We start from the raw sequence: 121,896 nt of genomic DNA on the forward strand, positions 1-121,896 counted from the left end.
CGATATAAAAGTCCACAACACCATTCAACTTCCTCTTTTCTTCCCTTTTTGCCTGGGTTCATCAACCAGGCAAGTTCGGCGTCCATAGCTCTTGGCTTGAAGACTTTTCCACATGGACAACTGCTATCATGAACGCACGGTTTTGCTGAGGCAAACACTCCCTTTCTATTTCCTTTTCTACGTGCGGGATGGCTATTTCTCGTCCTCGACTTCATTCCTTTCTTTTCCACGCATATAGTCGTCAACGGCTGAATGAACACATGTTTCACCTAAACCATTTTATTTTCGACAGAAAATAAATGACATGTTTATTTTATCCAGCAATTGAGTTTTTGTTTCCTTCATTCCATTCGTTTCATTATTTTCTTTTCTAGCGAGTTAGGATATTTATATCCTGGTCTGCAACAAGCTGTTCTCTCCTCAACAAGCCGTCAATATATTAATTCCATCTCTACACAAGAACGCTTCAGCCTACTAACCTGTTTCTCTCTTTTACTAAACGCCACTAACGAAAATGGCGAATGAAGTAAATTATTAAATGTTAAAATGAGACGTCCTTCCTTGTCTTCATTATTAACTAAAAGTTCATAAATTATAAATGTCACTTCAACGAATATTGATATGAAAATTAAGAACAAGTACTTCCAAAATAATGCACACAATAAATCCAATGGAGTGTACTCACAAGTGCGTAGACTGCACAGTCAATTGCTTTTTTTTAACTATCAGTTTAAAGGCTTTTAAATTACTCCATATTTCTTTCCCTCAAAAATGCATGTACCGTAGTTATATAAAGTTGAAAGGAAGACTTTGCCTCGTCGCAACCCATGTTTTGTATTTTTCCAGAAGAAAAGGCTCAGGAATCCTTGTTTACGGCAGGCAATGAAGCACACTTCCACTCTGCTGGTCAGCGGGATTCAAAAAAAGATTTTCACACTGGATGCCATAATGTCAGTCCAAAGGACGTAGCATTGCTTTTTATTCAAAATTAATGGTAGTTTCGCACGAATATCAAAAGGTGCGAAATCAAATTCCATAAAGTACAAAATGCAGCAGATATAATGTATGAACCAGAATAAAAATAGAATACAAAAATGTACATGAGGTTACACAATTGTTGGTACAAGAAAAAATCCTACAGAGGTATGGTCCTGTGCAATACTAGGAGGTCCACCCTCCCTGGTTTTACTTTCTCACCTTTTATTTCTAATCGCCTAAGACGCCGCTACCGGGGAATGCCGATGGAGGGGGGTGACCAGGCATTTTTGTAGGCTAGAGTGCTCTTTCTTTGAGGTGTTGGTTTTTCAATTCCCATTTTCCCGACCTTGTGTCGCATCTTCCTGCTACTTGTGGGAACATGATGAGAATTAGCAGCGAACCGGATGTTAACGCATCCACCATGAGAGACAAAATGAAAAATCGTCTTTTGCACATGGCTCCACACATCGCTTCCACTTGGGAAGAAAAAAATAAGATAACCACAAAATAATTGACCAATGGCAGAGCTCCATGCCTAAAATAAACACCTCAAATATCACAATCACTGGAACCCAGTTTGCCACTATAAAACGAGGGTTTTTAGGGAACCAGGAGAGAGGAGGAGAAAGAAGACGAAGACGCCGGGCTGCTAGCGCTGATGGAAGAAGAGACTCGGTTTCCAGTTACAAGCCAGGACACGCATCACCGACAGCAGGATGACCGGCCTACCCTAACCCTCTCCATCGTCGAAAAGATCAGTAACATTTTATGAACATTCATTCCTTGTCAATTCATACATACCTACAAACAGTTTACGAACATTCATTCCTTGTCAATTCATACATACCTACAAACATTTTATGAACATTCATTCCTTGTCAATTCATACATACCTACAAACATTTTATGAACATTCATTCCTTGTCAATTCATACATACCTACAAACATTTTATGAACATTCATTCCTTGTCAATTCATACATACCTACAAACATTTTATGAACATTCATTCCTTGTCAATTCATACATACCTACAAACATTTTATGAACATTCATTCCTTGTCAATTCATATATACCTACAAACATTTTATGAACATTCATTCCTTGTCAATTCATACATACCTACAAACATTTTATGAACATTCATTCCTTGTCAATTCATACATACCTACAAACATTTTATGAACATTCATTCCTTGTCAATTCATACATACCTCCTACAAACATTTTATGAACATTCATCTCCTTTGTTAAATCACATTCCATCTTAGAACACTTTGCCTCTCCTAATACAAATTGTTGGTCAGAAATAAAATCGGTTCTCAACCTTCAATATCGTCTGTCTTTATATAACAACCTCGAGGCCATAAATGGTGACACCCGAACGCGAGAGGAACATGCATTTCCTTCTATACCCTAGGCCGCCAATAAATGGTGAACCTGCCAACCACGATGAAATCACACATTCCAAAAATAAATAAACAATAATAATAAAAAGACAGACGTATTATTGCTGAAGTTAAGAGAACCCATTTTTTTTTTTTTTTAGCTCAAATAATTTACGTGACTAAAATAAGAATTGGCGAACAATTATACAAACACCAACCTTTAAAAAAATAAAGAAAAAAAGGTGTTTAATTACATTAACAGGACGAACGGCAATCTGCTAAGATATTAAACATTTCTGTCAACCACTGAACACGTAACCCACAAATTTCGCAATGGAGGATACTGTGTCAGCAGTCTCTGTAAAGATACCGGGATTTATGCATGCTGCTGTGGACGGATTGTTCGCCATATGCGAGGCTCAATTCGAACTGAGGAACATATCCAACGAGACCACAAGATTCTATCATGTCAAATCTTCCCCCGACTTGATTTCAAACCTACCCACCACCATCATTGTTTCTAAAAGTTATACGCAACTGAGAGAGGCCATGATAAATATACACAAACAATCAAAGCCTGAGTTGTTCAAAAGACTTATTGGTACTACAGCTATGACAGGAAAACCGTCCACATATTTACAGGAACTGATGGCGACAGCTAGTAAAGTAGGTGTGGGAGAGGAACTCGTGTGCCATAAATTCATTCAGGCACTGCCCACCGAAATAACCCCGGTTATAGCAGCGGTAAAAAACGCCTCAGCATATGAATTGGGTACATTGGCAGATGAAATAGTTCCTTTTCTGAGACCAAAGTATGTGCACAATGTTACCGCACCACCACCCAGAGCCAACGGAAATTTAGCTTCCACCAGCATTGCTACAAGAACACACAATAATGTAAGGCCCTTTTATGAGGACCAGAAACCCCAAGTCTGTCGTGGACACTTGTACTTTGCGGAAAAATCGAGAACCTGCAAACCATGGTGCAGATGGCCACAAAAATCCAACTGCAAAATAATACCTACATCAAGACCATCATCACCCGTCAGGCAACCTAACCAAACTTCGGGAAACTTATAATGCGAGTTGGAACAGCAACCGACAATTCGCAACTATTTGAGGTTGCCACCAAAATTGGACAAAAGATAGTAAACTTCATTATAGATACAGGTGCCTCTGTAACAATACTACCACACAGTCTGGCACCTGATATAACCATCAATTCCACACCTGTACGTTTGTCATCGGCCAATGGAGATGCCATAAAATGCTTTGGGGAAATACAAGTGGACATTATTATTCCAGGTTTATGCCGTTCATACCCTTGGACAGTTGTGATCGCGGACACTGTCAACCCCCTTTTAGGTGCAGACTTTCTTCATCACTACAGTCTCATCTTGAATTGTAGCGATGATAAATTGGTGAATGAGACAACACGCCGCTATGTACAAGGGGGACGGGTCACAGCCCAGATACAAAATATAACAGTAAACAACCATGACAGTCTAACAGGAACGATGCAGTCTCTTCTCCAAAAATTCCCCAAGCTTACCACACCATGCACAGAGCAACCTCCAGCATCTAACACAAGAGTAACCCATGTCATAGACACTGGAGATAGTGCTCCAACTTACGCCAAGGTCCGACAGCTGTCTGAAGAGAAATATGAGGCGACAAAACAAGAATTCACAGAGCTTTTAAAAGTTGGAATAATAAGACCATCGAAATCCCCATGGTCCTCACCAATACACCTAGTTCCGAAATCAACCCCCGGAAAATGGAGAGTGTCTGGTGACTTCAGATACCTGAACCACCTGACAAGACCATACAGATACCCAATCCCGAACATTAACAGCCTCGGAGCCAAGCTCTTTAAAAAGAGAGTATTCTCAAAGATTGATTTGTTACAGGCATATCATCAAATTCCCATTCAGAAGGCTGATATTGAAAAATCTGCTGTGATAACACCATTTGGCCTTTTTGAATATTTATTTATGCCTTTCGGTTTGCGAAATAGTAGTTCAACCTTCCAAAGATTTATGGACAGCATACTCAGGGAGGTGGACTGCATTTTCGTATACATCGATGGCATCCTGGTGTTTTCAGAGTCTGAGGAACAACACCACAATGACCTTGGAAAGGTTCTCTCACTTCTTGAAGAGAATAACCTTAAAATCTCTGTCGACAAGTGCCAATTTTTCAGAGATAACATTGAATTTTTGGGCTACAATGTAAGTGCTGAAGGACTTACACCAACGGCACGGAAAGTGGAAGATATAAAAAATTTTCCAGAACCAACAGACTCTAAATCGCTCTGGCGATTCCTGGGAATGGTCAATTTCTACAGAAGATTAATCCCACAGACTGCAAATGTGCTACTGCCTTTGACGGAAGCCATTAAACACAATCCCGCAGTTAAAACTCTGGAATTAGGCCCACCCGAAAAAGAAGCATTTGTAAAAATAAAAACCCTCCTAGCAGAAATATCTGCATTGACACATCCTGATCCGAAGGCCACACAATATCACTTGGTCACAGATAGCTCCAACTATGCGGTAGGAGCAGCACTGACTCAGATAGTAAATGGTGAATCGATACCTATTGGATTCTACTCATGAAAGCAATCGGAGAGCCAAAAGAAATACTCCACCTTTAACAGAGAACTGTTAGCAGCATACCAAGCTGTGTTGCATTTAAAACCTCAAATAGAAGGTAGGAATGTGACCCTCTTCTCCGATCACTAACCACTGTCCCTATCATTAAAAAAAAAGACACCAATGAAATCTGATATACAACAACGTTATCTGTCAATTACCACAGAATATGTTGTAGATGTGTTGTATATCAGAGGAGGAGACAACATTGTTGCTGACTGCCTATCTCGACCAACGTGCACAGTGACCATTGATCCTTGTGATTTACCAGCCATCTGCGAAGCACAGAAAACTGATGATGAACTCCGTAAATATGAAAGTCAGTTAAAGCCATACGAACTACAAGGGTCATCCATCTGGTATGACTTATCAACACTCACTCCCAGATCATACATACCCGAATCGTTATGCAAAAACATTTTTGACACGTTTCATAACATCTCACATCCAGGACCTACACCAACAACCAAGTTAATAAAGTCCAGATACTTTTGGCCAGACATGGACAGAAATATACGAAATTGGGCTAAAGGCTGTCTTCAATGCCAGCAACATAAAATCTCCAAGCACACCAAAACAGAAACCACACCATTCTCCCTACCATCTGGGAGATTCGAAACAGTACATATCGACATCATTGGACCATTACCACCCGCCACCACATATGATGGTGTATACACATCTCCAGCCAGATATGTATTGACATGTATTGATAGGGCAACAAGATGGATGGAGGCCACACCTCTGCAGAACACATCTGCCTCTACCATCGCAATAGCATTCTTAACCATATGGATCTCCCATTTTGGAATTCAATTACATGTGGTTACAGACCGAGGAAACCAGTTTGAGAGTGAGCTGTTCAGAGATTTATCCACAATAATTGAATTCCACAGACTCCGCATGACAGCGTATCACCCTAAAACCAACCGGAATAATCGAAAGTCTACACCGGACCCTAAAGACTGCAATCATGACACGACAGCAGAGCTGGCTAGATGCACTACCCATCGTACTGCTTGGCATTAGAAACATGCCTAACGACCAAGGATTTTCCCCAGCTGCCGCAGTTACAGGGACCCAACTACTACTGCCAAAATCAATAATGTACCTAGAAAATCCAGATCTACATGGAGAAGACATAAGAAAAATGGCCAAAGAGATGCAAAAGTTGGATATGGCTCTCCTCTCAGAAGGACAGCTACATACAACGCAAAAAGCATTCATACCGGAAGAGCTAAAATCAGCGACCCATGTGTGGCTTTGAAGGGATAGGATTCGAAAACCACTGGAAGCTCCATACTCTGGACCACATAGGGTCATCCAAAGGCAAAACAAGCACTTTCAAATCGAACTTCCATCAGGAGATATACAAACAGTCTCAGTAGAAAGACTAAAACCAGTCAAGTTCAGTAATGCCACGGACACTCTCGGAATAGCTACGCTATTTCTGGTGGCGATGTGTGTGGGAACATGATGAGAATTAGCAGCGAACCGGATGTTAACGCATCCACCATGAGAGACAAAATGAAAAATCGTCTTTTGCACATGGCTCCCCGCATCGCTTCCACTTGGGAAGAAAAAATAAGATAACAACAAAATAATTATCGACCAATGGCAGAGCCCCACGCCTAAAATAAACACCTCAAATATCACAGTCACTGGGAGCCAGTTTGCCACTATAAAACGAGGGTTTTTAGGGAACCAGGAGAGAGGAGGAGAAAGAAGATGGAGACGCCGGGCTGCTAGCGCTGATGGAAGAAGAGACTTGCTTTCCAGTTACAAGCCAGGACACGCATCACCGACAGCAGGATGACCGGCCTACCCTAACCCTCTCCATCGTCGAAAAGATAAGTTACATTTTATGAACATTCATTCCTTGTCAATTCATACATACCTACAAACAGTTTACGAACATTCATTCCTTGTCAATTCATACATACCTACAAACATTTTACGAACATTCATCTCATTTGTTAAATCACATTCCATCCTACGAACACTTTGCCTCTCCAAATACAAATTTTTGGTCATAAATAAAATCGGTTCTCAACCTTCAATATCATCTGTCTTTATATAAAAACTCTGAGGCCATATATCTGAGGGAGATAAACATTGGGTGACAAACGAAATCTCCAGATTTTGTTGAAATAAACCGCTAGTCACTCGATCCACTAACTAAGTAGATTCCAAGGAAAATCTCCAGATTTAGCAAGAAAACCGCTAAATTGGCGACACTGTACAATAGTTAAGCAGCCCCACCATCAGCCCAACAAAAAAAAAAGAAAGAAAGAAAAAAGAATTATGTTCCTTGATTGTTACGTTGCCTTCAGAGGTTTGCCTTTTTTCTGTTGTTCTTGGCCTTCAGGCCAGGATCAAAGTGTATTATCTGTTCCGGCAGATACTGCAAGCAAAGACCATATGTGGGAGGAACCCAACATATAAGACTTTGGTCAATGTAGGGGAAACCTTTCATACCAATTGTCACTATCCAGCTCCAGTACTCCCCGGGGAGTTGGTCCCCATTTCCCCTTCACTTCTCACATTAAAAATCGGCCTTATGCCTAATTTGCTCGTTGGGGAGCAAATAAATACCCTTTTTTCTGTTGTTCTTGGCCTTCGGGCCGGGATTAAAGTGTAGTATCTATTCTGCAGATGCTGCACTTAAGATAATTTGTACCAGTCAATGGAGGGGAAACCCTCTATACTGGGACAATTATTATTTTTGGTAGCCAGAGTGCCCCCTTTTTGCCTACTTTTAGGGGTGCTGGTTTTACCCCACATTAAAAACGGCCTTGTGCCTAATTTGCTTTGGTGGGGAAGCAAATAAATACATTAAAACAAGTTTGCCTTAATGCAAATCTTTTCACCCCCTCCACCACCACCCCCACCCCCACTTTATTCGCAAACAACAAAAAAGAAGAGTTATGTCCCTTGATTGTTACGTTGAAAAAAAAAAAAAAAAAAAAAAAAAAAAAAAAAAAAAAACAGACTTCTCTCAAAGGCGTTTCTTCATCAGTAGAGAAAGCGATTCCGTGCCGGTAAGTAGCCCAGCGACAGCAAACGCTTTTGCAACTAACCAACTCTTTATTTGTATGTAGTTTGTAACTAGAGAAACTTTACAAGATTTTTAAAAAATAATTTCTTACTAACAAGTAAACATTTACGTATTTTTTTGTTTCGTTTTATTCGCATTTTTAATAGTATATTATATAAAAATAAAAAATATATTAATTAATACTTACTTACTTATTTCATTTTATTTTAATATGAAATTAAGTCATTTTTAATTATATCTAATTCATCTAATTGTATATCCACTTCTGGGTTTCTTTTATTGTGTATTTGTTTTTGTTTTGTACACGTTGTTGTTGTTGTCCCTAAAACTGATTCCCACGCCTTTGTGTCAATTTGGTCTAACGTTTACTATTTTTGTTTGTTTTAACCTGGCCTGATATTTATTTTCTGCTTAAAAATGAATTTTTTCTGAATTGATATTCCTTTTTTCCAAGTATCGATTTACTTGCCTCCCCACGAGGACAAACTTAGATACAAGATCGATTTTTTTTTAATGTGCGTGGTATTCAGCTTCCTAAAATGGGGCACTCTAAATTGGGACAAAAATAAAATAAAAATTGTCCCAGTTAAAAAGGATTTCTCCTTTAATTGAGAACACATAATACACTCTGAATTATTTATTTGCGATTAAAAGATCAATTTCGCTTATAAATTAGGCACAACCACAAGGACATCAAAAGTAGAGTGATGAAGTAATTGGTTATCGGTCATCCTCTGTCTGATCCTACTTTTAATTAGACGCATTTTGACTGTCGTCCAATCGTCCATCACGTTCACTTCCGCAGTCATCACAATACACTGTACACTGATACAGATACTACACTTTGATCCAAGCCCGAACATCCGAAAGAGCTTATATTTATTTGAACTTTTGAAGTATCATTATTTAAAGAAAAATACTACCTGGTAAAAATAAGAAAAGAATAGCTACTTTTAGCTTAAGTTGAATTCATTACAATTTTGTTTACAAACTTGGTTTTACTATGTGCCGTCATTGATCGACGTGGCGCTGACGATTGCTTGCTGTGGGTCCAAATTTCCCCTCCTCCACACACACACTCTCCCCCTCTTTATCACTCTTATTTGGTGTTACGATTAACCCTCCCCCTCTCTCTCTCTCTCTCTCTCTCTCTCTCCACGTTTTTACGCGAGATGTTTACTCGCCCCTCTCACAACGGCAAAGTAAGACACAAGGTCGGTTTATAGTGAGAGAATCGAACAATCTCAAAATGGGGAGAAAGCTTTTAACGGGTGTAAACTTAATCATGTCTACCCCCCACCCCTGCCCAGTGTGAACGCTTTAGGCAAGATAATTGGCCATAAATGAAACCTCTCTTCATGTAATGGCCGGGATGATTTCAGAAGAACAGTTAATATCGGAATTATAGAAATTGTATAAAATTGGCAATTTTACAAATTATTAGTTATTTATTTTATTTATTTAAGAAAATTACGGTGAATATAGATTAATAGGTTATGTTGAACTTTTCAGCCTTTATATGACTAATATTGAAACAATATTGTCTTAAACAAGTTATCTAACTTTAATTTTATAACAATTTGTGATACTTTGTGCAGTTAACGGACATCGTGTTATTTTTTGTTTTATTATTTTTTTTAAATAGAATTTCAAAGTTAAATTCTTTTATTACGTTATTGTCTAGTCATTAAATTATTAATTCAATCAAATTGTTATAAAACTGGAACTAATTTAGTTAATTTGTACTTTTGATACACATCAATCCGGCTGTGGCTTTGTTGCTGTAGGACTGAGGTAAATTCTGACGCTCTCAGGACTTTGCCTTCTCTGTGCGAAGTTTATTGCACATCATCGCCTGAGGCGCCCCTGTCGATGGGGCTGCTCATGTACTTTTGCAGGTCAGAGTGCGCTTATCATAGTGCGCAGATTTCTCAAAACCCCCACCCAACCTTGTGTCTAACTAATCGGTGCTTATGCATCTATGTTACCGCGCTATTTTTTAAATGGTATTTTCAAGTTAAATCCACTTTTTACGATCTGCTAGTTTATTAAATTGTTAGATGAAAGTACAGAATAGTTACAAAACACGTTCCTCTCCCCATGGTTAGGATGGGTTTCTAAATAGTGACGTTATTATTTCAGTGCGGTAACATAGATGCACAACTATCAGCTAATCTCCTTGCAAGGAGGTGAATGTGCTGTTTCAATGGCAGCCATCTTAAAGCGGAAAAGTTCAAGATAACCCACTAATACATTTTCTTAGCTTACTTTGTCTAACATAAGAACGCGTTTTTATCAATTGATTGCCAGAAATTCCTCTGATGTACTGTAAACATAGACAGGGAAAAAAAAAATAAAGGAGGGGTGGGGGCGAAAGAATTTTCTCTCTGCTGATAATTTCCCACGCGGATCGATGTGTCAATTGTTCAATGAAGCGAGCGCGTGTTGTTTAAGTTTAATGTCTAGATTCGGAAATCTGATTTTCTTGGCTCTGACTATACCCACCCAGTCATCCACCCACCCCAACCTTGCGCTCCTATATTGATGTGAATAATCTCACCCACGTCAGCGTTCGCGACTTTATCCATAAATTGATTGTGATTTGACAATTGATGTTGACAAACGAATAAACAAACAAGAATAACAGCTCAGCGGTTTCTTGAGGAATGACGAGGGTGAGGAGAGGTATGCCATTGAAACGTAAACGTGTCTCTATTTAGTTGCTTCTCCACGAGAACAAAGTTTTTCTTTTTTTATATGAGTCAGGGAAGTCCAGTTTTGGGGTATCATGAACTGGGAACAAAATGTAGTAAATTTTAGATGACCACTTTACTTTGTGTGTGTGTGTGTGTGTGTGTGTGTGTGTAGTACACCCTAAAAACCTACTGGAAATAAGAATAAGCAATTATTTTAAAATTTGGAGTAGTAACAGTTTTGCATATACATGTAACGTAAAATGATCCGTCTCCTGGTCATTCTAGCTTTTTAGAGAATTTTTAGAGAATTTTTTCGATAAATTTGTAGATTTTCATTGAAAATGCTGATCGACTGATATCAATTAATCGTCTGCTATTTTAAAGCATTATGTTTTGTTATATTTCAAAGCCATTTATAAAAAAAACAAAAAACTTACTATTCTATATAAATAAAACAGATGTATGTGTCTGTCCGTGTGTAAATATTTAACTGATAAACTCTTAAACTATTGGTCACATAAAACTAAAATTAACAAGAAATAGTAATTATACACCAAGGGTGTTTTATAACAAGTAAAATCTTTGTTTGGATAAATCAATAATGCGTACAGACATATATAAGCAAGTTGAAATGCAAAATGTTCATTTTTTTTTTTTTTTTTTTACGTGGAGGTCACCACTTATAAAGGCCCGGAGGCCACTCAGGGATAAGGGTTATTGCGTGTACAGTAATCAATGAGATAGTATTGTAGTAATCATTAGTATTGGAGATTTGATAGTGTCTTACTTAAGGGGACGATTTGTCAGGAATTTGTTTATGTTGGACTTGAAGACATCCAAGTGGTAGTCAGGTGGGAAACAGGCAAACGGAAGAGAGTTCCACAGTCGTGCACTTCTGAGAAAGAAGCTTTGCTCATGGAATCTACGTTTGGATTTAGGCACAGATAAAGAGTGGGGAAAATTATTGACAGTAGTTTCAGCCAGATGGGTGTTTCTCATGAAAGATTGGCGAGGGGGGGGGCGAGAGATTAGAGCTCAGACGAGCACTTAATGATATTCCATGCTTATGGCGATCTTGGAGGTCAGATTTAGATGTTAAGTTAGAGTATCCTTTAATTATGAATTCGTCTAGGGAAGTGGTTGGCTGCCAACACATTTTTACTTTCTGTGCATGCCCAAATTCAATTTCTTCAAGTCATTTAATATTAAATTTTTCTTAGTTATCTCTGAATAGCTACATGGGTAGTGCTAAATGTTTTGATTTCCATGTCATTTTTTTTTTTTTTTTTTTTTTACTTTAGAAATCATTACTATATATTAGGTGCAATATAATATTCAATAGAGAATTGGCTCTGTAATAATAAATATGAAATCTGCATAAATTGAAATATACTGAAACATATTTTACAATCCAACAAGGTTGGCCACCTCTCGCTGGTCTAAGTATTTCTGTTTTCAATTATACAAGGTTGCCCATAAATCACTTTACAGTTTGAAAATGAAACATTTTCTTAAATGGCTGTATTTATTTCATTCTTTTTTTATTACACAGTTTAGAGTGTGGAGCGTATCCTCCATTTTCAGCTTTGCAAAGTCGAGCTCTTTCTAAGCTAGTCTCCATGACAGTTCTTAACATTGGAGGTTGTTGGGAAAGAATTTTCTGTCATATGTTTACCTTAAGTTCTTGGGTGGTTCAAGGCTTATTTGCATACACTTAATTAAGATATCCCCCAAATCAAAAGTCTGATGCTGTAAAATCAGGTGAACGTGGAGGCCATTCAAAATTTGAATTTCAAGAGAATTTTTGAAACATCAGTTAACAACTGCATTGTGACTCTAGCTGTATGTGCAGTTGCTCAATCTTGCTGCCACCAACACCCTGTTTGAACAAAATTCACAAGCATATCTCTATATCTTTCAGCAGTTAAAGTCACAGCATTTTCATTTACATCTTCAAAGAAGGGCTTAAATAACCCTTTCTGTGGTTACTCTACACCATACTGTGACTTTAGCTGGATGCATTGAACGCACACGAACTTGGCATGGATTTTAGGTGCCCCAGAATCTGGTATTCTGCTTATCGACAAACCCATTTAAATGGAGATGAGCCTCATCTCCCATGATCAACTTGTAAAATAAACTTATTGTCACATTTTGCAGTTTCCTGAAACCTGACAGCGTAATTCTGTCATTTCTGAAAGTCTGGTGGTTATAAAGGTTGCATTAATTGAAAAAAATGTAAGGTTGGTTGGTTGGTTAGTTGGTTGGTTGTTTTTGTTTTACGGCATATCAACCTTTTTCAGGTTATTTAATGCTGAATCCGGTGATTTTGAAGAAAATCTTTTTAATAGAATATATTTGTTTTTTGCAAGTCGGTTTCTATTTAACCCATAGTTGGGACCCTAACAGGTACTACCACTCCGGGTCAGAGTGGACCTGGGAGTAATGGCAATTAAAGGATGGCTCCACACTCCCCAGAGCCCGCAAGCTGGGGCCTCACCATCGGATATAGGTTAAGATCATATCCAGGGCCTGAACCTTGTAAGGATACATGTGCAAGTCTCTTTGTAGAGAACTTGTGAGATGACAAGTTCCTGAGAATGCCTTTGAATGGATGTGGTTGGGTTCTTTTCAGTGCTCCGCCTCACATCTTCAGTATTTTCAGGTGTATATACTGAGTGACCTTTTCCACATCTAGACCTATCATTTTCAGAGCTCTGCTCTTGAAAACGCGTCACTAAATTCATTATTGCAGGCCTACTTAGGAGGATATCAAACATTGAATGGCGCATATAAGATCTTTGCGTTGCAACAATTAACCGTCCATTTTTAAAGTAAAATCCAATTATCTTCATTTGTTTTTCTGTTGTAAACTTATCCATGCCAAAAACTTCCAAAGATTCTATTTTATAATTCTGAAAAGAGAAATTAAAATATATTAATACACAAAAAATTATTTAATTTTCTAAATGTAAAGTGGCTTATTGGCCACCCTGTATTATGAAAAAACAAATCACTAAACTAGAAATTTACCTTTTCTTTTTTCTACTAAGTCTTTCAGGGTCTTCAGATGTAATTGCCGAAATAAAAGTCAAATCTAATTGGTGGGGTGAGGGGGGATAGTCGAAAGTGCTTTTCTATAAAATAGTGCCAAACTACTTCTATATGCATTTTAGAAGCTCCGAACAAGTGAAAGCATCTCTGGCAAGACATATTAGACCAATATCTTCTCCAAAAGGTGGAGTTAATGCCTGGGTGGATAGTTACAAACAGTTGCTAAGTTTTGAGTTATATATTTTGTATTCTCTTGAAATGTTTAAAACAAAACAAAAAAAATTAGGCACAAGACCACTCAAAAATTGGGGAGAAGGCGTCTAGTGTTATCCTCATTACTGGAGCTTTACTTGTCTATGCTGATCCTAGCTAAAGTTCTCATTGTTGAAAGGCTGTGTTTGTTTACCTGTCTGCGACAGTGGCAAGTATAGACACATCAGTTTATAATATCAACCTAGCTCTTCAAAGGGGGGGAGCACTGATCCAACTGCAACATCCATCTCATTGACAAGTGATACATCCACCAATTCTCCGAAAGGAGGAGGTAATTTGTATACCAAACCTGCCTTTCACAAACACAGGGATAGACACCTGATGACTTACAGTGATTTTTTTTTCAAAACAGTAAATTAATCAACTTTATTTTTAAATTTATTTTGAAGAATTTGTTTTATTTATTTGAGGAATGGCGGGTAAAAATTATTTTTAAATTTAAACTAACTTGATTTTGCATTTGTATGCTTTAATATTGTCTGGTTTGTTAAACTTTTTTTTTCTGATTATAAACTGCTTCAGCCATTTTCGGTTTGTTCCATAAATCGCAATCAGAAATATTTGGGCCAATATTGGTCCATTCCTGTAAAAGCTAATGCAATTTTGATTTAATCAAGATCCGTCTTTAGGTAACATAAATGAAAAAAAAAAGGAAATGATAAATGAACAGAAAAAAAATGAACAAATCACAAACAAAACCCAGAAAGTAAAATCAATCCAATTGTTATTAAAAGGAGCAGCTGTATTTTATTTCTCAAAGCACGATTAACAAAATTAACTTAATGAACAATTTAAAACAAAAATCATATAACATACATAAAAGAGGGGTCTCTCCATAAGAGACAATTCTTTGAAAAGAATTATCCCCCTGTGTGACAAGATGATAACAAATTGAAGAAAAAATGGAAAACATTAAAAACGGAAAAAGTAATTTTTTATAGAATCAATCCTCTATTTATTATGAGGAATAATTTGTCCAGTGGACTAATTTGTAAAAAAAAAATTTTTAATAATGATAATTATTACACCGGTGTAACATAAAATATTCCCCTGTAAAAATTCTCCTTTTTTATCTATAAGACAAGAAAGAGTATTTTTAAGATCGGATTTTTTTATTTTCAATACTTATCAGATGAATTTCTGTACAAAACATATCTAAAAACACTGCCAGAAATATAAATTGCATTTGTGTGAAATTTGCAAAAAAATAGGCTCAGTTGTTTCAGAACCTATGAGGAACTCATTCACACTCACATACACACAGTAACTTTTATATAATAGAGATAAGTCTAACTTGAATATTAAGTTAGAAAGTAATCAACATGCAAAAATATAATAAAATTTGTCTTTTCTTAAGACTTTCTTCAAATGTCTCCTACTTTTTAGTTTTTTTTTCTCTTTTAAAATCTTAAAATAAATCTTTCAGAAAATACAAATTATACAAACGTATATTGGAGGGATTTCTAACAGTATTTTATATAATTTTTTAGCTTTAACTCACTTTCCGAACTTCAGATTTACCGGTCAGTTCACCACTATGTTTCTTGTTCGCACCTATCGATAAACACTGTATGATTTTCAAGCTGATTAAACGTTAAAGTGAGTAAAACCACTAAAAACCTTTCCAGATAGGTACAAGAGTAACTTATCTTGCCTTTGATAACATTTATTTGTTATATTTGTTAATTTTTTACCACTTCTTCATACCCGAGTTTTCCAATGTATCTCTTCCCATGCTAAGAATGGCTTTCTAAAATCTCGGTTTGGAGTTATCTCCCTTGTTCTTTCAGACTGTTTCAAGATTTTAATTAATTAATTAATTTGTTTTTTTTTCAGGAAGAGGAATTCTGGGCAAGCAGTAAGCATTTGTTAAAATAGTCAACCAATCAATTTTTTAAATATATGGTTTTAAGCAAAAACAACGCTAGTTGTCATGTTGAAAATAGTAATATATAAAAAAATTACAAAAGTTTATCAAGTCGAACAACTGCTATTGCGTTTTTAATAAAAAAATAAAAAGTCTATTGCTATGGCTGTAATGAGTATGTCAACCATTAAAGCGGCGAAAAGGGAGATAAGTATTCGCTTGTATTCGCAATCCCCAAGGTGTTCACATCTAGGGAAAATGCAATTTCCCCAATTTTATGTAAAATTACTTTTAACTGTAAATAATTTTGTACTTGATGAATTTTTGTAACTTTTTAATATATTACTATTTTTGACATGACTGTTTTTTTTAAAACAACATTTTTAAAAATTAAACGATCTGTCGACTCTATCTTAACAAACACCAAAAGCACCAATAAAAAAAGACCCGTTGCTTTTATTTTGTTTATTATTCGTTTTTTTTATTTATTTTATTTATTTTTATTTTTTTTTTCAAAAAGAAACAAAGAAACTCGATACTATATTAAAACTATGAGATTCCTTCGCGCATTAAATGCTGACAAAGCAATAAATTATTCATTCAATTGTAGGTCAAGTTGAGTCCTCTCCAGAAGTACCAAAATTATTCTATTAAATTGTACTTTTAGTGCTGGAAAGCGGTTGAGGTGGAGGCAGAATTATAAGGGAGGGGGAGAAGTCTCCCTTTCTGATAGTTTATCTTCTGAATCGTTGTGTTGATAAAGTGAGCACATGTTCAAGTTTAAAGTCTGGATTTTGAAATCTGATTTTCTTGGTACCCCCCCCACACACACACTCGGTGCTCTTATAATTGATGTCAATCTCAACCACGTCAGCATTCACAACTTTATCCATAAATTGATTGTACCTATCTACAATGCCTCCCCACGGGACAGAGTTAGACACCAGGGTCGTTTTTTAACGTGGAGAAAAGGTACAAAAATAAAAAAAAATTGTCTCAGTCGTGGAGGACTGCTCCTCCACCGAAAGAGAACAAGAAATGGAAGTGCAGCATCTGAAGAACAGATACTACACTTTGATGTATTTATTTGCTCCCCCACTGAGCAAATTAGGCACAAGGCCGATTTTTAAAGTGAGGAGTGAAGGGAAAATGGGGACCAACTCCCCAGGGAGTAGAGGAGCTGGATAGTGACAATTGGTATGAAGGGTTGCCCCTACATTGACCAAGGTCTTATATGTGGAGTTTCCCCCACATATGGTCTTTGCTTGCAGTATCTGCCGGAACAGATACTACACTTTGAGGTATTTATTTGCTCCCCCACTGAGCAAATTAGGCACAAGGCCGATTTTTAAAGTGAGGAGTGAAGGGGAAATGGGGACCAACTCCCCGGGGAGTAGGGGAGCTGGATAGTGACAATTGGTATGAAGGGTTGCCCCTACATTGACCAAGGTCTTATATGTGGGGTCGCCCCCACATATGGTCTTTGCTTGCAGTATCTGCCGGAACAGATGCTACACTTTGATTTTGGCCTGAAGGCCAATTGTAACTCAGTGGTTCATGACGTCTGTTGGGGAGGGGGTATGCTATTGAAACTTAAACACTTCGCTATTTACTTGTTTCCACTGAAGTAAGAAGATATATTTATATATCTATAAAAGTGAACGTGTCTGTGTGTCTGTCTGTGTACACATCCCTACGCAATAACTCTGTCAATTTTTAGTTTACAGACTCGAAATTTGATATACAGGGTACTGAGATTTGGGAAAATCTATGTGAGCGGTTTTTGGCCAGAAATGTGGCTGTTAAGGGGTCAAAGTTCAACGATTTGACCTTTGAGAACTCCTCCGACAATTTGGGGTCTAAACACTTGAAATTTTAGATATAGGTTCCTTGGACATGGATCTAACTTAATAACTTGATTTGAGCACAAAACAATAAATGTTAAGGGGTCATAATAGGGGTCAAATTTTAAAAAATTGTCCGTTTTTTTTTTTTTGCTCAGCATACACCTCCAAACACCCGGGCAACGCCGGGCAACCATGCTAGTATATATATATATATATATATATATATATATATATATATATATATATATATATATATATTTGTGAGTAGGGGTGAAATTTAGCTCCTCGAAAAGGCCACTCTGGATCGGAACAAAAAATGTTAAATTTTAGATCAGCATCCTTCTCTGATCAAAATCTTTGAATTAACGATTGCTCATACCTGTGTAATCCTGTCACTGTCAACTGCACCTGGGCAAGGGATACTAGACCAATCTCCCTTCAAATAAAGGTAAACAAAAATAGGGAAACTGTTTTTTTTTTTTTTTTTGCTTTTTGAATGTTTCTGCTCTGGCCATGCGTTTGCCCACACCCCACATGTGAGAACCCTTAGAAAGGATGCCTAAATGACTTTATGTATTGTATCAAAGATTTTAATAAATTCATTGAGATTTTCATTTATATTTTTCACTTGTGCCAGTTTTTTAAAAATCTAAATTCATTGATTTAAATCTATAAAATTATTGGATACAAATAGCTTTCAAAACTTAAAACATCTGAAAATTTGTTAAAAATGTTAGTCAGAAATAACTGCTTATTCCACAGTTTAAATGCTTCTAAAGTCCCTTTTGAATTTCAAAGGGTCACAAAGTAATTGCTTTCTTCTTTTTCAACTATTAATAAAATGTCAAAATGGTTGACTAGTTTACGAAGAAACAGAAATGCATTCTGGTGGATTTCAATTTTGTAATTATTTCTAAAATAGGAGTTTTAAAAATGTTTTATTTCATACTATTACATTTCAATTAATAGCAAATTTTTTAAAATGTAAGATACAGAGTGACAAGAAACAGACATAATTTTCTCATACTTTTATGATATACCGGTACGGGCAAAATGAATGCCGATGCTGAAAATGTATAAACATTTTTACCCCTCCCTTTACTTAAAAAAAATCACCAAAAATCAGAAAATTAACAATTTTAATGAAATTTTCAGTATTTCTCAAATAATGATCACGGAATATAATGAACTAATTATTTTTATTTAAATCTTAGTGGAAATGTATTATTTTGTTTAAACAAAAAAATACCTTTACTAAAGTTATGGTTTTCAGTAGTAAATAAAATACGCAATAATTTATTTTTGCTTTTTTTTTTTTTTTTTTTTTTTTTTTTTTCAGCTGGATGAAATTTTGTGCCTCCGTATATTCCGTGTTTAGAAAAACTTTAGTTTGTTGCATTTTGTGAACGGCAGAATCACTCGATTTTAGGCTAATTAATTTATGTTTTGTACAAACAAGTTTTGTTTTTTAAAATGTTTTTGGTTTTATTTTTATTTTTTATTTAATTCAATATCTTAGAACTTCAACAATTATCTTTGAAATAGACCCAGAAAACTAATATTTATGTTTTTATTTAACTTCAAAATTTAGCTGAATTGAGTAGCTCGTCGTGAAAACATTTTTCATAACTTTTTTTTTTTTTTTTCACGTATACAAATATTTATTTCCTTTTGGAAATTAAGTTTAGTCCTTATTCTTTCAAATACAATCAAAAAGTAGTCGGAAACCTACAAAAAAATTATGATAAATTGGCTTTCAAAACTAGGTCCCCCTATTGTTGCCCGCCCATTTTTGCTCATACCTATTAATATATATTTATTTGCTGACTGTTATCCACATCTTCATAGTTGTTGTTTCACCATATTTCGGCCAACTATTCCTCTGGCCTTCTTCAGGTAGTTGACTGCGACGTGATAGGAATGCCGAGTCTCTTAACTGTATCCTCAGTAATTACTGCCTTCCATAGTTGTTGTCTTACCATGTTTTGGCCAACTAATCCTCTGGCCTGCTTTGGGTAGGATTGAAACCGTAGTCTTCAGACAATGCTCACCTGGAACAATAGCAATTCAACGCCTCTATCCACTGTGCTACAGGCCTTGAAAGTGCAGTGGATAGAAGCATTGGCTGAAACGTAGTAAAACAACAACAACAACTATGAAGATGAGGAGAAGTCTGCAAATAAATAAATAAAATATACAAATTATTCATCCCAAAGGATTCCAATAAAAAATAATATATAATAATATACATTTGTCCTAAAGGTGAAAGTTTTAATAAATTTTGCATGCGCCCCTATTGTATTAAAGATTCTATTAAAATAATCTTTATCCAGATTAAAGAAAACGGGTTGCTTGATACATCTTGATCATTGGGGGGTAACCATTTTTTACATCATTGCAGTCAGACAAATTAAACTATCATGTTTAAGTGTATTTTATGACCGGGCAAAGCCAGACCCCCCCCCCTGCTAGTTTAATATATAAAAGGCTATATGTCTGTCCGTCTCCGTATTTTTAAACTCTATCTCCTCCGAAACTAAAAATTGCAGAGTGACACTAGAGGCCTCAAATGAGTGGATTTTTTACGAACCGTTCTTTTATGGGTCTTTAGCTGGTTTAAGTAGTTTTTAAGAGGTCACAAAAGGGTCAAAATTGAAAACATTGTTATACATTTTGTAAATTCATCTTAGTTTATTTTTAATTTTTAATTAGTTCTTATGAGTGTCACGTTGGTACAGTAGTAACGTCACCAGCTTTGAATGCTACAGTTTCGGTTTCAATTCTAGCTAATGGCACCCAAATACTTTTTTTTTTTTACTTTTGAAATCACGACTCTATAATGACATATACAAAATCTGAACAAATTAGAATATCATATTTAAGTATATTTTACGTCCGGAAAAAGCAGGGCGCTCCCCTCACTAGTTGTAAATATGCCAGCAACTGTTAGAAAATCTACTTCTATAATCCAAGTGGGGCGAAAATTGTGGGAATGCAGGCTTACGTCTTAAACGGCCTCGGTGTGCACTTTGCCGACGCAGCATCATGATGCTGAAAAGGGTCCAAGATGGCGCCTGCAGCGTTATATAACAATGCAGTCTCGCCGAATCTTGTGTGCTCTCGCGCACATATGCAAATTTAGAGGACTCTGTCTTTTATAAAAAATAGGCCACTGAAGCAGATGAGAGGAAGGTGAAAACGAGTCTATAGAAAGTACTGACGGACGACGCTGCTGCAGTGAGCTGAAGTTTTGTGTGGTCTTTTTTCTTTTTTTTTTTTTTTTTTTTTTTTTTTTTGCAACGTCACCAAGTAGCTTGAAAGGATATAATGCTTGATTCAATCAAATGTTACTTTTGTTTCAATGCATTGAAAAACACCTTTTGGTATTTTTTCTTAATCATTTTCTTTTAGCTTTCAAATTTTTTGAACTACTTCAGGCTCAATGTTATCCTTGGGTTCATCGTTAGCTGAACCTTCAAGCCACAGCGAGTAAAGTGTGTGGATGACTTCCTCATATCTTCATAATCGTTCTTCACATTCCATAACACTCTTATGAGTAGGAGAGAACTTGAATGACTACTAGACATTATCCTCGAGTGTCTAAGATCACTCTGTACAGGGGTTTGTCAGAACAACCTGGCACAAGGACAAGTTCCCTAGAAGTAAACCTTGATCAAATATTCAAAATCACAAAGTATTTATGGCCCAAATCAGATATTCTTGATATGATTAACTCACATTAGCTTTTACAAAGAATTGTACACCTTCAGTACCTGTTAACCAACGTTGTCCGGTAGAAGCCTATCCCCCCTCTTGCAAAAATGTAAACTATGGTTGTTGTTGGTGACCACTGCCATCCTCAAACAATTGCTGACACTTGTGCCCGAAATGAAATAATCTGGCTTTCACTGGCAATTAATGCTGGTTTGGGGCGATAACATGCAGGTACTGTTTAAATTAAAAAAAAAAAATAGTTACAGGAATGCATAAATCAGTCAGAATCAATAAAATTATGAAAAATGATCCATTAGAATAATAATGGAAAGTAAAAACAAAAATTTTAGAAGTTAAAGATTCTCACTGTATATGAACTGTTTGGAGTGATCGAAATCAGTTGTAGCTGTCGTAGCTGTTTCCGTTTGTTGTTCAAGTCTTCCTCCTCTTTTCAACTCTTCCATTAATAGTATTAAATTAAATTCCAGTTTCATGTTGTCTGTTTTAACGTGTAACACAAAACAATTATGACTTTTTTCACTTCTTTGAGTATTATCATGTTAAGAAGAACGGTGTTTAGAATACACATCCCAAACTCCCCATGTTAAGAATGGCATTCGGAATAGACACTCCCAACATCCCCATGTAAAGAATGGCTTTAGCAGTAGACAACCCACTTCTTTTTTGGAGGGAGGGGGGGGGGAATCCCCCAAAATTTAATCGTGATAATCATTGTCAGCGCACCCACCCACAAATGCTAGAAACAGTATTAAAAAAAAAATTAGGGGGTGGCAGTGTCGGTTGGAGAGAAGTAGATTTGTTTACAAATGCGTACAAACCTGGCAACTAGTGAAATACAAGTGTTTATATCTCTACAGGTACTTGCCTGGCAAAATTTGAAGGAGATTTTCTTAGTCAGCATAGTCGAAAACCTTTAAAAGTTGTCATTGGAAAGAAAATTGTGGAGGTGGACCTAATGTACAAATTTACCCACCTCCCACAAAAAAAAAATTAATGTGTGTGCAATTTTTGTGAAAGCACAAGGATATAAAAATAATTGTTTTTCTATGTAATGAAATTTACATTAAAACTGTAGCATAGGTAATCAGTGTAAAAAATCAGTAATTGTGCATAAAAGCAGACCCTAACTTTCAAACATGCCAGCAGGTCTGTCAATTGGGGTATGGAAGCACAAAATGGATACAATACTTTCACTATTCTTCAAAACTGCTTATTTATATATTTGTGTGTGTGTGTGTGCGCAGTGCAGTCAGCACCAACCCTATTCAGGGTTTAATCAGTTTCCTCCGAAGGAGGAAGTTTCATGGGAGTATGAAATTCACAAGCGGTCCCCAATCACATGTATATCCCCGTTAGGGGAGATGACAACGTTAGGTTTTTGCAACTTTTTGCAGGGAGGTGTCAACGTCCTCCTACATACAGCACCTGGACTTCCCAAATTGGTCACCCATTTTAGTAATGACCAGGCTCAACGTTGCTTAACTTCGGTGATCTGACGGGAACCGGTGTGTCAACGTGATTATGCCGTACTTTATTTATATATATACTAGCTGTATCCGGCCACGCGTTGCTGTGGCTCAGTTTGTTAAAATGGAACACATGTGAAAGTAGAGAAAAGTTTGATTCTTTTTTTCAAGAGAATGTACAAATTATTTTATTTTTTTTTAAAGATATTAAAAAAATACCAGAAAAATACTTCCATCATTAATTATGCAAAAAAAATAAAATAAAATGTGGATTTAGTGTTTCAATATTATGCTTATAAATTACGATAAAACTTGCTGAGTATGCGCTGTTTTACGGTTGTTGCAAAAATGGAACGGAAACTTAAATTTTGCTTCGTTTTAATCTTTCTTAATTTTTTAATTGTGCCCCCCCCCCAAACGAATATAATCAAAACTGTAACATTCAACAATTGTACTTTATGTATATAAAACACAAAATATTTATTAAAAAAAAAATTTAAAAAAAAAAAGTTAATAACGAAAGGGAAATAATTCCATTTTTAAACGAAAAAGTCAGTTTGGTATATCTTTTTGTTATTTTTTACATAAGTCCAGCTTACCATTCACATTGGAAATGTGGACATTTATAGGTTGTCGGGTACGTTTACAACGAATAAACACTCCAATCTAGTAGATGTATCAGAATTTTTGTAGGAATTTTTGATACCCCTATCATGAAACTGCGAATAAAATATAAAAATCTCGTAATTTCTCTTTTAAAAGTGGGTTGTTTATTTTCTTTATGGATTATACTTCCAAAATAAACTATTAAAGTTGTTTTAAAAGTAATAGAAATATTTTTTTTTATTTTTTAAAAAACAGTAATGAATTTTACGAACTCAATATTTTTCAATTTTTAAACTTTAAAAATCTATCAAAATTTTTCTATTGATTCTATTTTTAATATATTTTCAGGGTCAATGTGAAATTTTATGCTCTTTCCAATAAACCGAATATAATATTTTAGACAAACGTTTTTTTTTAATTCACGCCCCCCCCCCCATTTTCAAGTGTCTAGTAAAAAGTAAATAATTAATTTACTTACCAAAGTTTTATATATCACAAATTGAAGAGAAAAGGTCAATAAGTAATATATTCAAATTTAAAACAAAAAAAGTAATGTTTTTTAGAAATTTACCTGTAAAGTTCGAAGTTTAAAACCTTTTTTTTTTAAACCACGTTGTTTGTTTTTTCTTTTTTTTTATGAAACCTTGGTCCTTACTTCTTTAATTGAAAACAAAATTAGGGCTTCAATTACATTTTTCGAGTAGTTATAAGCTTGGAAAGACAGGGGGTTGAATAATTGACGCCTCCCATTTTGAAATGTCTATTAAGAAGTAAATAATTTATTCACCAAAGTGTTATATATCACAAATTGAAGAGAAAAGGTCAATAAATAATATATTCAAATTTAAAACAAAAAAAAGTAGTGTTTTTTAGAAATTTACCTGTAAAGTCCGAAGTTAAAACCTTTTTTTAAAAAAAAACATGTCGTTTGTTTTTGTTTTTTGTTTTAATGAAACCTTGGTCCTTGCTCCTTTAATTGGAAAAAAAAATTAGGGCTTGAGTTAGATTTTTTGAGGAGTTATAAGCTTGGAAAGACGGGGTGGAATTATTCACTATTTTTCACGAAATTTCTGACAAACCTACCAATCTACCCATGTTAAGAACGGCTTTTGGAATAGACACCCCTAACCTTGCCAGAATACCCGAAAAGCTATAAAAGTTGACGCGTCGAATGTGAACGATGAGTTGGACGTAATGTAAAAATGTACCGAATTCAAAAGGGAACGAAATTCAAATTTCCGTTCCATTTTTACAACCGTAAAGCAGAGCATTCTATGCAAATTTTACCTAACTTACTGTATTAATGCTATTTTTTTTAAGCAAAAAAAAAAAAAATATTTAGGTTTGGCTATAAATTCCTAAACTCATTTCACCCTAAATAATTTAGGTGACTGAAATAGGAATCTAATTGAATCTTTAATTTTCTGAATAGTATGCGAGAATTCATTTTTCTTTGAGTTATATCGAATTCATTAATATGGACTTTAGGGGCTTTTTTCGTAATGTTACTGTAAAAATTATTTTTTATTGTTACAAATTACGATGCTTTATTTATATAAAAAAAGCAAAAATAAATTCTTGTTTTTTATTTACTACTGAAAACTTTAGTAAAGGTATTTTTTGTTTAAACAAAATAAAACATTTTCACTAAGATTTAAATAAAAATAATTAGTTCATTATATTCTGCGATCATTATTTGAAAAATACTGCAATTTTCATTAGAATTCGTTAATTTCCTGATTTTTGGTGAATTTTTAAGTAAAGGGAGGAGTCAAAATGTGTATACACTTTGAGCGTCGGCATTCATTTTGTGTGTACCTACCATTTTTCGATGAATATTTGATAGGAAAGCGACCACGTGTGGTTAATTTAAATTAAATTTCAATCACATGGTTACATTATCAATAATCATGTGATTAAACCCATTGAAAATTTACCGATATTGTAAACACATTCTGTTTACATTAAGCCTGTAGTGTTTTTTTTTAGTGATGCAATGTTGGCAGCTGAGATTAAAAAAAAACCGCGAGATCAGGAGAAAGAAATCTCCAGAAAATCGCTAGATTTTTAACTTTTATCGTCTGAAATTTTCAAAAATCGCTAATTCCCCCACCCCCAACTCCATATTTTAACTTCCTACCATAAAAAAATTATAAATATAGTATATTCAATATATAAAATGTTCCGTGTTTTCTCACTATATCTTTCTGGAATTATATTGAAGCGGTTAGCTCCCCAGAAAGCTTACATATTTTATCAGCTAGTTTTGCCTGTTTTTTTCAGAGAGGGTATTTTTTTTTTTTGTAGGAAACAAATCATAAACTCAAACTTTTTATAATAAAAGTTAAATTGAAATATACTGCAAATTAAACATCACAATAATGGTGCAACATTGAAATTAGAAAAATAAAAAACAAAAAAAACCTTGTTTTAGCATATTAAAAGTATTTAGGTTGGTAGATAATTAAATTCTACTGTATTGCTATAAGTTTGTTTTTTTTGTTTTTTTTGCTGTTGTTTCTTGCTTTTTACAATTTTCAACTAAATACTTCTAAATAAAGCAGGGTTGCTTAGATCATATTTTAAACTAAACTTCGGAGGTTGGAATGCCCCCCCCCACCTTAAATGTACTTGGAAAAATCGATTTTATAGCGAGATTTAAGAATGGTTAGCCGAAAAAAGGTGAAAAACAAAACAAATAATCAATAAATAATTGTTACAAAGGCAATAAATGCTACTTTTTTTTTACTTACTCGAATGAGTTTATTTTATGTTTTAAAGTATTTTCAAGCGCTTTTCTTTATTTTTTAATCTAAAATTGAGGATGTGTGGGTGCCAAATATCTCCAGATTTTCTAGAATTCCCCGCTAGATTGCAAACGAAATCTCCAGATCTAGCAGGAAAACCGCTAAATTGTAACACTGGTCACGTGACAGGAAGCAGTAATAAATAATTGTCCCTAAATAAAAAAATGGCGTATCGGTACAAAGAAAAACACCTATTTATCATAGAAAAATTAAGTATAATGTTATAATTAAAAAGAAATATATAAAAACACACATGGATATAGTAAACATATTATACCAAAACGTGGAAGCCATCCGTCCAGTGGTTTTTTAGACTTTTAATTGCGAATGAACCAAGAGTTACATTTTTATATATATAGATTTGGGCAAAATATTAAGATTTTTTTTGTTAATATATTTTTTTAAACATTTACATTTTGTTTTGATTTTTGTTTCTAAATATAGTTACATTTTTTTAAAATGTACTTTCTTTAAATATACTGTATTTAAATATACTTTGTTTAAACATGCACAATCTATTATGATCCTTGCCGATTTAAAAATAAATGTTTTAGCAATATCATCTACTGGATTCGCAAATAGTTTTAAAATATATAACATTAACTTAAATAAACATAGTTTTTGAAAAGATATACGATTAAAAAAAGAAAATCAATTGATAAAAAAAGTTTACATATTTTTATGTTTTTATTATAAGAGGGGGGGAGTAAAAAGTAAACATAAAATATAGTTAACTATAAAAATAGTTTGATAATTTTAAAATGTGAAAATTTTACATATGTTAAAAAAACATAAAATTCAAACAACATAAGTATGAATCCAGTAGATGATATTGCCGAAACATTTACGTTTAAAGCGGCGACGATCATAATAGATTGCGCAAGTTTAAATAAAGTATATTTAAATATAGTACATTTACAAAAGAAAATGTGACTATATTTGTAAAAAAAAAACAAGACGTAAATATGTTTGAAAAAATATATTTTAAAAATTATCTTAATATTTTGTCCCAATATATAAGTGGGCAGTTTTGTAGAATAGTGGAAGTATTGTATCCATTTTGTTCTTCCATACCTCAATTGACAGACCTGCCGGCGTGTTTGAAAGTTAGGGTTTAGGTTTATGGTCAATTACCTATTTTTTTACTTGTGCACATTTGTTCCAGTAATTAAGGGTACCAGTATTTAAGTGTCTGTGTATGAGCGGTTAATATGTATGTAATTGTTTTTTCTGTTAGCATTAATGTCTCCTATAGAGAGTGACGCCATTTTGGAGAATTTTTGAAATGTTTGTTTATGTAGGCTATATAATCATTCCAGAATATAAGAATGTCAGGTCTAAACTAATCAGATTGGGCGGAATTTGGCGTGGGAGATGTTATTATTTAAGAGTCGGAAAAGAGAGCTAATGGTATGTTTGTGTTTATGATCAAGTTACAAAGGGTGAAACTCTATATCTGTCGAAAGTGCAGAATTCCTCCTGGTGAAGACTGGGGTCAGTAGGAGAACTTGATATTTAGAGGGAAAATAGGAACAACTTTCTCTAAAGATGGTTGCGATTGTAATGGTGTTGTTCCTAGGATGAAATGTAGAATTTATTATGATAACTGTGTCTAAAATGGTGTTCTAAAGTTACATAAGATAGTGGCTAATAGTCTAGACATAATAAATTTGTATGTGGTATCTGTTGTTGCAAACCTACGATACTTTGGTCCAGAGGGGAATTTCTGTAATCAAAATATTATATATTGAGATGAAGATTAAAATGGTAAATTGGGGAGAGGAAAATTGTGTTCTTAGCTTCTTCGTGTTTGAGAGATAAAGAAGATTAATGGAACATTCAAATATCTGTGTATCTCATATATCAGGTAGGCTCTTAATTTTTGATAACATCAATGTAAAATGAAACAGAAAAAAGTAGGATTGATACTAATACAATTCTAAAACAGTGATAGAGCATGCTTGTCCAATTGTTTTCTACAGTATTTCAATTTGCTTATAAAACCTATAATCATTTGTGAACGACTAACAAAGTCAGATTTCCTTCCTTGGACTTGCAAATTTAATTCATTTATAAATTTTGAAATGCCATTAAGATGAAATATTTCTGATTTAATTTTGTTATCATTAAGTACATCCAACCGGGTTCTATGGACGAATTTATCTTTAGTTGACCTTTGACAACTAAATATTTTCGTTTACTAGCCAAATAGAAAAGTTACTAGCCGAACCTGTATGATTTTAAGAATGACATCTTTGTTCCGTGATGAGTACAGACATAAAGATTTTTTCTATATTTTTAAAATAAGTGTAATTCTAACTAAGCATTGAATTTAATGTTGAGACTTGAAAGTATAAACCTTCAAATTTCTTCAGATGTTTTTTTAACAGTCTTTGTTAAAAAAAAAACAAAAGAATTGAGTATATTGTTCTATTAAACTTTAATTGTTTTAATAATTTGACTTTTCTAAAGGATGAAAAGATATTTTTCACTCAGCAATGAGTTTTTGGAAGATTGTTGGTGCAAAAAACAGACGCCAAAAGATAGGGGTTTTATTATTTCTAATCATCTTTAATTTCATTTATGGGGTGGGGTATTAAAGTACATTACAAAATATATTAATAAAAAAAAGTTTTTTTTTATTAATAGTGATATTAACACCCCATTTTATTTTAATCTTTGTCAGTTTGTCAAATCTTTTAAAATTTCATGAATCTGTGTTTAATATTTGGGGTACCAGCTCGACACCCATGATTATAATTTTTGTAGCATTGCAAGCCAATAATAATCAAGACAAACATAGAATAATTAACAAGAAGTATATTAGAAAAAGAATGTTACGGAAGTATATGTCATGATTCTGGAGGACATAATTGCCATGAATAGCAGTATTTACTTCCTCCACATTGCAAGAAGATGTGATACAAGGTTGGAAGGTGGAGAGCGTCAAGGCAACGTTCATAAAGGAGGAACACTGACCTTTTAAAAATTGCCTGATCAGGGTGCTTCAGGCAGTAAAGCAATAAACTTACTCTACCCAAAAGATAGGAGGCAAAACCTGGGAGGGTTGACATCCTAGGACAACCCAGAACAAATATCTCAGCTTGCCAGATAAAAGGATACTAAAATGACTCAGTCTTTACTGAACTTTGACTGGCATGTGTCTTCGACCTCGACCTGTTACCAGATTCATGTTAAGATTTTTTGTTTCTTAGAAGCGCCGGTTGAGTTTGAATAAAATAAATATGTATTATATACGTTTGAAGCCAAAACAACGCATTATTATGAAATAAGCAGGCATTTATTTTGTTTGAAATTTATGTTGAAATTCATAAATATATTTCGAGGCAAAGCCTCATCTTCATTATGTCTTTCTTTTTTCTTTTTTTTTTTTGTCATGTTGTTGCTGGGGCAGAGAATCAGAAAAGAAAAAAAAAACAAAGAAGGACATACTGAAGATGAGACTTGCCTCGAAATATATTTATGAATTTTAACATAAATTTCAAACAAAATAAATGTCTGTTTATTTTATAATAATGTGTTGTTTTGGCTTCAAACGTATATAATGCGTATCTATTTTAGTCTGTTATCAAGATGTTTAGATGTAACTATATTTGTTTCTGGATAAGTCCATTTATTCTTGAAATGGGTAGATTAGCTTATCCCAGAACAGTAATACTGATAATGAAAGGAATTAAATTATTGTTTAAATTCAAAGATGCACAAATCCTATATTAATCCAAAATGCAATAACAATTCTTATTTTTTATAATATTAGCAGATCTTCCAGCATTGCCCGGTCATAAAATATGCTTAAATATGATATTTTAATTTATGCAGATTTTGTGTCTATTATTATAGAGCAAATTTCTATTGATTATTATATTGTAACGATTTTAAAAGTTAAAAAGAAAATGACTGTGGTGCCATCAACTGGAATCGAAACCAAAACATTCCGTGCTCTAGCCATATTCATTATTTAGCATTTCAGCCTTCATTGTTACCGTCTGAGTTATTGCCAGGTAGATATAAAGGGCTAAAAATTTAGCAACTTCAAACTAAAAATATATATGCTAAAAAGTTTGTTGATTTACTCCTGTCAAGGTCAACTGTTTTTTTTCTTTTTTTAATTTTGACTCTTTAGCAGCTATTTTTATGGTGTAAAAAAAAAAAAAAAAAAAAAAAATTAAGTTTTCGCGAGGTCTAAATATCCTATGCTTTTAAGTCTATAAACCAAATATTCAGAGAGGGTGGTAGCGATGTTTTACACACACCAACAAGGTCACTTTTACATATAAATACGTGGGTGTGCTAGACCGTTTTCATCTTAATTTCTCTCAAATCATGCACAATGTAGAGATTATGCATAAGTAGAAGCATAATAGTTAAATGAAACCAATCATCTAATAAAAAAACGTCAAAATGAATAATTAATTAATGAACACTCGTTTTTCAAAGGTATATGCAAATTAGTTAACCTTCATGTAGTCGTTTGCATATCCATTACTGAATATATTAAGAAGTTTGTTTTAATTTTTAAATAGGAAAAGTAGGGTTTTAATATCAATGTCAGAGCGGGAAAAAACTTAACTTTATAGATGTATAGAAGATAGATAGATAGATTAATCTACAAAAGAAAATATCCTTTAGATATCCTTCCAGATATTTAAAAAAAAAAAACCTAGTCATTAATGATATTAGAAGTCAAAATACATTTATAAATATTATCTTCTGTTGAGTTTTAACTCCCAGGTTGACAAACATATATAGTCTGTGAACCATAGTTTTGATATTCCATTGCTCTTGTTATAAAGTATTTAATCTACCCTAAGATTTCTTATCGACACCTATATACAGATTTACTAAAGTTAAATCTGGCATTGTTCTTGAAAATGTCAACATTTTAATTTATTGTTAACATTATTTAATGAGTTCTACTAGAAATTTGATAACGTTGCTTGGTATCTTATTGTTGTCATGCTTTAAAAAAAAGAAAAGAGTTATGTATTTGAAGATTAGATCTACCAGTTGTCAACTGTTTTTATTTTAAGTTCTTTTATTGAATATTGGCAGCTGTCAGCATTTCCTTTCCACTTTACACCGAATGTTTGTCTTACCCACCTCTTTCCTCATCAGAGTCATAGGAAGTGATGTTAAAGTTGGAAGAGCAATGACATCACTTTCGCATCGTGTCTTGCTTGATCTCTATTTCAGTAGATTTCAGTGAAGGCAGCTGCATTTCTGAGTCGGTGTCTCGGCTGTCAAGGGAATGCCCCCCTCCCCATTCTTAAGATATGTAAAACAACCATATTCATTTTGATTTTCTAGAAGAATAAATAAAAATATGAACCGTATAAAAGATTAGTGGGGGGGGGGCGTTGCCCAGTTGTAAAAAAAAAACAAAAAAAATGGGACTTGAAAAAAAAAAATTGACCCATGCTAGATGCGAACTCGCGTAACTCAAATTAGTAAGTGAATGCCTTATTGATGGGCTCGCGAGGACACAGATGTTATAATGTCGTAAATTTAGCTATTTAAATCTGAAGGACATAACAGAAGAACTTAACGACCATTAGCGCATGCGTGGTTTGCAAGACACGTTGAAAGCAAGGTTTTTATCTGCCTCTCCCCTTCAAGCAAAACAAAATTTTTACACAAAATAATCGAAAATTTTTTCCAAATTTTTCAATATTTTCTTTCCAAGAGATTGCTCTTTCTAACATTGCTGCATTTCTGCATATATGATGCGGATGATAAAAGTTTTTAGCAGACATACAAGCACACACACAAACACACAGACATTTGCCTTTTATATAATAAAAGATGTTTTTGAAAACTTGTTCTAGGTTGATATGTGCGTGAATATAATTCTAGACAGTTGTTTGAAAGAAAATAAAACCTGAGCAAGACCTGAATCGACATGTGTTGATTATGCAACACTTTCTTAAAAGGAAAAAACTTTCCTTTTTACTAAAACCTCAGAATCATAAATTGACTTTGAGAAAATGAACATTAAATGTACGAGGGGCGTGCAATAAGTAATGCCCCTGACCCACTTCCCCTAGTAGTAGAGCAACGAAACTTGGCACAGTTATTAGTCTTTCTTTACATAGGAACCACCCAGAGTTATGCATTTCTCCCATCGTTTGATGCAGCTCTGGAGACCATTTTTGTAGAAGACCCCACGTGACTTCAGAAATCAAGGCTGCATCATCTGGAAAATGCTTGCCTTTCAAAAACAACTTCATGGCTGGGAAGAGGTGAAAGTCAGAGGGTGCAAGGTTAGGAGAGTAGGGAGGGTGGGGGAGGATTTTATAACCACATGCCCATACTTCTGATCTGGTGACATGCAAGTTGTGGACCAGAGCGTTGTCCTGCAGGAGGAGGGTACCTTTGCTGATCTTGCCCCGCCTCTTGATTTTGATAGCTTCCCTTAATTTCCCCAAAAGTGAAGCATAATAGGCTCCTGTAATTGTGGTACCCTTTGCCAGGAAATCTGTTATCACTACTCCGTCCTGGTCCCAGAAGACTGAGCATGACCTTGCCCGCACCCTTGCCTTCTTTGGAGGTGGTGACTCCAAGTGCTTCCACTGCATTGACTGGGCTTTGGTCTCTGGATCATAGTGATGGACCCAGGTTTAATCCTGTGTAATCAGTCTTTTGAAAAACTTTGACTCATCTTCTTGGCACATCTCCAAATTCATCCTCGAGTACTCAACACGTTTTCTCTTCTGGAATGGTGTGAGCAACCTGGGAATCCATCTGGCAGACACCTTATGCATATGCAAATAGTCATGAGTGATAGCTTCCACAGACCCTGTACTAATCTTGACATCTTGGGCTATTTGGCGAATAGTAATGCGCCGATTTCCAAAATAGCAGCCTCAACTTGACAGAAAGATACCTCATCAATGGCAAAAGGGTGGCAATCAGGTCTGGGAGCTGTTTCCACAGACTTCCGGCCATGTTTGAATTCACGATGCCAGCGTGTTACAAGGTCATTTAACAATTTAAGATTTTATTTTAATATACTTTTTCTATAAAATTTGTCTTTGACGAGGAAACCTACACCTAATATGCAGTTACCACACTGCAAACTTTTGCAGCAATTTCTGGTGATTGGTCACTGTGCGCGTTTGATTCAATCGCAATGTCAAGAGTTTCAAACAATAGTGAATCTCTCAATTGATGCACAGACTTATGAGAATGACTTGTTGGATGGAGTTATTTTTGCAATGGAAACATACTGTGCTGCTGTTTGAGATGAAATGCTACTATTGTTATATTGTCAGGGTGTATATATAGAGGGGATTGTATATGTTATGTATATGTGTGTCTGTTATATACATATATATATATATATATGTGATGTTTGTTTAGACATTTGGCGAGATTATTTACAAGCGCTGCTCCCATGGGTCGATCGGTAGAACTACTGACTGTCAACGCGATAGTTCTAGGTTCAATCATCGGCTTGGGAGAAGTGCTCGTCTAGCAGCATTGATGAGTTGTGATATAGCGAAACAGGACTGTATGTTGATGACTACAAATATATATTATATATATATATATATATATATATATATACACACACACACACGTGTTGAAATTTGCATATCGTCTAGTGATATGAATTGTTCACTGAATTGATGTGTGGGTAAAACTTATGACAGTGTTGGTATATTAGCAGGTACAGTTTAACAAAGGACATTTACAACATTTTGAACTGAAAAAGAATAGATAACAGTTCTCTGGGGTTTTTACATTGGGCCAACCGGAGAAACATACCTGGTTCATCTTTAGTCTTGTTTGACAGAAAACTGGAAATGAAGATTTGTACAACTCAGTCTTAGTGGTGATTACAGCAGCTTTATTTACTGAGTGTTTCCTCCATTGGGAAGCTGCAATGCTGGTCCTAGATTATCGACATTTTTGATCCCCTGTACTTGGAGTCATGATGATCTAAGGATCGTCTCTATCCCTCTATTGACTCAAAAATGATACGTCTTTCAAGCTCTACCCTAAGCCCACATCTTAAGTGACCTCTACATAATGCTACATCAGACTCTAGAGGTCAACCTATTTTTTAACTTATTGTTTGTGTTGTAACATTCTTTTCTATTAAAACATTTTAACATGCATAATTTTATCTGTAAATATTTACTTCACTATGATAACATTCTATTTTTACAATTATTATAACAATCATAATAATCTTTGACTAGCACACCTTCGGTGTTGCCCTGCCGATATCTAACACCATCAGACACAGAGGATGCAGTGCAGATGGTGGTAATCAAAAGTTTTAAGTCACATAACGTCTTCGATTCTCACTGACTAGGAGTTATGATTGGCTCTGGCATCTTAGGCTTGGTCTCGTTAAACCTAATGCCTCCAACCCATTAGGCCTTTTGGTAGTATTTGCCGTCTGTTTCAAATAGAAACCTCCGGTAGTTTTCCAGGTCTTCCTCTGTAGGTGGACTATTTACAGTTATGGTGTCCCTTATAAGCTGCCTAGGATTTGTTGTCATAAACGATTACTTTGGTGCTGCATTTTATCAAATTTTACTTGAGAATTGAGAGATAAAAAGATAGTCGCACTATATCAATAATCTATTCATTTCATATGAATCTGATGATTCTATTGTTAGCATTGGATTCCCCGATATGTTTCTTGTTAGAATTCTTTTTAGAAAGACATGTGGTACATACAGTACAGACCATGTGAAGGTTGCCAACATCCTAAGTGAAAGTGTTTTTGCAGAATTAACTGGATTCGAACTTGGCACACTTAGGTTGTCAGTCCATATCGTTAACCACTGAACTACTGTCACTGCTCATAGCAATAATAAAATTAACAATTTGAACTTTTCAAAATTCCAACAATGATTTCTTTTATTTGATTTTTATAGTTTCAACTTATTGATTGCTTATTGATATCCAAAACTCCTGTCGTCCACCCAACCATTAATCATGGGAAAGAAAGATGCACAAGTCAGCCAAGGCACACCTGTTGAGAGCTACCGTAAAAATATTGGTAAGTAAATTAATATTAAGTTTTATGTTGAAGAAAAAAGAAATTGTATGCATTTATCATTTAATAGAATTTGTATTACTAGTTGTATGAATTTATTATTTTACTTTCATTTTTGTTTCGCTTATTTTTAATTTTTTTTGCATAAATATTTTCTTAATTGTTTTTAGTTTTTAAATTTATAAATACTAGTTTTAAATTTTAATGTATTTTTCTTATTAGGTATGGTACAGTTTTTATAGCAACCCCCTAAATGGTGAAGTTTGCACAAATAAAATAAATATGCCCATGTTACTCACCTGGTTGTCTAGAATACATATTCCGTAATAAGTTCAATAGTTTGGGATTTTGCCAAACACATGTATACCATTGATGCTACCACATGATGCATCGATCCTTTTAAAAGTGTATCATTTAATATAATTTCAAATTTGATATAGAGCAATTCTTTTGTTAATTAAATTTTCACATCTAACTTATTTTAAGTTTTGGGAGTAAATATGAGTTTGGTTGGTTGTTTTTGTTTTACGGCATATCAACCCTTTTCAGGTTATTTAATGCCGAATCCGGTGATTTTGAATAAAAATTTTTTAATAGAATATATTTGTTTTTTGCAAGTCAGTTTCTATTTAACTCATAGTTGGGACCCTAACAGATACTACCACTCCGAGTCAGAGTGGACCTGGGAGCAATGGCAATTAAAGGGTGGCTCCACACTCCCCAGAGCCCGCAAGCTGGGGCCTCACCATCGGATATAGTTTAAGGTCATATCCAGGACCATATGAGTTTGGTTTGACACACTTTGTAAACAATGTTTAAAAAAAATATGAGGGTTCCTATTTACTTGCCTCCCCACGAAAGCAGAGTTAGACACAATGTTGGTTTATAATGTGGGAAAAATCCAGTTCCCCAAAAGGGGGCACTCTATATAGGAACAAAAATAAAAATTGTCTCAATCATGAAGGATTTCTCTTCCACTGACCGGGGACAGAAAAGGTGAAATGCAGCATCAGAACAGATACTACACTGTGATCGTGGGCTGAAGGCCAACGGAAACCATATGAGGGTTATTCCAAAAGTAAAGTCATCTGTTTTTTTAACTCAAAAAGTTGCAGAGCTACAAAAACGGGATTTGTACCACTAAAACGAGCAACCTTTTGCGTTCTAGAATTTATTTTTCTATATAGCTATAGAGTGGTGACTATGCATGGGTGTCTGGCGTACACTTTGTCACTCACATCTCTGCTGCCACTCTGAAATTGACCAACTCATCTCCTATCTGTGCTGACATCAACTGCATTATCTTTGTAAACATTCAAATGTTGATCAGTTCAATTTTTTCTGCATGGAGGAATTCAATGATGCATGTCTTTTGATGGACATTTATGACACAGGTTGCTTTTTTTTTTAGGAGACATTACTTTTGGAATGCTCTCTCGTATAATGTACTCTTGCTACTCACCAGGTTGCCAAGAATGTATATTCCAAAATTCATAATCAATTCATAAAAAAATTTGGTGCTTCTACACTATCAGAATTAAATTTTGTAGTCGATAAATGGAGTTTTCAAATAATAAACAATGATTTCCACTGATTTTTTTTGTCAATTCTAATAAATTACAATTGTAGCTTCCAAATTATGCAGTCGAAATTACCTGAATATTATTGAATTATTTTTAAAAAAACTTTAATCGTTAATTTATTATTGCAATGAGTATTATTTATTAATAAATAATACTCATCTCAGTAATGAATTCCAATTCAATAATATATAAACTTTAATTGTGTTAGCAGGTGAAAAATTGCAGCCATCTTATTTTTATAAAATAAATCGAAACGGAAAATTACCTCCCTTTTGAACTCTTTTAAGCAAATACGATCGTTTTATTCAAATTCTATTTTCTTTAATAATTTTCTACCTTATCGATTTTCGTAATTTTTTTAATAAAAATACCAGAAATACATAGATACCATTGTTTTCGTGTGAAATTCAGTGTTACGATTTCCGAAATTTCGTTCTGATAGTGTAGAAGTGCCAAAAATTTTAAAGACTATAAAAAAACCCTTCATATATATGCATTATTATATACACATTATGTAAATGTTAACATTTACAGAAAATAATGTGCCAATGTTACTCACAATGTTGTCTAAAATATATTAAAAAATTCCTAATGATCAGTTCATTAGTTTAGGAGATTGTCCTGTGCATCTAAATGAATAAATGTGAAAGTTTTTCATCTATCCTAACTTCACATCAAAATGAGATAATTAAAACAACATAGTATTTTGAAATACTGTATATATAACTAAGAGGTGGAATTTATCTGAAGGGTTTGGGTCCTATAGGACTAGTAATCGCATGTGCCATGTTCAGGCAAGGAACATAATTTATTTCTTTGTATACACGCAGTTCACTACTTGCGTCCAGATTAAAAAAAAAAAAAAAAAAAAAAAGGAATGTAAATCAATTTCTATCACTTCTGATTTTGACCTTCAGCTGGTGCTTGTGTTATGATACATCCCAATTGAGAGATTCTACTTTGAACTTTATTCCTAAATATATATCATGTTAAGAAAAGAAAAAAATGTGAAATGCCAGTTGTGGAATTTACGACCCAAATGACAAGGTAATCCAAGGTTCTTTGATCAGTACCATCATGAAATAAACCGGAACATATTTCGACAAGACAAGAACAAATGACCAGACATAAAAACAAGATTATACATATGTATCTATAAATACATCAGCTATTTTATTATACAATAAAATTTAATAATCACAAAACAAAATATAGAATGCAATGTCGCAACGGGTCTGAACAAAACGGGGCAAATGAAGGAAGTCAGCAAGTTAATCGATCTCTTTCTTTTCTCTCTTTGTCTTTTCATTATATGATATAAAATAATATTTGGTCAACTGAAAACAAATGTCTGAAGACTTTTGTTTGGTTATTCATGGGAGTGGACAGGATCGGGATAAAAGGAGGGTATAATAATACTTATCTCTTAGAAAAGATATAATCTGAATAAAATGAAAGATCCAACAGAAATAAAATATTCAAGAGAAGTCATCATCTAATTCCAAGCTTTCCGGAATTTTAATAGTTCTTTGAGATTCGCAGTAACATGTGCATTCCTCAATTTGTGGTAAGCATGATTCTTTGTGGTGTCTGCCCTTTTTTCCGTACAGTTATCTCCACTCAGTGGCAAATTTGATCATTTCTCCGCCATAGATTCTGGCAACGTCTGCATCTAACGACATTTGAACTCAGAATCTTTTTTTAAATATTTTCTGCCCCCATGTGGTCTCATTTGTGTGTCGACTGTTTTTTTTTAAATTACTTGCCTTCTCTCTCTCTTTAGGTAAAGATATATGTGATGTGACAAGGAGATAGATTGAGCTGTTTGTCTGCATTGCTTTCGCTAATAACTTAACGCATCAGCGTTTGTAAATCATCATTGCTTTTCACTGATTGAATAAAAATCCAATCAAAGAAGGAGAGGAATCTTTGTCATCACGTATTTTAACTCTATTATTGGTATCAACACTTAATCGTGCTCCCACGTAACACTCAAAGAATGTGATCAAATCCAAATTAGCAAAAGATTCAACATTTTTGGTTTTCTCTCAGACATGATGTACATACCACCATTTGCACTACAATTGTCTCCCCATCTCATGCAGACATGATGTTGTCAATTATGTAGATTACGTTTAGTGGCAGAGGATGCTCGGAATTGATATGAGCTGTCACCTTGTTGAAATACTGCCAGAACAGTATTGGAAACGTTCGTGATTGAGCATTTCTTATTCAAGTATGTCACAGCAAGAACATTTAGGCGAGTCCTCAATTCCGGAACTTTGATTTTAGTCAAAAAGCCAAGGCACCACCAAAAATAATGTTTTTATGACTAGGCATTTTTTAGATGAATGAAAATATACCATCCTTTGGGGAAGAGGTCAATAGAGTACCTATTCTGTTGTAGCATACTTACAGGCATTACCTTCTCTAATTTGGAGGATTAGTGTAGTAAACTTTTGTTTTTTTCGGGAGTAATGTAGTATATATTCATTTATCATGATACCATCCTCCCAGATATTACTATCTCTTTCTTGGAAGGGAATAATGTAAAATATTTTCATTCGTCATGACATATTCCTCCCAGCAATTACCTCCCTTTTCGAGGGTGGGGGCAGTAGAACAGATTTTCCCAACCTTTTTTGGCAAACGCCCTCCTAGAACACTCAGATACTTACTACTGCCCCCCTCCCAATGCGTCCTTACATAATAAGTAGTGGTGGTAGTACATAATTTATTCATGTTTATTATTGCGTTTCATTATGACAAATACAAATAGTTACATATAAAATATAAAGGATTTTACATCAATGCTGAATATAAAAAATTGGAACATTCTTTATCAATATTGACAGTTTAAAACCTAAATCTTGTTTGCATTCATGAATTGTATGTAACAAAAACAAAATTATCAAAAGTTGTATATCCAATTTCAAAATATAAATAAAATTTTCAATTAAAGTAAACAAAAGACAATTTTGTTAGCACTTTGTAAATAAATCCTTCTGTACTATAACATTATTATATGTATAACATTAAGCATTATTATATATAACATTAAACATTATTATATATATATATATATATAACATTATTATATATAACATTAAACATTATTATATATAACATTAAACATTATTATATATAACATTAAACATTATTATATATAACATTAAGCATTATTATATATATAACATTAAGCATTATTATATATATAACATTAAGCATTATTATATATATAACATTAAGCATTATTATATATAACATTAAACATTATTATATATATAACATTATTATATATATAACATTATTATATATATAACATTAAACATTATTATATATATAACATTATTATATATATAACATTAAACATTATTATATATATAACATTATTATATATATAACATTATTATATATATAACATTAAACATTATTATATACATAACATGAGCATTATTATATATATATATATAACATTAATGAAAAAGACGTTGAAAATATGAATCAGAAATTAGATTCAGGAAACACTTAAGAAGGTTTGTAAACATTACAAGGTGTGATTCTTGAATTAATTTTTCCAATTAAAAATAAGTGTGATGCAATCAATTTCTACATGAATTGTGAATCCAAAAGAAAGTCGGTTGAGCAACACCTAGTTATGTGACGTTTCTGAATTTTTTTAGATGAGGATTGGTTATTCGTATTATTTGGATTCATCAGACTACTGTTCTCATCTTGAGTGTGATTTTCACAACGTTTCGGTTGAGTACTTGGAAAAATCAGTTGTATAAGGGATATTCTCCTGAAGGTTGATGGTTCAATCCTCAGATTGGGTGACCGAAAAATACAATTGCAAATTACTTAGGACCTTTATCCAGTCATGGATGACTGAACAAGAGCATGCTACCCCCGTGAAGTAAATAAAGGGTTCCGCTTGAGATTCCATCCAAATTCCCGAGTTCGACAGAAACATTTCCGAGTTCGACAAGATACACCTGAAGAAGGTCGGAGTTTATAATACGAATAACTTAGGTATGTTACTAAAAGCTATTTTATCCTCCCCCCCAAAGGATCTTAGGGATCCCCTATACAATAATTTAGCCACCACCTACCTGAAATTTCATAATGATACCCGGGTGGGCTGGATAGACGCCATTGTGAAACCTTGCAGTAGAGTATATGTTCGTTCCTCATAATACAATCCTCCCAGGATTACCTTCTCTTTTCTTTTTATAGTATCTGTTTTGTTGTCATATCATTGCATATTAAGTTTTCCTTTTTTTATGGGAGGGGGGACCTTAATATACGTTCACTATGATACCATCCTCCCAGTTATTACTTCCTCCTTTGGTGGTCAGTGTAGTATATGTTCATTCACTATCATACCATATATAGACATAAATAATATATACACATAACTAACTTTATAGAGATAGGAATTAAAGTCAAAAGATATCAAAATTAGCTAAGTCTGAGTATGTGACGAATGCAGGAAGGAGGAAATCTTTAATCCTATAGGTTTTAAGGAAAATAATTGCTTTTTTTTATTGTTATTCAGAATTCAATTTGATTGCGTGCATTTTAATCTGTTTATTTTTCCTGTTTTTTTTTTTAAACAAAAATGGAAAAAGGCTAAAAACAAACTGTATTCAATATGTTTAACATTTACCAGGCTTGCAAAATAATAATATAAATAAAATAAAATAATATTTTTTAGGGAGGGTTAAAATGAATTCTTTGATTATTTTTTTTTTTTCTTTTTCTTTACAGGCAAGGACAACAACAAAAAGTCAAAGAAAGATGTAAAAGAAGCAAAGAAAAAGTCAGATTTGAAGAAATCTGCGATGCCAATAAAGGTAAATTCCAGCATAATTAAATCTCTTTTTATGTAGCTTGTGGTTTGAAATGTTTAAAAAGTTGTTACAAACCTACCTTGTGGATGGACCAAAAATGAATGAAGAAAAAAAGAACTAAAAATGGCCGCTTTATCTCTTTACATGCCTGCAATGTTATCACCTAATATGCAAATGAGATGCTCCTAGTTGGAGATAAGAACCCTGATTTTTCAGAGAGGGTGTTCCTTTTGGAGTTGGATTTTGAAGAAGTGCTTTTGAAGTTGAGAGAGTAATAGCAGAGAGTTGAGTTTTTGGACTAAGGAATTTTAGCAGCAGTGTGTCAAATCTAACAATTGAGATTTGACTAAATTAACTGCATAATTTTAACACATACTGCAGTTTTGTGGTTTTCATTGATCTTCAGAAGTGTGTCATTGCTATTAAACAAGATGATGAGACTGTAAGTGATGAGTTATCTACCCTTACATATTTTTGATTGATATTTAAAAATTTTATTTACTTTTGTTTTTTTATATATTAATTTTTTTTCACTAATGTTCAATTGACTTTTGTTGTGTTTGAATGGTTAAGGGTGTTTGTTGCAGACACCAGGAGCAATTTTGTTGCTGGTTATTGGCTGGGGTCCCACTTTGTAGGCTGCGTTGTGGAACCAATTATTGGGAAGGTAGCGTGTTCGATTACTAGAAGGGTTGAATGTCATTGTTTGCAGATTGTACAACATGTAGTAAACTGTTTGTTGCATCTATGTGTGCGTTAGTGTATACGAGAGTTCATTGAAGTATACGTTGGATGTTCATTGTGTATGTAAGTTTGTTAATGCCCTGCCGAGGCATATCTAAGATTTGCATCCAGTCACGGAGGTTCGAATCGAAAGAGAAAGATTGATGGAGAGAGACAGACAGAGGTAGTGAGTGTTGCATTATGCATTAGCTCTCCCTCCAGGCAACAAGCCACATATTCAAACCATAGTAACAGGAGAGATGGCAAAGACTTGCGATTGAGGTGTTGACGGAGTAGAGCTGTTGGATCATCAACATTGCAAAATGTGTCAGAAGCCATCATCGCCAAAGACTTACAGCCATAACAGAGCTGCTGACACTGGGAGCAGCAGCAGCCTTATAAAAATATGCAAATGAGTAAGCCAACTGTACAAAGTGACGTCACAGCAGGGACAAAAGGATGTATGACTGGAGAATCCGGGGTGTTCGGAGTAGTGGTCTTCAAGACGTGACGAAAGAAGCACGTGTTTGAAGTGTGGCTGGTGTTTGGAAAAGCATGTGTTCGAGACACATGGGTGATGTCACAGCAGGGGTGAAAAGTCGCACATGTCCGGTGAAAAGAAGAGATTAATTGTTTAAATATTAAGAAAAATGTGTTGTTGGAAATACTAGATATAAAGGCTTTTGCTATAAAAAAAAATAAGAAAAAGTGGTTTGAGTTGAGTTTTTTTTTTCTTATGTACCTTGCGACTGAGTCTACAATGTGTTGGGTCTTTTAAAATGTAGCTATGCTTTTAAAAAAATATACAATGTTACAGTTTCTGCCATGCAAATACCCTCATTGGCCATGTTTCCCAATCATAGATGGCTAATTGATGGCTGATGTGTTTGATTGCAAACAGCTCTTTTTTCTTTACTTTTTTTTAAATCTAATTTCAAACATATGAGACAGACATATAACTGAATATGATGAAAGAATGAGTAGATGTAGAGTAGTTGAAATAGCAGGATTAATTGCCAAGAAAAGACCAATCAAAAAACATGGGAGAAAGTGATTAAAAAAAAATGGACTTGAGTGAAAGAGAGATATATAAAAAACTGGCCAGAGATAAATTTGTTTAGAAGTCAATTTCTTAAAACCATCCAACATGCGCTAGCAGTACATTTATCTCTCTCCCAGAGCAAATGAAAAGCCAGCACTATGGTTTGCAAAAAATGCCTGGGCAGGCCTGTTGGCATTCCTCGGTCTAGGCACCTGAGGCAATAAAGTAATCCTTTCTCAAAGCGTGAGAAGGAAAAGTCTCAGAGAGTGGACCTCCTAAAACTGTACAGGACACAGGACCATGCACCTCAACTAACAGAACAAACCTTCTCAGCAATGGCTTAGTCTGGTGGCTTTGGGTCTGGAAGAAAACCCTTGGCCAAAACGAAATGCGCTGATAATAATGATGAATAGAATGGCCAAATTTTGATTATTTCAAACTGCTTAATGTTATCCCTGTATCTACGGGTGCATCCATCTTTTTAACCAAACTAATAAAGCATTTTTCTACTTCATTCTCTTTCAGGAAGTAATAGTGATGCTGTTATCTCTGATGGGAATCATGGCTGGTGTCTACGTATTTTTCTACTGGTACATGGGAGAACAGACGTCAACATTCCATAAAGCTGAAGAAGAATAATGACGACGCTTTGCTGCATTCATGTTTCTATTTACTTGCCTCCCCACGAGGGCAGGATTTTTCACTTACCAAAAACAAAAAATTCAATGCAAGCAAAATTTGAAAACTATGGCTGATGAAAGTATGTGTGCTTCTACAGAATTTGAACTGAACCAAACCAACCTTTGCTGAACTAAACATAAAATTAAGACTAGGATTATAATAGGTTTAGGGTGAAAAAAAAAAAGATTTTAGCTTAAATTCTGTAGACGTACCAAATTATGGATAGTAAAGAATCATGCACCATTTTGTGACATTATGCAATGTATGTTTAAACATAATGAGATTCATTTATATATTAATATTGCATTTCATCTGTTTTAATTGTCCATGTACTGGTCCAAATGAAGTGGATGCATTATTAAGAGTCCATACTCATTTATGATGAATAGCAATGGGTTTGACATTAAATTAAGTTAAATTATTCTTCAACTTTTCAAATAACCTATATTCAACACTGGAGTTAAAAAAAAAAGCAATAAAAAAGTTGAAGAGTGATTTAACCTAATTTTACCATCAAACCTATCACTATCCATCATCAGGAGAGTAGAAAGTGCATCTTGATTTTAATTACAGCATCCTCGTAACTCTTGTTTCTCTTATTTTATCTTTTAGTCCTCACATTCCATGAACGAGATTTCTGACAAAGTTGGAAGAATTGCTATTTTCTATGTATCGAACATATCATTAGCTAGTTTTTGACTGTGAAGTAAATTTGTTTTATTAAAAAAAATTATTTTTTAGCTCCTTACATAAGGTGGCTTCATGCGTTGTCTGAAGCGATTTCCATTAAAAACGCATAAATGCTGAAAAAGATTGAAATGCCACATTAATAATGTGAATCTCATTAGATTTAAACATACATTGTGTAACATCACAAGGCAGCACATGATCCTTTAGATAGTAGGGTTTTCTTTCTTTATTTATTTTCTGAAGTAAATTATAAATTTACTTCAGAAAAAAAAAACTTTGTGCCAAAAAATGAAGTACATGATTTCTGTACATCTATGAAAATACTATATATAAATTCAATTTGAGAAATAGAATACAATTATATTGTTCATTATAGAATTTGAATATAAAATATATATATATATATATATATATATATATATATATAGTACAAGATTTTGTTGAAGTTCAAAGACTTAGATTTTTTGTTCTTTTATATAACTATTGTTTATTTCACCTTAGATCTCTTCATTACAACTGTTTTGATAATGGGCTGACAATTCTATGATTTTATGTTTTCATAGAAATTTTCCTCCCATCAACTCATCAGATGCAATTTCTAGCTAATGTTATCAACAATAAGTTAATTTATACATGATAAATACATGATATATAATGGTTGTATAGATTGATTTCCTAGAGGTAAATCCAACAAAACCAGTGTGATTATTAAAGAGTGCTCAATGGCGGACAGAGCTAGTATATAGTCTGTTTATTATACAAACATTATTGTATGTAACCAATAATGTTTGTATAATAAACAGATTTTATATATATATATATATATATATATATATACTAGCTGTACCTACCCTGCATTGCCCAGGATTCATTGAAATCAATGTAATTTTCAAGTTTTATTTATTTGCATATTTTTTAAACTTAAACAGAAAAAAAATAAAATAATATAAAAGTTAGTTATTCCCCTTGATGAATTTGGTATTTGTGAGGGGGGATGAGTACAGAAAAATGTTTCTTATTAAACATGTTGGGTCAGACTAACTTTTGAAATAAATTGTAGTAAATAATGTTATTATATTGACATAAACATGGTACAACAGTAATAAATGAAAACGAACTAGTCACAGAGGCAAGACAATTTATTAAGATAGATATTTCTAGGCAGCTGTTTTGCCATATCATGATTTTTCAATGTGGCAAATGTTTTTATGCTGAGATTTAAACTCTTGTATAAAACATTCTTCAAGTTATAGTTCATCTTAACAGGTCCCATCATTATGTAAGTGAATGTTCCTAAAAAAAAAAAACTGTGCTTCTGTGATGGTTTTGTTTGAATTATTTTTTATAAATGTCAGCTGAGGCAACATCTGATTATCTCTTAAGGGCACGAAACCTGGTGTAATGTTGAGACCTGTTATGTGTTGTAATTTTAGTAATGGTATCAGCTTTGTTATACATTACAACATTGAGCACTTTAAAAATTGTTGTTTTTAATTAAATACCATCTCATCAGTTTTTAACAATTGTTTTTTTTTCTATTCACACTGAACTTTTTTATAATAAAATATATGTATACTGTGCTAGAAACAAACTATCAAAGTGCTCAACTGTAAGTCATACAAGAGCCAATATTTATCTTATTTAAATACTATACATGATTGTAATTGTTGGAGAAACCCAGGTTTCATCTGCCTGATAATTCGGGAATTAGGCAAAATTGCCAGATTACCAGACAAACAAAACCTGGGTATTACCAGCAGATGCAGTAAGGTATAATATGTAAATAAAATATATAGATTCCAAAATTAGAAAAAAAGGTTGAGGATTATATCAGCCAAAACGTTGTGAAAATAACAACCAAAATGGAATAATATTCCAAATAATACAATATATTTATATATAATAATAATGATAATAATAATAATAAATATTTAAAATAACAACCAAGGTGAGAGTAATATTTTGAATAATACAATATATTTATATATAATAATAATAATAATAAATATTTAAAAGAAACGTATAACACTTTACTGCAGTTTCACATCTAATCATCAGACGTGCATTTCTGTTCTGCATGTTAAAAAACTTATTAAATAAAAAGTCTGTTGTTATGATGACTGCAAAAAATTATAGGCTGGCTAAAATAATGTGTAAAAGTACATTAAATTTATAAGTATATTACTAGTTTAATCTGCATCATACAATAGGATGATGTTATTTACATATCTATATTTTATACAGATTAGTTAATTGGCAAACTAAGTTAGCAAGTAGTTGGATTTACTATGCGCAGTAGGTCAAGCAAATTCAATTTTTACTGGTTCAAGATCCTCATTTGAGCCACTGAAAACTATAAATATGAACAATCAACTAATTATTCAACTTTGCAAAACAATCAATAACCTTTGCAAGATGAAAACAATAATTTTCTGTTGGATACTATTAGGAATGCTATGAACATCTGAATTCATTCCAGCTATTGATAAAATAAGTTTGGGTTTAATGAATAGAAGTATTCTTTTTTTTTTTTTTTTTTTTTTTTTTTTACGGACTGTTATCCTCATCTTCATAGTTGTTTCACGATGTTTCGGCCAACTTATTCTCTGGCCTTCTTCAGGTCATCAACCACAACGGGATAGGAATGCTGAGTCCCGTAACTGTATTCCCAGTAATTACTGCTGTCCATAGTTGTTGTTTTGCCACATTTTGACCAACTAATCCTCTGGCCAAATTTAGGTAGGATTGAAACCGCTATCTTCAGACAGTGCTCACCTGAAACCCTTGAGACTCAATGCCTCTATCCACTGTGCCACGTGTTCTGAAGACCAAAGGATAAGTTGGCCGAAACGTCATGAAACAACAACTATTAAGGTGAAGATAAGTTAGCAAAAAATGAATATTGAAATTATGAGGCCTCATCTCAAAGGATTAAAAAAAAAAATTAAATAATATATAATTCAATGAAGCATGTCATCTTCGGAAGTAAAAGTTAACATTGAGTCATAACTTTTTTTTTTAATCTAAATAACTGAAATACTGAAAAGCAATATTCATTTTTTTCCCTAATCTAAATGGAAATGCTTTAAAAAAATAAATAAAAATAAACCAATACTTTTCAAGTAAAAAGGAAAATGTTATGACTATATTCTTTAGCGTGAAAGATAATATACTATTGAACAAAGACCAGGATTATATAATACAAGTAAAAAAAAAAACTAACATTTGGCAGCTTTTAATCGGACTCTATTCTTTTTAAATGCTTATCTTACATTACATATCTTTTAAAATTATAATTTTTAAAGCTAATACTTTCATTTAAACTACTTCCCTTGAAAACTAATGAACATGATATTTTTAGAAAGGCTTTGGTAATTTATCCATCTTTATTATTAAATCACTAAAATAACTTAATATAGACAAAACTATAGAATAGGAAAATAGAATAACAAAAATACAAATAACAACCTGTAAAAAGTTTTTTAAAAAATAGTTATGCAAATTAACAAATACAGCTATTTGTGTGCCTACCTACGTATGTATAGTATTTAAAAAGATTTATATTATAGATTTAAATAACAGTTAGCTGTTTTGATGGTAATAAATGCAAAAGTTTTGCATTTCTTTAAAAGATAGATATCTCCTTCAAATATTTTTTATTGTTTTTTTTATTACATTTTCACCCAAAACAACGCACATTGCCACTTTGGTGTAGGGGGCTACTATCAGGGACATAGACATCAGGGTTACTGTGTAGGGAGTTGGACAGCAAGATGTCGGTTCACGTTGCATTTGGACTTCTGCATATCAGTACAGTTGGGGAAGCAGGGACTCGGCAGAGAATTCCAAAGTCTAGCTGTTCTGGGGAAGAAACTACCAGAGTAGAAGGCTCTCTTACATCTAGGGATCTCTACTGTGAAGGGGTGGGATTTCATTTTAAAAATAAGTCAATATAGTTAGTGGGATTTCATTTTAAAAATAAGTCAATATAGTTAGAAACATAATGATTCATTGCATTTTTTTTCTCAACTATGCACCTTGTTCTTCATGAGTTGTTTTTTTTTTTTTTTTCATTGAGGATCAATTCTATGCTGTGATATGGGGACAACGAAATCATCTGTGCCTCTGAAATATATGCAATACTTTATTCATATTTCTATTTGAAATCAACATTGGTTTTCAATAAAATATCTTTTCATTCATGTTTTCACTTGTTATTCAATCTAATCGTTTTATATATAATTTTAGCACAACACTACAACTGTCTGTTCTGGAGTCCAAGTTGGAACTTTTTTTAAGAGTCAGTCAGATGTGTGAGTTACTGACTACAATCTTTTTTTAATAAATAAAAATATAAATAATAGATAAATGATAAAAAATAATTATTATATTAACAACACAGAAAAGCAATTTAAATCCATTATTATTAAATTAAAAATTTATTCACTGCAGTATTGATGCAAGCAACCATCTTTTGCGCATTTTTAAAAATAGTTTAAACCCATATCTGAAGAGGAGGAGAGAGCAACACAAGGATTCTGCCTGTCAGATTTTGAATGGAATATGCTGGCTTATACAAGGAAGTTTTTCCTATATAACTCATTGGGGAACCTTGACGCCCGCCTCTAATATAACTATTGTGCGTATTTAGGTAGCAGTCTTTCATTTAACAATAATTGTGAATTCTGATTAATTATACCTTTTTTTTCCTATTTTTCTAATAATCATTTTTGATTTTGATTTTTATATATATATATAAATAACAACCACATAGAAAGATACAAAATTATGACATGTTCATCATTGCTTTTAAAATATGCTGAAATGCCCATCTTAATCTTGATTTTTTTAACCTTTTAATATTGAAACGGTTATTTATGCAATTTTTTTTTCACTTTTCGCTGTTTTTTTTTGTTTTTTCGAACACGTTCATTCCCCCCCCCCTTTTTTTTAGTTTTTGTTTTTCTGATTTTTTTTAAAGGAGTTTTATGTTCATTCGCTGTTTTTTTGTTTTTTTCTTTTTGTTTTGGTTTTTCTGATTTTTTAAAAAAGTTTAACATCGTTTTTTTTTGAACAAGGTTATTACTACACCCATTTTGTTTTGATCTACCCCCCCAACCCTCACCACTTCCCCCAACACATATATCTCTAAACACCCGGGCAAGGCCAGGCATCCGCACTAGTCTATATATATAAAAGGCAAAAATGTGTGTGCACATTTTATGTATGTCCGGCAAAGGCTTTTTTGAGGGGATTCTTCGTCGGGTTACTACTTTTTAGAACTTTTTATACTGTCTAGATCGTAATATGTACGATTTGCGTACACTCATGGCATCTGGATTTATTTACATCGACTTTTACAAAATTCTTACTATTTCGGCTGGCCTCGTGTGTGTTGGGCTTTTTTGTATAAAAGCGAATCTAAAGCGAAGGCAGCTGTTTCCAGCCCTCGTGCCGGGAACGTCCAGAAAGCAATGAGGTTGATCAATGCGAGGGAAACTTCTTATATCAGACAATTGCTATTCAATTGGACACTCCCCTTTTTATAGGGAGCTGGTCCTCCCCCCCCAACATCTTGGGGGAACAACTGCCTCGCAGTAAAAGTTAACTGCAGAATTTCCATTTGACCTTATTAAATTCATGCACCTGTCAATTTGTGTAAACAAACCCCAAAAAACTGCCTTGCAGTAAAAGTTAACTGTGCGATTTCTATTGTGTGATATTTGACCTCATTTTTTTATCCTTAAATAAATTCAAACGTTTTTCTGTTACTCTCCCTTGCTGGTCGAGCGGGTAAACATGTCAGGCTTTTTTTCACACTTTATTTTCCACCTTCACCTCAAGGCTCTTGATTCGATCCTACCTACCTATCAAAACTTTTTTTTTGTTACCCCCCCCCCCCAACACACACATCTACAAACACCCGGGCAACACTGGGTACTCCCGCTAGGCTATATATATAAAAGCGAAAATGTGGGTTTATGTGTTTTTATGTCTTGTAGAAACTTCCGACAGAGGTGACGGATTTTCACGCGATCAGTATCATTTTGAAGCTCGACATCTTGGACAACAAATATCAAAAAATTGGCCAAAAGCATTAATTCCTTCACCTTAAACTGGACCCTTTTCTACAAGGAGGGGTGGCAAAAAAATCGTTCTTTCATTTTCTCTCCTACTGCTACTATAACAATGACGTCATGTTTGACCTAGAAACCGACGTTAGTTTAAACCACCTGCAATCTTTTTAACGGTTTCATTTTGTCTGTTCTCAGTTGTATGTCTCTTTGGTGTAGGGGTAACGTGTCAGAATATTCTTTTCTGCCTTAGCCTCGAGTTCGAGCCTACTTCCCTATCTGAACTTTTTTTTTTCTCTTTTACACCTCCAAACACCCGGGCAACTTTTTTTTTTATTTAAACAGGTTTATTACTTCGCTTATTCTTTAGTTTACCCCCCCTCTATGCACACACACCTCCAAACACGTGGTCATCAGTTGTTATCTTAAGATTACAGATTGAAAAAGGGTTATTTATGCCATTTTTTTCTGCTTTTCGACGTTCATTTTTTTTTCCTTTGTTACGTTTGTTCGTTGTTTTGTTTTGGTTTTTCCAATTTTTTTAACATCGTTTTTTTATATAATATTTAAACAGGGTTAACCCTCCCCCCTACACACACACCTCCAAACGCCAGGCACCCCCGCTAGTCTATAAATATAAAAGCGAAAATGTTTGTGTGTGTGTTCATTTTCATGTATGTCCAAGAAAGGCTTTTTTTCCGAGAAGCGATCGGTCGCCTCACAACTTCTTAAAACTTTTTATATCGCGCCTAAATGATAATATCTACAAGTTAACAATTGGGGTCGCCTGTCTATTTAATTTGCCCGACTTTCAAAAGATAAATATTCAACAATTTTCGATCGCCGCATCTGCATTATGCTTTTTTGTATAAAAAAGAGGCGAACAGACTTGCGGTAAATAAAACACTGTCCCACACTCAAAGGTGACGTTATTAACTCGTCAAAAACGGGCACCTGCTGTTAAACATCGCACAATTTTTTTCACACTTTACTATTTTCCAACTGCGCGTCAAAGATTTGTTTTTTTTGTTTTGACTTAAGCCTCACTCGATTCCAAGTCACTGAATCCACACTGTGAAGAGACAAGCCTCCAGACTTAGGGTCGACCACCCCAACTTTACTAATAGAATCGACCAGTCCCCTAGCATTTGCATCTTGAGTCAGAAACTTATGAATAAACAGAGTTTTATAACTTTCAGTGAATAATTATCCTGGTAATTTTATACTATAAGCCCAGTTATTGACTTATTTTCTTCTTTTGGTTTGAAATGACTCTTGTCGAAGAAACAGCCCAGTTCAAGAGCAGACAAATCTGATGACATCACTTGCTGGACGTTGGAGAGAAAGGGGTACACTACACTACAAAACTGACTTCATAATCTAGTGGAGAATGCATTCTTTACTCTACTCTATTCTTTCTCACAGAAGTTGCTAGTCTTTCTCTACTTTATTATTTTCATTACAGGTGCTCAACAGACCTGCAATCTATGGTCCCTCCCACGTAAAACATACAACTCGTCTAGCTACAATCACTGAAAATAATTTTCCTTTCTTGCTCTTAAAACAGCTAACAAAGTCTAACTTTTTCCCTGGCATTGTAACTACGTAACACATATTCTCAAGAACTGAAATATAATTTATAGCTTAAAACTTACTTTAAACTTTCCAATTAATGTTTAAAACGTATATTTTTAGACCGCATCTTCTCATGCAAGGACGTTCGATGAAACAAAATTTATTATTTATTCATTGCAGACTATTATCCTCATCTTGTTTCACGCGTTTCAGCCAACAATTCCTTTGGTCTTCATCAGGTGGTTAATCGTGATCGAATCTCCTAACTGCATCCTCAGCAACCTTCCATAGTTGTCTCATTGTTGTCGTGAAGATGAAGATAATCGCAATAAATAAATGGATAAATAATACAAATTACTCATCTCAATAAGAATTCCAATTAAATAAAATTGATCTTGTTTGCCTATTTTTTTTTCTTTGTGTGTCTGAAGCATGTGGTCATGTGATAGGTTCACACTTTTTACGATATCCTTTGCAATACATCATTGAAGTCTACAAGATCTTTTAAGCTGCACTGATTGCTGATTGGATGGTAGAGGACAAGCATAGTAGTGCTGCATTGCTATGGTCTTTCACTCCACAGTTGGATCAGTTTTGTAACCCTGTTGGAACACAGCAGTTTTTGATTGTCCCATTTCCATGCAGTGAAGTATCCTGCTAAAACCCACAGTGCTTCTGAACGAGGAGAGAGAGAGAGAGAGAGCTCAATAGAGAGAAAGTTCAATGTCAGTAAGAGGAAAACCATTCTCTATCCCTTTGGTCGACAGCTATCATCTGGTTTCTTCCTGAGATGTTGTTAGGGGCTGGATATGGCTAAGGAAGTTTTTTCTTTACTTTAGTCAGTGGGCAGTTCACATTCATGAAGGAGATGGGATCCATTACTGGCAGGATTTGTGATCTTTACTTGATTAGTAACTTCCCGTCACACATCTGAAGGTTGTTCACATTGGTAGGCTTCATACAATCAGTGATCAAGTTACAGGTGTTGTTCAACTTTTGACTATTGATTCATTCATTGTATTTTTTCATTCTTCCAATATGCATTTTTAATATCAGATTTAAAATTATTAATGTAAAAAAATTGCCTTGAGCATGTATAAATCATACACTGGTTATCGTTGGGAAGTCAGATTTTCGATTGTTTGGAGACAAAATACACTTTAATTTATAACACGTGAAGCATGCATGGTCCATCGTGAGTGCATAGTGAATGAGGCATAAAAGAAATGACTAAGTTCAGCATTGGTTCTTCCCCTCTCCCATTTAACCCCAAAAGTCCCCAGGGGATGTCAAATTCTGGTGAAAATGAACAAACAGTGCAGTTTTAGCCTTAACATATGTTAATTTGAGTTCTGCACCATGCAAAAAAAGAAATGACTGAGCCATTTTAACCCGAAAGCCACCCCTAGGGGGGCAACCGGAGTTTTCCTGGAAAATCTGTTACTTTTTTACTCACATCATGTTTAATGTTTGTGCAAAATTTTTTAAAAATTCCAAGGCGTAGTTATTGAGAAAAGTGTGGACAGACAAACGGACAAGGGTAAATTTACAGGTGCACCCTCCTTTTGACCAAAAAGTTTATTAATTGAAAAAAAGAATCACAGAGAAGCCAACACTTTAAAGTGATAGGTAACTTGTGCATGCAAGAGACAAAAATATAAACAGACAGAATAGCTTCTCTCGTTACTGCTAGCTACATTGCTCCTCTCTCTTTAACCGAAACATTTCTAGTTAGAGAAAGTAATAGAACATTAATCCAATTTGCCAGAATCACATGATTTAACCAGGTTCTATTTTACTGAGGTCACCTCTAACCCCCAGGTGTCACAAACTTTTTTTTTTTAAATTCAAATAATGGCTTCCATTATGTAACAGAAATGCAATCTTCAAGTCAACATATTAGTGCCTTCTTTTAAAACCAATTAATTTTGTGGCTAAATAATTACATCCCTCAAAATACCACACATGGGTGGCAAAATTTGGGGGAGGGGCAGACAAAGAAGTGTTGTGAAGGATGAACAGTGGTTTAAACAGGATGTGGCAGCTCCCCACATTTCAAACAACTCATTGTGAGACACATTGGTGATCATCTCATCAGTAGGAGGCGGGATTCTGATAAAGCTCACTTACTAGACCCTAACCTGACTGCCACAGTGATTTCTATCAGTGAGATTATTACAAAGATAATATATGTATCAAAAGAAATGCCAGACAATCCTGAAAACAAGTGTCGTCGCAGACAAAATCAGAGTTGTGTCCAGAAAATAGCGTGTTAGATTTACTGCCAATTTTGCACGTCATTTCCAAGTGTGCTTATCATTGAACAGCAGGAAAACAAAGACTGTTGGACATTCATAACTGAAACTTGGTGGACAAGTCAGATAGAGACTAAAATTTATTTGTACCAAATATGGTTGAATTGAAAAAGGATTGTTAATTTTATTAACGATCCCAGGGGTGAAATTTTTTTTCGGGGGGGGGGGGGTAGAGGGAGACACCCAATAGAATATTATATTTTTTAGAGCAAAATACCTAAACAAGTTAAATATATAAGTAGAGCTATGACAACAGCATATTCTTTTCATTGTTTTGTCTCTCGAGTATATATCCGACACAGTTAATCAACTGAGAACCACATCACTCTATATAACAGCATATAAGATATCAATGGATACACACTCGAGAGTCAAAACAATGAAAAGAATATGCTGTTGTCCTAGCCCTAATGAGTTTTGAAGATTTTAAGAATCAACTGGATGAATCTATTAAATGCTTTTTGTTGAAACCTTCTTTAATTTGGTAATAGACAATTTGGCAGTTTTCTACCTGAATTTTGATTAGCACTTCTGAGGGTTCATACGGTATACAGAAAAAGAAATTTAAATTTTTGAGATGAAAATTGATTATTTGGATTATTTAGACTATTGTTCTCATCTTGAGAGTTATTTTCACAACATTTTGGCTGATATAAACCCGGACCTTCTTCAGGTGTATCTTGTCAACCATTGGAATCTTTCGATTGAATTTAGAAATCTTTCTGTTAAACTCTGGAATCTGTACAAAATTTTGAACGGAACTCTCTATTTAATCTATGGGGGTTGCATGTTCTCATTCCATCAGCCATGATCAAGTAGAAGTTTTAATTTGCAATTGTATTCTTAGTATTGTCCACATTAAAGATTAAACTTCAACCTTCATAAGAGTTTCATTTAGAAGTGAAGTTTACCTAGTATTTTACCAAGTACTTTATCCATTATGCCATGGGTCCAGATGATAACAGTCTGAATAATCCAAATACCATACAGTCTTAGAAAAAAAGAAAAACAAAACAAATAAAATATAAATCAATTTATATACATTATTATTATTATTTTTTTTTTTTTTTTTACTTTTCTGAAAATGAGCAATTATTTACACAAGATATATTCCAAATTATTCGTCATTTATCGTCTTTGGTGAGTGTCTGGATCTTTTCCATATTGTGCTCAATGGCTTTATGTAGATAGTTAAGCCACTCCATATCATCTTCACTAGTAATGTGTGAACCGCTACAAAAAAAAAAAATAAATAAATAAATAATAAGTCAAGATTTGCTATTTGAATACAAAATTTTAAATAATAAACATTTCATTCATAGATTTCTTTGTATTTATTCATATAAAGATGTTGATGGTATGGCTACGTTGAATGAATGGATGAGAATTCTTGGGTTAGTACATGTAGAACCAGTTCATGTAGCACGTTTAGTTTATAAGAGAAGGCCAAGGAAAACATTGGAAGTAATAAAAAATGTACTTGAGAGAAAGAGGGATGAATAAAGACCTGGCTAGAGATAGGTCACTTTGGAAGTTAATTTCTTAAAGTCATCCAATACATCTAAAATGGATTTTAAACCAAATGTCATGATAAAAAACATCACACATTTATTCATAAAAATAGATAAAATATTAGTATTTTGGTAATTCTGATGCAAATGTATTTATTCTTTAAATAAGACCATAAAGAAATGGAAAGAAAGGTGTGGTGTGTAACATAACCAGGGAGGAAGCATTTTTTTTTTCTTTAAGAAATCCTTGGGTTGTTCGCGAAACAGCTCTGTTGATTTAAAACTCCAAATATGCAATGAAACTAGTTCATCATTGATGACCTGTAAACATGCCCTATGCTGCATGTTTTTTGTGGTGCATATGAATGGCAGACATTACAGGTGATAGTTGCTTGGCCAAATAAAGAAAGAGGGAAGTATAGAGAATTGAAAATATCTCTGGCTGGAGTCAGGTCGCCAGAGATGTTTTTTTTTTTTGTTTTTGCTTGAAGTGAAATAAGTATTTAATACTATGGGTAATCATGCTGAATTCAGTTTTTGTTAGAATAGCAATGTCTATAATAACTTCTGAGTGGTTGAACGGTGACCATTAACAAAAGTCCGAATCAGTTAGGGATGAAAAGATTCCAGGAGAGGCCAGAGCAGTCTGTCTTCCAAAGCAGAGAAAAGCTGAATATTTGAGGCAGATAGTCGGTTTTTCTGAGAGCTGCTGATCAGTTGAGCCAGCATACTTCTCTGAGCAAGTTGGCTGAAGGATATTGCTAATAGGATTTTATGTGTTTTGATTTTGTCAGACAGAACTCTTTTTACAAGTTTATTATTTGATTTAAGTAAACGAGTACCACTTGTAATCTAAAAAAAAAATAAACATGTTATACAGGGTGACCCAAAAAAAAAAAAAGCTAAATGGAGGCCATCTAGAACATATGCTGTAGAACGTAGAAAAAAAGGCCAAAGACCCTTGTGTTTTGATGTGATGTTTGGAATATAATAAACTAGTTATGACCAAAGTTTCATTTCATTCGGACAAAACACTAAGAAACAGGGCCTAATTAGAGTTGGGGCCCGTTTTTTTTTGGGGGGGGGGTCAGTCTGTATTTTTATAAGGTGGACTTGTATGTTTTTATTTATTTATTTTTTTTTTGAGAGAGAGAATTCCTTTATTGCAGTGCTGACCGAATTGAACAGTAACTTTGGACACACAAAGAATCACAGCCTGTTCTTAAACCAACCTCTGAGCATCTACTACAGGATGCATTTTATGATTAGAAACAATTTTTTTTCATATACAAGATAAAATTTCTTAGACTAATTTTGTTACAAATAGAATACAGTAGAAATATTCACTTATGTTTTGGAGATAATTTGAAATAATAAATTTAAATTGAACTCAACAACACAATTATCATTGATACCCTTAAACACCAAATCTACCACAGTAAGTTTCAATCAGTATATTTATTTGATAATCTGTTTCCAACACGAAAAGGGATTGAAAATAAACAAAAATTTATAAGTAAAAATGGATGCATATTTTGAGCACAAGTGAAAATCGCTTTCCAAGTGAAAACCCTTTGATACACTTATGCATCATATAAAAATAAGTATTTTCAACAAAAATGAAGAAAAATTATAAAGTAGAAGTTTGATTTCAAGATAAAAATCAGTTTTCGCATTTTGCTCATCCACCATTCTTTATCATTTGGTTAAATAACAGACTGACTTATCCCCCCTTGCTTTACAGGATTTCCACTCTTATGAATGCCAGATTGGCAAAATATGAAAGTGTTTTTTAATTCTACTCAATAATTTTTCACTAATATTTATTTATTGCTTGATACATAACTTTAGAGTTCTCCTGTGAATTAATTTTGAACTATGATTTATATCTGTGTAATCTTCATTAATGCTCAATAGTATATAAAGACCCAAAAAAATCCAAAACAAAACAAGGCATATTTCTGCCAAGACATAAGGGCTAACGTGATTAGTTGTCAGATTTATAGGGGCCTCCAAAGTGGGTTGTGCAACAAGATCGTTGTTCATATTACATTGAAATTTATGCATGTTGATAGAGTCAGCAAGCAGGGAGGGAAGTTCAAAGGCAAGTGGCCCGAGAAAAGAAGGTAATTAGAGTAGAAAATCTTTAGACATCTAAAGATTCTCTCATGTGAAGGAGTGGGATTTTGCCACCAATCAAAGGTATTTTTATTGAAGAGATGCAAGTGCAGTAAATTCATTGGAACGCATTCTGTGAAAGTACTTGTAAAGCAAAAAAAAGGATGCAACACTGCGATATAATGTGAAAGGAGCTGGAGCTTGGCGGACAGTGCGAGACCAAATAAGTTCGAAATTCTATATCAAAGAAAGAGAGGCTATTCTATGGTGAACCAACCAAGATGAGGCAGCAATACTCCATGCATGGTTAATTGGTGGCTTTTTGGATTGTAAACCCATTATTAAGTGCTTGTAATTTATCACAAAAATATAATTCTTACAAGAAATGAATATAATAAGATTTAAAAAATTGGGGTTCTCTAGAGAATTTAATAGGGCAACTTCGTAACTCTTGCTTCTTTCCAATTTTATTCTTTAATCCTCACCTTCGAGGAGTGATGTTTCTGACAAAGGGAGAAGAATTGCTATTTTTTGAGGGGGTTGGTTGTTTGGAGTAGGTATTATATGGATATTTTCAATCATCTTATAGTATTTATCATCATTAACCGTCAGTTTATCCATCCCATTATCCGTGGATGCTTTTAACCTTGAAGAGAGTTCTTTATAAAATCAGGTTATGCCTAAGTAGCTTGCAAAGCTAGTGGAGAATGCTGGCACCCATACTGAATTCTAAATAAAACCTTATGCTATGCACTTTCTTATATTCATTTCTTGCTATAATTATATTTACGCAATGAATTACAACCACTTACAGATAGGAAGTTCAAATCACCCTATGTTGTTATATATATATATATATATATATATATATATATATATATATATATATGTATGCTAGAAAAATACCCATCCCAGTACAGGTAAAATGATTTCACCAAACAGATACACTTTGCATCACTTTTATGTTCTCTTATGAATATTAAAATCAAGATGTAATACTAAATTTTATGTCTAGAATCCTTTTTCGAATTTTAATCAGAATCCATTACATGATTATATTCTAAAAAAAAAAAAAAAAAAAAAAAAAAAGTTTAAAATTTGATGTTTAAAGCTTAAAGGATCTTAAGAAATTGAAATTTAAAAAAATCCTGCTTAATTGGTGTCCGACTGACTGATTAAAATTTAATGCAAATCTGAAATATTTGAATTTTCATATAAAGATTTACTCAGATTATGCCCCTCTCCCCCAAACACCTTTAAAATACTATAAAGAAACTAAAACGTGGAGACTATTAATTATTGATGTCTTATATCCATTGTTAAAACTGCAGAAAAATCAAAAGGTATCTTAATTTTTCTAAAGGGCTTCCACACACTTTTTATACCCTTTGAAAAACTAAATTAAACTAAATATAGCTCACATTATAACCCACTTAAGCTTAACAACTGTGCTCCAAAATTCATAATGATCAGTTAAGAAGTTTAGGAATGAATCCTGTACATAGAAACCTATACACAAACCTAAATAGGAAATTGCAAGATTTTGAATATAGAAATATTTTAATTTTGAAACAGGAAGTCTTAGCTGCATTATGCTCTTTAAAAAAAAACTTTTAAATACTCTAATAAAACTGGAATATTTATTGATTTATGCATAAGACCTATCGTTAAAATTTCACAAAATCAGGTGTATCTGAAATATATAAACATACCTAACATATATATATATATATATATATGCATATATAACCATCGTAACAGTAGATAGGGTCTCGGATTTATCTAAGATGCAAGATAAATTTTCAAAATTTACCTATTTCCCCACAAGATCAGTTTTTAATATGGAAAATCCAGCTCCTCCAAAAAGGGGCACTGGAACAAAAATAATTGTTTCAGTCTAGAGGGACTTCTTTATTGATTAGAATAAATTACGTGCAGCATCAGAACAGGTTCTACACTTTGTTCCTAGCTCAAAATTATAGTTTTGTAGGTCATTTTTTTTTTTTTGGTAAAATTCCAAACTGTTCCATGTAGCACCTGATACGGGCTTATGTGCAACCAATAAAAACTATAATAATTGTAGTCACTTACCTGAGGCAATTTAAGAAATTTCTTAAGATCTCTGCCAAATGTTCTGCCTTAAATTTGAACAGAAAAAAAACAAACTTTTATAAACAAAATAACAAAACAACAAGCAATAATTGAACCATAATTGCACAAAACACAAATCTAATGGGAGGCTGACACACCATGAGTCAGATGTGTGTCTAAGTACAGTACTAAGGCATGACCATTTTAATCGCAAAAGCCAAAATCACAATGAATTGTTAGAATTCTTAGCTTTCACAGTAAAATTAACATTTTCAGTTTTCAGAGAGAACTATCCTAAGAGGAAAAAGGAAGGTAAGACAGACAGAGGTAAAGAAAAAGAGAACTGGAAACAGGAAAAGAACAGGAGGACACAGCAAGAGAAAATAAAAGAAAATTCAACCAAATTTGAAAAAAAAAACATAAGTAAAACTCTAGCAATTCACCATATTTTAGTTTTTCTTATTTTATAAATAAAAGTGAATTTTGACAAAAAAAATAGAATTTTTACAATTTAAATAGAAACCTGCCAAAAAAGTAGAGAACTTATATTTCTGAACCCTGTTGAATCAGCCATTATCATCGACATATGCTTTAGAGCCATGAAGTTAGTAAAAATGTCACAAATATGAAATGAAAAGTATGTTACTTACATAGGCCCGGACAAGACGATGTCTCATTGGTGGATAAAGAGCGATACCCAATTGGTCAACTGCCGGACTCAACTTCTTGATATGATCAGCCATATCATCATATTCACTTATCTGTCCAGCAGTGTCACAATGTCCACCCTTCTCTGTGGTTTTCATGGCTTTCTTCAGAGAGTAGTTGGCTACTTTGATGAGACCTTGGCAGGGTCCAAGTAGTGTCCGGTCCTCTTCACTCCACTCGTCTTCATTGCTTAGACCCTGACCAGACTCAATGATTAAATCATCAAAGTCATCAAACTGACCACCTCCAGCCATTGTCTGCAGAAAGAAAGAAAAATAAAATCAGTGTTAATCTATATAATACTAAAGCTCACATAACTCACATGACTGCACTTTCATGGATGTGAAAGGAATAAAAATGTCAAATAGCAAAAAACTGTGAAATCGAAATATCGCAACCAAGGATCATGCACCCCCCTCCCTCACCTGTGTGATAGAAGGTAATGTTTTTTTCCCCCCCCAAAAAACAATTCCAATCAGTTTCAACAAAGAAAGTCAAAATGAAAGATGCGTGGTTATAACTAGAGTGTCACGTAATTCGCAGTAACCCCTTACTTCTCAGTGGCAATTTGATTTGTTTAGGGGTAAATATGAGTAAAAGAAACTATAAAATAAAATTATCTAAATTTTATATAAATTGGTCTCACATGTAAGAATAATTATAAACTTATGCATTTTTCATCTTGTGTTTCTTTGTTTTGATCTTCTGGTTTAAAACCAAGATTTGTCAACCCTTTCCATTTTGTCAAAAATAGAGCATAGACTACAGTAAAAGCGAAGCATTAATTTAAATACCATAACAAGAAAAAATCCATCAAAGTTTACTACAATAAACGTAAGCTCCACACTGTCAACTAAGCTCTAACTCCTGTCCCATTGCTGCAATGTTGCACCCATGTGCATGTTTTTATAAGTATTACAATGGAATATGCTTTGACGAACTCGTAGATCTATTGCCCCCTCTCCCGACAAATACCTCCTGTTAACCTGACTAGCAGCAAAATTCCACACCTTCTACTCTGAAAGTTCCTGCCCTCGGACTGTTAAACTCTAGAATTCCCTCCCTGAATCTTACTTTCCCGACTTTAAAGTTAAAAGTTTAAATGTACATGTTTAATCTGCCATGGTTGGGTAGCTGTCTTAAATAATTTGTAATTGTATCCTTTGTATAACCTGTACCGAGCACCAAACCTTCAACATTCAAAAGACTGTAACTTAGAGCTGATTATTATTTAGTACTTATATCCATTGCACCACATATCCTTGCAGACAAAAAAATCCAATTCATCAATCTTCATCTAAAAAAAAAGTCTAAAACATAATAGAAAATAATGCTATAATATTTTCTAAGAATTTTTGGGAGGACTTAGTCAAACAAAACTCCTTATAAAAAGTATGGGTCAACTTATTGCCAATGCACAATCCTTTCTTCCAACCTTCATATTTTTGACATTTTTTTGATTATTTTTATTCAACCCCAAAAATGTCATTGTCATCGAGACATAAGGGGATATCAAGATTAGTGGCCATATTTATATGGAACATCCTAGGTAGGGAGTTGTGTAGCAAGATATTTGTTTATGTTATATTTTTTTTACTCACGTTCACCCCTAACAAGGCATATCATTACTTGGACACAAGGGGCTACTATTTGGGACCATGCCTAAGAAAACTTAACAAGATGTTGGTTTACATTACATTTAAACTTCTGGATATCGGTACAGTTAGGGAATCTGGTAGCAGGAAGGGAATTCCAAAGTCTAGCTGTTCGAGGGAAGAAACTATTAGAGTAGAAAACTTTTTGGTATTTAGGGACCTCAACAGTGAAGGGGTGAGATTTTGTTGCTAAGCAAGTTTGTCAGAGATAATAATTTGCTTTTTTTTTATTTTCCATTGGGAGAGATAGTTTTTTGTTTCTATCAGATTTGTTAAAAACCACTGGAAAATGGTTACTACCCTATGAATCTTCTAGAATCTTCCAGTCGTAGTCCATAAAGATAGTGGGGTCACACAATGATAGATCTAGTACTGAGTAGGTGCCTGAAGTCGGATGAAGGTATGTGTTGGATTTATTGATTAATATGCACAAATCATTGTCATTAGTAATTTTTTCAAAATCTTTTTTTTTCTTTCTTATCCAAGTTTGCAGATCCCCATAGACTGTTAGGTGACTATTAAAGTCACCTAACAGTAAAAATTGTGGAGCTGATTTATTATCTATAAACAATATTTACCTCTTCTAATTCTCTAAGTGCATCCAAGAGAAGACCAAGGGACCATGTCATCAACTCAATTACAGCTCGCTTGTTATCTGTGAGTAGAAAACAATACAATCATTAACAAAAATTTACGACCATTGTTTAAAAAAAAGAAAAAAAAAGAAAAAAAACAGTTTACCCTCATAGAAAAATAAATTTTTTTTCTACATTCTGTACTAAAATTTTTAAACTGTTTTTTTTTTTAAAAAACTTTGTTCACACTTCATGTTATCATGCACAACATTCAGACATTACAAATAGTCAAATTCCACACTCTAAATGCCTTCACAAAAAAAGGAATATTATAAAAACTGTCTGATTCTGAACAAAAAAAATCCAACTTTCGATGACTTTGTAATAGTTGAAAGATCGTTTAACACCAACAAACAAAAACATTCTTCTTCATACACATCACATACTCCTCTTTAAATTTTACATGATTTGCACTTCAAGGGGAGGGGGCAAACATTTGGTCACAGAGCTTGCCGCACTGTTTGACTGGCTGCTTTTCCTTCAAAAACTTTTACAAATATTTCTGCAAGATTAAAGTAACTTTTGCGATAAACAATTTCACAAAAGCACAGACTTAAAATTTCTTAAAAACAAAACGAGAGGTGGGGTGATAAAAATATTAACCTGATTTTATTAAATGACAGTTTCTATGCATATAAAGCAAAGTTCTCTGTATGTGTGTGTGTCATGGCATCACACAGTTAAACTAACTACAGATTTGGAATCAGTACCTTTTGGCCAATATCCTGATCAAAAGCTCTTGAAACTTTTTTAAAAACTAAATATTAAAAAAAACTATGTAAAAATAATAAAATTTCTAATGTTCCTTTTTTGAAGCAAACTGAACAACTACTTTTCACATCAAATCATCGTACATACTTGGCAGATAGATCTTTTTTTTTCAACTAAAAATGACTAAAAAGCATAAGCAGCAACATAATTAATATTTTACATGGTATATGAGTGTCAATTAGTCAAATAAAACAATAATATATTCCTGAGTAATTTGAAATGGTTACTGTACTTATTACCTTTATATTTAAATTAAAAAAAAAACTATTAGTATTTTTTTATGATTTAAAAAGATGAGAGAAGAGAAATGGGACTTTTCTTTTTATCTAGCAAATGTAATTAATCATCGTCAACAACAAATTTAGTTAAAAAAATAAAGTATACATTTCATTATTCAAAGAAAAATTATTAGTTATTGCGTTCAATGCAAAGTTTATTTTTTTTACAAGAAATTATTCTAAATTGTTGTAAACATGTAAATGTTACCGGAAGTAAAATAATCATTTTGACAAATTTATTAATTTCAGAAAATTTTACAATAATTATAAAATAATTATAAAACAAATTAGGCACAAGGCCATTCAATAGTGTGAGGAGGAGGAGGGGTCTATGGTCATTCTTGTCACTGTACCTAATACTATCTAACATTTTCCTAGTTAGAATCCTCAATCACCATAATACCACATTCACTCCACAGGTTGTCCTATTCCCAAATCGTTTCTCTTTTGCATATATATATATATTTTTTTTTTTTTTCAAACAATGAGATAAATTAAATTACAGATTAATTAATTTTGTGGTTCAAAGTCTCACAAAATAGTGTTGGGTAGAAGTATTTTTATATAAGGCAAACCCAGCCAATCGGAGATCAAAATTAGAAATGAATTGTGCAGAACATTAATTTATTAGAACTTGTTTATAAAATAATGACGTAATTGAAGCATTTAGATAAATGTGTTTTGGAAGTCTTCCGTTCAGTGTATATATATATATATATATATATATATATATATATATATACACGAGTACTTGAAAATATTTTAATGTATAACTTAATTAAATAAACCCAAATTGTTTTTATATATTTATTTAGATATCATTAATCTATTATATAAAAGGAAAAATGTGTGTTAGTGTGTGTGCGTGTATGTTTGTCTGTTTCCCAAAGACTTGACACACACAACAGACACTGATAAAATCAGTATCATTAGAAAGATCCATCCCTCAGACAAGAAATATCCAAAAATTAGCCCAAAACATTAATTCTTTGACCATCAACTAGGTCGTTTTTTACAAGAAGGGGTCAGTTTTTGTGATAACATTTTTGTAAAATCATTTACGCTTCGTTATCTTAACGGACATATAAGAGACGTTATTTCGAAGGGTGAGACGACGAGAGCATTTGATTTTTTTCACCTCCTTTTCCCTTTACTGTTAAAGATTCGAGCCTGGTTACTGTGACTAATTTTTTTTTTTTTTTCGCTGCTATTTTTTTTAGATGGGGTTGCTCAATACCCTTATGATAAAACCTCTCCACACCCGGGCAACACCGGGTACCCCCACTTGTTTATTAGAAAAGATAAATGAGGAATATATTTGACTGTGAAAAATCAGTCAGCAAGGGAGAAGAATAAAACTTTTTTTCTCATTCAATAATTTGTATCATGTAAAATTATGAAGAGAAAAAACCTGGCAATAAAACATTAAAACTATAAAGAGATTTGCTCACCTTTTGGTATGCTACTGAAATAGTCAGAGTGTTCCCAGACAACACCAGTTTTTTGCAACATCTCTGGAGAACTAGACAGATGAAAAGATGGGAGTAAAAGATGATTAGTAAAATCTCATTTAAACATGCTTAACTTATTTACAATAGAAAAAGTGCAAATGCATATTTGGTATCCTCCATAGCACTACATCCAAAACGGGGGGGGGGGGGATAGGTTGATTGCTTTTCACTTGAAGCACTCATTTGAAAGAGTATTCGGGGAAGACTCCTGGCTAGTTTTGAATACAAATCCTAAATGGCTTAAAAAAAAATAAATAAAAATAAAAAATAATAATCCTTTGTTTCTATTTACTTAGACCCCTATTAAGGCAGAGTTAGACACAAGGTCAGTTTTTAATCTGAGGAAATTTCAACTGCCCCAAAAAAGGTACTCTGGATCGAGACAAAAATCAAAATCACCTCAGTCTTGAAAAGAATTTATCCTTCACTAACCAAGGATAGAAAAGCTGAAGTGTAGAACCAGAACAGTTACTACACTTTACTCCTACCCAAGTTCTTTTGTCACATCTTGGGGAAGCAGATGAATAAATAAATGGCTATTTATTTTATGGATGCATTTTCTGACAAAATCAAGTAGGAATATTTCATGCTCTTCCATCAGTGTGTTTTTTTTTTTTAAATGATATTCAAATCTGTTATAAAACTGGATTTTTATATTATTTTATTACAAATTACCATATTGGGTTACCCCTATTCTGGATTATCTTTATATACCTGGTAACCCCAACATCACATTTTCGTCTATTTTTCTAAGTTTATTCAAAACTGGACCCAATTAACACAATACCGCATTCACTCTACCAGCTTAATTCCACTCAAAATATCTCCAAATGTTTTTTAAAAATGTATTTTATTTACAAAATCTAACAAGAAAGATGATGAGTAGGAGAAATTATCAACACCCTGGAAGAAAAATAAAGAACTAAACCCTTTCTAAGTATAGACCATCCGTTTTCTGAACTGTTAAAAAAAAGATTTTTTTTAAATAAGCAGGTTGGTCTCTAAGTGGGAGAGGGAACTACCAAAAATAGGGACAAAATGTGGGAAAACATGGTGTTCTCTAAAATGAAATTTTTTTTAAGTTTAAGAGGGCATATTTTTTTTTTAAAAAGAAACAAATAAAAATTAACCTCAGACAGCAAATAATCACTCACCTGGCCATGCCACTTTGAATGGATTTAACAAACGTCTGGACTTTTGTTATTAAATCTAAGGTTGATTTTTTGAAACAATCACGTAACAGTAAACCTGAAATAAACAACAAAAAAAAGCAGATAAAAGAGGATCTTTCTCAAAATCTGTGAGAGTTTTTTTTTTTTAATTTATTAGAATATGAAAAATTGAAAAAGAAAGTTTTTTGATGAAAGTCGATCAAGACAAGGCATGAAGCCACTTGATGTAAGAATCTAAAGAGAATTAAAATAATTATGTTGTATAACAAAAAGGGTTTAGTTTGGTTTTGTTTTACAGCATATAGGCCCTTTTCTGGCTATTTGATTTTGGTAAAAGATCTTATGCTTCAAATTCTTTATATATCTCCAAATATTTATTCATGATGTTTAGTTTGGTTGTTTTGTAAAGGAAAATTATTTTTTATTTTGGACTTTACAGTAAATGATCGAGTTTTGCAACAGAAAAGGAAAAAAAAACCCCCAATAACATCAATGTTTGGTGCATTTTAAGCCAGGAAACCAATACCTTCAGACAGCCTGATCTAGTAGCAACAGACTGGAGAAGGTAGAATCACTTCAAAATAAGGTAGTCTTTTAATTGACGATGATAAATTCAGGGGCAAAATGACAAAGCGAAAACGTTTGAACTAATTATTATATAAAGATTTATCTTCACTTTCTTTTTGACTTATCTTTAAAGAAAAAAAAGAAATTAAAATTTTCTAGCTAAGTGATGATTGATGATCTTAACACCATTTTGCAAATAGACAAGAGAGATAATCTATATAAATAAAACAGTAGATGTATGTATGTGTGAACATATTTAGCCAATGAACTCTTAAACTACTTGTTACATAACACTAAAATTAACAGGAAATAGTAATCATACACCAAGGATGGTTTATAACGAGTAAAATCTTTGTTTGGATGGGTGAATAACGCGTACAGAAATATGTCAGAATGTTCAGATGCAAAATATTTCTTTCAACTTGCCGACATGTTTCTATTACTTTGCCGCATGTGCAAATTCCTTTATAGCTTGAAGTGGTTTAATTTTAAATCTTTCTTATCTATCTGTCAATAGCTCAAATGGTAGGGAATTCATCTGGAGTGCAAAATATTTTGGTTCCAATTCTAGCTAATGTCACCAAAGTCATTTTTTTTTTAAATTTTTGAAATCAATATATGTATATATATATATAATAACATAATATGGAATAGAGAATTGGCTCAGTAATAATAAATACAGAAACTGCATGAATTAAAATATATTTAAGCATATTTTACGATTCAGCAAGACTAGGCAACCACCTCCGCTGGTTCAAAATAATTCAAGCTTTTGCAAGATTTTAGAAAGCCTTTCTTAAAATGGGCGAGGGATATTAAAAAAAATCCAATTCATCATTAACTCCCCATTTCAGTAATAGAGCTTAAAATCAGCCTTGTACATCATCATAATGCCCACTATTAATCAATTTACAAAATGATTTTCTTTATAAAACTAATTCATCAATTTACATGATTTTTGGTGGATAATATTTTCTTTCTATGATAGGTATGTACATTATAACATCTTTTCTTTATCTTTTTCTTGGAGAGAGAGGTGTGAGTTATTCTATTAGAAATTAAATTATGTAGGTAAATTTCCACTTGAATTTAAGATCAGAATTTAAATTAATGTGTCAATGGAAGCGATGTCATGAACTGGAAGTTGATATGGCAGAATAAGGAAGTCTAAATCTTTCTATTAAAATTTTAAGTCTAAGGGTAACCAGACATATTCTCATAGCTCTTCTTGCATTCACCTGCATTGAGTGGGTGAAAGAAAGACTGATACTATGCAATTTGAAGCTTGAAACTCATTTTGTAATATTACTGGATACCGTAAAGAATATGAAACAGATAATAAATTCACCAAAACAAACCTGGAGCATGTACATCAGATAGACTCTTCCCTTGGTTAAATAGTATCTATATATATAAAAGCAAAAATGTATGTATGTATGTACGCTTTTCCTCGATGTCCACAAAAGGCTTCTTTCAAAGAAGCGCTTGCTCGGTTTACAACTTCTTAAAACTTTTTATATCATCTATAAATTGTAATATCTCAGAGTTACCCACGGAGCTCGCCTGTCTATTTAATTTTATTGACTTTCAAATGTTAATTATTCGACATTTCCCGCATCGGCACGTGTTACATTCGGTTTTCGGTATAAAAAAAAGAAGCGAAACTTGACTCTAATCACAGGCCAAAAGCCAGTTGTTGTTCAATGTCGACTTCGTCATATCAGACTGTAGCTTTCATTTCGCTCCTCCTAATAAACAGGGAGCGGGTTTTTAAAAACAAACAAACCGATTTATTCACCTCATTCAAAACTGTCCCGCACAAAATGCTTACTGCTGAATACCTATCGCCGTCATGTCAATCAAAAACGCGCACCTGTTTTTTTTAACACTTTACTATTTTCCAACTGCGCGTCGTGAAGGCTTCGCTTTTTTTTCACGGGCACCCGTTTTTTTTTTTTTTTCACATTTTCGGGGGTTTTTCACATACCCCGAAAAACACCCGGGCAACGCCGGGTACTCTCTGCTAGTATAATATAAAGGAAAAATGCCTGTGTGTGTGTGTGTATATATATATATATATATATATATATATATATATATATATTAAAACACCGGAATACAGCATTAAAAACTAGTAACAAAATACAGTACAGTATACAATACACACATATATAATAAAATAATAGTATAAATAACACCGTAAGCCAGGACAAATACCGTAACCAGGGGACCGGAAAAACATTGTATTCCATACTGTAACTTGAAAAAACGTATCCTAGGGCCACCATATTCCAGGGTTCTACTGTGTGTATATATATATATATATATATATATATATATATATACGTCTCACTAAAACTTGAGAATTATTCAACAAACCCCTAAAATGTTTGTATTTTTTTTTATATAAATCAGCATACTACTACTGCATGGTCTGACGTTTTTCTGTTCCCAAAATTTAGAAAAAGAAAAGATTCATTGTTTTTTTTTTTTGGGGGGGGGGGTCAAATGGCCATTTATTTCATTTAATTTTATCAAGTAAACATGATTCTTAATGTTATCTAGAGAGAAGTAATTGATTTTTTTTTTTTTTTGTTCACAGAGTTATTTCCTGTACAACTTTCAACCCGCAGAAAAGTGTCAACTCAATTTTCCTAATATTTTATCCAATTATAAAACTATAGACAGAGATATAATGGTGGAGAGTAAAACGGCTCAATGAAGCAGAACATATACTGAGTGACAATCACCTACTAAGTAGACCTAGTATAGAATTTAATACAATATGGGAACCATTACTTAAAAATAATAGATAAGATCATTAGGAAAAAAAATATATATATATACAATGTAAGATGGTCCAAAAGCAGTCTGAAGGATTCCATACGTTTCTGTGGCATTTTTTTAAGTTTAAAAAAGAATTTTATTGCATATCATTCTTCTAAAGTGTCCTCACATCCAGATTGCATTTTTGAAATCCACCAGCTGTGACAATTAGGCTTTTGTAGGATGTATTCCAATTGCTACTGTAGCTGTTTATTTACACCCGAAATCATAAAAATTGGTCAGTCGTCTCATAAGATGTATAGTAATAACATACTGAATTTTGAAGGGTCTACAACAATTTTAAATGCCTGTACAGAAAGAAGCCTGGAACCTTATTAATGGAACCTCGTACATATATAAATATATGCATAATTATATTTATAATAAATAGCAAGAGTAGGCTTAAGACTCCTAAAATTCATACTAGAATTGTCCACAAGAACCCATGGCATAACAGATAAAATATCGAAAAATTGGCTAAAAACATTAATTCCTTCACCCTCAACTGGGCACCTTTCTACAGGGAGTGTCACTTTTTTTTACCGATATTTTCGAAAGTCATCCCCTTTTTCCCGATTGACTAGCCTTAATTTAAACATACGTCACTTCCAGTTTGGCGATGGGCGCAACGGCAAAGATGTTACTTTTTTTTTTTTCACATTCTTTTCCTCCTTTGTGGTACGGGTTCAAGCCTGCCTGACTGCCTCCCTACCTACTACCACTTTTTTTTTTTTTTATTGCTCAACACACACCTCCAAACACCCGGGCAATGCCAGGCACCCAGGCTAGTATATAAATATATGCATAGTTATATTTATAACAAATAGCAAGAAGAGTAGGTTTAAGACTCCTAAAATTCATACTAGAATTGTCCACAAGAACCCATGGCATAACGGATAAAGTATTCAATTGTAAGTGACACTCTTCTGGAGGTTGAAGGCGAGACAAAAAATACAACTTCAAATTACTTAAGACTTCTAACCGGTCATGGGACATGGATTAAATAGTTTCGTTTGAAATTCTGTGCAGATTCAGGAGTTTGACATGATACACCTGAAGAAGGTTGAAATATTGCGCAAATAGCATTGAACATAAGTGTAACAGAGTGCGTATGATCGTGTTGGAAAATATCAGCAGGAGCTGTAAAATAGTTGGCTTGCGAAGATATTAGTAGCAGTAGCTGAAAAAACAGCACATATGCAAATTAGGAAGCTTGCGCGACAAGAAAAAAAAGGACATCACATGGTTGGGAGAAGCAAAGTGTGCGTCAAAAAAGACAGACGTGTAAAGTCGAAGACAAGAAATGGCTGGCTATGGCCAGCATGTGGTCAGAGAGAGAGAGAGAGAGAAAGGAAAATGCGTGCTAGGTGAGATGAGCATGTGGTCCCACAGTGGAAGTGAGAGACTTTTAAGCTGGTGTAGAGATGGCAGGGTCTCATGGCAGTCAAAATGAACTGTTAGAAAAAACAAGAAGCAGATTTTCTTGGAAAGTAATGGTAATAAATGCCTTTTGCTAAAACAGAAAGAAAAGCCGAGTCATATTTATTTATTTTGTTTGTTTGTTCCTGCAACATTACATGAGAATAATAGTCTGAATAACCCAAATAATAAATCATTTACAAAATTCAGAAACATAATACACAATTATTATTTTTATGATTTGAATATTCATTGAAATAAAAAATGTAAACAGCATAACATAAAACGAAATTTAAAACGTTCCATTTTAAATTAATTTAATCATGGAATTAAATTTGCCACATACGAGTCTTAGAGAGAGGTTTAGATCAGATGACCTCAGAGGGGGATTAAATCCGGACAGTATAAGGAAACTTCAATGGGACATTTCTTCTCCATACATCATCACTCTGCCTACATTAGTGACATACATAAATAACAAAATAATTAAACAAAATTAAAAAAAAAAAACTTACCTTGAGATTTGGGTAAAGAATAAAAGTTCGAAACCAGTGCTAAAGAGGCTGTCTCAACTTTGGCAAGCATCTTTCGGACGTTCTGTAAAGGAACATTGGAAAGTTGAATTTTTTTTAAAACAACTGACTTTGCAAAATCGTTACTCGTTTGCAAAGTTCACTATTTTAAACCAAAATCTTACATAAACATTTTTTAAAATTTTTGTTCACCCAAGCAAGCCATATTGCCACCGAGACGTACGGGGCAAATGTGAGTAAGGGAGAACTTTACTGGGATCATCCTAGGTGGAGAGTTGTGTAGCAAGATATTTGTCCACATTACATTTAAATTTTTGCAGGTTAGTACAGCAGAGGAAACAGAGCAGGAAGGGAATTCCACAGGCAAGTGATTTGAGAAAAGAAGCTATTAGCATAGAAAGTTTTCCAGCAGTGTAAAGGTGGGATTTTGCTGCTTGGTTGATAGAGGCTATTTATGTTGAGAAATCTGCACTCAATGTAAATATACTTTATATGATTAATGTAAACTGGTGGGACCAGTGGAAATTCTACAGTGACATCTTTCATATGTAATATATTGCTGCTGGACATTATGTGGACATTTAGCACGTATGGAGACCCTGCGATATTATTGTAGCCCTTTTGTTAAAAGATTTTATCTAAGTAATCTGGTTAATATAGTGTCAGAATATATCTGGTTAGTATGGTTTATCGCCAATATCCTTATAGGAGTCTGTGACATATTTCCACTGTATGGACAGCCAGCGCAAAAGGAAGCCCCACAATATCATTATACCATCTTTAGACAGAACAGATACTATTCTTGAATCCTAACCAGAAGATCAAAAAGATATATTTTAGTTTCATATCTGGCCTAAAAGCAACATCATTTATTTTTATTTAAATTGTTTTACATTGCGTCTTCGGTGATAAATAGAAGATAACATGCTATGAACATTAAATTAGCGTATCTATCTACTAAATTAAATGTTTGTAGTATGTTATCACTTTCTATCCTCTTTTTTAATAAAAAGAATCTCCCGATTGAATAATATATAATCTGGAAACCATGACACACGTACGTACGTTAAAGGTACTATGGTATTAATATACTGACACCATCTATATAATTATAATATAAAAATTCATCGGAGCACATTCAGTGGAAGTATTTGTAAAACAAGCACAGGAATGCAACATTATGGTGAGGAGACAGGGGCTAGAGCTTGGGAGATAGTGTGGGACCTATTAGGTTAAAAACTCTGTTTTGTACCCTGACCAAGAGGGAGAGACAAGGGATCGGAGCACCAGCTCTGATGTGGCAACAATACTCCATGCATGCGTATATGGTGGCTTTATAGACATATAGGATACTGGCATACAAGAGAAGATTTTTAGGCTAATAGATAGAACTCATTTTCTTTACAGCAAACTTGGCAGTATCTTCTATATATTTATTTCAATTCATGTTGCCTGTGAATGTTGAGGCTTTCTGAAAGGGTGCTATGAATCATGCCTGAAAAGATTTCTTATAACTGTTAAAGGAAAGGAGCTTTGTCTTAGTAGCATTGAATGTGGCCACCCACTTTTGGCCCTATTCAACTAGAGACTGGAGATCATTTTCTCAGGATTCAGCTATTGCCTTAGATATGCATGTCCAATTTACTCACATGTCAATAGAGTGTGGTATGATCAGCAAATATACTCATCTCGTATACAATTGCATTAGGAAGGTTGTTTATGACGATCAGGAATAATAACAGTCTAAGTATTGCCCTCTGGAGCACACCTGCATTAATTTGATGTTTCATTTTTAATTTTATGTGCCTAGCAGTGTTCTTAGATAGGTTTTGTGTCGGAATGTCTTTGATAAGTATTGATAATCAAAATAATCCTATGAAAGAAGGAACAAGCTATTTTGACCAAAGTTAACACAGCCTAACATCGCAAGTGCATTGAAAAGTTTTATTACCACACAAGCAGAAACGTCCAACATATAGTTTTTTCTTATGATTAAGATGCTCGACTTTTGAGCCCTAATTCTAGTTAAAAATTACTTTCTAGCCGCCCATTAAAAAAATGTACTGTTTTAGGCAATTACATGTAAATATTTAAAAAAAAAAAAATTAGAATAGGGTATCAGTTTTGCATATAAACATAAAATTCCTGGTTCATTTTAGCCTTTTAAGGAAGTTAGTCCCTTCACCCAATTACAAATGTCAACCAAGGGGAAAGTCTATCAGGCATATGTACAGTGTATGATAATGTGTGAAAATGAAACTTAGCCAGTAAGGGTTGAGGACATGTGTTGCATGAAGAGAAATGATATGAGAATCATACAATAGATGTATAATGTAAGTCTTAAAAAAAAAAAAAGGCTTAGATTTGGGGAACTAAGAGAAAGATAAAATTTGGTCAATATAGGGAGATGTCGGCAAACAGATTTCAATGGTATTACCATGTTGAAAGAATGGATAAAAGTTCTTGGATTAGGAGATGATAAACAGTTGCGGTGGCAAGGTCAGTTGGCAAGAGGAAGGCATTGGAAGCGTTATTACATGTTGTTAGGAAGAAATATTCGTGATTTGATTTAGTTTCCTTACTATTTTATGAATAAATGAAAAAATAACCAAAGCAATATCATTTTCCTTCCTGCAAGTAGTCTGCTCATTTGTTCAGATAGTAAAACAATCAACAATGCTGGTTGTAATCATACAAAAAGAATTTAAAAAAGTCAGTTGAATTGTAATTCTTTTTATAATTACAAGCTATTCTGGCATGAAATGCAACCGACACGAAAGTGGGAATTTGAAAATTGAGAAATGGAAATATTAAATAATTCGTTTAAAATTGAATGTGTCAAGAAATGGAATTATGGAATGATTCACGTCGAACTTTGAAAATTGAATGAATCGAATTCTGGGAACTGAACTGAACGGGTCAGAATTTACAATGTTGTTCGAACGCTGACAAGAATCCTTTTCTTTTAATTACACTGGTCATGGTTTATTATCATATTCCAAAAATCATCTAAATTGATCAAATGATGTGATGAACTGATAAAAATGAATTTGAGAGAAAGAGGAATAAACAAATACTTGGTCAGAGATAAGTTAGTTTGGAAATCATTTTCAAAACAATGTCCAATGCATACCAGCATGTAAAATGGACAAGTTCGACAGCAGACTTGTTACTGTCGGATTGATGTATACTTCTACTCAATTCCAGGGATTTCACACTCCCGGGCTTTACCTTCTTTCTGAATCTGATCATCTTAAAATTTTAGTGTTGGGTATCGAACTGTCTTTGTTATGACCCTTTTTGGCTTTTTTCAGGTTTCTATTTTGAATCCTGTTTTCGCAATACTGTTGCTGTTTGTGTACAGCATAGATGATTTTCCCTTCATTTTGTCCTAGACCGAAGTTACATCACAACGGTGATGATTACAGACATTTTCAGACATGTTACATTTTGTGGTAAGCAGATAAAAAGTAAAATGAACTTACCTCAGGGGATGGATAAGGAGATTTAGAGAAAGCCATGCTGATAACAGTTACTTCATGTGATAAAGATTGGCTGATCTTTTCTGAGGGGAAAAATGAAAAAGTATAAAAAGAATTTTTAATATTCAACAAAGAAAATTTTATAGAAAATTTTTTATTAAGATTAATTGTGGTATAATTTTAATCTATCCTCGTTTATATAATTATTCCTCATTCTGTAACCCTTATTGACTTGATTTATGTAATAAAGTTCCTATGTAACTTTATTCTTTATCTTCTTCTTATTCTATTGTTTGCTCCTCTTAACTGGGTAGAGCAGCTTTTATTTAGATAGGTTTGCCTTACGATTGAAAATTTATTTTTCAGCTTAATTATATATATATATATATATATATATATATATATATATACATATATAAATAAAAGGTGGTTTCGAAGGCTTGACAATGCAGGAATGTACAGTTGTTGTAAGCAGATAAATAAACAAATAAATAATTCCATAATATTTTTTTTTTATTTCACTGATTGTAGATGTTGCTTTTTTCTTTTCCTATTTTTTCAACTGTAGATGGTATTTATCCCAAAGAATCTTTCGAGAGCATCTCTCATCATCAGTGGTAGAAACGTATATCCAATCTCTAAGCTGTCAACTGTAAAGCGGCTGTTGTATTTAAATCTTTTTTATTCAAACGCTGTTTTAAGTTTAAATTATGTTAACTGTTAAGGGGAGGTAATTCTTTTTTTTTTTTTTTTTTTTTTTAAACTTTTCTATAGATTTTCTGATCTAGAAGTAATTCTATATTCTGTTTAAATTTCTTGGTTTAATCTTAAGGAAAATTATATCTTTTTATTTATTCATTTAAGTTTAGATTATGTTAGTTGTTAAGGGGAGATAATTCTATTTTTTACTTTTCTTTCGATTTTCTCATCTAGGGGAAGTAATTCTATAATTATATCTACTTATTTATTTATTTATTCTTCTCTCCTTTTTTTACTGTATGAATTATGACTGAGACTGTATTAGGAAAGTAATTAGTCTGTGTCTTCATTAGAAATATGTTAGATTTTTCTGCTTTACTATTAATATCTGGTTTTAATTTTTCAATCAGTATTGATTCTTTTAATCTGAGATTTCCCTGGTTCCTATCATTTACCAATATTTTAACTATTATGTTTTCAGCGGGATGATGTTTTCCAGACACATGTTTGTAAAAAGATGATATTTTGATGGTAATGTATTCTTTAATTTAGATATGTAAGGGTCTGACTGAACTTCCGATATATGATTCATTGTATATTTTACATTGGATTTGATATACTGAATATGTGCATTCGCATAATCTTGTGTTTTTTATTGGGCAGTTAGATAATGAGCACAGTTTGTTCTTAGTAGTTTCAGTTTTAGATAGGTGTTGTCTTTATGTTGAGCTGGGTGTATGAGTTGTATGTCTAATTGTTCTTTGCGGATGGCCTTGCGGATGGCTGTAGTTATCATTAAAATGTGCTATTTTGAGAAAGCTTGTGTTAGTTAGTGTGTGTTTGTTTGTTTTCTTTTAAATATTTGAATGTGTTGTATGGTTGTTGTGCGGTATTCATTTTGCTTAGGGACTTTTGAAATTCTCAAATGGAGGTGATCATGTCGGTTTCATTTGTTCATGTGAATACGGTTTGTTTCATTCACAGCATAACTAATTTTTGCTTGTGTAGGGAGTGATTTTGAAGAACAATTTTTTAATAGAATATATATATTTTTTTTTTCAAGTCTGTTTCTATTTAACACATAGTTGGAACCCTAACAGGTACTACCACTCCGGGTCAGAGTGGACCTGGGAGCAATGGCAATTAAAGGGTGGCTCCACACTCCCCAAAGCCCGCAAGCTGGGGCCTCGCCATCGGATACGGTTTAAGGTCATATCCAGGACCGATGTGTTAGGGTGTTCTATAGTAAATTTAATATGTAGGTCTGTGTACTGGAAGTTAATATTTTATTAGCTTCCTCACGGGATGATATTAGGATGAGAATGTCATCTACATATCTCGTGGAGAAGATGTCGGATTGATAATTATGTAGTGCGTCTTGTTCATGTATGTTATGACCAGAAGTTTAGATAGGGAAGTCCTGATATTTGTTTATATGTTTTTTGTTTATATTGGAAGTGTGTGTTGTCCACTATTATGTTTAGAAGTTGGTGAGGTTAAAACAGTATCGATTATTATATGAAATGTATTCTGTGAATAGGTCTACAGCTGAGTGTGCAGATACTGATGTGTAGAGAGAGACAACATCTAGGCTGAAGGCATATCTGTTTGTGTTGAAGGTGATGGGTTCGTGATGAGTGTAGTCTGTGTATGACTTCTACAGCGCTTTCGATATCTGTGGAAGAGAGGTTTGTGGTGGGAGAATATAGTGTTTCGTTGCTAAGGTGTTCTAGTGCTAGGGACTAGGTTGCTAAGGTGTTCTAGTGCTTGAAACTATCTTGGTTGATGATGCAGAAGTCTTTCCCTTTGTTGGAGGGTAGGAATATCAGGTTTTTATCTTTTAGGATTTTGAGGGTGAGCAGTTATTCATTAATGAGGTTGGATGTGATGTTAGATTGTTCATTAGTGAGGTTGGATGTGATGTTAGATTGTTCATGTTAGATGATGTCTAGTATGTTGTGTCTAAGTTTTGTGAGTTTAAAGTCTAGTTCAGAGTTGTCTGGAGGTGGGTGCAATGTGCGGCCAGGTTTATATGTTTTATAATTAAAAAAAAGAAAAAGAAAGCAACATCTACAATCAATAAATAAATAAAAAAAATTATTTATTATTTGTTTATTTATCTACTTACAACGACTGTACATTCCTGCATTGTCAAGTCTTCAAAAACACCTTTTATCAGTTAAACAATGCTTCAAGCAATTCACAACATTATATACATGTGTGTGTGTGTGTTTTTGTTTTGGAATGATTAATCGAAATCGGAATCAGGAATTGGAAAAATCAGGACATTTGGAGGCATCAGAATCAGTACCAGAAAAAAATTGTGACTATTTTCCGATGTCAAAAAAGATTCCTTTAATTATATTTGATTTTGTTTAAAACAAATTCTTCCACTGCTGGTTGTGATAATGAAATAATAAATGTAGAGCATTTTTTTTTCTCTATTGCATTTTCGTAACCTGGTGTAGTATTAGTAATGATTGGGCTTTTTTTTACAAAAGAGCAAGTTTCATAGGAATATCAAATTCACAAGCGGTTCCCAGCCGCATGTATATCCCATTCATTAGAAGATGACATAAAACACCAAGCATTCCCAAATGGTTACCAATCTGGTGCTGGCCAGAGTCGACATGGCTTCACTTTGATGATCTAACAAAAACCAATGTGTCAACACGATTATGCCATAAAGCCAACTAATTTGTATACCAATTTAAAAAAGAAAGGAGGCATTCCAATAATTCACTTTCTTCTTATTTTTTTTTTTTTAATTCAGTGGTTGGTCTGATATTACTGTTTATGAACATGCAACATGAATATAAATGCCATATTTTTAAAACTCCTAATACAAAATTAATATCATCTTTGGAATATGGGTCCCTAGTGTTTGCCGGAGTTTGCAAGGTCTTCTCTAATTCTCTTGAGCATCAACAGTGTTGTGCTATCAGATATATACTACATATTCCTGGTGCAACTGTTCCCTCTAGAGTATATGATCTGCTTGGATTAGATCTGCTGTCTATTCACTGGATGTAACAGTTGTTTCTGTTCCCTGTAGATTATTTCATGGTTCTTGCCTCACTGCAATGTGCTGCAGTTGAACAGACCAAACCTGTGGCAACATACATTCACATCAGACTCTCTGCATAATCACACTGATATTTGTTCAGAGATGTACCGGCTATCTCCTTTTTCTTTGTGTTCTGCAGTCTTGAACATGCTGCCTCAGAATTGTGCAAATGAACATATATCACTGTCACATTTTCGGAGTTTGGTATTGACTAACTATTGTGATGTTCTTACACTTAAGTTATGTATTCCCTAATTAGCTTAAGACACTACTAAAGGTGGAATTTTGGCCCACCCCCCCTAGCAAATAATAACAGTAAAAACTTGTAAAATAAAATTGATTCATCGTAATTTTTGCTGTATTCTCAAGAAAAAAGATTAATAAAAAAATCTCATATTTTTTTTACTCTATGTAAAACCGGTGAATTTTCAAAAAATTCCCCATAAGCTAAAAATGAGAAAAATGGAACTAGATATTATTTCTACGTATTTTGATGTAAACAATGAAAACAATGCAATATTTAAACTGAAATAAAATGATATACAAAAAAAAAAAAAACCCTCACATTTTTTCCCCTCTTCCCCCTTAATGATCTCATCAGAAGGAGGGGGATTTTTACATATTAAAATATACTGGAATAAAATAAAATATATTGAATTTTGGATCACTATCATTGCCAATTTATATGATTTTTCTTGATTTTTCAGAAAAAAGAAGTTGGAAAATATATTAAAAATATTAAAGTTTTACAAAAAAAATTTTTATTAAAATTTTCGCCTGTGAAATTTCAAAATATTTCCAAAATAATTTATTTTTTTTAATGATTCAATTTTTCAGACTCCATGAAAAAAAATGTGGAAGATTGACTCTTAAAATTTACAAATAAAAAGGCAATCTTACTGTTAATGATTAAGAAAAAAATCTTTTCTTTTTTTTTTGTAAATTGATGCTATTTTTCGTTAATGAGCAAATAATATATTTAGAAATCGAACATGAATAATTTATTCATCTTTGCGTCTAATAAAAATTGTTGCATAACCTTTATTACTTGTTTCTTCATTGTTAGAACAAAGGTATAATTTCTAAACCAAGTAACTGAAACAATTACGAGTTCACAGTTAATTAAATTTCTTTGTGCACGGTTGCTTATACAATCTGTTAATATTAAATAAAAAATAACTTTTAGTATATAATTCCATACAAAAAATTTTGAATTGGAAATAAGTTTCCAATAAAGTTAATTTAAGGATTTAGTTAAAATTTAAATAATACTTAGTTTTAGGAATTAAAAATTAATATTTCCAAGAATAAAGAGGACTTTAACAGAAATAATTTAAATATTACTTTTTTTTTTCAGGCTACAAATTACGATATTGAAAATTAATAAATTGTTATCAATAAAGAAAATTTGTCACTTAGGACCATCCATAGATATTGGTAGCTAACTGTTTTAGATGTTTCTGCTTAAATATATATTCTTTTGGATATATACATCTATATATGTCATTTTCATAATATTTCAAGCCAAAGGTAAAACTTTTACTGTTATATCTCACTTGGATAATGATTGAATCAAAACTTTAAAAAGGTATCATGTATATTTGTGCTGACCTTTTTTTTTCCAATGTTTTTAATGTTTAATTTGGCTCTTTTTCTAGCATATACAAAAAATTGTTGCCATTGTAATATTTTGTCATTTGTTAAGGTTTTATCAATTTGTGATGTTCAAATCAAATTTCGTCAGTTTTATAGTGTAAAATTAATGTTTATATGCGATTTAAACCTTGATCCTTCTACAATATAGAGTAAAAATTATGATGAATTAATTTAATTGTACTAGTTTTTATTTGTATCTTTTGCGAAAATTCATTTCTAGCTTAGTAGCCTATCTATTGCTAACAGTTTTATGACCATGGATTAATAAAAGAAAAAAAAAATTGAATTTAATTAATTTAAGAATTATATATATATATATGTTTGGAATGCTAGAAAACACTGCATGTTTCTTCTTTTTTTAAAAACAAATTTATTGTTTAATTCAAATATTTTGATCCTTGTCAATGAGAGTCTTTTCTTTTTCTCTTTTTTCTTGTCCACGTGATGTAACAAGAAAAAAAAAGAAAAATAACAGACTTTCATTAACAAGGATGTATTCATCAAAATATCTGAATTCAATGCATTTGTTAAAAAAAAAAAATATATGCTGTTTTCTAGTAAATTTCAAAATATATGCAATGCTTCAAATGCAGGCAAAATAAAAATAAAAAAAATTCTTGAAACTAATTTAATTTTTTTTAATTGTTAAAGTATTGATTCCTATAACAGCTGTTGAGATTTTTACTTTTTCTCAACAAAGAGGAGGTTCCAAGTCAAGAAGAACTGTTGGCAGTGTCTCGGCTGCGCAACATTGACATCTGTCAAGAATCTAGTAACGAGTGAACTACCATGATTTCATTAAAATAGACAGACCTTTACTGTTTAGAAAAGAGCCTTACAATCCATCTCAAATCCTTGGCAACTCACAAAATTTAGGCAGTTGGAAATATGGAATTCGACTTTCACTGGTTTCATTGTCCAGTGAATTCGCTCAAGTATACCTTTGGGGAAAAGAACTGAGTTTACATGAGGACTAGATGGCTGCTTTGATCCTAATTGTAACTTAGTATTATTTAAAAATAATCCAATTGTTTATTACGGATGCTGTACTTCGTATTTAAGGATGATGGTGTTCAATGTAATTTATTGATCAGTGAATAAGTTAAATTTTGATTTTGTCGACTGCAATTTACAAAGTGGGGGTGTATTACTGTTATTAAAAGGTCTGTGTACCGCATTTATATTTTTATTTGTTGTATTATATTTATGTACAAGTCGTATACAAAAGTTCTAAACAATACTTACCAATTTGATTCCAGTAGGCAAATTTTTCATAGTTCGAATTATCTGTTTGTTGGGATTCGCCATCTGGAAAAGAAGGAGAAATAAAAAAGGATGTTAAAATTTAAAGGCAATGTTCAATAAATTTGGGTAAAATTCATACTACTTGTACTGGAAAATATGCTCCATCCATTATTGTCAGCGCATTCTTAACGAAGGCTGTAATCTAGGTGATCTCTAGCCACCCACTGCTGCAATGCCAAACTCCGTAGATACAGGGACTCAAGCTGGGTTCCAGATCAACTTTCATTGCATCACTTTTTCCAACCCTGTAGGAAAGATGTGGCAAATACCTCGATTCTTGTCCAGAATTTCCAGATATTAAAAAAATAAAAATTAAGAAAAATCTGTAGGATGTACATACTGTTGACCAAAATGAAAATATATTAAAAAAATCATGTCAATTTATCAAGTAATTTCATTTTTTTATTAGTAGACCGCCTGGTGTTGCCCGGTCATAAAATATGCATAAATATTACATTTTAATGAATGCAGAATTCTTATTTAATATAAACAGAAACACTGTAGGTAATAAACGTAATGTTAAATTCCTTAAAAAAAAAAAAAAAAAAAAATATTGCAAAAAAACAAAAAGAAACCGAGACATATGCATGAGAGTATTGTATTTTTTCTAAACAGTTCACTTCTTGTAAGTAAAAAAAGTACTTGAGCTGAGTTATTTAATGTCGTCTATTTTCACCATTGCTTCTTTTTTAGAAACATGCTGATTGAGGGACATCATTCAACCCTGTCCATGTAGCTAGTGAGCTGCACGCATGGGAGATCTCAATCCTCCCCAAAATACTATATTATGAGGATCATGTGCAGAGAACTTACATACAATACAAATTTCCTGCAGCAGTTCTTTCAAAGGCAACTTAGATTGGCCTCTTCTGTCTAATGAGGAATTCCAAATTTCAAGCTATCTTTATGGCAACACTAATCTTCCTCATGTCTATAACAACAAAAACTTTTTTTCTATTAACTAGCAGGGGTACCTGGCGTTGCCCAGGTGAGAAACAAGGGGAGGGGGTAAAAAAGTTTTGGTATGTAGGTAGGATCGAACCCGGAGCCCTGAGGTGAAGTTGAAAAATAAAATGTGAAAAAAAAAAAAAAAAAACAGGACACATTAACCAATCGGCCAGCAAGAAAGAGTTACTGAAAGACGTTTGAATTTATTTAAGTAGGAAGAGAATTGACAGGTGCCTGCACCTAATGACTTAATGAGGCCAAATGGAAATCGTGGAGTTAACATTTTCTGCGAGCGTTATGACGACGGAAACAATAGCTAGTCAACAGTTAACATTTTCTGCAGGACAGTTTTTAATGAGGTCAATAACTCGGTTTGTTTGTTTTTACCCAACTTTGGGGAAAACCAGCTCCCCGTTTATTAGGGGAGTGTCCAGATGAAAGCAATTGTTTGATATGACGCTAAAAAAGCAGACATTGACCAAACGTTTACATAGCTTTCTGGAGACCACCGGGAATTGCTGATTCGAATCAAGTTTTGCTTTTTTATACCGAAAAGCGAAAGATACACGTGATGATCTAAAAATCTGGAAAAAATAGCGCATGAAAGTCGGACAAATTAAATACACATGCGACCCCCATTCATAACTCTTAGATATTATGATTTAGACGTGATATAAAAAGTTTTAAGAAGGAATGAGCCGACCGAGAAGTCCAGCGAAAAAAGCGTTTTACAGACATACACAAAAACTGAACATACATACACACATTTTCACTTTTATATTTATAGATAACATCGATATTCATGAGGTGTTATAATTGAAAACTGATTCCCGATGATAAAAACCATAAATAATATTCTTTTTTTAAGTTTGTAATCGATGAGATTAAGGGGAAAAAAGAAAAGAAAAGCGTAAATTGTGGAGTTTTAGGGGGGGGGGCAATTCATTCAACGTCGGCCAAAAAGTTTTCCACATGTCTAAATACCTTATATACCACATTTCAAGTGTGTAGATAAAAAATTTGTTGAGTATATATGCTGAGAATTGTCCTCACACACACATTCTCAATCTATCTATAAAACTGAAATTGTCTGTGTGTGTGTACATTTTCCTACCAAACTACTCTGTCAATTTTCAGTCTACAGACTCGAGATTTGACATGAGGGGTATTGAGATTTGGGAAAATCTTTTTAATTAGTTTTCGGCCAGAAATTTGGCTGTCAAGAGGTCAAAGTTCAACGATTTGACCTTTGAAAACTCTACCAAACTCCTCCGTCAATTTTGAGTCTAAACACTTGAAATTTTAGATGTAGGTTACTTGGACATGGATCAAACTTTTTAATTCGATTTGAGCTCAAAACAATAAATGTTAAGGGTCAAAACTGGGGTCAAAGTTAAAAAAAATTGACCTCTGCAGTCTCTACTAAATTACTCAGCCAATTTTTGGTCTAAACATTTGAAATTTTACATAAAGTGTATTCAGACATAGGGAAAACTTTTTAATTAGTTTTCGGCTGAAAATTTGGCTGCTAAGGGTACAAAGTTCAAAAGATTTGACCTTTGCAGTCTCTAGCAAACTATTCAGCTAATTTTGGGTCTAAACATTTGAAATTTTACATAAAGGGTATTCAGACATGCTTTTTAATCAGGTTTTGGGCGAAAATTTGGCTGACAAGAGGTCAAAGTTTACAGAGTCTCTACCAAAATCCTCCACCAACTTTGGGTCTAAACACTTGAAATTTTAGATGTAGGTTACCTGGATAAGAGTCAAACTTTTTAATATATATATATATATATATGCACATTAAGTTATGAACAGTACATAGGGCCCAAGCAAAGCCAGGTTGAACTGCTAGTTTTATAAATATATAAATTCCGTGAACAGCTTCATACAAATATTTCTTGTGCTTGTTGTGGAATAAACACATTTCGGTGCTTGTTAAGCTATAGTAAAAAGAAAAAATCAATTTTTTTAATATATCGTTTTAAGCAAAAACAATATTATGTACTTAATTGTTATGTCGAAAATAGTAATATATCCAAAAATTACGAAAATTCATGAGTAGAACAACTGCTATAAAAAGAAAACAAAATAAAAATCAATCGCTATAGACAACAAATATAGTCGATATGATACAATTTGAAGTATTCTTTTCGGAGTTATGCCCAGTGTGTAAAGCCTCCTACTACCTACTTTATAACGTTTAAGAAAAATGCGTTTTTGTTTTTTTTACACAGGCATCACCACATTATCAAAGCCAAGAGGCTACTCGAGGATAAGGGTTAAAGAGTGTACAGTAGAAATTGGACAATATAGTAATCATTAGTAATGGAAATACTGTGAGCTTTTGATTTCTGCCCATCAACTACTACTCTTATGAAGCTATCAGAAAGAAATGATTTAATAATTGAGAAGACATTTCCAGCTATACCATAGCTAGAGATCTTGTGAAGTAAACCTTTATGCCATACCCTATCAAAGGCCTTAGATATGTCAAGAGCAATTGCCCTAGAAAGGTTGCCTCCATCGAGAGATTTACTAATCCTATGAGATATAACTGTAAGCACATCTGCTGTAGATCTAGCAGAACGGAAACCATATTGTGTGTCACTAAGAAGGTTATTTTTGTTGAGATGGTTGATTACTTCTCTATTCAACACAGATTCCAGCAACTTACTCATGACGCACAGGAGACTTATTGGCCTATACTGAGAGGGGGATGAGCGATCACCTGAATTTTTAAATACAGGGCATAATGATGAGATTTTCCAGGGTGATGGGAAGCTAGTCTCCTTAAGACAACGTTTAAACAGTTTTTTTTTGTTTTGGGCACTAGTTCTGGTTGAAGTTTTTTTGAGTACTATAATTGGAATACCGTCAGGGCCAGTTGCTTTACTGGAATCAAGGTTTTTGATTAGTTTGGCAACATCACGTACAGATATATGTATATCACATAGCATGTTTTCTGATACAGGAGGAAATATTGGGGGTTGGCGGGCTTGGTCGCAAAGGGTAGAATTAGCTGCAAAGTTCTTGGTAAAGAGTTTGGCTTTGCCTGATGCTGACGAGATTACGTCAGGTCCATTGATGATAGTTGGGATAGAGCACACGCTTCTGTTTAGGATTCTGTTAGCTATTTGCCAAAACTGGTGGGAACCAAGCCGCTGCTCAGCTACTTTGGGCTTGACAGATTGAGCATTACAATGGTTGCTGGCAGTCCTGAAAGCGGCTTTAGTTTCCATACATCTATTACGTTGGAAGCAGTGGAAAAAGTGATTTCTGTGCGCAATGGCAGCAGCACATTCTGGAGAGAACCATGGCTGGCTGTTAGGATTTTGCTGGAACTTTTCAAGGGTATGAAACGGTCTATACCTACAATTAACCATTCCACCAGGTCTGATACTATAGAGGACACATCCTTTTTAAACATGGAACGCAGACGTAGATCCGATATAAATGTACGGAAGCTATCCCAATCAGCCTTAGTGTATCGATATACTGTACGATGGAAAAGTACGTCTGGGGACTTATTACATTTCATTTTTATCTTAATTGATACAACAGAGTGGTTGGAAGATCCAAGAGGAGACAGAACAGAAACTGAACATAGATCAGGGCAAGTTGTGAGAAAAAGGTCTAGTAGACTCGCATACTGGCCGTCATTGTCGGGCACACGGCGGGTGGGTTCATGAACAATCTGAGTGAGGTCATAAGCTAACCCAATTTTCCATAAAAATTACTTTTAACTAGAAATAAATTTCTACTCCGTGAATTTTTGTAATTTTGGATATATTACTATTTTCGACATGACAATTAAGTACGTAATATATTGTTTTCGCTAAAAAAAAAAAAAAGCACCCACAACAGTCCATCTGTATTTGTCCTCTCTTCTGTGTCATTTTTGCATGTGTCCACTTTATTGGTTGAACAGCCGATTGGCACTTCACCTATCACCCCCTCCCCCCTCTGGAAAAGAACAATTTGCAGGCTTAAACAAAGTTTTGTGGAGTCGCCTTTCTGGAGTAAAAAAGTTATGAAGACAGTTTCAAAATGGCCACAGCTTCCCATCTTGACACAAAATGACGTTTGGTTGACTCGCCAAATGCTGTTCTTGAGAAATAGGGCCTGTGATTTGTCAATAATCAGAGAAAAGTGGCGTTTATTGGGTACTAGTGCAGAGAGTGATTCGGACGTAAATAATAACGTTATTATTTAAAAAGCCATTCTTAACATGGGAAGGGGAGGGTGTTTTGTACCTATTCTATACTTCAACCTTACAATTGAATAAAAAAAAAAAATATCATGAAACTTTAATTAAACTTGGAAATACGATTTAAAAAATAGCGCGGATCACTCTCTGCACTAGCACCGTTTATTGCCCTGAAGTGGCATACTAATACTATGGTATAATGACGAGGTGTGTGGGTTTGGGTTGCTCGTTCTTAATACCCCAGGTTACCCTACATATCAGCTTAATCTAGGGAGTGACCGTAAATTTTACTATCACGCGTGAACAACTGAAAAACTTGGCGCAAAGAAAAACAATTATTTTAGAATTTAGAGTATGAAGTCAAATAATAACCAATTTTCGGGAATTCCAGCATATTAGGATAGTTAACCAAATTTTATTTTATCATGGGAGAGAAATCCTATAGTTTTTTCGGAGGGTGAGTGGGAGAGGGTTCCCATCTTGTCACTCGGACTTAAGGTTAATAGTTACAAATGATTAACTGTTCTAAAGGAAGTAGAATGGTCCAGACATAGAGGAGCATTTTATGTTAAATTAATAAACTAATTTCTCTGTTTACAAGGAGAAGGTAAGGCGTAAAAAAAAAAAAAAAAACTTGTGAAAGGTTTTCTTCATTTTCACTAAAGAAACACAAGTACAACTCATTCCATGCCGATTACTTTTTAAAAACATAAAAAGAATATTTAAAAAAGTGATAATCAGTTTTAGTCTTTGATGTTGTTAATCAAATTATAATTTACCATTTCTCATTTTCAACAAATCAATAACTACTTTTTTAATTAAAAAAAAAACTACTAGAAAAATATATCAGTTGCAATTAATGCAGTTGATCTAGAACGATTAAGTAGAGTAACGTAACAAAGAACCATCACACAAACTCAATAAAACATACACATACCCTGTAACTGTGAAATTACAAGTCCTAAATTATCTATAACATCGTTAAAGACATTTTCGCTGTGCGGATAATCGGCCATAGTTAGCGGAAGAGTTGCAAACTAACAATACCCTTACGTGGAGAGTTTTTGTTATGTTTTTTTTTTTTGTTTTACGTTGGTTATGATTTAATTTTTTTTTTTTTTTACAAATAAATATTCATATCGAACAAAATTTAAAATAATTATTTTATTTACATATGCTGTAAAAGAAAAAAGAAAATAAAACGAAGACCGTTCCAAATGAAGGTGTCACATGACTGCTGCCTTGGAAAACACTAGAGAGTTACCCAGAAGAGAACAAGATGTCTGACCCTGAATTGGAAGCAATTAGAGCCCGCAGAATGGCGGAGCTCCAAAACCAACATGGTGGTGTAAGTAACGTTTTCTCTCCCTTAATTATTATCTGAACAGTTCTTATAGTTATTATTTTCTTTCTTGGTGGTATCGTCAAACCAGGAATGGAATTGGTGATCACTGACAGTGAAATATTGACACTCATGCTGATTTTTTTTTTTCGGCTGTTTTGTTTAAATAAGACCTTTTCATGTTTCTTTCGTTAATAAATTTTATTTATAACTTTTGTGTGTGTGTGTGTATATTTACAAAACTATCGCAATATTCTAAGTCATTTGGCTATTTACTGTATTATTTAATCTATATCCGTTGCTAAGCCAACCACAAAACATACCTTTTTTGAAGTTTTTATAGATCCGCAGTTCGCACTTCATGCAGGCCTTAATTGTCGGAATTATTTACTGATTAAATATAAACGAAAAACATCAATGCCTGTCGCCCCCTCCCCTCTCACCTCTTGAATTTGTATTAAAATCCACAGAAGTACGAAAACGTTGTCAAATAACAAATAAATGTTATCAAAGGCAAGATAAGTTCCTTTTCTACTTCGCAGAATAAGTTTTTAATGTTTTTATTTAATGCAAAATGTTTATTCAGTTTGAAAAAAAACAAAAAAACAAGTAATATTGAGCGCTGCCGGGGAACAAGAGCAAATGGCACCGCGATGTCTATGCAGTCTCTACAAAAGCTTCAAAATAAAAAATAAAATAGTGTACGCAGAGGGCTAAAAAGTGAAAGAGAAATCAAGTTTTTGTTTTTGTAACGAATTAAAATTCATTATTCTTGAGCAACTTTTTTTTTCTTTTCTAAGATAAAAGCAGAATATAAAACTTTTTCTATTAATAAAATTTTAAATGATAAAAAAAAATACCATTTACCGCGTTTTTTTTTTTTTTTTTTTTTTTTTTTTTTTTTTTGTATCGCTAGAATTGTCTAAATATGATTTGCTGTAAGAATATGCAAAAATATATATAACATAAGTACCCGAATTTAAAAATAATTTAATCTTTTATCTCGATATATAGAAATCTCGTGTCGAAATTCAAAAATCCAAAATTGAACGTTCCTTTTTAAGAAACTACGGAAGGCTTTACAAGACAAAATAAATTCATAATTCGTGATGTTGGGAAAGGGGGAAGTAACAAGTGTTTGTAAATACAGATGAACTATTTTAGCGCGTATAGTCGACCATAGGTGAATTAATATAAAGGAACATGAAATTATCGTATCTTTAGCAAAATGCGCAGTTATTTATCGATTTTTTTTTCTTTTTTGGTATTGATTCTTCAAAGCATTTCCTATTTGATGGTATATTAGCAATATTGGGCTAACTAAAAGGAAAATATTAATTTTTCAAAGACTTAAAAAATAATGAAAATATATATATATATATATATATATTATATTTATTTATTTATTATTTTGGCTAATCTGAAAGTTATTAATATATTCAATGAATTTCACATTTCAAAACAATGTTACATGAAAGGGCTGTCCCTTCTCATGTAAGTAAGAAGACATCCTAGATAAGTGAAAATGATATAAGGATAAGGCTAGAATCGAACCGTGTAGGCAAGTGTTAAAGATAATAATGGAAAATGGAATGTTAGAAATTAAGTCTATTGTTAATTCTATTAGAAATAGTTAAATATTGTTTGTCAAAAAAAGTACATTTTCCATTCTTTTAGAAATCTGAATATTAAATATGTCAGTTAAATAAATGCACAATGCGAGTTAAAATATATTGGTTAAAAATAGGTTAGAATTGAGGATTCTTTTGTTTGCCAAAAGTGAGTTTGGACAAACATATGTAAAGCCACGTGAAAATTAGTCATGTTTGAAAACCACTCTTCTGATGCCGTAAACAAAGAAGATTTCTCAATATAGTTAGAAGTCCATTGATGAGGGAGTTGAAAGTCAAGAGTTGATGAGTCAGTTGGAGAGGAGAGCCCTTTAGATGCGAAGGGAGAAGATTAGACCATGTAAATCAAAGTTTGAATTCCTGACATCACCATGTCGATAGAAGAATAAAGGAACCAACTATGTATGTAACTGTTGTCTTGTGTCGTCATTCCTTACAACGGAAAAGGTAAATGTGTTTATCATCATCTTATAATGAAGTTTGTACAACCCTTCCAAATATTATGTGCCTCCTCCATCACAAGTAATGTCTTCTCCCCTCTAATATGTGTTACCAAGAATTATCCCAGTCTGTATAAATGTCTCCCTCATTATCATCATCGGTTCTGATTCCCCATTATATGTATCCCTGTCAATGTGCCCCCAATATGTACCCCTATGCAACAAAAACATGTAAAATAAAATGCATTCAAAATTCGGATTTTCAGCCTTAAAATCTGATACGTGTAGGATTTTTTTTTTTTTTTTTTTTTTTAACCATCCTCAACTTCCCCCACAATTCAATATATTTTGCTCAGTTTCGGCTGATTATTTTAAGCATATTTATACCCACAAATAAAAAAGGGGGGGTCGTAGGCAAAAATTTATCGGTTTATGAAAAAAAAATATGCCATTACAAAGTTCGTTCTTAATCGGTGAACATTTCATTTGGATAATTACTTAATTTTTGGTAGGTTTTTAAAGAGACTCTGTCAAAAAATACTTACTCTCCTTCCATTTTGGCTGTGCCTAAAATAGTGGTAGAACCCACCCAAGATACGTTACCATGACATTGATTGGGTGGGTTTCTACCACCATTTTGTTTTATTTCTTATTTTGAAGTGATTATCGAGACTTCAACAATGTAAAGAGACATCGCAGCCATTTTTTTCTTGTTTTCTGGTAGCACTCAATATTATTTTTCAAACTGAATAAACATTTTACATTAAATAAAAATACTAAAAACTTATCCAGTTTGGTAGACAAGTAACTTATCTTGCCTTTGATAACATTTACTTGTTATATTTTTATTTTATTCATTTTATTTATTTATTTTTTTTTATATAACTTTTCATACTTCTGTGGATTGTAATACAAAACCTATTTCTTAAAAGAAAACAAAACAAACTATTTTACAGATTAAAAAGAAATAACCCCGTCTTATTTTGTTTCTATTTACTTGCCTCCCCACCAGGGAAAAGTTAGGCTTGAGCTCTGTTTGCTATGTGGTTAAAACCTAGCTCTCCACAAAGGGGCACACTGGATAGACGAAAATAAACTATATTCCAGTCGAGAGTGCTTCCGAAAGATGAAGAGGCACTGTTGGATATGTCGTCACTGATCTGAGGGAGATAACTCTATTTTACTAAGGCATTAGCATACAGTGATCACCCACTTTTTGACCAATTTAGTTTCCTATTTGTCTGTTTGTTTATTCTTATTAGTTCCTTTGAAAAAAAAATACATTTTTTTTTTTAAATTTTTTATTTGAAAGAAACAAAACTTTGAAATCAATCAGAGATTCTTTAGAATCAGAAAAGTTTTTAGTATGATTCTTTAATCTAAAAAAAACAACCTTTTTGTACTTATGCATCCTTTGAACCAGGCATAACTCTGTGTTCAGCTCGGCTTTTCCTGGAACACGTCAACAGCTTGGGTTTAGCTGCTGTCTGACATAACATGGTGATCAGCCAATCACAACACTGCGTGCTGAATTTCAACTTTGCACGTGTCCAAGCAGCAAACGAGAATTTGGATACCAATTGGAAGAGGAAAGAAAAAAGAATCCATCATTTCTTACATGCAAGGCAGGAAGAGTAAAGAAGATCTAAAAAATGAATTTGACCTTTTTGTCAAACTAATGGCAAAATCAATAAAATGTGTAACCTTTGGCCATGAGTGCATCCTAGCAAAAAGCATTACTGATGGCTATGGCTGGAGATGTGGGAATGTAAAATGTAGATGATGATGGACAGCAATCCGACCTGGGACCTTTTTTTTTTTTTTTTTTTTTTTTTTTCACAAAATCATGGCTAAAAATCCTGTGCATTATCAAACTGATATCAAACTGTGAGCGTGCAAGATGGCAGAAAAAGAAAAAAAAAACTCCAGCGCAAATGTGGCTTGGGATCGGCACACACTATAGTCGATTAGAAGAATTTTCTGCAAGACATTTGCCAGGATTATTTTCTCAGGAATCCCTGGCAGATAGGAGACTCGGGCCATACGGTGGATGGTAGATACATGATGTCTGCAGACTACTTGCATGCGTCTGTGTCTAACTTGCATCGTCAAAAGCTACCTGGTTGGTGAAGAGCTTCTTTACATGTCCATTGTCTCTTCTTCATCTACTTTGCCGTCCAAAAGTCTGGGGAAAAAACATCTTCCTAAGGAAATTTTTTTTCAACTACTCCCAGTCGCATCTGCAAAAAAAAAAAAAAAAAAAAAAAAAAGATTAAAAAAAAAGCCCAACCCATCCACTTTCGTTTCATAAAAAAAGACTTGAGAAACATACCCTCCTCCTAAGTTTGTTTCAATTTTTCTTCATAAAAAAAAAAAAAATCCAACCCACCCACTTACTTTTTTTGTTTGTTTAAAAAAAAAAAAAAAAAATTTCAATTTTTCATCATAAAATAAAAAAAATACTTGAAAGGAAAAAAAAAAAAAATTATCAAAAATAATTGCTTAAAATTATTTGGACAAAAAACATTTGCATACACTTTTTTATTTGAAAAAAAAAAATTCATTTTTACATACAATAATTTGGGACGCTAAAAGCAATGCAAAATATTTAACATTACAAAAACATTAAAAACAAAAAAAAAAGCTGATATTTGGGCTTCACAATGAATGCCCTGGAAAATTATTTGATGCTAATTGCAGAGTTAAATTCCCCTGCACTGCTAGCAGTATCAGAATTTTGGGGACATTTTCAGGCGAAGTCGCCATTTTGAATATACACCTATATTTCTATCAGATTTTAATAATAGTAAAACGTAATTTAAACCCGTAAATTTTATTTCAATAAAACGAGCAAAGACCAAATTTTAATATCATAAAAGCTTTAATAGAGAAATAAACAATTTTATTTATTTTTCCGTCGATTTCTTCACTTTACATTAAACGGATTGTCGAACAATAACATTACTTGAATCTTACGATAATTATTTTAACGGCAAAATAAAGAACTTACCTGGTTAATGAGTAAGATATGCTTTCTTTTAATCTTCCTGTATGAGAATTTATTCATATTTATGTATTATAATCCATGTATTTTTAAATGGAAGGATTTTTCCAACACACATTGTGACCACGCGTGTCTTTAAAGCAACTTGTAACGACACCGGAAGTGAAAAATTCTCTTACTTATGTACGGAGGCCTATAAGTGTAAAAAAAAAACCACTAATTCAGAAACCTTAATAATCTTGATATTGGATTATATTCCTTCAAATTTTCCACTTTTAAAGGTTTTCGGAGGCGCTGAAAACAGAAATAACCATTTATATATACGGCAAACGAAACTAGTAGTTTCCAAGATAAAAAATTTTACAAATGGTCACAAAGGGGGGGGTCACTTTTCTATAATGATGTGACGTCAAATGGGCATCCACTTTATGGCCACATTGCAATGAACAGATTTAAGGGAGATAACTTGTCCTTTTTTTTTATTTTTGTGCCTTTACGCTATCGTAAATAAAAAAACTGGGAGTTTTCATTTTTTCATTAACACGAATTACGATATGACGCAGATATGCAATGTTATTTTTTTTTTTTTTAATATCTTAAAGAAATACCTGAATTTTTTTTTTATTATACTATAAATCTGCATTATCCGATTTCGTCTTTTTTTTTTTTATATCGAAAAAAAGGAAACCAGGAATTAAATATAAATATATAAACTGATCGACCATTAATTACTGGAATATTCTAAACAAAAATTAAGCTTCCACGTAAAAAAAAAACAAAAAACAAAAAAAAAAAAACACATGGTTATCGAAAAAAGGATTTAAATTTTGGACTTTACCGGTAAATTTACAGATAAGTGATATTTTTTGTTGTTTTAAATTTGAGTATTTTATTTATTCATGTTTTATCTTCAATTTGTGATATATAAAACGTGTCAAACAAAATTAATTATTAAAATTCTCATAGACATTCCAAAATGGGGGGGGTGAATTTATAAAACAACGTTTGTCTAAAATATTATATTTAGTTTATCGGAAAGAGCATAAAATTTTACATTCACCCTGAAAAAAACGTAACAATTGAACGAATAGGAAAATTTTGATAGATTTTTAAAGTTTAAAAATTGAAAAATATTCATCTCATAAAAATCAATTGATTTCACTACGTAACAAAATGGCTTCCCAGAGCGCACGCACGCACTTTGTAAACAATGTTTTTTAAACAATGAAAAATAATATTTCTATTATTTTTTAAACAACTTAAATAGTTTATTTTGGAAGCATGTTCTATAAAGAAAATAAATAACCCACTTTAGAAAGAGAAATTACGAGTTTTCTATATTTTAATCGCAGTTTTCTGTTAGGGGTGTCAAAAATTCCCCCAAAATTCTGATACTGCTACTGCACTGCACCAACATTGTATCACATCCAGCTCTCATTGGGAGGTGACAAATAGGAACTTTCCATAAAACAAAATGGCCCGTGTTCAGAATAAGAATGGGAATTGAAATATTCAATTTCAATTAAAACCAATTGTCATGTTGAAATTAGTAGAATATCCAAAACTTACGAAAAATGATAAAATATTAGAAATTAAAAAATTACTATGTTTTAGAACTTTTTATGTACTCCCTAGATTGTAATATCTACGATTTGTGAAGGGATGTCGTATCTAGATTTATTTTGATAAAATTCACGCTATTCCATTTTCTTTCGTATTTGTCGTATAAAAGCGAAACTAATCAAAAGCTAATGCAGCTTACCAGCCTTTTGTGCCGGGACGTCCAGAAAGCAATTAGCTTTGATCAATCGGACAATTGCTAGTCATTTGGACACTTCCTTTTTGTGGGGAGCTGGTTTTCTCCAACATCGTGGGGAAACAAATAAATGAAACGCCGGAAAACATAACTGGCCTTCAGCCAACGTTCATTTCTGCATTCACTTAGCAAGTCAACTTTTTGATTAACATCGCTACGTTTGAACGCTTTTCACTTCCTATGGCTTTGTAGCGTTGTGGTAAAAGTTCACGTTTTCTTTCACTTTCTTTTCCGCCTTCGTTCGAGTTCGTCACGGGTTTGAGCCTCCTTTCCTACAAACACTTTTTTTTTTACACCTCCAAACAACCGGGCAATGCCAGGTACCCCCGCTAGTGTAGTGTAGTTAACTACTGAGAAACTGAAAGCAAACAAAATATATAACAAATAACTTATGGCATCTACAAAATATGCCGATATACTGCATTGCATATATAGCAATATACGAGATAGATTGGGATTGTCTTATAAATATTATACTAATATTTATATGAATTTTAATTTTACAGTGTTATACAAGCTGTAATCTGAAAGTATTTCAAAATTTCAGTTATATATTTATATATATATAAACTTGGGCCACCGTTTATCAAGGCCCTGAAGCCACTTTAGGAAAAGAGTTAATGAGTGTTAGGCAGACTGTGAGAAAACACTGATCAGTAATGGTGGAACTTGAATCCGGTTTAATTATTTAAGAGGACAACTTAATAAGAACTTATTTGCATTAGACTTAAAAACGACTATGTTATAGTCATCTGGGACGCAGTCCCACAGATGGACAGTTATAAGAAAGAAACTTTGCCCGTGGAATTTTCATTTAGTTTTACACACAGAGTAAGGGGAACTTGTTGATAGTTGTAGGTAGACAAGTATTTGTTGCAAATGTTTTATAAGGATGGGGGAACCATAGATTGGAGCTCAGTCGAACACCTACCATAAAAGTAATGCTAATGCAGATACTCTTAATGTCTGCTTTGTGAGAAAGAGGGAGTAAGGAGGCAAAAATGTTTTTGCCCACTAGATTTCGAAGATGGCCTTGTACTCTGTCGAGGCGATGGGTTGTTAAAAAAAATATTTAATTTAAGATTAACAAATTTGAACTTTTTACTATTTTATTTTTCTCCACATTTTATTGTTTTTAAAACCAACTTTTCGTTTTGTTAAATTTTTCTCTTTTTTTCTTTCTTTTTTTCTTCTTTCTTTTTTTCTTTTTTTCCTGTTTTCTTTTTTTCCTGTTTTCTTTTTTTCCTGTTTTCTTTTTTTTCTGTTTTCTTTTTTTTTTTTTTCTGTTTTCTGTTTTTTTTTTCTTTTTTTTTTTCTGTTTTCTTTTTTTTTTGTTTTCTTTTTTTTGTTTTCTTTTTTTTTCTGTTTTTTTTCTGTTTTTTTCTGTTTTCTTTTTTTTTCTGTTTTCTGTTTTTTTTTTCTTTTTTTTTTCTGTTTTCTTTTTTTTTTTGTTTTCTTTTTTTTGTTTTCTTTTTTTTTCTGTTTTTTTTCTGTTTTTTTCTGTTTTCTTTTTTTTTCTGTTTTCTTTTTTTTTCTGTTTTCTTTTTTTTTCCTTTTTTTTCTTTTTTTCTTTGTTTTTTCTTTGTTTTTTCTTTGTTTTTTCTTTGTTTTTTCTTTGTTTTTTCTTTGTTTTCTTTCTTTGTTTTCTTTCTTTGTTTTTTTTCTTTTTGTTTTTTTTCTTTTTGTTTTTTTTCTTTTTGTTTTTTTTCTTTTTGTTTTCTTTCTTTTTGTTTTCTTTCTTTTTGTTTTCTTTCTTTTTGTTTTCTTTCTTTTTGTTTTCTTTTTTCTTTTGTTTTCTTTTTTGTCTTCTTTTTTGTCTTCTTTTTTGTCTTCTTTTTTGTCTTCTTTTTTGTCTTCTTTTTTGTCTTCTTTTTTGTCTTCTTTTTTGTCTTTCTTTTTTGTCTTTCTTTTTGTCTTTCTTTTTGTCTTTCTTTTTGTCTTTCTTTTTGTCTTTCTTTTTGTCTTTCTTTTTGTCTTTCTTTTTGTCTTTCTTTTTGTCTTTCTTTTTGTCTTTCTTTTTGTCTTTCTTTTTGTCTTTCTTTTTGTCTTTCTTTTTGTCTTTCTTTTTGTCTTTCTTTTTGTCTTTCTTTTTGTCTTTCTTTTTGTCTTTCTTTTTGTCTTTCTTTTTGTCTTTCTTTTTGTCTTTCTTTTTGTCTTTCTTTTTGTCTTTCTTTTTGTCTTTCTTTTTGTCTTTCTTTTTGTCTTTCTTTTTGTCTTTCTTTTTGTCTTTCTTTTTGTCTTTCTTTTTGTCTTTCTTTTTGTCTTTCTTTTTGTCTTTCTTTTTGTCTTTCTTTTTGTCTTTCTTTTTGTCTTTCTTTTTGTCTTTCTTTTTGTCTTTCTTTTTGTCTTTCTTTTTGTCTTTCTTTTTGTCTTTCTTTTTGTCTTTCTTTTTGTCTTTCTTTTTGTCTTTCTTTTTGTCTTTCTTTTTGTCTTTCTTTTTGTCTTTCTTTTTGTCTTTCTTTTTGTCTTTCTTTTTGTCTTTCTTTTTGTCTTTCTTTTTGTCTTTCTTTTTGTCTTTCTTTTTGTCTTTCTTTTTGTCTTTCTTTTTGTCTTTCTTTTTGTCTTTCTTTTTGTCTTTCTTTTTGTCTTTCTTTTTGTCTTTCTTTTTGTCTTTCTTTTTGTCTTTCTTTTTGTCTTTCTTTTTGTCTTTCTTTTTGTCTTTCTTTTTGTCTTTCTTTTTGTCTTTCTTTTTGTCTTTCTTTTTGTCTTTCTTTTTGTCTTTCTTTTTGTCTTTCTTTTTGTCTTTCTTTTTGTCTTTCTTTTTGTCTTTCTTTTTGTCTTTCTTTTTGTCTTTCTTTTTGTCTTTCTTTTTGTCTTTCTTTTTGTCTTTCTTTTTGTCTTTCTTTTTGTCTTTCTTTTTGTCTTTCTTTTTGTCTTTCTTTTTGTCTTTCTTTTTGTCTTTCTTTTTGTCTTCTTTCTTTTTGTCTTTCTTTTTGTCTTCTTTCTTTTTGTCTTTCTTTTTGTCTTCTTTCTTTTTGTCTTTCTTTTTGTCTTCTTTCTTTTTGTCTTTCTCTAACACAACCTCATTATCAATGCCTACTATTCGTTCATACGTATTAAATATTACCTATATTTGTTTTCTATTTTTTTTTTAAGTACAACATAATTACCTTTTGCTTTTAATCTTTAATTGAAACCAGAAACTATGGTGTTATTGACATGACAATCCATTTAGAACATAAATAATTATTCTAATTTTATATTATGAAGACTTTTTAGTCAAAACAAGTACTTTGTATCTTCCTAGTAATGCTACCTGGTGTTGCCTGGGGCCATAAAAAATTTAAATAGTATTTGTAACATCTTTTTATATTAAAACTCCTGTCTGTCTCTGTCTCTGTCTCTCTCTCTCTCTCTCTCTCTCTCTCTCTATCTTACTCTTTCCCCGGCCCCCATTATTTCTCTCCCTAACTCAAACCTTTATAACTTTATAAAAAGTCATGTTGAGAGAAAACTAAGTTTGTTATTATAGTCTCTTAAAATTTAAAAAAATGTGCAAATGAATTGACATCTGTTCCTTTATAATTTATATAAAAAATTATTAAAAAAACAAAACTTGTGTTGCATTTTCATTAAAAAAAATCTAAATTTATTAAATCAATTCTTTTTAGCTTTAAAAGTTAAAAGAATTTGCTAAAAAATTGTTTTAAATTCGTACTTATTATTTTCTTTTATTTCTTATTCATTTTATTTGTTTTTAAAAATGTTCAACAATTGTAGAATTTCCACGGGTTCTGCTAGTTTACATTAATTGCTCCTGGACATCTCTGTTAAACCCCCCCCCCCCACTATCCTCTGACATACTAAATATAATATAGTAATGTTAATGATGACAATTTTATTGCTCCTGGACAATGCCGAGTAAAAAAAAAAAAAAGTTTACTTTTTGATAACATTCAATAATATAAATGATTTGACCACAAAGAAACTAATCTTTTTAATTTGGATATTATTTTTCCAAGGTTATGCTGATTTTTTTTTTAATACCAACTTTGCGAATATTTGTATTGTATTTTTCAAGTTTTAACGAAACATACAATGGCCTTTTTATATAATAAATTGAAACTGAAAAAAAAATCTAATAAAAGTATCGAGAAAATCTTGTGCGTCTTTCTTATCTGTATATACCTTTCATAAATGCACTTTGGATTATTATTTTTTATTATGAATTGAATATTTTTATATAAATAAAAAAAATATTGGAAAACAAATCTTTAAAATCCTATTTAGTAAGAAAAAAACGTGTAAACCTGACTATATTTCATATTTGGATTCTTTGGACTTTTGTTCTCATCTTGACTGTTACTTTCACAATGTTTCGGTCCGTGTAACCTCCAACCTTCTTCAGGCTTCTCTGGTCAAACTCGGGAATCTGCATTGAATTTCTAGTTGCTACCATGGAGGTAGCATGCTTTTGTTCCATCAACCATGACTGGGTAGAAATGTAATTCATCATTGTATTTTGAGTGTCACCTGCACTGAGGATTGAACCTTCAACTTCCAGAAGAGTGTAACATACAACTAAATTTACATGTACTTTATTCACTATGCGATAGGCCCTTGCAGAAACTGAATATATTTTGAATTAATTTTCTTTAAGCTTTGATTGGGGTAACTCTGGGTAAATACAGCTAGTTGCTTAATAATTGTATACCTTGGCTCAAAATCTAAAGTAATTTCTGGCTTGAAAATAGTCTGAGAACAAAAGTCTAGTATTATGGTAATTGTGTGCTTTTAAAGCAAAGAAAAATACTTTTCTCATTTGCTGTAGAAAAGAACCAGCATAAATGCAGAGTAGTCATCTAAGAATTTTATGGTGATTACAGAATTTGCTAAGACATGCAGACGTAAATTGTGGAGACAAGTATTCGGAAAACCTAATCCATTTGACTGTTTACTTTTGCAAATTTCTGGTTTGTGCCTAAGCATTAACCCTGACTCCAACGATGCCCATTCCATAAAGTCATGCCCATTCTCAAAAAAAAAAAAAAATTATCACTCCCTGTGCTACATTTGCTGTCTTCCTTCCTGCTATTAAAATAGCTGAAAAATATAACAAAGAAATTGAAAATGTCACACTTTTCTTGGTAATCAGTAAAAATACAGAAATTGTTTGTAAATAATAAAAGAAAAAAAAGTCACACATTCTGGGAGTTATGTACTGAAGTTTTTAGAATTAACCCTAAAAGAAAAGATGGATAGACAGTGTTTGTGACTGGATTAACATAAAGCAAACACGTTGACCTAAGAAAATTGTAAGGCTTGGAAGACACTTGGTTATGTTAGTGTGTATTCTGCAGGTAGTGGAGAAAATGTTTAGTAATAAATTTTCCGTTTGTAATGTTATAAAAGATCACCCAACTTTTCACAGAAACATACAAGATAACGGCATTTATTGGAATTTATTTCTGACAGTATGTTATATATTCTGCTGCTAATGCTTTCATGAGTAATATCACTAAACATACAATTTATTTAGTCCACAGGGCTGTGAATAAGCAAAGAATAGCATTTTTTCACTGTATGGTATTCTTTGTATTTTCAGCTTGCACACTTAGTGAATCATTTACTTAGTGATATTATTTGTGCAAATAAAATTTTAAAAAAGAACACACAAAACTACAAAATACATAATATTAAGACCTTGAAACCCAACTCCCATATTTGGCATCGTCACTGAATTTGCACCTACATCAGGGATGAAGACCATGATATACCTATCTAACGAAGTCATGAAGACATGTAACGGTTATCTGCATACATAAGCTGCTATTACTAAGCCGTTGTACGAGTTAACCTTGCAGAGAAGGAAAAGAAAAGCAGAGAGAGATTTGGAACAACATGGGCAACAACAGTGAGGGGAAGCACATGTCCGCGACAGATTTGAAAAAACTTGTTTGGTGGTAATTGGACTTTACATGACATGGGAGAAAAAGCATGTGTTCAACATGGCAGTTTTGTTAATCATATGACGAATGAAGAGACTTGTAAAACAAAAATGCAGACCTTGCTTGGAAAGTACCATGAGTAAATGCCTTTTCAACAAAAAATTAGCTGAGTTGAATTTCTTCCTTTCCTTTGTTCTTTTGCAAGATTTTCATGCATAACATCAGGTCTGTGTTAGCATGAATACAACATTACACCCATGTGTTTTCGTCTTGCACTTGTTGACAGCACCACTTTCATCTTTATGCTTCATTGTCCCTTCACTAATAGAGTTGTTGTTATTGAGCAAATCTCTGACAAAATTGACAAGATCTATTCTGTTAACCTCCTTTTGTCAGCATTTATTCATGTCTGTAGTGACCTTAATATCCACCATGTTGAGTGGATAGTCCATTCAAACAAGAGTGGTGATGATGGAGGTTTTGTCGTGACTTTGCCCTTGCATACAAGTTTAATCAAATTGTTAATATGTACCCAATGCTGATGGACATATAGAAAATTTCTCAATTTATGGTATTTTTTGTTTGCAGTCCTGCAAACTGGATGAGTTAGCATTAAAAAGAAGTTTCAGAATCCAACAAGAAACTTATTTTAAAGCCATAAGATATTAAAATCTATAAGTACAACTTATGGTAAGCTGTAAAATGAAGAGGGGTAAGGCTGAATGACCCTCAGGTATTGTTGCAGAAATGTTAACGGCTTTGGATGAGACAATCAATGATATGATCCGACTTAACAAATCTGATGACAGAAGAAGAGATTGTTATGAAAGATTGTGAATTTAGTATAATTGTGACTTTTTATAAGAGTAAAAGGGAGTTTGGAGGTGTGTGTGGAAACTCCGGGGGTGGGGGAGTTAAAAAAATTTTTAAAAAAAAATGAGGATTGAACCCTTGAGGCAAAGTTGTAAATTAAAGTGTGAAAAAAAAAAAACGTGCGACGTTAACCATTGCCCCACCGCAATATGCTAATGGAAACACTTTTGAATTTATTTAATTACTTGGATTTAGCAGGTGCCCGTTTTAATGAGTTAATGAGGTCAAGTTTGACTGCGGGATTTCATTTACTGCTGAACGCTTTTTTTTTTTCCCCTCAAGATATTATAGGAAAAAGACTAACCCACATGCGGCGAGCGACAAATGTTGAATATTTATCTTCCCGAAATCAAGCAAATTAAATAGACAGGCGAGCTTCGTTGTTAACTGTGAGATATTACGATTTATATGTGATATAAAGTTTTAAAAAGTTGTGAAGCGAGCGACTGCTTCTCTGATAAAAGCCTTTTGTAGACACACAGAAAAAGCAAATGCACATACATACATAAATTTTCGCTTTTATATTTATAGACTAGCGAGGGGTACCCGGCGTTGCCCAGGTGTTTTTCGGGGTATGTGAAAAAAACCCGAAGCGTTGACGGCGCGCAGTTGGAAAATAGTAAAGTGTTTTTAAAAAAAAACAGGTGCGCGTTTTTGATTGATGTGACGGCGATAGGTATTCAGCAGTTATTTTGTGCGGGACAGTTTTGAATAAATCGGTTTGTTTGTTTTTACAATACCGCTCCCTGTTTATTAGGAGGAGCGAAATGAAAGCTACAGTCTGACATTTACCAAACTGGCTCTGGGCCTGTGATTAGAGTCGAGGTTCGCTTTTTTTATACCGAAAACCAAATGTAACGCGTGCCGATGCGGGGAAATGTGGAATAATTAACGTTTGAAAGTCAATAAAATTAAATAGAGAGGCGAGCTCCGTGGATAATTCGTAGATATTACAATTTATAGATGATATAAAAAGTTTTAAAAAGTTGTGAAGCGAGCAAGCGCTTCTCTGAAAGAAGCCTTTCGTGGACATCGAGGAAAAGCGAACATACATGCACACATACATTTTCGCTTTTATATATATAGATGTCCTAAAAGTGATTGAGAAAATAATTGAGCAGCAAATAAGTCAGATTAGCATAGATAAAATGCAGCTTGGTTTTATGGATGAGCAAAGTACCACTTGCTACATTTATCCTGAGACAAATGCAAGAGAAATATCCTAATAAGAACCTGTATTTTACTTTTGTGTATCAAGAGAAAGATTTTGACAGTGCTAAGAAAAGTTGTCTGGTTGTGTTAAACTAGAACAAGTGAGTAGTTTGACGAATGTTGTTTAAGGAACATTTTGTGGTAACTTTAATTTCTAATTTTTATTTTGATATTTATTTATCAAATTTCCGCTACTAACGATAACTACGGCATGTTCCCCTTGACTGCTGTACACTGATTAACCCTTATCCTCGAGTGGCCTCTTGTCCTTTATAAGTGGTGACTCCTTTGTAGTAAAAAAAAAAAAAAAGTGGGAGTATATTAGGGTTCTGTACTGAGACTGTTGCTTTTCATTTCTGTTTTAGAAGCATTGTCCAGGAAGTTTCATACATGTAGTCCAGAAGAGATCAATTTACCTGTGAAACAATGGAAGATCTACTGATTAAATTAAAGCGTTTGAGGAATATTAAGGAAAGAAAATGTTTAAAAATGAATGTTACCAAGACCAAAGTAATGATTGGTGATTGTAGTGTTGGAAAGCTCACAGAAAGCAAAGTTCTGCTTGATTTGTGGAAAGGAAGTTTAGTGCATTTCAGTTATTGTGGTACTTATAGGCATTGGATACACAAGATGTGCAGTGGTTGGGACAAGATAATGAGTTTACATGCAAAAATTGTATGACAATGAAGACAGATGAGAACTCTGATGCTCAAAAGTTATATCTGAATGGTAAAGCTATTGAGATTGTTGTTACTAGGATGATAGTCTGATTGCAAGAGTTAGAAATCAATGAAGTAAATTCATAGAATTTCTGTTAATACTAACCAACAAAATGTTAAAACTGTTAACCAAGGGAAATGTGGTGTATGTAAGAGAAACCTGGCCAGTGAAGGTTGAGAGTAATCATAAGAATGATAGAATTGATATGTAATGTGAATTTTGGACAGACTTAATTCTGATGACCTTAGAGGAAGATTAAATCTTGGACAGTATAAGGATATGTATACAAAACAATTTTCAATTGTATGGTCAGGTAGAAAGTTTTTTTTTTTTTTACACAGGTATCAACCACATTATCAAGGCCAAGAGACCACTCAAGGATGAGGGTTAAAGAGTGTACAGTAGAAATTGGACAATATAGTAATCATTAGTAATGCAAATTCGGTAAATTTGATAACTTATATGGAACAGCTCATCAAGAACTTATTTACTTTAGACTTGAACACAACCATATTGTAGTCAGCCGGAAAGCAGGAAAACGGAAGACAATTCCACAGGCGTGCAGTTCTAAGAAAGAAACTTTGTTCATGGAATCTACGTTTAGGTTTAGGCATAGATAAAGAGTGGGGGGGAATTATTGATAGTGTTTTCAGCTAGACAAGTGTTTCGTGGGGGTTGTTGGATTAGAAGATGTGGAACAGTTGAGGTAGTTGAGTCAGTTCAGAGAAAAGTTAAGGTAAACATGTGAGGAAGCAATAAAAATGGACTCAAAAGAAACGGGATTAGATTAAGTCAAGTTTTAAAAATCATCCAACTTGTGTCGGCATGTAAAATGAACATTAAATAAAATTTGATGGTGGATCACAAATTTTGTTTAAGAATTGAGATATGTCTGTTTAATCCTTTTTTTTTCTCTCTCTTTTAGAATAACCAAATGTCCAAGGAAGATGTGCAGCAGAAAAAAGCGCAACAAGAAGAAATGAAGAACAGCATTCTTTCACAGATTCTTGACCAGTCTGCAAGGGCAAGATGTATGTACATGTTTATCCAGTCAACTTTTAAAGCCAAACAACCATTAAATGCGTTACATAGTAGAGGAATGGGTCGGGGGAGCTCCTCTTTGCTTGCTGTTTATAGCAGTTCGATGTTATTATAGGTACTTGTTAAGGTACAAAACTGCTTTTAGAATTTTGTGTATTTATACCAAAAATAATTTATTTTAACAGCATTATCAGCCCATATGAACTTGAAACCTCTATGATTTGATAAAGAAGTCTTGAAATATCTTATGAAACATGGTTACACACATTAGACCACTGTGTAGAAGTTGTGACTAAACAAGTTAGACTTGCTATAAAGACAAACTATTTTTAATTACTTCATTGTTATCCTTCTCAACAATGACATATTTTGATTAGCTTCATTGTGATAGTCTTTTCTGACTCTATATACATATTAAAATGCTTCTAGTAAGCTATATTTGATGCTTATACTGTATGGGGCATAGATAAAAATTGCATTCCAAGTAAAGATTCTTTGATATACTTGCATATCTTATTTGCTTTTGTTTCTTGAATTTATTTTTTTTTATATTTAAGGTTAATTTATTTTTTTCAGTAAATACCATTGCAGTTGCCAAACCTGATAAAGCTAAAATGGTTGAAAATATGCTGTGTCAGATGGCAACTAGTGGACAGATTCCTGGAAAGGTGAGTGATATATAATAATTCTGATCTTTTGTAATGAAGTTATTTGGATAAAAGTGTTGTAGTAGTTAACTGAATATAAGTAAAAACAATTTCACTGGAATACTATCATAAAAGCACACACATATATATATATATATATATATATAAATTTTTCAAAACAAATCTGTTATGGTTTTATGAGAGGTGTTATTAAGTAAACACTGTTTTAGATGGCCATCTTGAAATATAATGTAATTCAACTTTAATTTCTTCTAAAGTCTATCTTTTTGTGTTTAAAAATTTTTTAAATGATTCTTAAACATATAGATAAACTGTATCCTTAAGAATGTATTTTTTATAGCAACATCGTTTGGTTTTTACTCTCGGAAATTATGTTCAATAATGAAAAATTATGCTTTGTAATTTTGGTACTTCTGCACTTTAGTGCCCGTTTTTCTGTGAGTCGCGTGGCAACGCATGGCGAAAAATGGAAGACACTGGATTATAATGAGTGAGCCAAAAAGAGACGCTAACTAGCAAATGTTAAAAACTGGAAGAAAAAAAAGAGGAAAGAGTTCAACAGGAATAAAAAAAGAAAGGCAGTTTCATTGTGTCTCTTCATTAAAAAAAAAAAAAAAAAAAAAGAAGGAAAATGAAACAGTCCAGGCTGGAAATAATTTGTAAATCCACAGATGTCTTCACTTTTTGTCAGGAAAACCAGCTGCTAGCAACGGAGAGGAGATGCAAAACATGTCGGTGAAAGTGCATCATGAAGAAATGAAACTTAAACGAGGGTTTTGGCTGGAGGTGCACTAATGGCCATTGCAGACAATGGATGTTCTTGTGCCATAGCACTTTTTTTCGAGAGGTTCCATCTACTACCTACAATTATATGAATTATATATTTGTGGGCGTTCGAAATGGCAACACAAAAACCTATGGTGAGAGTATGATATTGGGTCGGGTTCCACTCTCACTGACTGGAAAAACTTCCTGAGAGATATTTACCAAGACTATTTCCTGAGGAATCCCTGGCAGATCGGAAGCCCAGGGCACACAGTGGAAGTTGACGAGTCTGAAAACCTAATGTCGGGAGGGTTGTCGAACCGTTCTGGGTCTTCGGAGGATACGATCCTGCTGAGGAGGGTTTTCTTGTTACAGTCCCAGATCATAAAGCGGAAAACTTTCTTCCGTTAATAAAGAAGTACATACTACCGGGGACCACAATAGTCTCCGATTGCTGGAAAGTGTACTACAAAGTAGGATCAAGGGTACGACCATCTTACAGTTAACCACAGCCTTCATTTTGTAGACCCTACGACTAAGGCTACCACGAATCATGTGGAAGGAGGCGGAACAATGAAATAAGAGTATGGAACCAACTGCAATCTGCTTGACAGTTAGTGAATTTATGCGGAGACAAAAATTCGGAAAGAGTCCTTTTGTGTCTATCATAAAGCATGTAGCAGAAAGCTACCTGCTTCAGGAACTTCCTCCTTCTACATTCTCTAACAACCTTTCTCAGCCTACTTTGCCGTCGTCAGCTGCTTTTCTTCAACCAGTAGAAAATACTATCCTTAAAGAAATAGCCTATCCTCAGGAAACTGCATGTTGCCCAAAAAAGTATATGCCTAGCCCACAATAACTGACAACCGCAAAAAAAATATACAGGGTGACCCCCCCCCCCCCCCAAAAAAAAAACAGGACATCCAATTGTTTTTCTGAACATTTTACAGTCAACGGAGAAAAAAAGGCCAAAGACCCCAGTGTTTTGATGTGATGTTTTGAATATAATAAACTAGTTATGACAAAAGTTTTATTTCATTCGGACAAAACACTAAGAAACGGGGCCTAATTAGAGTTGGGGCCCGTTTTTTGGTGGGGGTCACTCACCCTGTGTATGTATGTATGTATATATATATATATCTATAACTACTTCATTTACTCACATAAAATTAATATACGAAAGTATAGATTTATGCGTAAACTTAAGTATTTACTTCAAAAGTGCTCAATACGTAGGTAGAGCTAGTTAGTAATTTATAAAATATATATGGCGATTAAGCTACCCTGAATATTTGGCGTTTCATCCACTCTAGGATTCCTCAGGCTTATGCGCATAAGCCTGAGAAATCCTAGAGTGGATGAAACGCCGAATGTTCAGGGTAGCTTAATCGCCATATATATATATATATATATATATATATATATATATTAAAAAAAAAAAAATTGCTGCATAAACAAAATCTGCAGTCGTCGGCTACCCAAAACTTTTCTTTGGAGAAAGAAAAAGAAAAAGAAAAAATTATTACCCCCCCCCCCCCCCCAATTCTAACTGTTTTTGTTTCTTTTTCTACTTGCATTCCCGCGTTATAGTACGGCAGATTTTTTTTTTTTTTTTCTGGACTCGCTCGTTATAATCCAGCGTTTTTCCATTTTTTTTCACCAGGCATTGCCAAGTGCAACTCACGGAAAAACTGTCTATCTTTTGTGTTGAGAAATTTTTTAAAAAATTTTAAACATATAGGTAAACTGTATCCCCAAGAATGTATTTGTTTTTATAGCGACACGGCTTGGTTTTTACTCTCGGAAATTAGGTTCAATAATGAAAAATTATGCTTTGTAGATTTTTAGAGGAGGGTTAATTTAGATTATTTGGACTTATTCTCATTTTGGTTATTATTGTCACGTTTTTAGTTGACCTTCAGGTGCAGCTTTTTGAACATTAGTCGATGGCGTGATAGTTAAAGGTGATGATTAACAAGTGACAATCTGGAGATTGAATGTTCAATCCTTACTACAGGTAATGAAGAATAACATAAAAATTAACACTTCTCCTCGGTTTGACTGACAGAATGAGAAAAACCTACCTCTGTGAATTATTGAAATTTTGCATCGTTTCTCAAGTTTGATATAAGATTCCTAAGTTTGAAAAGATGCACCTGAAGAACATTGACGGTTACAGCAGCTGAAGCATTGTGAAAATAACCACCAGGAATAGAATAGTCGTCTGAATAATACAAAAACGAAAATGTCAATCTAATATCAACATGTACCCTCGTAATATTTTTTTAGATTTTTACATTTATTTAGAAGGGAAGCAAGATGGCTGACGTGGGTGCTATCAACATTAAATCATTGGAAATTCAGCAATGTCAATCTGATGAATTAATAATATTAACAAGTTTTTACTGGTATACAAAATTTCAAATACTTTGATTTATAAAAGATGGACATAGGATTTATGTATAAATCAAAGATACACCAGGCCAAATTGTCTCCTATGTTATACGTATGTAGGAGTATTGGATTTCTCATTGATCAATTACTAGCTCGTCTTCTGGTAATAAGCCCCCCCCCCCCAAAAAAAAATGAATTCTTGCGGGGTGGGGGTTAATGACTGACAATAATACAGTTGACATAGCTAACAATTATTCCAATCAGAATACAGCAAGCTTCATTCATGAACAAAAAGTAAATTCTAGGTAACAAGTTTTTACATTTCTCCAAATTTTAATGCATTTTTTTTTTTTTTTTTTTTTTTTTTGTATTCAAACTAAGATAATATATTTCAAATCACAATAGCAAATAATTTGATGGTAAGGAATATTCTATAATGTTGGTTTTTAAGATGTGTAAAGATCTAATAAGATTTTATGTAGCATGTTTTACTCGGGCTTGGCTTCCAGTGTCTACATATAAAAATTAGAATGTAATATTGAGATTGTAAGATCTACAAAGAAGACTGACAAAAAGAGGTAAAATCAAAACTTACACATGTAGAGATTGGGAAATAGGATTAACTACTTTACTAGAAAAGAAAATTAGTGATTTAATTTAAACTTTCAAAATAGTGGCCTTTCTATAGTGAAGGCTTTCTAAAAAATTTTTTTTTTTTTTTTTTAATCTTCCTCAAGCAGTAAGGTTGTTGCCAATGTAGAATTCAAAAACTGTCTATTAAAAAAAAAAAAAGTAACGCATTTTTGGAATGGTTGCCAAATCAGGTAAAGAACAGTAATAGCATAGAACATTTTAAGATAAAATTAATTAAATTTAGAAATTTTTTTTTTTTTTTTTTTTTTAAATGTATATCTTGATGGCGATGTCAAAGTTTTGTTTGCCATGGTGATACAATTCGAGGACAGAGCAGGTCCTAATGTGATTGCAAGAATTAGGAGTGAATGAGGTAAGTTCAGGAAACCTCTGCTATTGTGATAAAGATGTCTTTGAGTTAAAGACCTGGCCAGAAATAGGATAATCTGGAAGTCGATTTTATTTTAAGCCATCTCATGTTTACTAGAATGTAAAATGGACTTTACATTGATGATGATGCTGATAGGAAGGGTGTAATTATGGGAACTATCAGAAAATATAGTCAACAAAATTTGATCTATTGATGTTGTTCTAATAGCTTTTTAAATGTTATATTTCTGAATTTTTTAGCTAATAATTTGTATTTGGTTTATTTGAATTGCCATATTCATCTTGCATGTTATTTTTAAAATATTTCCGTCAATGTAATGTCTGATATAGTGCATCTTGTCGAATTTCGGAATCGATACGGAACCCTTTATTCAATCCACTGGGATAGCTTAAGACTTGTATCCCTTTATAGTTGAGAAAATGAGAGCAAGCTACTACCTTGGATTAAAATAGTTCAGTTTAAAATTTCTGTACTTATTCCCAAATTCGACAAGATGCATCGGACAAAATGTGAGGATAATATCTAAGATGAGAACAGTAGTTCAAACAAATGATACAAGTTTTAAATGTTGTATTTTTTCTATTTTTCTGTAATAAAAAGAATAATTCAAAAAAAAAAATGCTAACTGAATTATAAGAAAAGATTTTCCAAGTGAATTAACACTAATATTTCTTTCTACCTAAGCACATCACTTTTTCTTTCAGTTGACGGAAGCACATTTGATCTCTTTATTGGAACAAGTTAGTGAACAAACCAAACGTTCTACGACTGTAAAGGTAATGAAAATTTTAAGAATTTGAGATAAAGATTATTTTTTCTACAGCATGCATAACAATTGATAGCTGTAATTTCATTATCATATCTGCTCATTAATTTTGTATCTGAAATGTAAACATGGATTGATAAGTATTCGTTATGTATGTACATACATATATACACACGCACTATATATATATATATATATATATATATATTACACAACAGAAATGCTCAAAGAAAACTCAATATATTTAGTAATAGAAACGCTTGAAAAAAATGAAATAAATAAAATTTCACCTTTTATAATGGAAAAATTTTCTCTCAAAAAATAAAACCCAAAATGATAAAACGGCTACAAAATAACACCATACTTATTGAATTGAAACAAAAAAACAAGCTAAAGAAATTTTCACATGGCAAACCTTTAACAATATCAAAATTAACACTTATCTCCACCCATACCTAAACTCCTCAAAAGGAGTCATTAGATCCAGTGAAATTGCTCGGCTGAGGAAATTTTATCTAACCTTTCATCCCAAAGTGTTACAGAAGTAAAAAGAATAAGAATAAAACAAAATGGAGAAACTATATTGACAAATACATATATACTCTCCTTTGACTCCACAAATCCCCCAAGTGAGATTAAAATTGGATACCTAAAAGTGAACGTGGAAAAATACATCCCAAGCCCTCTAAGGTGCTACAGTTGTCAACAATTTGGACATCACCAATCCAAATGCACCAAATCACCAATATGTATAAGATGTGGTGAAAACTCAAAACATAGTGACTGCAAAAAAGACCCCAAATGCTCAAACTGTAGTGAAAAGTATTCAGCTGACTTCAAAGGATGCAAAACATGGCTAAAAGAAATAACAAAGTACACCAAAAATATAACCTTCTTGGAAGCCAGGAAAATTATGAACGCAAGATATTCCAAGAATGGTAAAATAAACAAATCAAAGTTGTCAAAGTTATACAAAAAATTCTCCAGAAATACGAACTGAAGAACTATCTCAATTGATAAGAGATGAAAGACCTAATGAAAGAAATTAAAACACTAATCCTGAACTCTGTAAATAATCAATCTACAAAAGAGAGTATCACAAAAAGAAAAAAAAAAATAGAACCAACAAACCAAAAAACTCAAATTAAATCAAACAAAGAAAAAGAAAAAAACTCACCAAATGAAAACAACCCTTATAAACAAACCAAATGAAACAACACCATCATCACCCAATAAAACGAAAACTGAAGAAAAAACAATTAACAAACCAAGATCTAGATCCCAATCGACCTCAAGAGGAGGAAACAAAATAGGAACCCTGGAGTAGATAGAGGTAGAAGACAAAACACCCCCAGACAAATAAAATGACACAACACAATAAAAAAAAACTCAAACTATCATTCAATGGAACTGCTGAGGACTTAAGGCAAACATAAACGAATTACTATTGTTAATATCTAAACTACGACCTGCTATCATCTGCCTCCAGAAAACATTTCTGAAGACACACAATAACATCACTATAAAAAAACTACACCCAATACAACTTTATACACAATACTGGACAGAGGGCCTCCGGAGGTGTATCGATTCTAGTTAGAAACGACATCCCTCGGAGCGAAATAACTCTAGACATCACATTACAAGCAATTGCTGTGAAAACCACTTTGCATAAAACCATCAACATTTGCTCCATGTATATCCCACCACATGACCCCATAAATGAAGTCAACAAAATAATAGAACAACTTCCTAAACCATACATCCTACTTGGAGACTTCAACAGCCACAACATCATATGGGGAAGCAATAAAACAGACGCAAAAGGTAAAAAACTAGAAAATATCATCAACAATAACAATCTGTCCCTCATGAACCAAATCTCCAATACATACCTCCACCCTGCCTCAGGTACATACTCAGCCATTGATTTGTCGCTATGCGAACCAGCCACATTAATGGACTACAGTTGATAAGTGAGTGCATGATGACTCGTGGTAGCAATCACTTTTCCATTATACTTGAAAACTCAATCCTGATTGAAGATAACCCCCTCAGATGGAAGTTAAACAAAGCTAATTGAGAGGAATATAAAACCCAATGCAAAACTAATAGACAAAGATGAATTGGAGAACTCTATGGAACACTTCACTGATACGTTGATGTCAATAGCTGGGGAATGTATACCCAAAGGCTCCAAATCAAAAAAATTTAAAAGACCTTGAAGATTGGCAAAAAATGGTAAGATTATGTAAAGCTGCACTGCAAAAATTTAAGTCGTCCAACTACCCACAATCTAGACCAATCCAAACAAAACCGAGCAAAAGCCCGTAGAACAATTAAGGAAGCCAAAAGAATGTCATGGAGAGTCTACATCAACAAACTGAACTCTAACACCAAAACAAAACAAATCTGGAATATGGTTAGAAAGATAGCTGGTAAAAATCAACAAAAGCTAAAACACCTGTCAAAAGATAATACAAAAATAACCAGCAAAAAAGATATAGCAAATGTACTCGCTAAAACCTAAAAAAAAAAAACTCCTCTAGCAAAAATTATAAACCACAATTCAAAAAAATCAAACTAGATGCTGAAAGGAACAAACTAAACTTCAACCCAGATAATGTAGAAGACTACAACAAACTTTTCACCTTATCTGAATTAACCGATGCCATAAACAGTTCACACAACACTGCAACAGGGCCAGATGAGATCCACTATGAGTTCTTGAAACAACTACCTCAAAAATTCTTAATCTACCTCCAAAACATCTTCAATGACATTTGGATCAGGGGTGAACTCCCTGACATATGGAAACAAGCAACAGTGATCCCATCCCAAAACCCGATAAAGTTAAGTCTGATCCCAAAAGCTGCTAACCCATAGCATTAACAAGTTACATATGTAAAACATTCGAAAGAATATTGAACAAAAGACTAACTTGATACCTTGAATCAAATGGTCTGATTACAAACCTCCAAAATGGGTTCTGAAATAAAAGAAGCACCATTGATAACCTGGTTCGCTTAGAGACCTTAATCAGAGAGGGATTCATAAAAAAAGGAACATACAATGACCTTTTCTTCGATTTAGGAAAGGCCTACGATACAACGTGGAGATACGGTATCATGAAAGACCTACACAATCTTGGACTAAAGGGCAGATTACCCAAATTAAAAGATTTTTTTGTCTGACAGAAACTTTAAGGTCCATGACCTCGAAAACCAGGAGGAAGGGGTCCCACAAGGAAGCATACTATCGGTCACTTTATTTAATATAAAGATTAACAATATTACCAAATGCCTAAGTCCTGGAACCAACTGCTACCTATATGTCGATGACTTCTTGATCTGTTATAGATAAAAAAAATGTCCAAACAATAGAGCTGAACCTAAACAAAATAAACCGGTTGGTCACAGAAAATGGGCTTAAATTTTCCGAGTTAAAAACGAAGTGTATGCACTTCTGTAATATTAAAAAAATGCACAATGATCCAACCCTCAAACTTGATGGCAAAAAAAATGTTACTGTTCAATATAAATACCTAGGGTTCATTTTTGACAAAAAAATTGAATTTTATTCCCCATCTGAGATATTTAAAGCAGAAATGTCGCAAAGCACTACAATTATTAAGAGTTGTCACCAACACAGACTGGGGAGCAGACCAACAAACGCTCCTAAAACTATACAGGACTCTAATTCGTTCAAAACTGGATTATGGCCGTTTCATTTATGGTCAGCAAGATCTTCCTACATAAATATCCTTGACCCCATTCACCATGAGGGATTAAGACTAATCTTGGGAGCATATAGAACATCTCCCAAAGAAAGTCTATATGCAGAAGCCCACGAAGCACCCTTAAAGCTCAGACGGGAAAAACTTGGCTTACAATATTACTTGAAACTAAAGTCTTGCCCAACAAACCCTACTTATCAATGTACCTTTGACCTCAAATATAGAAACCTATTTAACAAAAGAAAAAGCTATAAAAACCTTCAGACTTTGAATAGAAACCAGTATAGAAGAATCTCAAATTCCAATAACAAATATCCACCATTCTATAATATCCAAAAGCCCACCATGGACTGAGACAACCAAATATAATGCTCAACTTAATGAAAATAAAAAAATCAAAAACAAATCCTGCCATGTTTCAAGAACTCGAAAATATCAAGCTATGCTACTCTGACTATACATACATATACACAGATGGCTCAAAGGATAATAATAGTTGGATATGCAGCTACCTACAACAATTAGCAAACAACTTCAGAACGAAGCCTCTATATTTAGTGCTGAAACTAGAGCCATAGATTTAGCACTGGATATCATTGCTGAGGAAAACTCAGAAAAATTCATTATATTCTGACTCTTTATCCGTTTTAACAACTATAAAAAATAGAAAACAGGAGAACCCCATAATTATCATACTCCTAAACAAAATAAATCTCATTACCGACCAAAAGAAAATAATATTCATCTTGATCCCTAGCCACATGGGAATCAGGGGCAATGAAAGAGCCGATGCTATGGCTAAGGAGGCAATGAAGTTGAACGTTGATGGGCACAGGATCCCATACACGGATATTGGACTCCTGATCAACAGCCATATACTTGGGAAATTGCAAAGTCAATGGAACGAAAATAAAAATAACAAATTATACAATATAAAACCCACACTTGGAGAGTGGAGGTGGGATCATCAGAAAACAAACAGAAAACAAAATGTCATTTTAACAAGACTTACAATAGGTCACACACACACTTAACCCATTCTTACCTCCTACCCCAATGCATTCCCTGTCAAACACCACTTACTGTAAAACATCTACTAACTGAATGCATAGATCTTTCACAAATTAGAAAAAAAAACACTACAAAGAAATAGATCTTCAAAAAATCTTCAAAAAGAACAACACTGGAAAAATCTTATCTTACATTAAAAAAATAGGACTCTTCCAAAAAATATAACCCCCCCCCAAACCTTATATTCTGCAAAAACAAGAACCTGCCTTTTCCCACTTTTCCATCCCCCTATTTTCGCCTTCTCTTTCTATCCCCCCCCCCTCACTTTCTGACTGGTTTTCCAACCCAAAATGTACCGATCAATAATACTGTAACCATTTTCCACCTCCGATTACAAAACCCATCATATTCTGCAAGACAGAACAAAAACGATAAAATCCACTATAAAACAACCAAACCAAACACTACAAACTAACAATTTAAGATACAAAGAACTTGGAAAATAAAAACCTCCTATAAAATAACTGGATACAACATCGAATACTATTCCCAAAATAACTGGATTCGGCATTAAATAACCCAGAAAGGGTTGATATGCCGTAAACCCAAAAACAGCCAACCATATTTTAATTCTTGCTGATTATGTATTTAATTCTCTATAGATTACTATATTGAACCTAATATAGTAGCGAGATCAAAACTAATATATGTATATATATATGACTTGGGTGTCATTAACTAGAATCTAATCCAAAACATACAACTATCCACCCTTATTCTTTAGCCTCTGAGCCAATCTTGTGTGTGTGTGTGTGTGTGTATGTATGTATGTATGTATGTATGTATATATATATATATATATATATATATATATAAGAGCAAATAGGTTATAAAACATGTTAAAAACACTTTGAAAAAGAATTTAAAACATATTTAATTTGAAAAGGATCCACTAAATAAGTGGATAGTCCTTAATCCGTGGAGTTTCGAAAAAATACTTTTTCTCATCAGAGGGTAGAATTTAGCAAAATGCAGGATCGGATTTTGCTTGCAAAAGTATTTGATGAAACTACAAGTAAGTCAAAGATCTTACTTGATAACAAAAAGTGAAGCAGAGGGAATAGGGTGAAGAAAAAAGTGATTTCACGTGAATGGATAGTCTGGTGAAAGGTAAAGTGTCCAATCACGATAAAATCCCAAAATGCAAATCCAAGAAAGTTAGTTAAATTTCCATTCGCACAAGTAAAATCTAAAGGAATCGCGCAATTGGAAGATGGTCCAAAATAATCCAAAAGGCAGAAATACGTGGAATAATTCACAAATAGGTACAAGGAAATGGGGGAATAATAATAATTTATTTTATATATATATATATATATATATATATATATTCACCTGCCACCCTTTTTTTTTTTTTTAAAAAAAAGGATGAAATTGCCTTGGCAAGATCCAGAGTTTTATATATATATATATATATATATACACACACATTTATAAGCCAAATAACAATGCAATATTTTGTAAAATAAACAAGTTTTAATTGTTTAAAAATTAATATTCTGATGTAATACACCAGGAGTTTTTTTTTTTTTTTTTATTGACATAATGTTAAATGAAAAATTCAGTGGTAGAAAATCTGTTTCTCAACATTGATATTTTCTAATGTCCAGAAGATTATGTTTGTATCAAGTGTAATCTTCCGAACATTAGGAAATATCACCATCGAAGAACAACTTACAGATTCTCTACTACTGAATTCTTTCATTTACTACCATGATAAAAAAAAAAAAAAATTCTGATGATGGCGTATTATACTGAAATATTAATTTTAAACGAGTAAACATTTGATATGATTGTATATTTTTGAGATAAGGATTTATAATTGTTTTTATCATTTTGACTATTATTCTAATCTTGGCTGTTTTTTCACAACATTTCGGCCGATGTAACCTCCAGCCTTTTTCAGGTGCATTCACATTGGTGAATAGTGAAAAAAATGTTTGGTTTATTTGCTTTCCCAATGAACACAGCCGTTAAAAATTTATAAACACAAATAGTGCAAGTCTTTTTACTAATTTTGTTAATAAATTTAGGTCCATTCTGTTTTTTGATGTGATGTATGTATATTTTTGAAATGAGGATTTATAATTATTTGGATTATTAAATCCTCATCTCTAAAAATATACATTCATCATATCAAAAAAAAAAAGTGGAATGGACCCGAATTTATTAATAACAAAATAAAGAAAAAAAAGAAAGAAGGATTGGCAGTATTTGCGTTTTAAATTTCTAATGGCTGTGTTAGTTGGGAAAGCAAATAAACCAAACATTTCTTCACTTTTCAGCAATAACATCCAGTGTGAATGTGCCTAAAGATGGCCAGAGGTTACATCAGCCGAAACGTAAAAATAAAAAAATAAAAACAACCCAGATGAGAATAATAGTCCAAATAATACAAAAAAGAAAATAAACATTTGTTTATTTTACAAAATATTTTGTAATTTAGCTTATAAACGTACATCATATGTATTGCAATTTAAAATTTAAACAACGCTTATATCACAAAGAACACAATCTTTACTACGTATTGGTTATCAAGCATTGATTTTGCGCAGCCATTATAATCCTCTGCTAATCATGATGGGACGATCCTCTTTTTAGCCAGTCTTCAGTGAATTCACCCAGAAAATGCTTGGCATGCTGTTGACCTATTCTTTCAGCTTATTGCAATGGAAGTTTGGCGCTGTGTGTCCCACCATTATGTATATTTTATTAATATTAAAATTTTTGTTTTTATTTATTTGACCATTTCTATGTTCAGTTTCATTTAATTTAAATTTGTTTTTTGGCAAGGAGAAACCTGCTCCTCATGTTATGCTACACCTTTGCATTATATTGCCATCCATAAATACCATTTTTTTTTTTTTTTTTTTACTCAATCCTGGTGATGTCCCCTGAAATAGGGACGAAACATTGATAACCATTTATTTTTATTTGTATATATGTGTGTGTATGTATATATATATATATATATATATATATATATATATATATATAATTTCCCCACCATCTAGAAACTGTTAATCTAGTTCCAAGTATCTTTTCTGCATAACTTGCATTACATATCTTTAATATAACCCAATTGTAATTTTAGGAACATTTACTTTTTTAAATTACTTCCCTTCAAAAATTAACATATTTGAAGAAAAGTTTTGGTAACCTCCATTTTTTTTTTTTTTTTTAATTTATCAAATCACTTTAGTTTTGTTAATATTAACAGTAATTATTGCATATATGTGAAATAAATAATATAAATTGTAGTCATTTATATATACAATCTCTAGAAAAGCATACACGCACTATATATATATATATATATATATATGTGTGTGTGTGTCCATAAAGTCCATGTGTAAAATAAAATATAACTTTATTTGTGTTTGCAATAGAAGTGATCTGTAAAAAGAATTTGATTTTGGAATTATTCATTTTAAAATTGCACACAGACTTTATAGACACCGTATGTATGTATGTAGTGTGTGTGTATATATATATATATATATATATATAATATATATATATATATAAATAAACGCAGGATACCAGAGCAGCATTAACTCTCGGTGGGTTCAACTGGCTTTAAAGAAGGAAGTTTCATCGATGTATGAAATTCACAGGCGATATCAGGAGATGACAATGTTAAGCTTTTGCTCCTCTCGCAGGTTGGAGTCAACGTGCTCCAACATACAGTGCCTGCTATTTTCAAATGATCATCCATCTTGTACTCATCAGGCTCAGTGTTGCTTAACTTTGGTAATCTAATGAGAACTAATATCTGTTAGCAACAAAGCGGCATAATATTAAAAAATATATGTGAATTTATTTGCCAGTTCAATAAGGAAAACCTCATATATACAGAGGGGTTGTCAACGCTCTTTATTCCTAGGCATTTCACAGTTTTGTACCTAGAAATTTCTCCTCTTGTCAGAAGAGGAGAAAGGAGCAAGGTTACAGAAATATATAAATGCGACATCTAGCTTAGGATACATCAAGATAGAAATGTAAAATGTCTCTTATTAGTGGAATTCGTCTTGCACATATTTCATTGAATGATGGAAATTCACTAAACAACTCCTCAGACAGATTTATATTCATTGGAAAAAATACGCAGTTGGAGTTTTTTTTTTTTTTAAGGGGAATAAAAACTAGAAGAATACATGCACACACACACACATACACACACACACACATACACACACACACACACACTGTTTCGTGTGTGTGTGTATAAATTGTTTATTCATAAAAACAATACCTGATAGTGAAGTGGCACATCATTTAAATGTCTGAAAACTTTTTTGAATGTACACACACACCTTTTATTTCTGGATATTACAATTTTTTAAAAAATATAGTTATCAAAGTTTTTATTTTTTTTTTTTCAGTTTGACCGGAGAAGAATCAATATGGATGATTCAGATGATGATTATTGATCCAGCCTCCCATCCCTGTCCCCATCCCTTGCCTCTCTTCATTCAGTTAGGGTGCCTGCCTGTGCCAATGGAGCATCGTTTTCTTTTCCTCAGTCCAGAAGTGCCAGCATCACCACTTGGCCCAACAGAGATGTGTACATTGGCACAAAGAGATCATTGCACAGCCTCTCAACTTTCAGCCTAATATGTAGTGTCTATTCTTCCTCATGGGAGCATGATGTCCATTCAAAATGAATGCGTGTTATATTCTGCTATTTAAGTAAAAAAAGGAAAAAAAAATGGAATACAGTTAATTATATTCTGATTGTGCTTATTTTTTAATTAAAAGAAATGTCCTGCCCCGCCCCCCTCATACACACACAAAAAAAATAACTACCTCCAGATTATTTTTCTCTTTCTCCATTTTATGCAGACTTTTACCAATTGAAATGGGGATATCTTTTGTGCAGTTTGTTACGAGGTTGCAATGAAAATAGCAAGAATTATTTCAGAAAATGTCTTCTGAACTTGGCGATGAATTAATATTACATGTATTTGAATTAATTCTTATACTTTTTGTTTTACATAAACATTTATGCCACTACACATTCATGAGCATATTTCAGTTATTTAGTTGCAAGTAATCAGACCTCTTTATGATGCTGCTTACACAAAGTAGTCTGTAATGAAAATGGGGGAGGGGGAGATAACAGCAGATTTTCATCAAGAGGACAGTCACAGGATATTCAAAAGTGGCGTATAATTTTATTCATTTTTCATTTTCTTTTTCACTTATTCAAAAATAAGTTAATGGCATTTAAATATCATGTGACTACCTTCTTGATCCAAATCTACTCTGATCTTTTTCCAATTTTCATTACTAACTCTACTTTTGTATTAGCAACATCAGCTGAAAAGGTCTCTAGTTAAT

General features: G+C 32.9%; 3 protein-coding genes and 1 pseudogene across 3 annotated transcripts; 2 read left to right on the forward strand and 2 right to left on the reverse strand.

The window, feature by feature from the left end:
- The first annotated feature begins 7,993 nt into the window (after positions 1-7,993).
- LOC145277988 (triple QxxK/R motif-containing protein-like) lies at positions 7,994-49,238 on the forward strand. The gene is made up of 4 exons (XM_080130131.1): positions 7,994-8,062; positions 35,343-35,467; positions 41,818-41,903; positions 44,191-49,238. Exons 2-4 carry the CDS (start codon positions 35,404-35,406, stop codon positions 44,302-44,304), a joined length of 264 nt encoding a protein of 87 aa, XP_079986257.1. The 5' UTR covers positions 7,994-8,062; positions 35,343-35,403; the 3' UTR covers positions 44,305-49,238.
- LOC145278420 (5S ribosomal RNA) lies at positions 22,965-23,083 on the reverse strand (annotated as a pseudogene).
- Positions 49,239-56,018: 6,780 nt separating the features above from the next.
- On the reverse strand, positions 56,019-89,247 carry LOC145277989 (cyclin-D1-binding protein 1 homolog). Its single transcript, XM_080130132.1, has 10 exons — positions 89,100-89,247; positions 82,945-83,007; positions 76,281-76,360; positions 72,778-72,859; positions 67,433-67,526; positions 66,219-66,289; positions 63,662-63,738; positions 61,371-61,685; positions 60,721-60,767; positions 56,019-56,233 (listed from the first exon to the last, which is right to left on the reverse strand). The coding sequence occupies exons 1-10, from the start codon at positions 89,176-89,178 to the stop codon at positions 56,125-56,127; spliced, it is 1,017 nt and encodes a 338-aa protein (XP_079986258.1). The 5' UTR covers positions 89,179-89,247; the 3' UTR covers positions 56,019-56,124.
- Positions 89,248-89,353: 106 nt separating this feature from the next.
- On the forward strand, positions 89,354-121,290 carry LOC145277990 (programmed cell death protein 5-like). Its single transcript, XM_080130133.1, has 5 exons — positions 89,354-89,510; positions 106,014-106,119; positions 106,706-106,797; positions 111,685-111,756; positions 120,939-121,290. The coding sequence occupies exons 1-5, from the start codon at positions 89,442-89,444 to the stop codon at positions 120,984-120,986; spliced, it is 387 nt and encodes a 128-aa protein (XP_079986259.1). The 5' UTR covers positions 89,354-89,441; the 3' UTR covers positions 120,987-121,290.
- The last annotated feature ends 606 nt before the right edge of the window (positions 121,291-121,896 follow it).

Source organism: Euprymna scolopes, chromosome 6 (genome assembly GCF_053919585.1).
Source record: "Euprymna scolopes isolate OS-2025 chromosome 6, ASM5391958v1, whole genome shotgun sequence".
In the NCBI taxonomy this organism is placed as follows: domain Eukaryota; kingdom Metazoa; phylum Mollusca; class Cephalopoda; order Sepiida; family Sepiolidae; genus Euprymna; species Euprymna scolopes.

What these genes read in the sequence shown, in the direction of transcription:
- LOC145277990 (XM_080130133.1), top strand. Translation starts at nt 89,442, where the DNA reads ATGTCTGACCCTGAATTGGAAGCAATTAGAGCCCGCAGAATGGCGGAG. An exon ending in CCAGTCTGCAAGGGCAAGAT is followed by an intron (nt 106,120 to 106,705) that starts GTATGTACATGT and finishes TATTTTTTTCAG; the next exon opens with TAAATACCATTGCAGTTGCC. An exon ending in AACGTTCTACGACTGTAAAG is followed by an intron (nt 111,757 to 120,938) that starts GTAATGAAAATT and finishes TTTTTTTTTCAG; the next exon opens with TTTGACCGGAGAAGAATCAA.
- LOC145277989 (XM_080130132.1), bottom strand. Translation starts at nt 89,178, where the DNA reads ATGGCCGATTATCCGCACAGCGAAAATGTCTTTAACGATGTTATAGAT. An exon ending in TGCCTACTGGAATCAAATTG is followed by an intron (nt 76,361 to 82,944) that starts GTAAGTATTGTT and finishes TTTTCCCCTCAG; the next exon opens with AAAAGATCAGCCAATCTTTA. An exon ending in TTTCAGTAGCATACCAAAAG is followed by an intron (nt 63,739 to 66,218) that starts GTGAGCAAATCT and finishes TTCTACTCACAG; the next exon opens with ATAACAAGCGAGCTGTAATT.
- LOC145277988 (XM_080130131.1), top strand. Translation starts at nt 35,404, where the DNA reads ATGGGAAAGAAAGATGCACAAGTCAGCCAAGGCACACCTGTTGAGAGC. An exon ending in GAGCTACCGTAAAAATATTG is followed by an intron (nt 35,468 to 41,817) that starts GTAAGTAAATTA and finishes TTTTCTTTACAG; the next exon opens with GCAAGGACAACAACAAAAAG. An exon ending in AATCTGCGATGCCAATAAAG is followed by an intron (nt 41,904 to 44,190) that starts GTAAATTCCAGC and finishes ATTCTCTTTCAG; the next exon opens with GAAGTAATAGTGATGCTGTT.